The following is a 124916-nucleotide window of genomic DNA, read 5'->3' on the forward strand; positions in this document are numbered from 1 at the left end:
GATGCTTAGATATTGAGATGATAATATATCCAAAGTGCCTTTGCGAGAAATCATTAGGCTCCCCACGTTTCTCAAAACAGTGAAATTGGACAATTTCAACCTAGATAAAAAAATGTAGGACAAGGACCTCTCACCTCTCACCTCTACTTTTCTCTCTTTCAAGTTTGAAGTCGCCGACGGCTATCCAGGAGACTCCAATTTCAAGTAGACACGTTTTGACTATTAACAGGTCTGCATACATTAAAATACCTCCTTAAATCGCAATTCCTTTGTCTTCCTTCTCTCACTCCCACCCTCCATTAAAGCTCTGCTTGAGCTTCGGTTCTTACACCTTCTTGCTATTTCCAATTCTCTTAGCAGTGAGAGCCGAGGGAAAAAAAAATCAGGCAATCATGTCCAATTTTAGGCGACTGGGTATCATGAAATCTTCTATCTTCACCATCTCGTTCGCTGCACTCTTCTTTGTTGTTCTCTTCGCCGTCGGTGCTCGCTGCAATCTCTTCCTCCATTCTACCACCTCGAGAACAACAAGAGACGCCCTGGTGTTCCCTTCCAATAAACCCCAAAGAAAATTCAAGCCATTTTCTGTACCACTGCTTTTGGTGAAAGAAGAGGTCAATGAGTCTTATATTGAATACTCTCTTACCAATATTACAGAGCAGCAAAGAAAGACATGGTCCCAGAATAAATCGCTCGAGTTTGAAATGTTTCAATCAACTGATTTGGCCCGGCAATTTTCCAGGCGAGTTCAGGAATTCTTCAAAAGTGGGTGCGAAGTGCAATTCTTCATGACATGGATTTCACCAGCGAAATCCTTCCGTAGAAGAGAATTCTTTGCCCTGGAGAGCCTCTTCAAAGCCCATCCCAATGGATGCTTGATCATTTTATCTAGAACCCTGGATTCCAGACATGGGAAACGCATTCTGGAACCTCTACAACATGGTGGTTTCAAAGTTCTTGCAGTTACACCGGACTTACCATATCTGTTTGAGAACACACCAGCTATTGCTTGGTTTGATGAGATTAAGAATGGGAGCAAGGATCCTGGTAAAATCCCACTAGCTCAGAATCTTTCCAACCTGCTTAGACTGGCGGTTCTATACAAGTATGGAGGTATTTACTTGGACACAGACTTCATAGTCCTGAAGAAGCTTTCTGGTTTGAGGAACTCAATCGGGGCACAGAGCATGGATGAAACAGGAAACTGGACTCGACTTAACAATGCTGTTCTGATTTTTGACAAGAATCACCCACTTCTGTTAAAGTTCATAGAGGAATTCTCCCTCACTTTTAATGGAAACAAATGGGGGTACAATGGGCCATACCTGGTCTCGAGGGTGATTGAGAGGATGCAGAAGAAAAATCCTGGGTATGAGCATAACTTCACTGTATTGCCACCAATGGCCTTCTATCCAGTTGGTTGGAATCGGATAGGTGGATTTTTCAAGAGGCCGGAGAATCCAGCGATGTCAAGATGGATATCTACCAAGCTGCGTCAATTAAGTGGGGGGACGTATGGGCTTCACCTTTGGAACAAACAGAGTGGAAGATTAAGGATTGAAGAAGGGAGCATCATCGGAAAACTCATCTCAGACCATTGTGTTATATGTGATCATTTGTATGGTGCTTGAATAGGCTCCATGAGTTGGGATAACAGCGAAGGTGCTTTCAGCTAGTTGGGTGAAATATGCAGAGCTAACTTGTGCAATAGGCAAGATAGCACACGCTCGAAATGGAGGGAGTGTCACAGGTGGTGATCTCAAACCATTTCATTGTTTCGCAAACGTATGTAAAACGATCGGATACACTCCCTGAATTCGTCCCAACTATTCGCCATGTGGATTGTATAGCAGAAAAACTGTCGAGTTAAGCAGGTGATTTTTATTAAGTGAACCTCTGGATTGAGAAGTGAACAACATATCATGTGCAGATTGATTAGGAACATTTGTGTTCTCCATGAATAAACCGGTGCCTCAATAAGCTCCTTAGTTTGCCGGTTGCAGATTATTTTGTAAGTGTTTATTGTTTTTACCGAATGTAAAATATGTATGTTATTTTACAAAGCATTTTCCTAAACAGAAGGATTGGATCAAATGTAACTACAATGTATACTTCGATCGATTCAGTGAAAGTGTTTTATCCTGAAGTTTTAAAAGTTCATCAATTGAACCAGTGACTTGAGATTGATCTCAAAACCTTCTTCAACACATTACGATCCTTGACTGCCTCAACCTCTAAATCTGAATCCTTTAAAATTTGCAATAAAACAAATCCGGGCATTATCCTAAATGACTCTTCTAATCAATGTTAAGAATTAAGTTTTATTGACATGGTAAATCAAAGACCAAATCAAGTGTCCTAGTTTGTAGGAGTTGTGGTTGAGGATGTAGTTAAGTTTTATCAAAGACCAAGTCAAGTGTCCTAGTTTGTAGGAGTTATGGTTGAGGATGTAGTTAAGTTTTATCAAAGACCAAGTCAAGTGTCCTAGTTTGTAGGAGTTATGGTTGAGGATGTTCACCACTCTGTTTTGACTCTATTCCTAAAAATCTGCACATGTTGTTAGTAAACATTGTGCTGTTTAGAATATCTCTATTTAACCTCTAAGTCTTTCTTTTATTAATACAAGTAATTCAGCTTGAATATTCTATTCAATACCAACATCTAGTATCAGAGCTTTTGAATTAAGAAAAAACAACAGTTTTCTTGCAGCAACAAGGTGATATGGCGTCCGACAACAATAGTTTTAAGCAACCAGCTATTCCCCGTTTTGATGGTCATTATGATCATTGGAGCATGTTAATGGAAATTTTTTTAAGGTCCAAAGAGTATTGGGACATTGTAGAGAATGGGGTGACTGAACCAATTGCAGAAGAAACACTTACTGAAGCACAAAACAAGGCTTTGGCAGATCGAAAGCTCAAGGATTTGAAAGCAAAGAACTATTTGTTTCAAGCAATTGATCGCTCGATTTTGGAGACCATTCTCCAAAAGGACACTTCAAAGCATATATGGTATTCGATGAAGAAGAAATATTCAGGCACAACCAGGGTCAAGCGAGCACAACTTCAGGCCCTCACAAGAGATTTTGAGACTCTTCAAATGAAATTAGGAGAGTTTGTTACCGAATTCTTTGCAAGAACAATGGGAATTGCAAACAAGATGCGCTTTCATGGTGCAGTCTGATAGACGCATGGCCCATGCAGGTGTGTGATGTGGCGTAGGGAGAAGAGCAGCATATTTTCTCCCTTTCTCTTCATTCTCTTGTTAGTTTATTTCTGTTCTATTTCTTTGTAACCTGTACGTAGGAATAGGTCAATAAAGCCAAGGTGTTGGCCTTAGGAAATAGTCAATTTGGTTAAGTAGTTATTACTTAAGAATATGTCAAGTTGTTAGTGGTTAAGTAGTTATGTTCCTATGACTTAAGGATAGGCTAACTACTAGAGAAGCAAATCCCTTAATCAGTGGCTAGGTTAGTGGAAGGAAGTTGAAAATTTTCTTGTATTTAAACACCACCCATCCAACATGAGAGGGCAATTGAAGTTAAATAAATCTTATGGTTCTATTCACACCTTAAGAAGAATAGTCTTTCCTTTCTAGCTTTGACTGGGACCTATCAATTGGTATCAGAGCTAGGCACCATGGCTATTAACAATGAGAGAATTGAGAGCTTAGAGGTTGGACTTGGAGGACTCCAAGATAGCTTTAGTCGTATGGAGATGGGAGTAGCTGATAAGTTCCATTAGTTAGAAGATGCCATTAACAAATTATCGGAAGCTCTACTCTCCAACCGTGTTGCGTCGATTGCCAACAACCTCGAATTTGAGGCAAACTCTCCTACCGGGCGTTATCGCAACATGAGAGAAGAATCTCGAGACAACTCCGAAGTGAGACGACAACTGTTCTCTTCCAAACTAGCCAAATTGGAGTTTCCTCGATTTGCGGGAGATGACCCCACCGAATGGTTCACAAGAGTAGATCAAATTTTTGAATACCAAGGCACTCTTGAATCTCACAAGGTGTCATTGGCTTCTTTCCATTTGGAAGGCGAGGCTAATCAATGGTGGCAATGGTTGAGAAGATTCTATAAGGAACAAGGCAAAGAGGTGACATGGGAAATTTTTCAAGAGGAACTTTGGGCAAGATTTAGTCCTACTGAATATGAAGACTTTGACGAAGCATTGTCAAAGATTACATAGGTGGGCTCCTTACATGATTATCAAAAAAGTTCGAACGACTAGGAAATTAGGTACAAGGGTGGACTCAAAAGACATTGGTAGGCACCTATATGGAAGGTCTTAAAATTGAAATAGCAGATGGGATTCGGATGTTTAAGCCAAAATCCTTGAAAGAAGCCATCAGTTTAGCTGGGATGCAAGATGAGTAGATAAACCGTCAAGAAAATGCTACATGTCCATTCAATAGGACCACTATCGACTCTTCTCCAACGAAACTGAAGTCTGCTTCACCAATGAAATGACTCACTTAGACGGAGATGCAAAGGAGGCGTGCTCAAGGCCATTGTTTTAATTACGATGAGAAATTTGTACCGGGGCACAAATGCAAAGGGCCGCAGTTATTGTTGCTTGAAGGAAAGTATGACAAAAGTGAGACAAATGATGAAGAGGGATCTCACACCAGCCTCCGACGAGCTATGGAACAGATACATCAAATTGGACCTTGAGGACAAGGTCCCTCTGAAAGACGGGGGCAATGATAAATGCATGGCCCATGCAGGTGTGTGACATGGCGTAGGGAGAAGAGAAACATATTTCCTCCATTTTCTCTTTATTTTCTTGTTAGTTTATTTCTGTTATATTTCCTTGTAACCTGTACATAGGAATAGGTCAATAAAGCCAAGGTGTTGGCCTTAGGAAGTAGTCAATTTGGTTAAGTAGTTATTAGTTAAGACTAGGTCAAGTTGTTAGTGGTTAAGTAGTTATGTTCCTATACCTTAGGGATAGGCTAATCTTATTAAGGTGAGAATAAAACCATAAGATTTATTTAACTTCAACTGCCCTCTCATATTGGATGGGTGGTGTTTAAATACAAGAAAATTCTCAACTTCCTTCCACTAACATAGCCACTGATTAAGGGATTAGCTTCTCTAATAGTTAGCATATCCCTAAGCCATAGGAACATAACTACTTAACCACTAACAACTTGACCTATTATTAATTAATAACTACTTAACCAAATTGACTACTTCCTAAGGCCAACACCTTGGCTTTATTGACTTATTCCTACGTACAGGTTACAAGGAAATATAATAGAAATAAACTAACAAGAAAATGAAGAGAAAAGAGAGGAAATCTGTTGCTCTTCTCCCTATGCCATGTCACGCACCTGCATGGGCCATGCGTCTATCACAATCATGGAAGACGTTAAAATTGTTGAGAAAAATTTGAGATCAATGACTTCAAAGTGGAACTATGTTGTCTTCTCCATTGAAGAATCCAAAGATGTTGAGCATATGCCCATTGATGGGCTTCAAAGTTCCCTACTTGTTCATGAGCAAAAACTCAATTGTGAAAATAATGAGGAACAAACAACTCTTAAAGCCTCTACTGAATTCTTAGGCATGAGAGGAAGAGGACGTGGAAGAGGTGGTCGTGGAACTACGAACAACACTCACGTTTCCAAGAGAGATGACAATTCACAAGAAAAAGAAAAAGGGCAGTATGACAAGTCCAAGATCAAATGTTACAGATGTGGATACTTTGGTCACTACAAGAATGAATGTTATACAAAGTTACCAAAAGAGAAGGGAGAAAAATCCAATTTTGCTGAGAATAAGAATAAGGAAGAAACACTTTTGATGGCCTTTCATGCATTGCAGGAGCCTGATCAAGAGACATGGTATATGGATACCGGTTGCAACAATCACATGAGTGGGTATAAGTCTTCTTTCCTAAACTTAAATGAAGATTTTCGTTTAGTTGTAAGTTTTGGGGATAAATCAACTGTGAATGTAATGGGAAAGGGGGATATTCAAATCAGGACTAGGAATGGTTCTATTGAAATCATTTCAAATGTTTTATATATTCATGATTTAAAAACAAATCTTTTAAGTGTTGGTCAGTTGCAAGACAAAGGTTATAAAATCACCATCTTTAAAGGAGAATGTGAGGTGTATGATCCAAAAAGATGCTCCATTGTTGTAATAAAAATGACTTCAAACAGGTTGTTTCCTTTGAAGATCAAAACAGTGCTAACTTGCTAAAGAAGATGACTTATCATAGAGGTGGCATCATAGATATGGCCATTTGAACTTTAATGGGCTGAAGACACTACACCAGAAGCATATAGTTACTGGCCTTCCACCAATCACTCCTCCATAAAAAAACTTGTGAATAATGTGTTATTGACAAACATCAAAGGGATACATTTCCTAGTGGAAAAGCAGAAAGAGCTTGAGCTGTACTTGAATTGGTTCATTTAGACCTATGTGGACCAATCAATCCAACTTCAAATGGTAATAAAATGTACTTTATATCTTTTGTAGATGATTTCAACAGAAAGTTTTTTGCAAGAAAAATCATATGCTTTCCAAGCATTTAAAAGTTTCAAGGCTTTAGTTGAAAATGAGGCTGATAAGAAGATTAAAACACTCAGAATTAGATCGAGGAGAATTTTGTTCAAGTGAATTTGATGCATATTGTGAAGCAAATGGCATAAGGAGGCAGCTAACTACTTCATACAAACTGCAACAAAATGATGTGTATGAAAAAAAGAATAGAACCATTCTCAACATGGTTCGAAGCTTGCTAGCTACCGGAGGAGTTCCAAAGCAGTTCTGGCCTGAAGCAGTGTTATGGCCAATTCATGTTCTAAACAGAAGTCTGACCTTTGCAGTGAAGAACATGACTCTCAAGAGGCGTGGTGTAGAAAGAAACTTTCAGTTGAGCACTCAGAGTATTTGGATGCATTGCATATGCACATATACCTGATGAAAGATGGAAAAAGCTTGATGACAAGAGTGAAAAATGTGTGTTTCATGGGGTAAGTGAATATTCAAAAGCTTACAAATTATTTAATCCCATGACAAAGAAGGTGGTAATAACCAGAGATGTAATTTTTTATGAAAATTCCAAATGGAATTGGTCTGACGACAATTCAGTTTCAAATCCAATACTTGATGATGTTGTCTTAGATGATGAGATAGAAGTTTCTGAAATCCAAGTGCAACCTCAACCTGAAATCCAAGAGCAATCATCATCTCAGTTTGAAATCCAAGAGCAGCAATCATTTCAACCAGTGGCTCAAACTCATCAACAATTAGAAGAAGAAAGGGGTTATAACTTGAGGGATGAAAACACAAGAAGGAGGCCAGCATGGATGATGGATTACAATGTAAGTTATTCAAGTTCTACTGATGATAATGCTCATTTTGCATTGTTTGTAGATAGCGATCCAATCACATATGACAATGCTGTAAAAGACAAGAAATGGAGGGGAACAATGGACAAAGAAATCGAGTTTATTGAGAAAAACCACACTTGGGAGCTGACTGATCTGCCTAAAGGACAAAATACCATTGGTGTCAAATGGGTTTACAAGACAAAGTTGAATGAAAAAGGTGAAATCGACAAGCATAAAGCCCGACTAATAGCAAAAAGTTACAAGCAGAAGCATGGAATTGATTACAAGGAAGTGTTTGGTCCAGTTGCTAGACAAGATACAATCAGGTTGGTGATTTCACTAGCAGTTCAAAACTCTTGGCCTATTTTTCAATTAGATGTAAAGTCAGCTTTATTGCATGGCAATTTGCCAGAAGAGGTGTTCATTGACCAACCACCTGGTTATGAGAAGAAAGGAAAGGAATAGAAGGTTTACAGATTAAAGAAAGCACTCTATGGACTGAAACAAGCACCACAAGCTTGGTACAGTCGCATAGATGCTCATTTTACCAAGTTGGGATTTCAGAAATGTCCTTTTGAGCACACTCTTTATGTCAAGACTAAAGAAGGAGGTAATATACTCATTGTGTGTTTATATGTTGATGACTTGATATTTACTGGTAATAATATCAAGATGTTTGATATGTTTAAAGTATCTATGATGGAGTTTGAAATGACTGATTTGGGATTAATGTATTACCTTTTGGTATTGGAAGTCATTCAAACTATTGCTGGTAATTTCATTTACCAGAAGAAGTATGCTCAAGAACTTCTTGCAAAATTTAAAATGGCTGATTGCAAGCCAGTTGGAACACCAACTAAACCTGGTTTAAAGTTGCGCAAAGATAATGGTGACAAAGAGGTTGACAACACTTATTTCAAGCAAATCGTTGGTAGTTTCATGTACTTAACCTCCACAAGTAGACCTGTTCATGGGCCGGGCTCGGGTCGGGCTTTTACTCTTTATTAATAGAAAAATATTAGGCCCGAGCCTGAGCCTGGCCCGACCAACGGGCCTACAACTTAGGCTGAGCCTGGCCTTGATAAAAAGCCCGAAGCCCGACCTAATAAAGGAAATTAGAAAATTTTCCTATTCAAATGAACATTATCTATTTTAATTTGGATGTTTTTTTTTTTCCTATTTAAATGAACAATGGGCCTACAAGTGAATCAACAACCTTCTTAAATAAATAAATTTATTCAAATGGACATCACATAGGGTTTTTACTTAGGTTTAACTATAAGTCGGGCCGGGCTATTTGGCAAAGCTCGAGCCCGGCTCGAATTTTATGCGGGCTGGGCTTTTTGGCCCGAGGTTAATCCCGCAGGCCAAAAAGCCTGTTCAAGCCCGTTTGGGGGCCGGGCCAGCCCGTCGGGCCACCCGACCCATGAACAGGTCTATCCACGAAACCTAACATCATGTATGCAGTAAGTTTGATTAGTAGATACATGGAGAAGCCATCTGAGATGCATCTAAATGCAGCTAGAAGAATCCTTAGATATGTGACAGGTACAATTGATTATGGTGTGTTTTACAAAGGGAAAAATGGTATTGATCTTGTTGGTTATACAGATAGTGATTGTGCAGGTGATGTAGACAATCGCAAGGATACTTTTGGTCACGTATTCATGCTTAATTCTGGTGCGATATCATGGTCCTCAAAAAAGCAAGATATAGTGACACTTTCCACAACTGAAGCCGAATTTGTAGCAGCAGCCTCAAGCTCATGTCAAGCTTTGTGGCTTAGAAGAATGTTTGAAGTACGTGATGAGCAAAATGGTCCAACAATCATTTATTGTGATAACATGTCAACTATCAAGCTATCAAGAAATCCAGTCATGCACGGGAGAAGTAAACATATTGATGTTCATTATCATTTTCTAAGAGATCTTTGCAAAGATGAAAAGATTGAGCTGCAATATTGTAAGAGTGGAGAACAATGTTGCAGATATTTTGACTAAGATATTGAAACAACCAGCATTTGAAAAACTGAGGAACATGCTTGGAGTTTGTTCTGTTCAAAGCATTAATCAAGAAAAAGAAAAAGACCATGTGGCAATAGAATCCTAAACTGTTTTCAGCAGAAATAAGTTTAAAAGAGTGTTAAGAGTTAAGTTTTATTGACATTGTAAATCAAAGACCAAGTCAAGTGTCCTAATTTGTAGGAGTTATGGTTGAGGATGTAATTAAGTTTTATCAAAGACCAAGTCAAGTGTCCTAGTTTGTAGGAGTTGTGATTGAGGATGCTCATCACTTTGTTTTAATTCTGTTCCTAAAAATCTGCACACGTTGTTAGTAAACATTATGCTGTTTAGAAAATCTCTATTTAAGCTGTAAGTTTGTCTTTATTAATACGAGTAATTCAGCTTGAATCTTCTATTCAATACCAACAATCAATGGTTCAATGTTGTTCTTCTACGAAGAAAGCAGACTGTCCCTCCATTAAGTTATTAAGTTACCTAGGAGCAAGGTTCAAAGCATCAGTACAGTCCGATGCGCCAAATTGGGTGTATCAGACTTTGTATCAATACTTTTTTTTTTTTTCAAAATATGTTCAGGGGGTTGGTTAAAGGCCTGGTTAACCCTGAAACAGGTCTCACCCCGAAACTCTTTATATTTCGTGTATCGGTGGATCACCGATACAATTAGTCAATACGTATCGTGCCCATTGTAAACAAACTGAAACTGATTGTGACCAGCTAATCCATGATCAGACGGATAAAATATTTGGCAGTTGAGTCCAAGAAGGCAAAAACAAATGGTGAAATGGGAAGATGCGCAGAAGACGCTGTCCTTGTCCAACAACCCAAGGTTGGGAGGCTTAGTAAGTCGAGAAATAAAGTTTAAAAAAAAAATGGTGAATGGTTCAGATAAGAACATAATTGCATGATGCAAATGCATAAGAAAGACCAATTCTCCACACTGTTAACCAAAATATAAATCATAATAAAATTATTGGTTATTTCTCCACACTGTTCGTATATGCATTATCCATTTTCTCTTAAACATTCTTTGAAAAAAACCATTCAATCAGATACTAAACAGGATCCATACAACTTCTATGAAAGAAATACAGGATTTTTGACCAAGCAACAGCGTTAGATGACTGAAGACCTGAACTAAATAAATTCCATCCATTAGTTCTGGCAGGTCATGGTCTCATGGATCAAATTGTCTGACCATTTGGGCCAACCGTCTGGTCAGCATGAATAAAAATATAAAGCTTCCTGGAAAAACAAGTAAAGATGTATTCTGCAAAAAGAAAAGCCTCTGACACTAACTTAAAAAACAGTGTTCAAAGTCCCCTCCTCTCTCCCCTTTTCAGAGTAGGGTGTAGTGTTAAATGTGCAGAATGATTCAACTGGGGACTTAACCCAGAATATTTGGTTGAGCAGACTAACACCTTGAAGTTGGGTTTCATAATAATAGTTAAAGTCTTAAAGATTGACCAGTGACCTCTATGTTGGACAGCATATCAACCCCGATTCAGTTTTGAGGCCAGGTGGTGATTTGAACAACCAGAACTTCTCACTAGGCTGCATAATAATGAACTAAACTTCAAAGAGTGATGTCTTACTGAATCAGTCTGAGAACATAACACATTAACACTAATGTGCCTCACCAGCCTATCCATCATGAATTATACCAATTGAATCAGCTATCCAAATAGGCTTTAATATGCTTAACAAATTTATATCAGTTATTTGATGCATGGGAGCCAACATTTCCACCAAAATTTTGTTGCGCTTGCTAGAGAACAGAATAAACAAAACAAATGGCCAACTTTCTATACATTTTCACGTGTTATAGACTCATGGAGTCCGAAGACTCAGAACTATTGTCCTGAATACTTCCCGGAAATCGCACCCTCCAATATCTACGGGAAAGCCGTAAATGGCATACATGCGGACCATGTATTAGAAGCTTGCAATATCTTCACTAGTAAAAGGGAATGGGTATGGAAAGCATATCAGCAACCCCAAAAGCAAAACTGCAATGCCGAGAGCAACATACTTGTTGTCAGGATCGGTAATCTCCTCTGACGATGGAGCAATTGGACCTCTCTGCAAGAAGAATATCAGAACGACCCAATAGAAAGCCACGTCATTAAACAATGAAGCAAGTCCAAGCAAACCAATGGAGACGGCAGTTATACGAGCAGAAACCTGCCAAAAACAGAAAATTAGTGAAAATTAGTCTATTTTTGCTTGTTCCTTCACTTTGATAGGTAAGGATTAAATCTGGAAGTATGAAGCATAAAACACTTGACATGGCCAAACAACTAGGTTTGTTACCTTGGGTGGTATTTTCCAACGTATGTGATTTTGTTTTCTAAAGCAAAAACAACTTCCACATCAGCAAAAGTGTGTTGTTTTTGCTAACTGCCAGTTGTTTTGTTTTAGAAAACAAAACCATTCACATTAGCGGACACCTCCTAAATGTGCATGCATGTGTATGCTGTAAGGTAATATGGAGTCTGGAGATCCTTGTGGTAGACTGCCAATACATTCTACTAAGATCACAGATGAGGAACCCTCACATTCAATGACTGGTATTTCCTAGGCTAAATATTGAACTGATCAGATGGTTATACATATGTAGATCTCTTTCTGGGATAACAATCCATGGCTACTATTTTTTTTTTTTATCAATAACACATGGCTACTCATTTAATAACAGGTCAAACCAGTCAAATAAAAAAAAACACTGCAAGACCAACACCATGCACATGTTCCATTTACATATTTATTCACTTATTGACTCTACTTGCGTTCACATCATAGCATGGGTCTTAGATTTTCCTTACTCTATTTTGCATTTTAAGTAGAATACCTTTCTTCCCCATAGTGCAAAAGAGACACGACCCCCATCAAGCTCGCCCGCAGGGATACTATTGATGGCATTAATAAGAAGTCCAGCCCATGCCCAAACTACAAGTGGGTTGACAGATATTGGTGTACCTTCTTTCAGAACATCTCCAAGAAGAAGCTTTGCTGAAGTGAAAAAAATTTAGTAAGAATCTGTTATTGAAGACATCTATATTTATATCAATATATGGAGCTGCAAGGGAAATGTGACTTTAGAGGCCCTGGTTAGGAAGTTCCAAGCAGTGTTGCATGGACTCCCCTAAATGGACAACATCTCCATGTCAGACACGCAGCAAAGTCAAACATACCACAGATTATTGAGGACACTTCTATATGAAATTTTCTTTTTATCTCCTTGCTATTTGACATGATGAACAGATAATGTACAACATGAATGTCATTTTTCATACAAAACATTACTTGGTAACAATTCTAGACCCCTTTTTGCAGGTATATAATATTAGAATTTAAAAAGTATAAACTATTTTAACATACTTTTCATAGACATGTCTACAAGTCCATGTTTCTTCATCTTGCTGAGTCAGGCTCTTGGACACATGTTGGACTTCGACTCCCATGCCCATGCAACACTGGCTCCAGGCCAGGGGTTGCAGCAGTAAACACCATACTTCATCATTTGTTTTATGCCTTTAGAATGTACTAAGTTACATATCCACAGTTTATTAATATAAAATCTCTTTGCTCTTACTAACCAATAAAAAAATGCAACAAAAAGCATTTGAGAACCAAAACTTCCACAAGAGACAACTGAAAGCTATGAAAAAAAAGAACTTTTTGAGAACATGCATACACACAAGCACATACAAAGAATCACATGTGCTACCATTAAACTTTAAGTGAAAATAGAGCAAGCACTTACCAATACCCCCGACAAGAAGTGATTCATGGAAAACAGATGAATCTACAACAATACCAATACCATCAGTAGGTGGTAAGATGAACCCAAGGAGCAGAAAGACAAACCCTACAGAGAAACCAGCCAAAGGTCCAGCTGCTGCAAGCTTCAGAAGATCCTCACGCTTAGGCACAATATTTACTATCCTTGTGATGGCACCAAAAGAGCCTATCTGCCAGAAAAACACCTCATCAGATACTCCATATGTAATGGTTGTGCCAAACAGAAGCCAAAGTCCACTAGTTATCTCATTGGAATTCCTTGTGTTTTTTCCAAGCACAAGGAATAATGTAAAGAGATGAGCTATTATAAAGAAAGGGTTGAAAAAAGAAAAGCAACATTTAGAACCGAACCAGACATAGAACCGGAAAGGGGAGAAGTCCATGGGTCAGAGGTTCAACTGCAGTCAAACTGGAGGTCAAACCATGATGACATGGCATATATATATATACATTAATGAACTCACAACTCACATTTTAAAGTAATTGACTAGGGTTCAAACCTCTCAACTCACATTTTCTTTGAAATGCATGTTCATTAATGTAATATGTACATTAATGAACCAATTAGTGCTAGACAACAATATCTCACCTGCCAACTAGGAACAAAATATGGCACCCCAAGCTTAATTCCAGTGCTTCTAGCAACTAAAAAGTGGCCAAGTTCATGCACACCCAAAACAAGTGCAGTTACAAGGGCTCCAGAAAAGCCATCCTTCAACAAGCCAAGATTGTCAAAAGTCGATCTGAGACATCACAACATGTGTTAGAATAATATAAAATAAAAAAAAACCACAATCAAAGTTTTGAATTTAAAACCTTACAGACCTATACATGCTTGCAAAAGAATGTAATGGAAAAAATGCATATTAATAAGTAAAACTAGATAAATTAGTACCAACAATTTTTTGGACTTGTAGACAGGAGCTTAAAGAAATTAAATGGCCGGATTTGAACATAGGAGTTAAAGTACAGTGGGAGCCAAAGATTAGCCAATAATATGGCTGGTTTCTTGGCTAAACAAGGGGTGAACAGTGGTCAATTGTTTTGGGCTTCTTGTTGTGGCAAGGAAAAATTAAAAGAAAAAGAGGAGAAAGAGAGAGGAGAGAAGAGAAAGGAAGAAGAGATAAAAGATTGAGAGGCCAAAGATTAGGCTGGTGGCGCCAACTATATTATTTATATGTAGGGCGGCAATTACAAAAGAAATAAAAAGACTAAGTGCCCCTATGGCACATAATCCGAGAATTAGGGCTGTTCATAGGCTGGACCGGTTCAGTTTTACTTGTTTATATCAACCAAACTGATACTCTCGTATTGACTAATAGGCCAAACAAAACAAACCACAAAAGAAAGAAAACCAATTAAAAATTTTATTTACAATTCAGCTGGTTTAATTGGTTAATCGACTATACATTGCCTTTGAATTTTCACACATCTCAACATTTAATATTCGATATGTCCCATCACCTTTTTGGGTTTTCTGTGAAGAAAGAAAGGGATGACATATTTTGGCTTTTGTGTGGAGAGAGAGAGGGCAAGAGGCTTAACATAATTATAACAGCTGAAGTCTTGAAAAAGGTACGATTGATAGTCTGAGAGTATTTAATGATGACACATGTCGCCTGACAAATTAGCCTATTTAATGATTATAATAGCTGAGGTCAGGTAGGGGTCAAAGTGTGACAGACTCATAGCCACATCAGTTCTCATTAATGTTCATATGTTGGTTCGGTTGCAGGTTTATATACAGAAAACCCACAACCAAACCAAACCATTGGGATTTAATATATATTTTTTTGATAATTACCATTGGGATTTAATATTTATTGAACCGAAACTGACCAGTTATTTTTTAAAACTGACCATCTCGGGTCGAGTTTGTCAAGTTTGGTCGGTTTGAAAAATATTGTGAACAGCCCTACCGAGAATTGCATCATTCCCCCTCAAGTTGAGGCATAGATATCAATAATCCCCAACTTGTCACAAAGCTCATTATGCCACGAATGATGAAGACCCTTTTAGGAGTGAGCATTATCCGGTTAAAACCGAAGAATCAAAACCGAAACTAGGTCTTTAGTTATTTCGGTTCAGTTTTTTGGTTTTATAAAATTTCGGTTTCCAGGTTTGGGAATTTGGTTAACCCAAAAAACCAGACTAACCGAACATTATTATCTACTTAATATATATTAACATATAATACATATATAATATGCATAATATATATTATATTGTATTACATTATATATTGAAATATATAATTTATTATATATATTTTATAATATATATATATATATTAATATATAATACATATACAATATCTATAATATATGAAATTCGGTTTTAACCGAAAACCGAACCAAAAAATCCAGCTTCGGTTATTTTTGGTTTTTCAATATTTCAGTTTCGGTTTTCCATTTAAAATTTTGGTTTGAATAAACTGTTTTCTCACCCCCCTAGACCCTGTGTTCCTTCCTGAGAAAGATGAGAGAGAGAGAAGAGAAGAAAGAGGAGAAGAGAACGTAGAGGAGAAGAGAAGAGAGTCGACTGAGACTCAAAAACTCTGGGCTGGTCGTTCCCAGCTTCTTATTTATATTCGCTTAATGTAATAAGAACTGAAGTTACAAGAATGCCCCTGGCAGTTCCTGATAACAAACAACTAACAAGGAAAAAAGAAAGCTAGCTGTCAGCACCTAGATAGACTAGGCTGACAACATACTAACAGCATACTAACAAAGAACCAATAAATAAGATTCACAACAGACCCTTTGGAAGAACATCTATGAGTTAGTTTTTGGAGCAGATGTAGGGAGTGTGCACCTCCCCCTCTGTAATTTCTCTATGATATTTGTTCACTTTAATGTGTTTTTTTTTTTCGAGGACAGGATTAAGAACTGTAAATCCCATAATGTTGTAGTTCTATAGATTAAGAACTTATTATGTGAATTGGGATTTGCATTTTGTCCACTTGTATATGTTCTTACAAAGGATTTTTATCATTCACAACATAATGAGCTTCGTGACAAGTTGGGGATGATTGATACCTATGCCCAACACTTTGTTTCTTACTTCGCCAAGTAACAAGATCTCCCACAAAGGTACAATAGGCACTAGTGGATTTTCTGTCATCCATTGAATCAGCCCAGTCAACATCTATTTAGACTTCGACTTTCATATGCCCATACTTCTTAAAGAGGTTCTTGGGAATTGCTTTAGATATCTGAGCACTCTCTCTGTTGCCTCTAGGTGAGTGGCCTTCGGTGCATGCATAAACTAATTGAGAACACTCACAACATAGGCATGTTGGGCCGACTCATAGATAAGTATAAGAGACTCCCTACAAGCCTTTGGTACTATTTAACATCTTTTATAGGTTCCCCTTAACAGTCATAAAGCTTATGATTCACATTCATAGGGGTGTTAGCTGGTTTTGCCCCTAACTTCTCCATATCCCTTAAGAGATCTAGGATGTACTTTTGGGAAATGAAGATCCCTTGTTGTGAGCAGGCAACTTCAATTCCAAGAAAGTAACATAATCAACCTAGATCCTTCACTTCAAACTATGTGGCTAAGAACTTTAATTTCTATATCTCTGATGTCTAATCACCAGTGATGACTATGTCATCTACATAGACCATCAAAGTAGCAATTCTCCTTGCTCCTTCACAAAGAGGGTTTCATCAAATTGGCATTGTCTAAATCCCATCTGCTACATAGTCAGGTGGAATTTGCTAAACCAAGCCCTTGGAGACTGTTTTAGGCCATGCAAAGATTTCTTCCATCTGCAAACTTTCTTTTCATTGCCTTTAGCACAAAGACCAAGCGGTTGGACATGTACACCTCTTCCTTCAAATCACCATTTAAAAAAGCATTCTTAATATCTAACAAATGAAGTTCCCAATCCAGATTTGTAGCCAAAGAAAGTAAAACCTTAATGGAGTTCATCTTTGCTACTAGAGCAAAAGTCTCTACATATCTACTCCATACACCTATGTAAACCCCTTTGCAACCAACTAGGCTTTATACCTTTCTATTGTACCATATGCTTTGTGTTTCATAGGAAACACCCATTTGCATCCAACTAGTTCATTTTCTTTAGGAAGACCCACCAACTCCTACATACCATTTTAATGTAAGGCATTTATCTCTTCTTTCATTGCATCTATCCACTTAAGAACTAATAAAGCTTCTACAGCACTCTTGGGAAGGGCAATACTGTCAATGACTGAGAGGAAAGCACAAAACATAGGGGTGTTCACGGTAACCGAACTGTGGGCATTTTTTGTAATCGAACCAGTAATACCGGTTAACCTTCAATTCGGGTCGGTTTTTCAATTTTTTAATTTTTACAATATATATTATAAATATATATATAATATAATATAATATACATAACTATATATAAAATATATAGAAATATATGTATACCAGTCGGTTCTGTTAACCGTCGGTTTTCTATATTGGTTAACTAAAGCTGAACCAGTACCTTTGGTTTTTTAAAAGCACCGAATAGAAAACGAACCAACCGGTTCGGTTAATTGATTTTTTTGTTTAATTTCGGTCGGTTCGGTTTTTTGGTTTTTTTTGCTCACCCCTAAGAAAGCGAGGGTGAGATGTTCTCATAAGACAAAAGTGGGCCATGGGTTGTTGAGTGGTACATGATCTGACACCTTTACTCTTTGCAATAGGTAGGCCCAAAAAATATGTGCACTAGAAACTTAAAGCTAACACTAAAGTTGTGTTTGGTTTGAAGGAAAAAGTAGGGAAAGGCAGGAAAACCTATACATGGTTTGTAAAGGTTTCTCTACCTTTCCCTACCTTTTCCTTCAAACCAAACATAGCCTAATAGAAAGGAGGGAACCACTAGGTATGGCAAACAAAAGATATATTAAAGCAACAATTTTTACCTTGTTTCAGTTCCATAGTGAGGGAGAGATCGCAGAGAATGTTATCCATCAAATTATGAAGGGTAGATAGAGTGTGGAGGTGCTTTTGGAATGTTAATGTGATGGGTACAACCAATCAAATTAAAAGGAAAAATTATAAGATAGTTATACAACCACTAATGTCGTTTGGATCAGATTGTTATGAAAATGAACAAACTACATTTCCATAAATGAAAAATCTTAAATCATTAAATTATGGGTCAATCCTCATATATAAGTCCCTTTCTTCTCTCATTTATTTCCAATGTGAGACTTTCTCCTTGTATACTCACATGTGCATCCCAACAATCTAATCCTTATGTGCATGTCTCTTGACTCTTCCACATCAAGTACTCCCCATTGACGGATGTTGTAATCATAGTTTTCAAGGCGCCAAGGCGAGGCTAGGTGACCATGGGGCGCCCAGGCACCTAGGTGGGTGCCTAGCCCTCGCCTAGGCGACGGAATTTAAAACTAAAGGTTTCTGATGGATTTCTACCCTTTTGAACTAGTTTTTTTTTGGATTTATGTATTCTGCACTTACTTTTGTGCTTGGAACTTGAAAGAACTGAAGGGGCAGAGCCCCTATTTTACATCAACAAGGAACAAATACTAAAATAAAAGAAGAAAAGAAGGGACGGAGCCCCTGTTTCAGAAACCAATGATGAGAACAAAAGCTGAAAAAATGGAAGAAATTAAGAAAAAAGAAGAGGGCGGAGACCCTGTTTTAGATCCAGAAAAGCTAGTGAAAAAATATTAAAATAAAAGAAGAATAAAAGAAGGGGCGGAGCCGTTTCAGACACCAATAATGAGAAAAAAAAGCTGAAAACATGCAGGAAATTTAAGAACAAAAGAAGGGGGCAGAGCCCCTGTTTTAGTCCAATAAAATGATTCAAAAAACTTGGAGAAAAGATACAAAAAGGATGAGGAGAAAATGGGGCGTAACCACTGTTTTAAACCAGGAACCAGGAAGGAGAAGGATTAACTCACCTTGACTTTAGAGGACTGTGTGGGAACGATGAAGGCTGTTGTTCTCTCATCTTCCTCAGTTCAATACTTCGATTCTATTGTCAATGTGAAACGCTCGAAGATTAGCTTTGTTTTTACTTTCCTCAATACAAAAGCACGATAACATGCAATAGGTTCTATTTTAATAACTAAAACAACCAAAAAAATATTATACATTATATATTTTTTTTATTTAATAAATATTTATATAAGCATGCGCCTAACATAGTTGGCGTTTGGGCGAGGCGTTCTTTGAAAAGCGCCTAATCACCTTGATGATGCCTAGGCTCTTGACAACCATGGTTGTTATCATATCACCAAGTTTGACATGCACCAAACAAAAGCCCTTTGTAGGAGCCCTCACTCAACCTCCAACAAGTCAGCAACCAAACAGAGACATCTATGGGTGGGTCAAGCCATGGGAATCACCAATTGCTCAACTATGGGAGCACATTTCCATGGGTGGAATCATCATGGGAGATCAATCACTCTTGGTAACCTACTCAACTATACGAAGCTTGCAAGCAATGGGAACCATCATGTGCGTCCATCAATATTTGCTCCCAGCCAAACCTTTAGCTTTGATACCATTGTTGTGCATCAAAGGGAATTGCAAACACTAGAGAACTTGCCTCACATGTAGGACTCAACACACAAGAGTTGGACACGACCTTTAACCCAAATGTTTAAGCCTTTAGATTGTAAAGCAATCCTCATAATATAAGCCCCTTGCTTCTCTCATTTCTTTGCAATGTTGGACTTTCTCCATATAAACCTAGATGGGAATCCCAACAATGGGAACTCAACAATAAGCTCTATAGGTTACAAGATGATAGAAACTAGAAATTTGATTAAGATGGTTCTAGAATGTACATAGAATACCACTGATAGTAGCAATATGGAGTTATCTTTAAGGATTCAAGAAGAGCTAGGGGGAGGCTGAAAGGACATTGCTTGAGGTAGTGAGAAGATGGCAAGGGACGCAAAATTTAATAGTAGATATTAGCTATTGATAAGGTGGATTCACAACATGGGATACCTGTAACCCATCCTAAATGTTTGAGACAAAGCTTTGTGGAAAGCTACTAATAACTAGTTTCATCTTCCTATCAATGATCTGATGTTTTTCTTTATCTTGTTTTCTTTCTTTAAAAAGTAAGATCAAAGATGAACCTAAGAGCAAGGTATATTTTCAACTTTCCTTATTACAAGTTTACAGCTACCATTAATTTATCCAGCAAGTAATCTAAAAAGAAAAATAATTATCTCAAGTCATTTACAGAAACATGTAATAACAAGATTTGAAATTCAAAGTAAATAAACTAATAAAAATGTTTGCAGCATCTTAAGGGAGATGATAAGTAATAGTTTTTACTTTTTCTTCAACTATAAACTGAAAAGGAAAGAAGAATTTCATACAGCAAGTTTGACTGTAGTACAGGTACATTTCGGAGAAGCAAGGTAAAAACGGTAACCAATCCAAATGCACCTGCTGCAAACCATTCTGGCACCGCTGCACAAGGAAAACCAAATTCATGGTTCCAACAACTGTCCTTACCCTGTGTTATTGGAGAGAGAGTTCAGGGAGATAACACCACCTTTTACTCTCTCTCTCTCTCTCTCTCTCTCTCTCTCTCTGGAGGGGAGGGGGATTACCAGTTGTCTCTGGCTGCAAAGATTTTCTTGGAACCACTACTGCCACAGGTTTATCATCTTCTGGATTGATGAGAAGGAAAAGCTTATATTGATCACCAAATTTATCCTGTAAATATGGTGTTCTAGAATTTAAACAAATCTATGCTTAAATAATTGATCTTCTCAAATATTTCAATGAAAGAACCAAAAGCATACTTACTTGCATCCTCTTTGTTATCTTTTCATAACTTTTAGCAGCCTTCCCACGTAAATTCCCTTTGAACAACACTCCACCCTAGACATCACATAGGAGACCACATCATATCATAATGACATCTAGAAGAACATCAAACCCCATAAAACCTGCCTATGTTGCTGTTTTTCCTTTTTTTCTTTTTTTCTATTTCTCTCATTAAGACCTTAATGGCATAATGATGCTAGGAAGAACTAGAAAAAACAATAGACAATGTTAAAGGAAACAATGTATGTTAAACCTTGCTTTGTCAATTAGGGCTTACTAACCCATTCAAAAGTCTTTATTGATTATTGGTCCCCTTTATTTAAAACTCATGTTGTAAACCAGACAAACAGGAAGAAAGAAAAGGAAAGGTCACAGCATGATCTCACCTCATAAGGATCTTGACTTGTCACAAAAAAAGTGTCAAAACCAAATACTTGATCTTTAAGGATGTCAATTGTTTCCTTTGGGATCCTGATTGCTTCACCCAGTCGCTGTGCTTGTTTACAATATTTTTTGGGAGGACAAAAAGTAGTCATTTCAGATATACAGTAAATAAAAATAAATAAAAAGAAAAAAAATGAAACTGCACTTCTCCTTATAGAAACTTTCTAAACCAAAAAAACATAACAGCTTTACTAATAATCACCTTCACACCTGGTAGAGGAGATCCACTTGCAACTTCTACATTATCACTTGCCTGTGAAGAAAATGTTAATAATCTTACCATTGTATCTATAAATTAAATTATCTCAAATTAAAAATGTCTCCAATACAGCCTTCTCTGATAAAAAATAAATGCCATTTTAGATTATTTAACCATTGCAGAATACCTTTATTAAGGGTATTGAATTAAGAACAAAAATGTCTTCTAGTAACCAAATATAGTGGAGAAGTGCATGCATTGCGCATGTCAAAAAGGGAAAACATCATATGGGTTTTATAGACCTTGCAAAAGCAATTGGTTGCTGCACCGATGTGAGACCAATTACTAAAGGTAACTTTAGGCATTATATAATAACAATCAAAATCAACCTTTTGTATTTAACTTGCATGAATATCTTATTTAAGGTGTTATTACAAAATAATACCTTTATTTAATAATTTCAGGTGGGAATAATCAAATAAATTCACCATAATGAAGTTTCTTTAGTTGACATCAATTCAAAATTAGATGCCTACCTATCTCCTAAAATGAAGTCTTTATAGTCCTAAAATAAAGTCTTCCACCCCAATACGAAAAAAAAAGAATGAAAAATTCCAGTAACGTGTAGCTGTAGTACATTTTTGGGTAATATTTTTTTCAAGTGAAAAGCTTTAAGACATTGGAACTGATAAGAAGAAAATCACCTTGGTATCACCTTCAGCTTTGAGTTCTCCATTACTGTTTTTTACTTTGTCATCTGAATCAAGCATTTCAACCACGGATGCTTGGTTCTCATCCTAGAAAAGCGTGATAGAAAACAGAAATCCATGAACTAAGTGCTTAGAATTTTTCAATCATAGCTCAGTAGAGACTGAATGAGATACTTGAGGAGTTACTGGGTCAGAGACAGCAGGCTGAGAGTCAATCTCTTGGTTGGTTTGCATAATTGGATTCGCGGAAGATGGCATTTCTCCACTTTCAAGTATTTGTTTTTCCTGAAGAAGGTAAAGAGACTCTCAAATTAAAAGCAAATATTACTGAATGAAAAACTAAGGTTCAATTCCTAATGAATATTAACCGCAATTTCTAACTGTATTCATGAGCTCCAATGATTCACAGAACAATTGCCCAAATGCTGACTTGAAAAATCTGAATTCCATATAATAGTGCCAATCAAAGAAAAGGTTGAAAATTTTAACATACTTATAGTTATATAAACTGGCTTCAAGAGAGAAACTAACGAAGTACCTTATCATTATTACTGTCCGGTTCAGTCTCCGTTTCCGACAAACGGCAAATGATCGTTCTCCTTGTCCTCTGAAAGACCAGCCTAAGAAAAAGGACAAAAAAAATTGTTTAAGATCTGAATTCAAGCAGCTATGAGATTGAACTTTGAAAATATGCAGAAGAAGAAAAGAAAAAGATGTGAAACCTCGATACAGGATTTGCTTGCAACTTGTCCCGACGAAAACATTTTCGTCTCAAAAGAATTGAAGAAGCCACAACTGGATGGAAACGAAACTCATAGCAAGATGTGCACTGCAAAATGGGGGAGAAATTATCGTGAAAGGTCGCAGGGAAATTCATCTCTGCTGTCTGTAACGAGCTCTACCACCCTGAAAACCTTGTTTTCATGGAGACTTCTGCACACGACTTAATTTTTTTCAACCTTGGAAGGTAGGGTTTTTGGATTAGTGACAAACCGCTGGCTCAGTTGATTAGGATTTTGGCAGAGGGAAATTAGAGCATTTCAATCTTATCTTCCGGTCACAACTCACAGGGGAGGAGAAAGAGAACCAAATTAGAAAAAAACAAAAAAATGAAAGATTACCTTCCCATTATCTATCTACCGAGTATCTATCCATCTTGTACTTAAAACCCCGCCAAATGTTCTCATCCTTACTAGAAACCAATCCATAGATGACACGTGTTTATTTGAAGCTGGGTATCCTCCAAACAAAATACGCACATAGCATCATTGGGAAATGGAAATGAAAATATCTTCCGTTCCGTATACATATCTTACGTGACAGCAATCCAAAACGGAATCTACGCACATAGGATATGAGTGGTTTCTCGTTGCAGAAACGGAATCTACTCGTGCGAGTAGAATTCGCGTCTCACGTGACAGCAATCCAAAACGTATGAAGCACTGTAGCTCGAATTCGAAACCCGCGTGAGAGTAATCCATCGATTCCCTTCTTCTGTTTCTTCCTGGTTGAATGAAGCAAGCACTGTAGCTCGAATTCGAAACCTGCGTGAGATTTCCCTTCTTCCGTTCCTTCCTGGTTGACACATGGCGTGCTTCTTCATTGCATGATACGATATTTGTCAAAGTATCTCTATTCTATCAAACCACTTCCACGTCTCACCGTCTCTTTCTCCTTCTCTATCTTTCCCCTCCTCCATTTGTCTTTGAACCACTTTCTCTTTCCACTCTCCTCTCTTCTCTGCCTTTTTTTTCCCGTTTCATCGTTTTCCTTGCTTTTGTCTCTCTTTCCACTCCCACTTTGTCTCTCCCTGTCGTTCTTGTGCTTCCGTCTGTTGCTGGTTTTTGAGGGTTGGGTGTTGCAGAGAGGTTCTAGGGCTTCCATCTGATGCTAGGTTGTTGCGCGAGAGGGTTTTCTAGGGTTGGGTGTTGCGGAATGCGGAGATGGCTTTTGGGGTTCCGTTTGCTGCTAGGATGTTGCAGAGAGGGTTTTTGGGCTTCCGTCTGCTACTTAGCCCACGAAGCAGGCCAAGCCCATCCATCGGAGAGAGCGGCCTCGTCGGGGAGAAGCCTCCCAGGTCCAGGATCCAGTCAAGAGCCAAACCTCTTTCCTTAGTAAGAAGGAGAGGCCAGCTAGCTCTCGCTCGAGGACAATCCGTTCAAGGTCCTGGCAGCGGACTACAGACAGGGCCCTTAGGTCTAGAGTCGTCACCAGCGATCTGAGCCTATCGAGTTCGGCAACACCGAAGCATTGATCACCAACGTCGAGCCAGCAAAGCAACAGAGAAGACACCGGCAAGTTCGCCGAACTGCTTCCGGAGCCTCCCCGTGCTCAAAGGAAAAGAAGATGTATGCTTAGCTGAAGTGAAAGGTAGCCCCCTCCTCTCGGTTTTTTCCTTGCTATCTCCAGAATTCCTTGTTGTTCTCATGCCAAAGGATTTCAATCTCCCTTCTCTAGACAAATATGATGGGTCTTTCGATCTAAATGATCATGTGGACGCCTTCTAGTCCCAGATGCACCTAGCACGAGCCAGCGAGTCCTACATGTGCGTAGCCTTTTCCACTACATTCAAAAGAGTGGCCCGCACCTGGTACCGAAACCTCGTGCCCAGCTCGATAAGAAGTTGGGCGCAATTTGTGCAAATTTTCACCTCCCACTTCGTCACCAGCAAGAGGTGCTCGCGAACTCAGGAGAACCTCTTCGGCATAGTGCAAAAGGAAGGGGAGTCCATCCGGAGCTACATCAAGCGATTCAATGATGCTTGTTTGTAGATACCCGACTTGGATCCCGCAGTTCACCTCATAGCAGCCAAGCGAGGTATCACCCATAAGGAGTTCAAGTAGCACGGAGTTGTCAACCAACCCAAAAACGTAATCGAGTTCTTTAAGCTCGTGGATCGGTTTATTGGAATTGAGGAGGAGATCAACCAGAAGGGAGAACAAGCCCCAGAAAAAAGAAAGAGGGAACCAGAACCCCCGTCTCAGGGCGACGACAAGAAGAAGAAGGACATAGCTCTAGGGGCAAGGCTAGTCTAGCCCTCCCGAGCTCCAGCAACAGAAAGGAACTACACGCCCCTCAACACAAAACGGGATGAGATCCTCATGGCGATCAAGGACGCTCCATACGTGAAGTGGCCACCTCGGTTGAAGGCCGACCCTAGAACCCAGAATAAAAATTTGTATTGTAGTTTTCATAAAAATTACGATCATAGTAGTATCGAAAGTTGTAAAAACCTCTGCGATGAGATAAAAGAGCTCATCCGTCGCGGATATTTACGAAATTTTGTACAAAATAATAATAATAATAAAAAAAAAAAAAAAAAAAGCAGGTCGACAAGGGGAGGAAAATAGAGACGCTCCTGAGTCCAATAGGCAAGCGGAGCAACCGCAGAAGCAGCCCCTCGAGGAGAGACCAATTCGAGGGATCATCCATGCTATAGTCGGAGGCTCGATCGTGGCGGGCTGCACCTGAGCAGCAGCTCGCGCGTCAACTCGCAAAACCGGTAGGGAAGGGCAGAACCCTTTGAAGCGACCAAGGACAGAAGACCCCATCTTCTTCATAGAGGACGATGCACGCGGGGTCCACTACCCCCATGACGATGCGCTAGTCATAAAGGTGAAGATCAATGACTTCGAAGTCAAGCGAGTTTCCGTCGATTCAGGCAGCTTGGTAGACATCCTCTTCAAAGTGGCCTTTGACAAACTTCAGCTTCAGGAGAGCGACCTAATGCCCGCGAACACTCCCCTGGTGGGCTTCGGCGGAGAAGTTCGACCCCTAGGAAGGGTGACAGTACCTGTGGAAGTCGGCACCTGGCCTAGCATTGTGAGGCTCAACCACGACTTCTTGGTGGTCGCAACCCCCTCCCCGTACAACGCCATAGTAGGTCGGCCGATTACCCATGCTTTACGAGCTGTGGTGTCCACCTACTACTTGGTCATGAAGTTCCCTATGGACTTTGGCATCGGGGTAGAGTGAGGTGACCAGTTTGAGTCTCGCAAATGCTATGTTGCCGCTCTCAAGGAAAAAGCCAAGGTGGCCGACAACCTCGAGCTGGAGCGACCTACGGAGCAGAGCAAGGAGCGAGCTGTGCCTACAAAGGAGACCGTCTCTATCCCATCCTTGGCAGAGGACCCTGCCCGAATGCTTCAGATTGGTGCTTCCATCGAGGAGCCCCTGCGATCCGAACTAGTATGCTTTTTACATAAGAATTTAGATGTTTTTGCTTGGTCCGCGGTGGAAATGCCCTGCATAGACCCCAACATCATAACTCATAAGCTTAATATTGATCCTGTAGTTAGGCCCGTTAGACAGAAGAAACGCAACTTAGCCCTAGAGCGGTGGAGGGCAGTCGACGAGGAGGTCGGGAAGCTCCTTGCAGCCAATTTTATTAGAGAAGTCCATTAGAGCTGGGTGGCCAACCCCGTTCTAGTGAAAAAGGCTAACGGTAAATGGCACATGTGCGTCGACTACACCAACTTGAACCGAGCTTGCCCAAAGGACTGCTTCCCACTCCTCAGGATTGACCGCCTAGTGGACGCGACCTCGGGGCATGAGTTGCTGAGCTTTCTAGATGCCTACTTGGGCTACAATCAGATCAAGATGGACCTAGCCGATGAAGAGAAAATTGCCTTCATAACCGAGCTCGGCTTGTACTGTTACAAGGTCATGCCCTTCGGATTAAAAAATGCTAGGGCAACCTTCCAAAGACTTGTAAATAAACTATTTGAGCCATTGATTGGCAAAAAGGTGGAATGTTATGTAGACGACATGGTCGTCAAAACCCAGTTTTCTTGCGACTTAATACAAGACTTGAACGTTTTTGAAATTCTGCGTAAATTCAATATGAAGTTGAACCCGAATAAGTGTACCTTTGGAGTCACCTCGGGTAAATTCCTATGGTACATTATGAACCAATGCGACATTGAGGCCAACCTAGACAAAATAAAGGCCATCGTAGATATGAGACCACCTCGGAAAGTGAAGGAGGTTCAAAGGTTGAACGGCAGAATAGCCGCTTCATGTCCAAATCGGTAGATCACTGCCTACCTTTTTTTAAGGCAATGAAAAGCAAAGGGTTTGAACGGACCCAAGATTGTCAGCTCACGTTTGACGAGCTCAAAAAGTACCTCACTAGTATACCAGTCTTAACCCATCTCGAAGAGGGTGATGTTTTAGAGCTATACCTCTCGGCAAGTGACGAAGTGATCGGCTCAGTACTAATAAAAGAAGTAGATCAGGTCCATCGACCTATCTACTATGTTAGTAAAGTGTCGTAGGGAGCATAGACAAGGTACCCAGAGATAGAAAAATTGGCCTACGCACTTGTTATCGCAGCCCGAAAGCTCCACCTGTACTTCCAAGCTCACACTATTATCGTCCTCACCGACAAACCTCTGAGGCAAGTCTTACTCAAGCCCGAGGTCTCCGGTCGACTGACGAAGTGGTCCGTTGAGCTTAGCGAGTACGATCTCCAATATAAGCCACGAACTACTATTAAAGCTCAAGCCTTAGCAGTTCATTGCAGAATGCACTTTCAGATCCGAAGTCCCCAGGCCGATTGAGCATGAGGCCCCCAGTTCGAGCGAGCCTGAAGCTCCCAGGCCGATTGAGTCCGAGCACCGTGAAGTTGCAGCCAGTGCGACATCTCTCCTAGTTAGGCCAAGCGTGAATTGGGATGAGGAGCCCTGGATCCTTCACGCAGATGGCTCCTCGAACCAGCAGGGCAATGGAGCCGGAATAGTCTTGCACGGCCTAAGTGGCACAAAGTTGAAGTACACATTGTGCTTCGAGTTCACGACATCCAACAATGAAGCGGAGTACGAAGCGTTGATAGTCGAGCTAGCTCTAGCCAAAGAAATGAAAGCCAAGCACATCATCATCTGCAGCGACTCCCAGCTCGTGGTCAATCTGGCCACAGGAGAATACGAAGCTCGCGAATCGACTATGATTGTCTATTTAGCCAAAGTACAGGAGGCCCTGCTCAACTTCTAGTCATACTTCATCAAGCAAATCCCAAGGTCGGAGAACACTGAGGCCAACGCTCTGTTCCGGTTAGCCAGCACCAGTGATAACACCATGAGAACCATGTACATAGAGAACTTGCCTCGGCCTAGCATTCTCAGAGGGGCAGAGGAGGTCGCTCCTGTCATTCAAGCAGAGTCGAGCTGGATTGACCCGCTCGCGAGCTTCCTGCTACATGGGACCCTCCCTACAGAACGCAACGCCGCCAAAAGGGTAGAGCGTCAGGCGGCCAAATATGTCATAATAGACGAATGACTGTACCGAAGATCCTACACGCTCCCCTACCTGTGCGGCGGACACTTGGGGGTAGGGCCCTCACCCAAAAAGCACTATGACAGGGATACTACTACCCAACAATGAAAGCAGACGCCATTGAGCTTGTTAGAAAGTGTGGCAAGTGCCAGAGGCATGCCAACATCTACCATCAGCCCACTGTTGATCTCAAGTATCACACTAACCATGGCCTTTTGCACAATGGGGCATCGATATACTTGGATCGTTTCCACCAACAATAGGTCAGAGGAAGTTCCTAGTGGTTGCAGTGGATATTTCACCAATTAGGTAGAAGTCGAACCCCTTGTAACAATCAAAGCCTGAAACGTTTAGAACTTCTTTTGGAAGAACATAGTGTGCCGCTTCAGGTTACCTCGAGTATTGATTTCTGATAATGGTATGCAGTTCGAGGACATCAAGTTCCAGAACTGGTTCCAAGACATGGGGACCCAACAGAACATCACTTCGGTCGCACATCCTCAAGCAAATGGTCAAGAAGAGGTTACGAATAGAGCTATTCTTCGTGGACTCAAAGTGCGCCTAGACCGAGCTAAAGGACTGTAGGCAAACAAGCTACCCAACGTTCTATGGGCTTACCGAAGCACAGAGAAGACTGCCACAGAAGAAACCTCCTTCAACCTCACCTATGGCACCAAATCCGTCATTCCAACTGAGATTGAGGCTCCCTCGCTACGACTGGAAGCATACGATGATAAGGCAAACGAAGACGAGCTACGTACCAACCTCGACCTACTCGATGAAGTAAGGGACCTTGCATATATCAGGACTGCAACTTATCAACAAAGAGTAGCTTGGTACTATAACACCAAGGTCAAGAAGCGGAATCTCCCCGTTGGTGGCTTGGTCCTTCGAAAAGTTATGGTACCTGAGCCCAGCGTTGGTAAGCTTGGACCGAATTGGGAAGGACCTTACCGAGTGAAACGAGTTCTCGGGGAAGGAACATACGAGCTCGAAACCCTTGAAGGAAAACAAGTACCTCGGGCATGGAATATAGTCAACTTAAGGCAATATTACCTATAACTACTGAGTAGACCATGAATCACTCCCAGAGCCTAAGGGCCAAAATGCCGACTTAACACGACCTCGGTGAAACAAGACCCAGTCACCTCCATGGCATGGGCAAACTTCAAGGGTAGACTATAAGTCACCCCCTCAGCCTAAGGGCTAAAATACCGAGCTAAGTGAGACCTCAGTATCAAGAAAGACTTAGCCACTTCAGCGGTGAAGGCAAAGTATGAAGTATCAGAGGTGTAAGCAGTTCAGGTTTAAACCCACGAAGCATAGCTCGTCTCAGTACGTTGGTTGAACTAAGGAATAACCAATGAACACATAGTTCAGGCACACATGGTAATCACTCCGCAGTACACCATAGAGATGCCTTAAACGTTAAAGGACAACTCGGGCATGTAGCTCTAAAAGCTCAAATGACGAGATCGCTTTGGCAAAAATAAAGGGAGCACACCATACTTAGAAGAAAAAGGAAGGAATTTCATTACCATTTCAAAAAAAAAAAACTGAGCAAAACAACTTGAGAAAGTTTAGTAGAAGGTAAAAAGGCACAACCGCCCAACAAGATCTTTTCGAGACCAGGTTTATGGCACCCGGGAGCCACCAGAAATCAGAGTAGAAAACCAACACCGCCAGCCTTAGGGGTCCACCTCCTCCACCTCGTCCTCGTCCTCCGGGGAGTCAGGCTCTTCCTCCTTCGCCTGATCCATCGTCTCGGGAGACAGGCCCTTCATGGTGATGCCATCCAGGTTGAGCCCGGAAAATTTCTTTCAGACCAACCAGTGGCAGAGCTTGAATCCGGAGCGGTACGAGCTCGAGCCATACTCCACCTGGAGGTTGTGATACTCCTGAGAGTCCTTGAAGTCCCAGACCGCTCTCTCCCGCTCGGCCTCCACCATGTTGTCGAAGTTCCGAGTTCGGTCTAGAAGAGTGGACTCCAAGTCCCAAACCTGTTGGCGAAAGAGCTCCCTCTCCACTGCCACCCTCGACGACTCCTCCCTATAGCGCGCACTCTCTTCAGAAAGTCTGGCAATCTGCTCCTCCTGGTCTTGGACGAGCAGCTCCTGGGACTCGCTCCCCTTGCAAGTGTGAAGGAGCTCGCCCCGAGTCCAGTCGAACTCGCCCTGGAGCTTCTAAACGATGACCTTCTGGTTATGAGCATCGCCAGAGTAGACGTGCGTCTGGAGGGCCATGGCGTGGATGGCGGTGTTCACCTGTCAACAAGAGACTGGAGTCAAAAGATAGCAAAAGGAAGCGAAAGATAAGAAGAAGAGAAGGACCACTTACCACCATATAGTGAGAGGCAGCAAGCGCGGCAAGATCCCCAGGCTCCATCGCCCCCCACTTAGCGACCTCTTCATTGCAGATCGCCCTTCAGCTCCTCTGTCGAGCCACAACGAAATCATTCACACCCACCCAGTTCCCCATTGGGAACCGCGGGTAGGGAAACGGCTGAAAAGGACCGAGAGGGACCACCCCTTGTTGCGGGAGCTCGCCCTCCTTGAGGCTGGCCCCGCCAGCACCTCCTTCAGATGGAGGCGGCGAAGAGGTGAAGTCTGGCTCAGTAGACCCAAACTTGATACCCCCAGAGGTGGGGGTCTGGTCGGGGCGTGACCTCTTCACTTTGCGATTTTGGTTGCTCGAGAGGAGGCAGCGCGAGTCAACACCAGACATGATGGCTGCCATAAAAGAAACCACAAGATATCAGTTCGGTAAAGAACATAGTACATTTATATACACAATATTACTACAAGGCACTACGCGACCTAAAAAGACAACCTACCTGAACTCAGGCCGGCCTGCACGAGCTTCTCCTCGGTCCAGTAGTCTTAACAGAGGAAGCCTACTGATGCCCAAGACAACATTATTTTTCGAGTTTCAGGGTCTAGCTCGGCCCCGAGGTCCTGGATGACGCCCCTCCAAGAAGTTGGGAAGGGCCACCCTTCGGGGTTACGAACCACAAAATAATCCCGCTTCGAGGCAGGAATCTTATTTGGTAGCTCATACAAGAGCTTATAGTCGCGACGGGGAGAGAGGTAGTAAAAGCGCCTCTCCAGTGGAACCCCGAGAGTGGCATTTTTTATACAAAGCGCCTCTGATGGTTCGTAGTCAAGCTGATTGCACGCCTTCTAAAACCGAAATGTGGTTGGCTGTACGTATCTCATGATTGAGGTAATGACGGCTACATGACATCCGGAGTTAAGAGTCGCTTCAACACGTTCTCGGTATTCGAAAAGCTAGAAAATCCCTTGATTCCCGCGCAGACATTTAATATGAGCAGTCAATCAAGTTTGAATTTCGGTCAAATCAATCCATCACACTTCATGAACTCCTCGCGCTAAGGAAACACCCTTAGCTCAAGGAGTGGGGGGCAGTTGATGATGGATGATTTGACCCGACCTGTTGAAATGATGACATGTGGGCCTAACTCAGCACGAGGAACAACTCAGCAACATGGCTTGACCGTAACCAAGTAACGAGTCTGTAGAACAGCTCGCTACGTCATAGCTCTCTATAGGGGGAGCTCGCTACAATGCGAGCTCCAGGTCCTCTGAGCTACTGAGAAGGGAATACTCCAAGATTATTTCAACTCGCGTGCTAGGGAAACCAACTCGCTCCAACACCTGGGCAGAAGAACTGCCCCGAAGACCAACCTTGATAAGGGTCACCCTGAAGTACTCCTAAGAGCTTGCTACAAAGTAGCTCACGGCTAAGCAATGCTACACTCTCAGGAAGCTTCTATCTGACGACCATACTCGTTAGACTACACCACGCCTCTCGATTGACGGTGCAGTCCCTGCCCGTTTGACAGTCTGCCCCACGTCTCTTGACAGATGGTGGCATGCCTGTCCCTTTGAAGACGTGCCACTCAGCCAAGCGGGTAGTACATTGTAATGATCACCTGCGTAGCCCTGGCGGGTAACGGCTACGACAGGAGCCTAGTGGCGGTTATGCCTGATTTGACAAGAATGCCCCTATAAAAGCCCTTTAAGCGGAGAGAAGGACTCTCTCTGGAATTATATCTGAACTTGCACTCTTACTTGCTCACGAGCTAATCTCGAGACATAGTGATCTAGTACGATTTACACTCTTAGCCTTTTATACTCTCTCTTCTTCCTCACCAGCGTTCTAACTTAAGCTTCAGAGTATTTCTGCCGGGCAAATCCCCGAGAATCCTTCTTCTTCATCTTCTTAGGTGCCGTTTGTTGCCAACAAGGAGCCAATCAACAACCAGCTAGGAGTGCCAGATCGTGCCACATCACAACTTAATGTTTCTTTAATAAAATGGAAAAGAAAATCTATGATATCTAAATACATGATACGGAAAGGCTTTGTTAACAAACATGGTTGTTTTATAAAAAAAATGATATGTTTTATAAAAAAAATGATATTAATCAATTTTTTAAAAGATAAATAACCATATTAAAGAGGACGAATATTTACAAACTTCTCAACCCTAGGTACCCCAATAGTGTAATCATTTAATACAAAAAAAAGATTGTAAGTGAGTTTTGACCTTTTGGGATACCTTATGAGCCGAGATCCTATTTACAAACCGAAAATTGACATTAGAGTTCATATTTGAAATTAAGTTGCTGGTTTTCATCAAAAGCCAATGGTAGGACCAGGGAAGATCACTGATCTTCTTTAAGGCTAGCACTATTTGTTGAGCATCTTAATATATACAAATTTCCCCATGATTCTAACTTTGAAGCTCTATTAAAGCTTGCATAATCGCAAACAATTCAGCTTGGTCAATAGAGGTGGATTGAGAAGTTTAGCCTCCAATCATCTTTAGGCAGGTTAAATTTCTAGATAGCATAATAATACTAAAAATGAATAGGGAATCAAAATTTTTTCTTGCATCAGTAAATATAATTAGATCAATAGCATCAGAAATGGATAATTGTATTCTATGATTCTTAGAGAAAATATTAGCTGAAGTATGTTCATGCAATAAATCCATGGAATGTTGAAATGTTTGGTTGACAATATTAGTATGGTTTTTTGAGGAAATTTAACAAGACTCGTGGAATGGAGAGGAATAGCTTGATGGACATATTGGATTAAATTTTTTTTCCCACTTGACTAATTTCTGAGGCTCTCCAATTGTTTAACTTGGCCTTAAGATTTTCAAAAACATAATTCATTCTATCATGCTTATTATAGGACCAAAATAGAGGAAGACCTAGATATTTGGAGTTCCTATTAAGAGATCCTATATGAAGTTGTTGCCTGATCATGCGTTAATGTCTTGGATGAATATTTTTACTACAAAAAACACCAAATTTTTTCTTGTTGATCAATTGACCAAAGGCTGATTGAAATTTAAGAAGAATCTGATTTAGATTATCTATGCCTTTCCTATGGGTTTAGAGGAATAACATCACATCATCTACAAAAAATAAGTAAGAAATTTTTGGGGAAGAAGGGGTTATTGTAATGCCTTGTAATTTTCCTTCCTATTCCACATGAAGTAGAAGATGAGATAACGCCTCAATTGCTATTATAAATAAATAGGGAGACAAAGGATCTTCTTGTCTAAGCCCTCTAGAGGGACAAAATTGTCCTTCTGAAGTACCATTTATCAACACTAAAAAGGAGATTGTAGAAATACATTCCTTTATAATCCGACAAAAGTCTTTTGAAAAGCCAAGAAGAGATAAGATTTTTAGGAGAAAACTCCATTCGAGACGATCATAGGCTTTTGATATATATAATTTTAGTGTGATAAAGCTTATACCTTGTTTTTTGTGCTTTGGTTAGTGGAACATCTCCTTAGTGATAATGGAATTGTTAGATATGTGATGACCCGGTACAAAAGCTACATGATTTGGGGAAATACATTTATCTAAAAGAGTACGAAGTCTGGAAGTTATTAGTTTGGTTATCACTTGGTAAATACATTACATAAACTGACAGGTCTGTAGTCCTGGACTTTTGTGTAATCTATTTTTTTTAGGAATGAGACTGATAAAAGTGTAATTCATTTTTCACAAAAGTTTCTTATTTCGAAAGAATTCTTGGACTACGTATACTATTTCTGGACCCAACATATCCCAATGGTCCTTGAATACCATAGTTGGCATTCCATCTGGCCCTGGAGCTTTCAGACTTCCTATACTAAAGAGGGCTAATTTGACTTCGTTAGATGAGGGAATATTTAAGAGCATATTATTTTCCTCTTCAGTAATTACCAGATTAAATAATTGTGGTAATTCCTCTATTTCTCAAGGCTCGAGTCAAATAGAGATCAGAAAAATAGTTTATAAAAATATGGGCAATATCTTCATGAGAAGATTTCCAATTATTTTGGTCATCCTTGGTCCCTTCAATGAAATTCCTTTTCTTCCTAAACAGGGGTACTCTTGTGGAAGAAGTTTGTATTTTTGTCTCTCAAATGTAACTATGTGTGGTGAAACTCTCAAGAAGCTTTTAATTTGCCACGTAGATGTCTCATACTCCTTGTATAGGCTAGTCAAGATAGGGGAATCCTCAGATTGTTTAGCTACATATCCATTGATTTGATAGTTCTAACTATCCTCCATAACTTGTTTACAAGAACTGTCAACTAACCACATCTCATAGAATTTGAAAGGTTTGTGCAGATTTAAAATCAGAGGATTTAGATTGAAAAAAAGGGGATGGTGATCTGAACCCCATCTAGAGCCTAAAGATAAGGTTGCATTAGGAAATAAATGTAATCAATCTGGGGAAATCACAACTCTATCTAGAGTTCTTTGGAAATGCCCCTTACTTCTTTTATTTGACCAAGTAACACCTACTCCTTGTATATTTAATTCTAATAAGTTTTGATTAAGGATAAGATTTCTATATTGTTTGAAAGTTAGAGTGGAAACAATATTTGTTGAAGTGGAAGGATCTAAAGAATCTAACGAAGATGTTTCATTAAAATCCCATGTTAAAACATAGAGAAGAGTAACCATTTGGAGCCAACTACTTAGTTCTGCCCAAAATTTATTTCTCTGATGCTTGATAGAAGGACCATAAATGAAACCTATAAGCCAAGAAATAGAACTCGAGTGAATTTTGAGGAAAACATACATTGAATGCGACCAAAACATTGAGACTTCTGAACCAACTTTTCACAAAACTACTAAGCCACTTGCTCTCCCTTTAGGTGTAATCACGTAGGAATTAGGATAACACAATTGATTTATTGATTTATCTATTTTATCATCAGGAATTTTCGTCTCACTTAAAAATAAAAAAATATAGATTTAATCTATGGACAAAATCCCTCAACCCTTGAACTTCATTGGGACGCGCAACCCCTCGGCAGTTCCAACTCATGATGATCATTGATAGAGGTGGAGCTGATAAGGGCTAGACACCTCTTCCCACAGGATTAAAAATAAAACAAAATAATATAATTTATCCTTACCGCTTGCTGATCTTCAAAATCATAATCAAAATCTCGATACTCTGCATGATCAACTAGGATAATGCCATCATTCAAATTGGTAGGCCTTGACAATTTTGGCTTATCATAAACTGGAAGAAGAGGGGTGGTAGGATCAATCTCTAACCCTGATAGAAAAACCACTCGAGGTCTTTTTCCCCTAGACACTGAAGATGGACCAGGTTGATCGTCCATCAATTGGTTAAGTAAGGATTGAGTATTGATTGCTAGCTGGAAAGTCTCAGGAGAAACCCAAATAGGTGGTGGGGCAGACAAAGTTGAAGCAACTAATAGAATTGAAGGCAAAGCAGTTAAAGAGACATTGTTTGGATTCTGATTTGGATTGTTCACTGCTGGTTCAGGGGTTGCTTCATTAGGAAAATTTTCTAGAGAAGGAGGGGTATTCAGAGGAATATTCATGAATTCGCTGAACTAAGGTCACTTATAGAAGCGATGCATAGCTTGATCAACCCTTAATTAGGGCCCTAGCAGATTCATCGGATGACGACTGAAAAATTGATGGTAAGATCTATCAGTTATGCGAGGTAAAGGTTGTGAACAACGATGAAAAAGATGACCTATTTTCCCACACAAGTAACAAGTCCAAGGAAGATCTTATAATGGTAGGTAACCCAGTTATGTATACTCACAAAACAACAAATTCTCAAAAGTTGGCCTACAAAAATTGTCACCTTCACACGAATATAGTTTTGGACTACAGTGATAAAATAGGTGGGACCTAAACACTCAAAGAGGGGTCTTCCAATGTCTGCTACAAGATTTTCAAAAGGCAGATCATGAAGTTAAACCTAGAGTTCAATTTGTTGGAGATTCCAGGCATATTGGGGTCGACCGAGAGCCCAAGGTTGCATAAGGACCCACTGACCATTTAATGTCCATGGACCATTATTTTTAACCTAGTATAGTCTTCCTCATATCTAAAGTTCAACCGAAAATGACCACGATGAAAGGGGGCTAGTAACAAACGATTTGGGCCTAGATTCCATAGCTCATAGAGCCCTTGAACTACTTCAGTAAATTGGTTTGTAAGACGGGGAAAGAGGTGGTACATAAGAGAAAGATGCCAAGATTCTTCTATATTGGGAGGAATGTGGGGTTAAATGTTTACTACATCAACATTTCCTTGGCCATGAGCCTAAAGCATATTTTGGAAAGCTGCATTAAAGGCTTCTAAGCTGTCCATTACACCAAAAAAGCGTTAGAGCACAGAAGAAACTTGACAACGAAAGAGAGGAAGGGGGAAATGAAGTAGCAAACTAGCAGAATCAAGAAGAAGAAAGCAGAACAGAAATCAGACGAAGAAACTTCAGAATTAAAGAACAAATAAATATCTGTCAAATTGCCACCAATAGACAAGAAAGATGAAAATACATCAAAATTACTCTGTAATAAATGTTGATCCGAGACAAGTTAGCGATAAAGGTTTAGAACCAACTAGAACAAATACTTCATCACATTTAAATATGGAAAGAACAATAATATGAACCAATAATAGTCTAATACTATCTGAACATTGGTCACATAGACAACAAACCAAAAGATTTTCATGTATACATTGTTATTCTTATATGAAAATCAAGAAAAAGTGAAGACGCCCAAGGAATGGACTGAAAATCAAAATAACCTATTGATCAAACAAAAATGAAGTGGACAAAAAAACCGTGGGATTTTTGTATGTCTAACGAATGGGCATTAAAAGACAATTGATCTGAAAAATAAAAATTCTATTATCCATGGAATGAACAAAAAATCCAACACAAGTAATAAGTCAATGGGGGCAAAAAAATACGGTTAAAAAACGAATTTTTTACCTTCTTCTCCGGTGACAACAGGGCTTGTTGTCTTCTCTGGCGACAACCATTGTTTAGTATCTTCTCCGGCGTTGGTAATTGAGTGATATTACTTTCTTCCCATTAAACCATGGTTTTTAAAAACGAACCGGTGACAAACGGTTAGGGGTCCGGTTATTGTTTTGAACGGTCCGACTGTTTGACTCGAACGGCCGGTCTATTTTGACAAAAAAATTAAAAAATTGGAAAATGGTCAAAACTGTTCGAATGATTAACCGGCCGGTTCAACGATTTGCTGACCAAAATCAACGGTTTTGAGGAAAAAAGCAGTTTTAAAGGAAAACGGAACCGATCAAATGACCAATTCCTGGTTTTTCCGGTCCGACCGTCTGATCCGATCCGATTTCAAAAATAGTGCATTAAACAACCGTATTAGAGGAAACCTTATAACCAAAAATTGGGTAGAAATGCCCAGTTAATCATCGATTATGACTTCAACTGCAACCTCAGAACAAAGCCAATGTTTTGAGTGAATAGTGCATCCTACCAATGCATAAACCCTTTTCCAGACGAGGACAGTAATATTCTTTTATAAAAATCTCTCTATCTCTCTCTTACTTGAAATATGAAGGGAAATTTGATCATTCTACCTTGTCGTTGAATGTCAACTAACGATAAGGACATGTTAGAGTCCAGGGTACTATGGGGATATGTTCAAAAATTTGGGGACTGACTAGACACAACCCCCAAAGTTAAGGGTATCATTTAAGAATTTTCCCTAAAAAAAGTGAAGACTGAAGAGCAACAAAATGTTCAAGCCATTTGATCTAGATCGTTGGATCTGTCACAAAAATTGTGGGACCAATGGATGTAATAGTGTCAAGCCAAAAGGACCACTTGGATCAGTAGGCTGTAAACTGTATCTAATTATCTAAATTCAAATTCAAAATTGATCTCGTTAGGTTCAGTTTGAGAAGAATACAAATACAAATATGTACATATAAATACATATTAGGTTTTGCACTTACATATTTGCAGTGGTACTCCCTCCAAACTGAGCTTTAAGGGTGACCCAAATTCAATCCGTTTATAATTGGACCAAATATGAATTTATATCTATTTAACATAATGTGATTCAATTGAATGTACTTAAAAAATATATTATATCTATTATTGAAATTGGTCTCAATGTTGTATTTTTATTAAATTGTTATATGTTCAAATTTTGTACAAATGATTTTCAATTAATTTTATTCATGAAAATACAACTAAAGTTATTTTTAACTCATTTTATTAATAATATATAATATTTCCGATCATTTTTAGTCTAATTTATTTATACGTTGAAATCGATCCGAATCCGATCATACCGATTCGATTTCGAATGTAAACAAATGAATTCGGATATGCCTACATCCGATCCGTTTGTCCTATGGACCACACTGAAAATTGAAAAACCATAGTCGATCCGTGCAGAGATTTTCTTTCTCTCTGTCGCTTCCGCTCTCGCTTCGCTAATTGTTCCTTTCGACGGTTCGACGTCTCTCCAGTCTAAACGCAACGAGCAAAGCAGCATAAGCGATGGCGAACCTTTGGCGAGCCGCGTTTGGTGCCACCCAGAAGACCGACGACTACGACGGAGTGGAGTTTTGGTCGAATCCCGAGCGCACTGGGTGGCTCACGAAGCAGGGCGAGTACATCAAGACATGGCGTCGCCGGTGGTTCGTGCTCAAGCAAGGCAAGCTTTTCTGGTTCAAAGACTCCTACATCACGCGAGCCTCCAAGCCCCGCGGGGTCATCCTCGTTAGATCATGCCTTACTGTGAAGGGCGCCGAAGACATCCTTAACAAACAGTTCGCTTTCGAGCTCTCAACCAGCCGAGAGACCATGTACTTCATCGCCGATTCCGAGAAGGAGAAGGAGGATTGGATCAATTCGATCGGGCGCTCCATCGTCCAGCACTCCCGATCTGTTACCGATTCTGAGGTCGTCGATTACGATAGCAAGCGATGAAGGAGGTATTTGATCAGATTTATGTATACTAGGTGCGTTCCATCCTGTCTCGTCAAGTCGATCCATGAAGTACGGATCTTTTATGTGTATATTAGTTGAGATCGTTTGGCGTTTCATCTTTGTGGGAGGACTTGTTATTGATTTCTGTTCTTCTTTGTATAGAACTTGTTCTGTCATTCTGTTAATTCCAATTCCTGCTTTTTGTCGTGAATTATTCACTTGTTCTTTTCGGATCCTAACGGCAATTTGGTTTGATTTTTGTGTTTATGTTGTCTGGAATTATGGCTAGGGTTTTTAATAATGTGTAACTCGTCAACTTATTTCTTTTCTGGAATTTTAATTTTTTTTGTGCTGGGAATTTTTATTATATTTTTTTCTGGTTGGAAGGGGATTCAGTTTAGTTTAACTGCATAATTCAGTATCAGTGCCTCCTCTTCTTTGGGTTTGCATTTAGGGGCTTCTATTATCTATAAATCTTTTATTTATCTGAATGTTATTTTTGTTTTTTTCTTTCTTTTTTATTTAATCCTCTATAGCATCTCCAATGAGGTTTTATGGTTTGGACTTTGGAGTGCCGCTACAAAAGAATGATCCTTCAGGGTTTGTAATGTTCTTGTTCTTGTCTTTACCTTTCTATGGAGGTTGGAGAACACACAAGAATTCTCTCATGCCTTATTTGGTGTAGCTTTTAATGGACCTGTATTTTCTGGATTTTATCATGGTGCTGCCTAAGTAGATTTGGACTGAATTTCTGAATCTATTACTTTTATTATGGTGACGCTTGCTTGAACTTCATATTCTATCTTTTTTTTTTTCCCTGTCAACAGTCATTTGCTTTTATAATAAATAAATATGTAACCGAAAAATAACCTGAAAAGCTTTGTTTGAAGTCCATCCATGAGAAACAAAGGGACTGGGTGTTTATAAATGAATCCATTAGAGCCATGGGTTATGGCATCATTGTCCCAAGGGAGGAAAAGACTCTAAAGCTGCTTCTGTAAAAAACTTGAAATTCCAAATGAGTGATAATGAATTCCTTCCATAATGTCTTTGAAGGTGTTGCGTTCATTCTAGAGTTCCTTTAGTTTAATATTCCATGCCACTTAGAGAGGGATAAGTCATAAGTCCCCAAATGATAGTCTCTTTCTTGCTCAGTACATCGTGCTATTATCCCCTATGCAAGTTGACAGTCTAGTTTGTCATGACCCAGAAAAGATGACCACAAGGGACACCAAAATTTCCAAGTGAAGGTGCTGGGTACCAGGTGGGTGACTGGCTCTCTATTCTTTAAATATGTAGAGAAGAAATTTGTCCAGATTGTCTTTCTGCTGGTGAGGAGGTTCACCATCAGCATTTTATTCAAACAGTTGTCCCATAGAATCCACTTTTGGAGGAGCATTTATTCCCAATTTAACCTAGTAGGGAATCATGGCAAATGGCATTAAAGGAGTTTGGGAAAAATATTTCATCGAAGTTATATTCCTTTTCCGTTCCCATATTGCTTCTTCACTTTTGTGAGATTCATCATCGGTTACTTTATTTTGATAGATAATAAAGATTTTATTAACATCAGTTACTTTAATAGTATTAACCATACAGGTGTAGATTCTTCTCAATGGCAGCTTTATTTTTATTTGAATAAAACTGAGAACTTGTTTAGATGGAAGAACAAAAGTGAACCAACTATAGTGACAACTCTTTTACTAACCTCAAGAGAGCATAAAGAACTCACAAACAGACCCCCTAATTAGTGACAACTCCTTTACTAACCTGAATACTTATTCAAGGAAATTAGCACCTACTACCAAGGTTCAAAGTATCGATACACCCCCATGTATCAGCAGAGGCATATTGGTACTAAAAAGCATGCACTTTTATATTTTTTTAGTTTTTTTTTTCAAAAATTGGTCTTTGGATATATATATATATATATATATATATATATATATATATATATATATATATTAGAACCCAAAAGATACGATACGATACACCTGATACAGGGCGTATTGTATCGAAATTTTGATCCTTGCCTACTACAAATCTCTCCTCTCAAAACAATCCTTAGGCAAGATATCTGCAGGGAAGTCAGCCTATCTAGCAATCCACCTGATGAGGTTTTCAATCTTGACACGAATTATCTAGCCTCCTTGACTAGATGTAGAACAGTCAATGACTTTCTATAACTCCATAACCAATCAATTAGTCTGAGAGAATCATAGGTGTGCAAGTCTGGTATCCAACTTGAAGAATTTACATAGCATTGAGCTGGGATGGATTCATTCAAATTTTGGCAAATGCTCAGTCTGAGCCCACCCAAGTTGCAGCCCTCTAGATCTACCTTTCACCTCTACCTACTCAGGCCCTATGCAGAATATCAACCTCTAGCCATGAACAAGTCCAAGCAATTCAGCTCTAATAGAGATTCTAAAAGGCTTAAACCACTAGGACCTGAGTAATATAAGGATAACTTAACAATGTGCCATCTCAAAGGTCAAAACGTTGCAAAATCTAATGAGGTCCAAATTGCGAAAGGAACAACCAGTTTTCTGAAAATTAGATGACTATTTTGCTTAGAAGTCGCACTGTTTTTTTTCTTTTTTCCCTCCTTGAAAAAGGATTATGCTGTAGCCTGTAACTGTTAAACACCATCAAACAAGATAGTATTGCAGGCTAACCACATTACCAGGTCAGTCAAGTCAACCTTCCCAGCTAATCAGGGTACGAATAAGCTGGGTTTTCCAGTTTAATTTGACTTTTATGAAGAGTCCTGACCCTGAATGGATATGTTCTAAATTTTATCAGGTTAAGTAGATGAACCATTGCTAATTTAATCAGTATGCCTGTGGATTATGGATACTATCATGAGCAATAAATACATTAAATCTGAACCTGGAAAATGATCATATCTCTGATCCTCGGTACTAGAGATGTCTCTGACCACTTGCATTTGCTTTGAGATCTCTCTCATGTACATGGCCATCATAGTTGTCAAGGCGGACGCCTAGGCGACAATGTGCCCTTGGAGGCTCACCTCGCCTAATCACCAAGCAGTTTTCTATAGTCTGTTCGTCTAAACTTTTATATTCCTAACTTTTGAGGTTATAATTTTAAAATAGACATTTTTAAACTAAACTATTCATTTTGTGTGTTTATATACTAATTTCTTTTTATTAATTTCTTATTTGTTAGGGTTTAATCAACACAAACAATGCTAAATGTTGTATTGAACCCTGAAAGACTTCAAAACCTGAACCAATAAGTAAGGAAGAACTTAAAGTGTTATCTAACCAACACATTTACTTCTTTTTCTTTACTAATTCTGTGTGTCTATACTTTATACCAAATTTCTTCTTCCACCTTTTCTTTTCTTCTATTCTTATAACAGAAATAGTGGTTCAGCCCTAATATTTTTTTGAAATTTCTTTTCTTCTTTTTTTCTCATGAATATGTTGATTTTCTATACTCTAACATGAAGTTTATACTTTTCTCACGAAAATTATGGAAAATATTAAGGAAATAGGATTATGGAACCTAGGGACCTACCTTAGGATACATATTTTTGCTCGAAAAAATCCACCACCTGGGCAACGCCTAAGCACCAGCCTAGGCGACTAGGCGACAAGGTGCCCCCTTGTCACCTAGCCTCGCCTTGGCACCTTGAAAACTATGATGGCCATTTTAGGTTGTGTTTGGTTTGATAGAAAATAAGAGAGAAACAGAAAGTTGAGGGAAAGTCTTATGAAATTACACAAAATTTGTTAAGAACTTTCCCCCAACTTTATGTTTTTCTCTCATTTTCTATCAAACCAGACATAACCTTGATGATTCTACGGAATAGGAAACTCCAATGAATTATTGAAACCAACCACTCCTGGACTTAAAGGCTGTAGCAGCTAGAACTCCGAATGTTTCTATTAGACAATAGCTTTTCCCTCTTTATTTGTTCTATCTCTTCCGCAGATCTCCAAAACTTGTAAGGCCATCTTGCAGAAGTGATGAAGGTTCAAACCATCATAGAATTTCATCTGGGGGTTTCTTTCCAGTCAACATCTCCAATGGCAGGATGTTATATCTCTACACGTTTCCTTGTATTGACACCTTTAGCACCAAAACCCATCAACATCATCCAAGCCTTGTCCCAACTACATGAATCCTGTTTTGCCATTCCATTCTATTGAATGCACATATCATTTCTTACTACTTCAACTGATATTGAGCTATTCATATCTGCTCTCGTTTTCCTAATCATCCGTCTCAGCATATTCATATCTGCCACACTCATTTTTTGACATGTTTTACTTGACTGCCCAACATGCTTCTCTATATAGCATAACCGGCCTTATAACTGTTTTATAGAAATTTCATTTTAATCTAAGTGATGATTCTAGATACACCCCTCCATTTTGCCGATCCTTCTCCAATTATATAGGTGACATCCTTCTCAAAACCTCTTGTTTTAAACTTCTTTCATCATTAGATGCACATATCAGTTCTCAAGAAAGAAAAATCTACATAGATAATAGTACAGTTGAATTCTTACCTGGAGCGGAGTATCTTTTGGATCCTTTAGGAATTCTACCATCTGATTTTGTCCTTGTGAGAGAAATGTGATTTGGAACGAGAGATTTGTTATGGACTTGGGAAACATTCCTCCAAGGTGGTTTCCATAATAAAATTCAAATCATCAGCTGCCTTGTTCAGAGATAGTTTAAAACAAGGTCAAGCTTCTATAAATTCTGCAGCTCACCCAAGCTCATGGGCACATTGACAGTAAAGTTGTTTGAATGAAGATCAGCTGGTCAAGGTCTATAATCGTGATGCATTTGAAAATGAAACTGTTTGGAGATTAGGAGGAACAAGGCCCATATCAGGTCTGAGATTACCATACAAACTTATTATTGGCCAAAAACTATATGACAAAAGTCGAGCAATGTAAAGTGCACATTTTTTAGGAACAAGAAAAGGAGAGTATGAGTAATAAATCACAAAATTACTCTTAAAACAAACAGGTGCAAGTTCTATGAAAAAATAATGGGGCAACCGCTGCTATTGATCAAGGTAGGAAACGGCAGTGGACTTTGGACACTTGCTTAAGCACTTTGTCAATGACCATGCACGTGGCTGTACTAATTATATATAGTTGGCCAGCAAATGGATTATAGGAAAAATTAACCTTCGCGAATAATACAGCAGCTGGGACCTTGTCAATATGGCCCCATGCAAGATAAATCAGACCCAGATAGAGCCTAAAAATTTTGTGGATTGGATTAGGCGTTCCAATAGAAATGCATTAAACTTTCAAGACATGTCATACTCACACATGGGACCCCAAATCTGTAGCATATATACCTCATTCAACTTACTAAAAGACTTGCGATGTTGTTAATTATATAAGAGGAATGCTATTCTGCGTTCTCTGTGCATGTCATGGAGGTAGAACTGAAAATGGAGATTAGTGAACTAATAGTGGTGAAGACAGTTCTGGATGAAAAAGCGGGGTGGTAGACAATAAACAGGTGGTGCTGGGTGGAAGTGCTGGAGGTGTAACGATAATGGTGGAGATGATGATGTGTAATTAAGGGATGGAAATAAAATTAGAGGCAGTGGATAAGGTGTAGAGAGTACTAGTGCGGCAAAATTCATAATTTCTATCTGGTATATCACTCTGAAGGCTACGTTTGTTTGGGGTGTAAATTTACATCGATGGATTCATGAGAGTGTAAAATGGGAATTGGATGTTGATCCCATTTAATACTCTTCGCATTTGGTAAATCATTGAGGTAAAAGTCTAATGTTTTCTAACCGAGATATTGCAGTCCTTGCCGGCCGGTTAAGAAAAAACGGAGCATTTGTCTGTTTCAATTTTCAGCAACAACAATCACCTTGACCGCTGTATTTGGAGAATCAGAGCAGCCAGATCCTATTCTCACCTTTCAAAATTGGAAGCTCTTTCTTCTCGTCCGCCTCCCCATCGCCAAAAGATATTGATGAGTATGAAACATCTTCAGAGTTAATGCCCTTAGACTCCTCCCAACAGTTGTCTCAACCGTCTTTACTGGATAAGCCATCTCTAGCGTTTGCGCAACAACGCAGCTGTCTCCAGCCATCTCAACGATGACGATTCTATACTAATGGAGAGCTTGGAAGACCAGGGTGCTGATGGCATCAGTGGTGTTTGGTGGTAAGCAACATGGGGTGTTAAGGAGCAGTTGCGACAGGGTGGAACCGGAATTGGAAGGATTTGGGTGGGACTGAGGAGTACGAATACAGGAGATTTGGGTTGGTACTGTTATCAGGATTTAATGATGCTAAACGGCAGCACTGTTAGGTTATGGGGTAGTGATAGGCGGAGAAGCCATGTGACTGAAAATTATTGGAAAAAGATTTCTCCTTTCTTCCTTCTCTGCCCTTGAAGCCAAAAATTCATCTGATGTTATGAACGGAGAGCGGTAGGAGTTTTATATCGAAAAAATTGATTTATTTTTTACATTGATTATCAATATAAAAGTCTTTCAAAACGAGTTTTACATCGATCTTTGATATTCTTTTACACGAGATCCAAATAGTGGCAAAACTGGACCAGAATGTAATATTACACCAGTCCGATATTTACACCGCAAACAAATGCAGCCGATGGTTGAGATTCAGCGATAAATTTTAGATCACCAATTGATGACCAATATCTTTGATTTGATTATCAGATTAATTAGATGGCTCAGATTACTTGAGATCTTGATATATCACTTTGATTCCAGATAGTTTAATATTTAGACAGGTCGTATGAAGAAAAAACTTAGGATTGCCTTTTCCCATTAATATATTTGCTTCTAAAGTAATAATTTGTGTTCTTCTGAAAACAAATTACAGTAGAGCTTACTCCATCTAACTACAATATCATTACATGAACTAGTAAGGATCTCAGACCCCGTTCCAGTCCATTTACACCCAAAAGGGAAAGAAAACTCCTCACCGAACAACTAATTCAGCTTAAAGGTTGCTAATGTTCTCTGTCATGGCTGCCCAAAGTCCAGTTTCTCCTCTTCTCCAGCTCTTAATGGTTTCTTCTGCAATCAACAAAGTGATATTGTATCAAATTGTAATCAGAGACCTGCAGCTCCTATCCGGGAATGTTGAACATGTGCACCAGAGTGAAGTTTACAATGCTTCTAGTCTCTAGATGGTTGCTTTTGTCGATCCACGCTGGAGTTTGTCAATCGTAGAAAATGCTGCATTAATCAATTCAATATTTTTAGAAATTATTCTCATTGCTTCTTTCCCAGAAATCAGATTCAGATGCAAAGAGTTCAGCAAGTCAGCTGGATCAGGATTTGTATGACCAAGTTCTAACACTTGTAAACAAGGTTGTTTAATAAATGCAAATCGGCCATAGTCAACAAACTTCCCATACTTTTTTAATGCATACCTCTTCAATTCCTCAGGCAACCTCTCTAATTCAAAAGGCAAAGGATTTTAAGGTACCACAAATACAAGTATAGAAGGCGTTAACACATCAATCAGAACGACCTTCTTGAGCAGAAAACTAGGAGGTGGGCCTCTTTACGCTAGCATTGCTAATTTGCTCTATTAACTATAGATTTGGTTGGTAATTCATACAAACTTTAAATATTCTTTAGGCTCAGTTTGGAAGGAGTACAAGTACAAATATGTAGAGTACAAATATATACAAAATACAAGATTTTAGGCTCTACATATTTGTAGAGCCTTAATGGTAAATATTAAATATTTCAATAGATCACAAATTCACAGGTCATGCCCATGAATAGTATGCCTTATCATGCATATTGGACCCTTAAGAAGTGAATACATCATAATTCATATAAATCACTACTAGTTGTTTCGATAGAGACGTAAAACTAAGTCAGACCCATGAATACTGTGAATTCCATCATCCATATTGGACACCAAGGTTTGTACATAGGTGTGAACCATTCAACTTCTGGAGCTGGTCTATTTGACCTAAACAATTACAGAGCAATAGAATCAACCCTAGGATAACAGCAGCAACAAAGAGTTAAAATCTGCTGGCTGCTGCACTGATATATGAGAGACCACACATGTAATGGGACACCTGTCGCAGACTGAATGGAAGTACAGATAAGTGGAGCAGATTCAGATATGTGACAATGTACTGAACCTCCGCTGAGGTTTCTTAATTACAGATTTCCCCTTGTTGGAGGGGATACATCTGAGGGCATCGTGGTGGTGCCGGTGTGTGCCTGGTTACCTGCATACGATAGTATACCACCATACACAGCCTAAGTGGTAGGTCTAATATCTAAAAACCATTATAGTTGGCTCTAATTCAGATTGAAAGATGAAGACCCCATGGAGTCAGGTCTGATCCAGTGCCACTTAATCTCTATATATAAAATTTGAAATATTTACAAGGGATACTTGGATACTTGTTTGTTTTGGATGTTTTTCTCCTTTTGTTGAATTACATTCAGCATAACTAAAACCACTATAAGGGAGAAATTGAGCAGAGTGTTACCTATGAAATTAAAACAATGAGCAAATTGGATGGATGCATCAGTCCTGTATGATGGAAGAATATCACTTAGGATACAAGAAAATTTTTATAAAATGGTCATAAGGCCAGTAATGTTGTGTGGAGTGAGTGTTCTGTTTTTTTTTTCCACTTTACTGACAAGTTGACTAGTGTGGAGTTGAGTGGTGGGCAATAAAGAAATTAGAAAAGATGCAAATGTTGAGACATATAAGCGACAAAACTAAAAACATGATTAGAAAGGAATTTGTTTATAACAACTAACTTGTTTTTAACAAATTAGGCATTTTAGTTCAAGTTTCCTAAACTCAGTCAGCTATCAATAGAATCTCACTGTAATGGTTAACTAGTAAAATTAAATATTGGCTAATATGATATGTAAAACCTATGGAGGCCAGACCAGAAAATGAACAGGCCAAGATAATCTGGTTTAACTGGTGGGTAGGGTGGGTAGAGCAGGTTAATCGGGTTATTATGTTTATGAGTGCTTGATCAATGAACCCGGGTCAGTTTGATCAACCTGCTTGGAACAGCCAAGTTGGCCAGGGCAACTACAGTCTACAGGAAATATCCAAGGCCGTTTTGTTAAGTTCTGGTTTTATACCTAAATGTAATCACCATGGATCCATTTCCAATTTTACTTATTTGACTACAATTGCCAGATTCTATTAAGCATGCTCGTGAATCTTAAATGCTTACTCCTTACCGTGATATCTGTGGTTCCCAGAGCCAAGAAAGATATCTCTGATCAGATGCATCTCCCTTGTGACTTCATTCATGTCCATTCTTTCTCTTGGGGACTCTGCAGAACACGCAACCCCTATTCCAATTACAGAAACGAGGCACTTCTGGATTTTCTGTTCTAGACCATTCAACAATTCATTACTACAGGGTGCTTCTACACTTCCAATTTGTTCTGCTTCTTCCTCGTATAGAAATAATGGGCCTGCAATCTCCATTACTTTCTCTGGCAGAGCAGCTTTACAAAAGTTATGAAGGTTGAGGACATCCTTAAATATTTCATCGGTGGATCTCCTTCCCGTGAACATCTCCAACAACAGGATACCATAGCTGTAAACATCTCCATGAGTTGATACCTTCAAGCCCATGCCGTACTCTGTAATTCACACATATACTTCACCATTAAAGCAATTTTTAAGAGACTACCTAAGAAGTGATTTGTTGCAAGTTGAAGGGACTAGAAGGGATAGATGTAGACCAAAAGGACATGGATACAAATAGTAATAAATGATTTAAGCACCACTAACAATGGATCTGACATTAAACAGAACAGAATGGTAAAACAGGATTCAAAACTGACCCCATATGGTTAGGATAAGGCTTGGATGATGATGATATACCCTCAAGTGCCGCTTCCCAAATGTTTGGGTAGAGCTTTCCCCAGGTGAAGAGTTAGAAGATGACATCTTCTTTGGCTTTCTTAACCAGATTACAAAGAAAATAAATGCTGTTAAAAGTAAAACCACACCAACTATGGCTGGTATTAGCTTGAGAGCAAGAGATGTTCCTTTTTTCTTGGACTCTTCCAAATGGCATGCCTGCAACTCCAATTCTGGGATACCCCCACATAGTCTGCTATTTCCAGAGATTGAAATAACACTAGCATTCTCAAAGACTCCTGCAACAGGTACTTCACCTTCAAGGTTGTTAAAGGACAGATTTAAATAAAGCAGAAACTGGAGGATCCCAAGAAACTCAGGAATTTGCCCAGACAAATTATTATCTGAAAGATCTAAGTCTTGAATCACTTTCAAGTTGCTGAAAGATGATGGAATGGATCCTCCGAAGAAGTTACTCTGCATATAAAGGTGTTCCAAGCTGGAACAATTTTCGAGCATGCTCGGAATCTCACCCGACAATCTGTTAAAAGAAACATCCAATCTGCCAAGATTTTTCAAATTTCCAACTCCCAATGGTAGAGTACCAGTCAAAGAATTATGTGATATGTCGAGGACAACTGAGAGGGACGAAAGGCCAAATGCTTCTTGGGGTATGGTGTCATTGAGTTCATTATAACTGAGGATTACCTCTTGTAGACCTTGACAACTACTGATAGTCGAAGGTATCCTTCCCCCTAGGCTGTTATTTTGCAAATACAGCTTTACCAATTTAGTGAGGTTACCTATGGATGATGGGATCTCTCCTGAAAATCTATTTCCATCCAACAATAAACCTTCCAACACAGAAAGCTTTCCAACGAAATCTGGGATGCTACCCTTGAAGAAATTTTGCCTCATATCTAGAAAAATCAAAATTTCTAGATTCTCAATGCCTATGGGAATTTTATCATCTATCTTATTGAACCCAAGTGATAGCCATGTGAGACGGGCTGAGAGGTTTGCTATGGAGTTGGGTAAAATTCCTCCGAAGTTGCAATTCTGAATGCAATGAAATTCAAGTCATCAGCTTCTCCTCTTCCTATATGATTATTTGCAAGGTTAAGCCACTGTAAAGTCTTAATGTGGCCCAAGCTCAAAGGTACGGGTCCAGTAAAATTGTTGGAAGGGATGTCAATTTCTATAAGCCCTGAAACATTGGCCAAGGAAATCGGAATTGGTCCAGTGAATCGGTTTCCTCCGATCCATAGTATTTGGAGATTAGGAAAGATAAGGCCTATATCGGGCCTAAGATTACCATGTAGTTTGTTATTTGTCAAAGCTATGTAAGTGATGGATGAGAGATTGTAAATTGAAGAAGGGATGGTACCGGATAGTTGATTCAGTTGTAGACCAAAATGTTGCATGCTTTTCATTTGGCCGAAGACATCTGGAATGGTACCGTTCAAATTATTTCTCGCCAGAGAAAGAAACCGGAGGGATGAAAGGTTTCCAATAGAGGTTGGTATTCCTCCGGTTAAATCGTTGCCACGTAAAGAGAGGTTGACGAGCTTCGTCAAAGAGCCAAGCTCGGCTGGAACTTTACCTTCCAAGCTGTTGAACTCAAACCTGAGGTCCATGAGATTGGAGCAGCGAGACAGGTTAACTGGAATTTCACCGCCAAAGGAATTGTTGTTGAGAAGGATACCTTGTAAGCTCAACAGTCGACCAACTTCTTGGGGGATGTTTCCATGGAAGCTGTTGTTTGGGAGATTGATAAAAACGAGGAAAGAGAGATTTCCGACGTAGGGTGACACGGTTCCAGCCAACTTGTGCCCCTCCAGGTTCAAACTATTGACTCTTTGATTTCGTCGATCACAGGTGACTCCATACCATTGGCAGAGATGGGTTGAGTCATTCCAGGAGCTCAATACTCCAAGAGGATCAATTATTTGTCTATTGAACTCGATCAATGCAAGCCGATCAGTGTCATTTCCAAAGGTTGCTGCCAGGGTAGATTCGGAGTACCCCAATAATAAGTTCAGGCTGGAAAGAAGGACAATACGAGTTATAAATGACAACAACATTTCACTACTCTTGTTCTTGGACACAGAGATAAAGCTAACTGCTGCCATTGCATTGAGAATTGAGAAAGCCACACCAGTGGTAGATAGTTGGTGATGATTATTGCCAACATTTGCTACTGCTCGCAAAAAAACATGTATGTTTTATTGAAATTTGTGTTTGGTAATAAGGTAAATTTGTTAGAACCAAAACTAATCCAATTTTACACTACATTCATACATATTTTCATCTTTTTAAAATACAGCCTAAAATCAATGGTGGCTATTGAAGATGATTATGATTTGTGACTTGCACAATTAGGGTAAAGATTCAGTACCCCCATTGCTCTTAATATCTATCTCTATGACCCAATAGTTTATTTGTGAAAAATGATTGCAGATCTTATAATCAAGATCCAATGTATTGCATATCAGCATATGACGCAGTAGTTTGATACTTGGTAGAGCTCAAATAAGTACAATATTGATAACTAATATGCTTCACGTTAAATTAAGATTTCAATGGATGACGTTATAGATGTTACTTCTGTTTTTTTGTAAGATGTATTCGATTTTGACTTGTTCACAATGCAATTGATTTAGCACAAATTTTGCCTTAATTTAAAAGATTAATTAGCTAGATATGTATTTGAAGAGATTACACCCTCCTAAGTCAGACTTCCGTCATTCACACTTTTACGTTGGAGGCCAAGCATTGGGTTATTTGGGTAGGCAATTTCTTCTCAAAGTCAGGCCTGTAGAGGAGTGAGTTCGTAGCATTCACATTCTTTTAATTTTCTTTTTGTCCTTTTAGTAAAAGCTTCCTACTTTCTACTGGTTAAGAGTTGAATTAACAATCTTTTAGTGATTAGCGTAATGCTTTTGTCATGGGTCGTAAGCACATTAGGACGTCGTTGACAGGGCTCGTCTGTCGTCGGTCACCAGAAACCATTATCGAACTCTGATAAAAAAACATCGGATTTTTAAGATTATGATTCGAATTTAAATTTGAATATTTTATTCCAATTCGATTCAATCAATTTAAATTGTAATAAAAAAAATTGATGATCTAATATAATAAACATATTATAATATATAATGGGTAAATTTCTTAAAATACCTTAAGGTTTAGTTAATCGATTAACTCTACCCCTATATAAACATCAAAAATCATTTGAATTGAAGACCCTTATAAGCATCTAATTTTTAATTCCTGACCAATTAATATTGCAACTATTAGGGAGTGTTTTTTTTTTGGATTTTGAGAGGGAGAAAAGTTGATCAACTGGATTTTGGTTTCTATTGCCCAAGAGTCCTATGTTCATTTTTCAGATTAATGTGGGGACTAGGAAAAGTTTATATCCATCTCTTAGGTGGGTATATAACTTTCCGACCTAAGAGGAAAGCTGTTAACACTTGAATGGGACAAAAATGCCCATTTTAATAATAGATTTTTATGACTAACATGGTCATTACCTTATTTACCTGAGAAATAAAAGAACATGGGTAAATGCACTTACACATGTAAGTATTTTTAAGGAAAAATTTACCGAGGTAATTGCATTTACTGAAAATTCAACGGGGCCTTAAAAGAGAAATTCTAAATTTGCATGCCCACAAACAAAGTTCCCTCCTCACAAAAAAAAAAAAAAAACAAAAAGCACAAGTAGAGCAACAATATCAATATTACACGAATTAGAAAAGATCTCAGATCCCCTTCCAATCATTCCACACGGTGCAACAAATTCAACTTGAAGGTTGCTTATAATTTTCTCTTATGGCTGCGCAAAAGTCCAGTTTCCTTTCTTCTCCACTCCATTTGAATTTGATTTTCTTCTGCAATGATCAACAAAGTACTTTCCATGATATATATCAGAGTGTAACCAAATTAAAGATCTACAGCCCTTATTTGGTAATATTAATTAAGGTGTGCATCACCAGAATGAAGTTTTACAAATCCAGCTTCTAGTCTCCAGATGGTTACTATTACTTACTACTTCAGCTGATCCACGGTGGAGTCTGTTAACCGCAAAAAATGTTGCATTAATCTGTTCAATAATATTTTTGGAAACCATTCTCATTGGTTCCTCACCCGTCAATCCAATAAGAAGAAATCAGCTGAATGACTTCAGCAGCTGGATCGATCAGGATTTCTATGACCAAGTTGTAAGACAAGGTTGCTTAAGAGAAGTTCAAATCAAATTAAATAGGCGGTATCCAACAAATTAATTAATTAAACCGTGATTGGACCTGGTTCCTTAATTCCTTTGCTTTCATAATTCAGATCTCTATTTGAATATAATTCAATTCTCCATAGGCAATCTCTCCAATTCAAGAATAAGCATAGGATTTTAAGGACCCGCAAGTATAGCTTGTATAGAAGGTGGCATTAACGACCACATCAACCGACTAGCTAGTGGGGTGGGTCTCTTTACGCTAGCATTGCTAATTTGCCCTATTAATTAACTATATAGATTTGGTTGGTAATTCTTTCCAATTCTAAATATTTCTTTTCTGCTAAATATTAAAGAATTAATTCAAGAGATTACGAACTTATATATATATATATATAAAGATGTAAAACCAAGTCAAGTCACGTCCATTGATTCTGTGAATTCTATTGGACACCAATTAACTTAATTTGCAGCATAGGCACGTATGAACCTTAATTTCAACTTATAACCAATAATTAAGTACAGAGCAATAGTATTCACCCAAGTTCAAGGATAAGAGAAGCAATAAGGAATCAGAATCTCCATTACATATATATATATATATATATAATATATGTAATGGAGCACAGGTCCGATAAATGCAGAAGATCTATATTAGAAATGGCAACGGGGCGGGGCGGGGACGGGGAGCCTCTCCCCATTCCCGTCCCTGTGAAAATCTTGATTCCCGTCTTTGTCTCCGTCCCCGCTAACGGGGACAAAGTTATCGTTATCTCCGTTTTTATGGGGATCCTCATTCCTTGTAATTTTTATTATTTGCTAATTATTTTGTTTTTATTTTTAAAAAATAATAAAATAATTAAAATTTATTAAAAAAATTCAAACATATTCAATTATATTTTTAAAAATATTAATATATAGATGATGTGTATATATATAACTTATGCATACATATATATGTACATATTAGTGGGGATTGAGGTCCCCGCGGGGCAGGGAGTGCTCTCTCCATCCCCGCCCTGTCCCTGCTAACGGGGATGAAAATTTTCTCATCCCCATCCCCGCCCTATTCGGGGTGGATCTCCACGGGGATCAGGGAAATGGGGAAAATTGCCATCCCTAATCCAGATTCCAATTGAACATCACCATTGTGGTGTCAATGGTCAATCCATGGGTGCCTACTGGTTACCTGGACAAAATGGAGACATGCATTCAAAGTGGCAAATTAACTGCAATTGTTGATATTGAAAATTGAAGAAAAAAAAAGGAATTTATTTGAAAGCTAAGGGGTTCAAATGGATCGGGTCCCAGTCTGATCCGAAAACCAATACTCAGATATATATACCTATTTCAGATTTTCAAATTGGATAATCGGATTCGATTAAAATTCATTTATTTATATAATATATATGTTATTTATTTATAAATGTCATTTATACTGTATTTTTTGTAATATGTCATTTATTTATAAAAAATATGTATATATATGATGAAAATAATTGAAAAAAATATTTGTATTTTTTGTTTTTCTTTATTTAAACTGTTAATGTTTACTTTTCCTTTTAATAATTTATTATTTTTTAAAAATTAAATCGAATCTGATCAGATTCAGATATCTGACATCCTGATCGGATTCGAATTCGAATCAGTATTTATGAGATCCGATCAGATTAGATATGCAATGTATTAGATCCGAGATATACCCTGATTCAAATCCAATCCGATTCATTTGCATCCCTAGTGGCTCTAATGGGTGATAAAACGAAGGAAAAGTAAACTAAAAGTTTGATTGTTTGCAATAATAAGGGTATGGAATCATAATCGGAATTGTGGACCATTTCCATTTCTGGTGGAATGGCATTCCCCCATTTGATGGAGTGGCCATTCTCTCCCCTTTCCTTGAGAATGAGAATTCAGTCCGACTGATTTTGATTCTGATTCCAATTCTCACCTGAACCAAACAGGTAAGAAGAATGGATCATTCCAATTCTGATTCCAATTCCAACGGATTTTGATTCGGACTATGATTCCTATTAAGAACAAAATGGACCCTAAAATTGTCTGGCCACATGCAGAAAAACATCCTGCATATGTCAATATACAAGTAAATTTAGTATATGTTTGACATCGATGCTGCAAATGCAGCACCGCTTTCTAATGTGTGGGTTGGAAGCACCGCCTTTTTTTGTTTGGAATTGTTGTTGCCAGGTAGGACGCTTCCTGGAGTAACAACCACTTTTTCTATTTGGTACCAATGCTCCAGAAAGCATTTTATGCACTTATACCCATTATCCAGTGCCACACCACTATCCCGTTGGCAGCAACAAGCTGTAGCTCCAGGAAATACCAAATTTAGCATTGGTCCAAGCCATGCATTCCCGATTTCCAAGGCATGGCTTGGAGCACCGTTTTCTATGAAAAATGAGTTCCAAACAAATAGCTATTTCTTAAAGCACTGTTTTTTTTTTTTGATGTAGCATTGATGTGACACCGTTTTCTGGAACAACGACAACGATGCCAAACAACCAATTAAGAAATGAGAAATGATTCAAGGTTAACAATGGATATGGACGAAGAAGATTTATATAACTGACACCATATAGTTGACAATGTATATGGACTAGACCTGTTCATGGGCCGGGCCGGGCTTTTACTCATCATTAATGGAAATATGCTAGGCCCAAGCCCGAGCCTGACCCGACCAACGGACCTATAACTTGGGCCCGAGCACGGCCCTAATAAAAAGCCCGAAGCCCGACCTAATAAAAAAAATTACAATTTTCCCTATTCAAATTAGAATTAAAAATTCAAATGGTTTTTTTTTCCTATTTAAATGAACAATGGGCCTACAAGATGGTTTTTTTTCTTTTCTTTTACGTTTTAAAACACAGTTTTACATTCTTAAATCAAAAAAATTATTCAAATGGACATAATCACATAACCCATTTTAAGTCTAATTTTAGGTCGGGCCGGGCTGAGTTAGTTTAACAAAACCCGAGCCCGGCTCAAATTTATTGCGGGCTGGGCTTTTTGGCCCAAGTTTAAACCCACGGGCCTATAAACATGTTCAAACCTGTCCGGGGACTGGGCCAGCCCGTCGGGCCACCCGGCCCATGAACATGTCTAATATGGACAAACATATTGCCCATGTGCTAGAAAATAATAACTCCACAATTAGATTGGTTTAAACAAATTAGGCATTTTAATTCAAGGTTCCTAAACTCAAGCTATCAATAGAATCTCATTATAATGGTTAACTTGTAAAATAAATAGGTCATATGACATGCAAAACCTATGGGCCATTCCAGAAAAATGAATAGGCCAAGATAATCTGGTTTAATTTAACTGGTCGGTAGGGTGGGTAGAGCAGGTCGTTCAGGTTAATATGTTTATGAGTGATTGATTAGTAACCCGGGTCAGTTGGATAAACCCTTCTGGACCGGTCAACTACATGAAATTTCTATGTCCGTTTTGTCAAATTCTGGTTTTATATCTAAACATAACCACCATGTATCAATATTTCCAATTTTACATATTTGAGTTTCCATGGCCAGATTCTATGAAGTATGCTGGTGAGTCATAAATGCATGCAACTCCTTACCACAACAATAATAGTGTCTTAGGCATCTCAGTTGGGACGTAATTTAAATTCATCAATTTCTCTGTGGTTCCCAGAGCCAAAAACCATATCTCTGATCAGATGCATCTCCCTTGTAACTTCATTCATGTCCATTAACCTTTCTCTTGGCAACTCTGAAGAACACACAACCCCTATTCTGATTACAGAAACCAGGCACTTCTGGATTTTGTGTTCTAGACCATTCATCAATTCATTCCTACAAGATGCTTCTACATTTCCAATTTGCTCTGCTTCTTTTTCATATAGAAATATAGGGTCTGCAATCTCCACCACTTTCTCCCGCAGAGAAACTTTACAAAAGTTATGAAGGTTGAGAACATCTTTAAATATTTCATCAGTGGGTCTCCTTCCTGTGAGCATCTCCAACAATAGGATGCCATAGTTGTAAATGTCTCCATAAGTTGACACCTTCATGCTCATTCCATACTCTGTAATTCAAATATGCTAAAACACAATTACCTGGAGCAGCATACCCAATAGTTCCTTTTATTGCAGTCGAGCTTGATTGGTTCTGAAATGAATTTTTCGTCGACCTTGAAAGAAGCCTTGAGATACCGAAATCACTCACATGGGCAGTCATATCATTGTCAAGAATATTGGCGTGAGCTGTAAAACTAGGGGATATCCCTTGAATTCAGGGATAAATCTCATCATAAGTTGTATGTAACTAGGAGATGTAGAACCAAAATTTATGTATAATTAGGAGATGTTTGTATTATGAGTATATATATTTGTCAACCCCTGCAAAAAAAAACAGAGGAAGAGTTTCTCATTCTACTCGAGTTATCATGGTATCAGAGCATACCGATCTGTGATAAACTCGATGATATGATTGCTGCAAAATCTTGGTTGTCGACAGAGGCTCCATTCGCTGCTATTACCGCTGCAAATCCCCGTCACTGTGAAATCTTGGTCATCGGAGGTGACCGCTGCTATCCCCGCTGCAGGTTCTGACCACTGCGAAATCTTGGCCGTCGGGAGGCAACCGTTGCTATCTCCGCTATAGGTTGTGATCGTTGCGAAAACTTGATCACCGGGAGGGGACCGCTGCTGTTATCACCGCCGCAAATCCTGGTCGCCATGAAATCTTGGTCATCGGGAGGTGACCGCTGCTATCACCGCTGCAAATCCTGGTCACCGCGAAATCTTGGTCATCGGGAGGTGACCGCTGCTATCTCTGCGGCAGGTTCTAATCGCTGTGAAATCTTGGTCACTGGGAGGTGACCGCTGCTATTACTACTGCAAGTCCGGCGGTGGCTCTATCCACTGCCATTACCGTTGCAACTCTGGTAGTGGATCTATCCAGAACTATCAACCCCACCGTGGACCCCGGGTGGTTGGCTACTATTACTGTTGTTGCAAGACCGACAGGTGCTCTGCTGCAATCTCGCCGCCCCATCGTGGTCGACGGTACTACTACCGCTACAACCCGCTGATAATCATGTCTGATTCAGAAACCTCAGATCCGTTTGGAGAACAACGACCTAATCCTACTCTCACTAAATTGACCACCAGAATGACTGAACTCCTGCATAGACCGATCTCAACTGTAGAAACCTCCGCCGCTCAGATCGGTATCAAGTTGGATGACACCAACTATGCCCTTTGGTCCCAAGTTGTTGAGATGTATATATCTGGCAGAGACAAACTAGGATATATTAATGGAGAACTTCCTCAGCCTCCACAAACTGACCCAACCTTTTGAAGGTGGCGCACCGACAACGCTATTGTCAAAGGTTGGTTAATTAACTCCATGGATGTATCCTTGATTTGTAGCTTTATTCGATTCCCTATAGCAAAGATGGTGTGGGATTCTATGGCTACTACGTACTCTGATAGCAGTGATACCTCGCAAGTATACGATCTTCGGTGCCGTGTGACCCGCTTGCGCTAGTCTGGAGGGTCTCTTGAAAAGTACTATAATGATCTCCAAGGATTGTGGAGAGAAATTGATTTTTCTCGTTCAAATCCGATGGAGTGTGCGGTGGATATTCAACTGTACAATACTCTCCTTCAAGAGGAGAGAGTGTATATCTTCCTGGATGGCCTTGATGATAGACTAGACAAGATTCGGGCAGATGTACTCCAAATGCATCCGTTTCCCACTATTGAACATGCTTACGCACATGTTCGAAGAGAAGCTATCCAACAGAGGGTCATGATGACCAACAACCATATTGAACTCCAGGAGCAGTTTTGGCCTCTAAAGGTGTTAAGACTGGGCAACATACACCCTCTTCAACGAGCTCTCTGCCTGCAAGCAGCGAAAAATCTGGTACATCCTCTAAATCTCGAGCATCTTCTGGTGGTATTAAATGCTCTCATTGTGGCAACTCAAAGCATTCCCGGGAGAACTGCTTCAAGCTACATGGCTATCCTGACTGGTGGCATGAACTCCAAGCTCGGAAACGCCAAGACAAGGCTGAAACTAGTGGTAAGGCTGCAACAGTTACAACAGAATCTCAACTCTCATTCGCACCATAGGGAGAAGTTCACCTTTCGGATTCAAGTAACAATCTTCCCAACAAGACCATTGACAACAAGGCATGGATACTTGACTCAGGAGCCACTGACCACATGACCTATATGCTACTGATTTTTCAAAGACTTCATCACCAAGACGGACTACAATTGCTAATGCCAATGGGACAATCTCTCAAGTCACAGGAGCAGGCATTGTGACCTTGTCACCTGCTATATCCTTGAAAAACACATTGCTTGTTCCCTCGCTCTCCCACAAATTACTATCTGTTAGTCAAATCTCCTATGATCTGAATTGTGTTGTGCTCATTTATCCCACTTTCTGTCTTCTTCAAGATGTTTTCACCAAGGAGATAATTGGGCGTGGTACTAGGCGAGGGGGGCTCTACTACATGGATGATCTTAGCACGGGTCAAGCGCATCATACACATCATCAAGGTAACACCAAGAAACAACAGATTTGGATTTGGCATCGCCGGTTAGGACATCCATCATTCAGTTATATGAGACATTTATTTCCAGAGTTATTTTCAGATATACAGCCGCATGTTTTTCAATACAACACTTGCATCATAGCTAAGAGTCATAGAGCAATCTATCCCTTAAGTATGAATAAAAGTCAAGTTCCATTTGCTTTGATTCACGGGCATGTGGGGGCCATCCCCGGTGACTACAGTCACTAGATTCCGATGGTTTGTAATCTTTGTTGACGATTACACTCGCATGACATGGTTATATCTGCTGAAACATAAAGATGAAGTGATGACTGTCTTTCAATCCTTCCATATAATGGTGAAGACTCAGATCAAATCACAGATTCAGGTACTCTGGTTTGATAACGACGGGGAATACATGAATCAACGGTTCCAAGATTATTTTTGGGTCCATGGATTACTTCATGAGACTTCATGCCCCCAAACTCCACAGCAGAATGGCATTGCAGAAAGGAAGAACCGGCACATACTCGAAACTGCCTACGCCTTGTTACTTGGAGCACATGTACCTAACCGACATTGGGCTGATGTTGTTGCTACCGCTGTGCACCTCCTTAACCGAATGCCCTCACGGGTCTTACAGTTTAAAACACCATTACAAGTTCTTTCATCTCATGTCTCATTGCCCTCTGTTTTGATGATTCCACCTCGAGTTTTTGGCTGTATGGCGTTCGTGCATCTACATCCAAATCAACGTACAAAACTGGATCCACGGGCAACTCGATGTATATTCATGGGGTATGCACTACACCAGAAAGGGTACCGATGTTATGACCCAGTCACCCACCATACCTATGTTACCATGGATGTCACCTTTTTGGAATTTGAAACCTTCTACTCTCGTTCTACAACCAATTCTTCTCTTCAGGGGGAGAGTCAGAGTGAAGAACAAAACTGGTTTTTACCCGACTGGTCGAATACGAGTGCTTCAACAGAAATGGTGGTCAATGAAGCAACCGGTAAGGCACCTATAGAGACTACACCAGAAGTATCTATAGAGACCTCAACGTCGGCATCGCCTCTACTAGCAGAAGAAGTAGAGACCCCAACCTCGCCAGTATCGGAAAGCCCACCTCCTGAGGATATCCCGGAAGCCGCAAATCTTGATTGGCCACTACACCAGTTCGATGTGAAGAACGCCTTCCTCCATGGTGATGTTGAAGAGGAGGTATACATGGACATCCCACCTGGTTATACAGCGAATCCAAGAACTAAGTTGTGTGTAAGCTACAACAAGCACTATATGGACTAAAGCAATCTCCATGGGCATGGTTTGGGAGGTTCAGTCTTGCGATGAAAAAATATGGCTTCCAGCAAAGCAATTCAGATCATACACTATTCTTAAAGCACCAACGAGGAAAGGTGATGGCCCTAATAATATACGTGGATGACATGATTATCACAGGGAATGATTCGGGAGAAATAGCAACACTGCAGAAGCAATTGGCATTCGAGTTCGAGATGAAGAATTTAGGTAGGCTAAAGTACTTTCTAGGGATTGAAGTTGCTAGATCAAAGGAAGGCATATTTCTGTCCCAACGGAAGTACACCTTGGACTTGCTCTCCGAAGTGGGACAGTTGGAGTGCAAGCCGGTAGACACACCTATCGTTCAGAACCATAGACTTGGAGAATACCCAGACCAAGTACCTACCAATAAGGAGAGATACCAAAGGTTGGTGGGTAAACTCATTTACCTTTCCCATACTCGCCTAGACATCGCCTACGCCGTCAGCGTAGTGAGTCAGTTCATGCACTGCCCAAGCAAGGATCACATGAATGTTGTAATGCGGATTCTTCGATACTTGAAATCCTCACTCGAAAAAGGACTCATGTTCTCAAAAAATGATCATCTAAAGATAGAAGGGTACACAGATGCAGACTGGGCCGGAAATGTCTCAGATAGAAAATCCACCTCGTGGTACTTTACATTTGTCGGAGGAAATCTGGTCACATGGATGAGTAAGAAACAGAAGGTCGTGGCCCTATCAAGTGCTGAAGCTGAGTTTCGAGGAATGGCTAAAGGGTTGTGTGAGCTACTCTGGCTGAGAAGACTGATGACTGAAATTGGTTTTCCCCCAACCTCTACAATGGACCTATTCTGCGACAATAAGGCTACCATTGACATCTCTTAGAATCCCCAACATGATCAAACAAAGCATGTGGAGGTGGACCGGCATTTCATCAAACAAAATATCGAAGACAAAACCATTCGATTTCCCTTTGTCAAATCTGAAGACCAGTTGGCAGATATACTTACAAAGGCTGTATCCAGTGAAAACTTCTACAACTCACTTGGCAATTTGGGCATCCAAGATCTGTACGCACCAACGTGAGGGGGAGTATTGGCGTGAACTGTAAAATTAGGGGATATCCCTTGAATTCAGGGATAAATCTCATCCTAAGTTGTATGTAACTAGAAGAGGTAGAACCAGACTTTATGTATACTTAGGAGATGTTTGTATTATGAGTATATATATTTCTCAACCCCTGCAAAGGACAAAATAAGAAAAACAGAGGAAGAGTTTCTCATCCAGTTTCTCATTCTACTCGAGTTATCAAAGAAAAACATTGCTTGGCTTCAAATCACAATGAACAATTGGTGTTGGGCATTGGTGATGAAGATATTGCAATGCAGAAGCCACATCGATGGTGATATTTAGTCTTTCTAGAATGCTTAATTTTGTAGACTGAGTATTCCCCTGATCTCCTAGATGCAACCAATCTTCCAGGCTCCCGTTCGACATGAACTCAAATACCAATGCTTTGAATTCATTACCTGAAAAATCCATGCTTGAGCATGTAGTTATTATCTTGATGAGGTTGCGATGTTAGATGTTTCTCATTGCATTGTACCTTAACTGCAAAAGTAACTTGATTGAGAATTCCTTTATACACAGTCCTAAAACCACCCGAACCAATCAAGTTATCTGCAGAAAATCCATTAGTTGCTTTAAATAGATCTTCATAAGATACCCCTATGTGCCAGTTCCCAATTGTTGGGGTAAAACGTTGCCCAGATGATGAGTCAAAAGAAGATATATTCTTTCTCTTTCTAATCCAGATTAGAAAGAACAGAGAAGCTACTAAAAAGAAAACCACACTAACTATGGCTAGTATTAGCTTGAAAGCAAGAGACCTTCCTTTTTTCTTAGAATCTTCCATGGGACATGCATGCAACTTCAGTTCTGGTATACCTCCACATAGTCTGCTATTTCCATAGATTGAAATAGCACTAGAGTTCAGATTTAAATAAAGTAGAAACTAGAGGGTCCCAAGAAACTCAGGAATTTGCCCAGACAAATTATTATTTGAAAGATCTAAGTCTTGAATCGCTTACAAGTTGTTGAAAGATGATGGAATGGCTCCTCGGAAGAAGTTACTCTGCATATAAAGGTGTTCCAAGCTGGAACAATCTCCGAGCATGCTTGGAATCTCACCAGACAATCTGTTAAAAGAGACATTCAATTTGCCAAGATTTTTCAAGTTTCCAACTTCCAATGGTACAGAACCAGTCAGAGTTATGAGATATTCCAAGGACAATTGAGAGGGAAGAAAGACCAAATAATTCTTTGGGTATGGTGCCATTGAGTTCATTATAACTGAGGAATATCTGTTCTAGACCTTGACAATTACTCAGACTCGAAGGTATTCTTCCTCCTAGGCTATTATTCTGCAAATACAACTTTACCAATTTAGTGAGGTTACCTATGGAGGATGGGATCTCTCCTGAAATTCTGTTTCCGGCCAATAATAAACCTTCCAACAGAGAAAGCTTTCCAACGGAATCTGGAATGCTACCCATCAAGAAGTTTCGCCTCATACTTAGAGTGCAGTTGATCAAAGACGTAATAAAATTCAGATCATCAACTTCTCCTCTTCCGATAGGATCATTTCCAAGGTTAAGCCACTGTAAAGTCTGTATGTGGCCCAAGGTCAAAGGCACAGGTCCAATAAAATTGTTGGAAGGGATGTCAATTTTTACAAGACCAGAAGAATTCACCAAGGAAACTAGGATTGGTCCAGTGAATTGGTTTCCTGCAATCCATAGTGTTTGGAGATTAGGAAAACAAAGGCCCATATCGGGCCTAGGACTACCATGTAGTTTGTTATCGGTTAAACCTATGTGAGTGATGGACGAGAGATTGTAAATTGAAGGAGGGATGGTGCCAGAGAGTTGATTCAGTTCTAGGCCGAAATGTTTCAAGCTTTTCATTTGGCCGAAGACATCCGGAATGCTACCATTGAAATTATTTATCGCTAGAGAAAGAAACTGGAGAGACGAAAGGTTCCCAATAAAAGTTTGTATTCCTCCTGTTAAAGTAGTTTCCCTCTAAAGAGATGTTAACAAGCTTCGTCAAAGAGCCAAGCCCAAAGGGAACTGTCCCTTCCAATTGGTTGCAATCCAATCTGAGTCCATGAGATTGGAACAACGAGACAGATTAACTGGAATTTCACCTTGGAATTGAAGGAATTGTTGTTGAAAAGGAGACCTTGTAAGCTCGACAGTCGACCAACTTCTTGGGGGATATTTCCATGGAAGCTGTTGTTTTGGAGATTGATGAAGACGAGGAAAGAGAGATTTCCAATGTGGGGTGACATGGTTCTTGCCAACTTGTGGCCCTCCAGGTTCAAACCAGTGACCTTTTGATTTCATTGATCATTACATGTGACTTCCATACCATTGGCAGAGATGGGAAGAATCATTCCAGGAGCTCATTACTCCAAGTGGATCATAAGTTATTTGTGTCTTGAACTCCACCAGTGCAAGCCGATCAATGCCATTTCCAAAGGTTGTCGCCTGGGTATGCCGACTGTTGGGGAAGATGGGGTCACTGTAACTTAAGAGGAGAAGCTCTGAAGCGTGTCTGAAGACATTGTCTTTAGAACGTTATTTGCCCCCACTCAGTTTTATTGAGTTTGCTGTTGGGTTACAGGCAAATTCGTTCCCAGGATACAATAGAGCCTTGGGCGAGAATCTGCAACCAGCAAAGTTGAAGAGTCTCCAAAGAAACCTTTTGTGAGACTGTAGCAGACTGGACTGAGAGAGAGAGAGAGAGATAGTGAATTTCGAAATTGTGTGTTTTGGAGTCTGATTCATGCTCCTTAAATAATTTGTGAAGAGGTATGAGGAAAAGGTAGGTGCTGGTTTAGAAAAGGCACCTTGAACAATCACAATTTCAACCATTGTGACTGTTTAAAAAGTTGTTAACAGTTGGTGACTGTTAACTTTGAATTGTGCCTCCTGATCACACCCGATCGAATCGTGACCGTTGATTTCATCAGCGATGATCAACGATCATCAACGCACCAAAACCAGAGCCACCCATCGCGAGCCACACGGTTGCGAGCAAAGTGCGCCTCTAAAGCGCCTCATTGCGCCACACACATGTGCGCGTGCATTGCGTAGTATCGAATCCCCATACTCTCCTCTACTAATTCTAAGGAGTGTAAATCAGCTCCTATTGAAATACTGAAAACAAACCTTGTAATTATCCAATGTGGGACAAGTTCAAAACTAGGTTTTTTTTTTTTTTTTGTAAGAGAAAAACTGATTTTCCAACCAAGTGTGTATGTGCAATTTCTCATGTAATTGACCAATTAAACCCATTGGATTTAATCTCTTATGAGATTAAAATCCAACAATCCCCCACATTGATTGATCAATTACATAGTTCTCTCTCAATCCAAACTACTATGACACAGTTATGCATACAAAAAGTGTTTATCAACTTAAACCTCTTGTTAGTATAGTTATCTCAGAGCCTTGTCAAAGTTATTGGTGGTAAGACCTTAAACCAACTACTCTCAAGACAGACCGGAGACACCTATACACATAAAAATGTTCAGTCTTTGCAAGAGTTTCAAATTTTGCTCAGCACTGTTATGCCCATGTGCTTCTTTCCTGGTTTCATGAACAATCTCGAGAGCAAACCCAAACCCTCATGAGAAGCGGCACCACTTCTATGTTTACATAAGTGAAGTTCCACTATGTGCTCCGTTATTTGACACATTTCAGAACTTCATAAAGAGTTTATCTCAACCTCTCATCATAACGGACATCACTGTTTATGTTGTGATGGGAAACTTCTCAATGTCAGTGCTAACAGTCACATTGTTGTAACTTGTTGTTACCCATTAAACCCAATACTGATGGTTTTTCAGTTTAGGTTGGGTTACCATTACAGGTGACTAAGTAAAGGGTTTTAATCTCATCTCTTTGGTTGTCATTCTTACCAATTCTCTAGCTAAACCCTTGGTAAGAGGATCAGCCAAGTTTTTACTTGACCTCACATAGGTTATAGTGATGACTCAATCTTGAATCAGTTGCCTAACAAATTCATGTCTCAAATTTATATGTCTAGATTTACCATTGTAGGTACCACTGTAGGCCCTTGACAGAGCTGCCTCACTATCACAGTAAATGGAAATTGGAGGCATAGGACTAGGCCAAAGTTTTATATCCAATAATAAAATCCTAATCCATTCAGCCTCTTTTCCAGCAGCCGCTAAGGCTATGAATTCGGATTCCATGGTCGAGTGAGATATACAAGTTTGTCTCTTGGATGCCCAAGAGATCGCACCTCCACCAAGGACAAAAATCCATCTAGATGTGGACTTGTTATCTCTATTACCGATAATCCAACTTGCATCAGTGTACCCTTTTAGTACAGTTGGATAATCACAATAAAACAAGCTAAGTTCCAGGGTTCTCTTGAGATACCCAAGAACTCTCCCAATTGCCTTCCAGTGCTCTATACCGGGATTACTTGTAAACCGACTGAGTTTATTTACTGCAAATGCAATATCAGGTCTGGTACAAAACATAGCATACATCAAGCTCCCTACTGCACTAGCATACTCAAGTTGTGCAATTGCTCTACCAGTATTTTCTACTAGTTTTATACTAGAATCATATGGGGTGCTATATTTTTTAAAACCTAAATGCTTAAATTTCTCAAGTACTTTCTCAATATAATGTGATTGGCTTAGTGCATAGCCCCTACTATGCTTTTTAACTTTTATTCCCAAGATGGTATCTACTTCTCCTAAATCTTTTATCTTGAAAATAGTTGATAAGTAGTTTTTTGTTTCATTTATGCCAACCATTTTTGTACCCACAATAAGCATATCATCCACATAAAGACACACAATTACTCCATAATTTTCAGTGAATTTTGAGTAAATGCATCTATCAACACTATTATGTTTAAAACCAAAAGCTAGAATGCAAGAATCAAATTTCTCATGCCACTATTTAGGTGCTTGTTTTAATCCATATAGTGATTTAACCAGTTTACAGACTTTCTTCTCGTTTTCAGGAAGAACAAATCCTTCTGGTTGTTCCATGTAAACCTTTTCATTTAAATCACCATTTAAGAAATCAGTTTTAACATCTATTTGGTGAACAGATAAGTGATAAATGGATGCTAATGCTATAAGTGTTCTAATAGAAGTTGTTCTAGCCACTGGTGCATAGGTGTCAAAGTAATCAATCCCTTCATTTTGACTAAATCCTTTGGCTACCAATCTAGCCTTAAAAGTTTGCACAGTTCCATCAATGTTGTATTTTCTTCTAAACACCCATTTATATTTTATTGGTTTTGATCATAGAGGCAGATCTACTAGTACCCATGTGTTATTTGACATTATTGAATCCATTTCATCATTTATAGCTTCCTTCCAAAAGGCAGCATTTCTAGAGGTCATGGCCTCACTATAGGTTTTTTGATCATTTTCAATGTTTAGGACAATAGGTATTTTATTTAAAATCTTCTTTCTATCAGCCTCAACCAAAAATACAATTGACTGAGTAGAGATAAAATCTGAACCTAAGTGTTTCTCTGTTCTTTGTCTTTGACTTCTTCTAAGTCCTATTGTAGGTGTTATAGCTGTGTCATTTCTTCTTTCAGTCTCATTATTATCAACAGGTATTGAGATCTGAGTTTCTCTGTCATTTTCTGTGGATTCATTTTTTACAGGTTCAGAACACAGTTTATTTTCAAAGAATTTAACAACTCTAGTTTCAATTATTATGTTGGACTCTTAGTCTAGAAGCTTATAGGCCTTGCTGTGTTCTGCATATCCAACAAACATACTTTTCTTAGCTCTGAGTCCTAATTTGGTTCTTTTAGGATTTGGAACTCTATAATATGCTAAGCACCCCGACACTTTTAGATATGTTAAATTAGGTTTTCTTCCTGTCCATAATTCATATGAGCATTTGTTATTAACTCTAGAAACAATTCTGTTATGTAAATGCTAGGCTGTTAGGAGTACTTCCCCCCACAGGTTTAAGAGTGCATTATATTTTAACAACATGCAGTTTATCATTTCTGTAAATGTTCTATTTTTCCTTTCAGTCAGGCCATTCTGCTGAGGGGTATAGGGAGCAGAACACTGATGTATCACTTCTAAGGATTTTAATTTTCTTTTCTAGTTGATTTTCAACTTCAGTCTTATATAGTTTAAACATGTTAAAGGCTTCATCCTTAGTTCTCATAAGGTAGACATAGATGTACCTAGAAAAGTCATCTATAAATGTTATGAATTATCTCTTGCCTCCTCTAGTTAATACACTATTGAGTTCACAGATGTCATAATGGATTAGTTCTAAAAGTTGAGAATTTCTCTCAACACTAGGGAAAGGTTTTTTAGCCATTTTAGATTTTACACATATTTCACATTTTTCAGTTGATTCATTACTGTAAGTAATTATACCTAGTTTGCTCATGTTCTTTATGGATTTAAAATTCAAGTGTGCTAATCTATCATGCCATAAAGAGAAAGAATCAACAATATAAGTAAAAACTTTTCTTTCATTAATACTTAATTTGAACATACCATTACAACCATATCCCTTTCCAACAAACATCCAATTCTTGGATATGATTAGTTTGTTGGATTCAAAGACAACTTTGAATCCCCTCTTACAAACAATATTTACTGAGACCAAGTTCTTTCTAATGTCAGGAACATGGAGAACATTCAGGAGAGTCAGTGTCTTTCCGGAGGTGAAGTTCAACTCTACGCTGTCTCTTCTAGTAACTTTGGCACATGTTTGGTTTCCCATTTGTACATCCTGGCCATCAGTCACTTCTTCATATGTCTTGAGTAAGGACTTGTCCTTACAAACATGGACTGTGGCGCCTGAATCAAACCACCATCCAGAAGACGATTCTGCCATGTTGACTTCAATAATCATGGCTACGAGATTGTCTTCTACCATGTTTGCAGACTTGGTTCCGCCTTTCCGATGCCGGCAGACTCGGGCATAATGCCCATTCTTTCCACAAACATAGCAAGATCCTTTCTTATTGTTGCTCTTTTTGAAGTTCCCATCCTTCTTCTTTACTTGTAATGCATGGTTAGTTTTTTTCGATCAATTTTCCACAAAATTTACCTTAGAGTTCAGCATACCGGTCAGGGTCTTATCCCTACTGTCTCTAATTCGAGACTTTTCTTCAATACGAAGGTGTTGCTGAATTTGCTCCAAGGTAAGTTCTTCAGCCTTGTGCATAAGCTTCTTCCTGTAATCCTTCCAAGAGGGTGGAAGTTTGGCAATAATTGCTCTTATTTGAAAAGATTCAGGAATGATTATGTTAAGGGATCGGATTTTATTGACTATCACCTGTAGTTCATGAACTTGCTCCAGTATAGGTTTATGGTCGTTCATGGTGAAGTCAAAGTATTCTGCAATAAGATACTTATTCGTACCTGCTTCTTGCACCTTGTATTTGAATTCTAGGGCCTTCCAGATTTCTTTTGAAGATGTAAGTTCCTTGTAGAAGTTGTAGAGCCAGTCTGATTGCAGATTCGGGTCCAACAGATAGTATAGCTTCAGTGTGGTCAGAAAGAAGATCATCTTGTCTTGCCATTGGCTGAAATTTGCACCATCGAACTGGTCTAGTCGAACAAGATCTTGGTTCATCATCTTGATCGAAGTCATGCTTGCTTTCGCCTCCATTGCAGAATAGCGCTCTAAAATTGTTGGGGAAGTTGGGGTCACTGTAACTTAGGAGGAGAAGCTCTAAGGCGCGTCTGAAGACACTGTCTTTAGAATGCTATTTGCCCCCACTCAGTTTTACTGAGTTTGCTGTTGGGTTACAGGAAAATTCGTTCCCAGGATACAACAGAGCCTTGGGCGAGAATCTGCAACCAGCAAAGTTGAAGAGTCTCCAAAGAAACCTTCTGTGAGACTGTAGCAGACTGGACTGAGAGAGAGAGAGAGAGATAGTGAATTTCGAAATTGTGTGTTTTGGAGTCTGATTCATGCTCCTTAAATAATTTGTGAAGAGGTATGAGGAAAAGGTAGGTACTGGTTTAGAAAAGGCACCTTGAACAATCACAATTTCAACCATTGTGACTGTTTAAAAAGTTGTTAACAGTTGGTGACTGTTAACTTTGAATTGTGCCTCCTGATCACACCCGATCGAATCGTGACCGTTGATTTCATCAGCGGTGATCAACGATCATCAACACACCAAAACCAGAGCCGCCCATCGCGAGCCACACGGGTGTGAGCAAAGTGCGCCTCTAAAGCGCCTCATTGCGCCGCATTGCGTGGTATCGAATCCCCATACTCTCATCTACTAATTCTAAGGAGTATAAATAAGCTCCTATTGAAATACTGAAAACAAACCTTATAATTATCCAATGTGGGACAAGTTCAAAACTGGGTTTTTTTTTTTTATAAGAGAAAAACTGATTTTCCAATCAAGTGTGCAGGTGCAATTTTTCATGTAATTGACCAATCAAACCCATTAAATTTAATCTCTTATGAGATTAAAATCCAACACCGACAGACCTGAACAAGTTGAGGCCGAAAAGAAAGAGAATATGAGTAATAAATGACAACATTTCACTACTGATGTTCTTGGATACAGAGATAGAGCTAATTAGTGCTGCCATTGAGAAAGCCACAGAAGTAGGAGGAGATGACAGTGTCAGTGGGTGCGATATGATAGCGAGCTTTGGCCAGTACACTCCTTACGTAGGAAAAGAATTTTGAACTTGGTCAATGGCGGGTAGTGAGAGTGGTTGGTTATGAATTGGAACTTACACTGTCCATACTCCATACTCCATACTTACATAGTATGGCCAGTGGCCTGAGGAGTGGGGTTAATGACAGGGAACGCACAGAGTCAACTGTGCCCTAGGCCCTAGCACAACATAGAGAGCTCAGAGCTAGCCTTTTGGGTGATAGTGAACGATACTTTACGACCGAGTCAACACAAGTGGATTGGATTGGCCAAATGGCCAGATGAGATGGTTGTTGAATGACCTTTTCAGGGGGTCCCGTGAACATTACTTCCCGATCCTGACTCCAGACGAATGAGCTTTTGGAACAACGTTCCATCAGCCATGAGCTATGTCAAAGGAAAACGTCAAAAAATAGAAAAGGGATAAGAGTTTTGACTTTTGAGTATGTATATGTCATATATATGTGGAAGTGGAACATTTCTCAACTGAGCATTGGATTGGTGAAAACATTCATTTCATTGTATATTTGAAGAGATAACGCCCTCCCAAGTCACAACTCACAAGGAGCCGAAGCATTAACCGACCGACCGACCGACCGACCAACCAACCATTTTATTGGAGATCTTTCCGTTGGCGTTGATGCAGTCATTTTGGCTCATGTCATCAGACGGAATTAATTAAGCATATTATTAAAAGCTTTCTGCTGCTTGAGAGGTGAAATTAGCGCAATGCTCTCATCATGGGCCGTAAGCACATTGACAGGGCCCGATTCTCACCGATCACATAGGCCATTGTAATGTTGGCCTATACATCCAGTCAGCCATGGACTAAAATTCTTTAGGTAACTAACTCTTTCAAATTAGTTTATATTTTTAACTTAGGCAAAATTTCCGACTACTATCCCGTGTAATTTGGACCTAGTGCCATTTTGGTCTTCGAATTTTAAAATGCGATAATTCATTATCTGAACTTTTAAAACGTGTCAATCCAATATTTATAGTTAATCAGCTGTTAATCAGTCATTAAATGCATTTGAAAAAGATACAGATACTTTTTGAGTATCGATCATCTAAGGTTCACTAGCTCAGTTTGGAAGGAGTACAAATACAAATATGTAGAGGTGCAAAACCTTGTATTTTATATTATTTTGTATGTATTTGCATTTTACATATTTGTATTTATACTCTTTCCAAACTGAGCCTAAAAAGTAAAATGAAATAAATGTTGGCTAAATAAAGAAAGAGATTCCAGCAAGATTTCACTTCGCTCATCCACAAGAGTACAGAATTGTGCCCCACATTCACATCTCAGCATGTATGGGTGAATGGGAGATGTTCCCGGTACACAGTTGGGATATGCTGTAGAACACGTGTAGTGGTGTAGGATGCGCTCTGTGGGGCACAAATCTGAACTCAATCCCCACACATAATAAGCCAAAGCCAATGAATATTCAAACAAATAAGACTGACACGATAAATAGAGTGAAAGATGTGAGCTAGAGGTAACTTGGTAGAGTTGAGAAAGGTGGAATGACATACGCTTCAAGAAATCCATGCACTTATTAAAGACATGATCAACATTAATAGAACAATGAAAGAAAGAAACCCATAAAACTATAAACTTGGCTTAATAGTTAGAGAGCAAAAAACCATTAAAGCCGAAAAAGGGAAAGAAATCCTGGAAATGATTCATTATTAGGAATGAATTGAAAAAGAAAAACAAATAAAAACCATCTTGTTTGAAAACAGATTGTTTCTTAAAATAAAACACAAAAAACAAGTTCTTGGTTGCATGTGTGTTTTCTGTTTTCAAAATTGAAACTTAAAACTTGTTCTTGAATCTGGTTTCAAAAACATGTTTTCATCTGATTATTCAACATCAAGTTCCATAAATCATATAATTTCTATATTAAAAATTTTGTTTTTTGTTTTAAAACCCAATATTTTGTTGGTTCCAAAAGCATGTACTATTTTTAAACAAAACCAACTTGTTTTTCTCTTTGAAAACAAAAACAGAGTTTAAAAACATGTTTTTGTTTTTTTTTGATGCCACGATTCCAAAAACAAATGAAAATAAAAACATTAATGTTGTAGAACGCCCTGTAAGTTTGTCATTTTTTTCCATTTTCTCTACAACAACAAAATGCTATTTTCTGAATTTGCATCACTGTACATCCATATTTAGGGGGTATTGACAATGGCCATATTTGAAACCAATGTTATTTCCTGAGGGTTTTTTTTTTTTTTTGAGAAAAAATGGTGCTGCATTGATATATCATTTTCTCAGAAAATGTACTTTTCCTCTTTTTATTTGAGTCCATTGCTTGTTGCAGTCACATAGGAATTTTCAACACCACATCAGCATACTTTTGCTAGCAATAGTAAAAAAAGATAAGAAAACATAAAAAGGACATTTTCTTAGACTACACCTTTCTTGATCTCCGAGTCATGGTCTAAGAAAATGTTTTTTGAAAAAACATATAACCAAACAACAGGTGTGGTCATGGATGTGGCGCTGATGCGACATTGTTTTTTCAAGAAAATAACATCATTCCAACCAATGGCAATGTGAATATTTTTGTTTTGGGAAAATCTATGATGCAGAAAAGATATGATATGGAAAGAGTTTTGACCAATCAAAACCCACCCATGAATTTTGATAAATAACACCTTATTTGCTATCGCATTTATGATTTCAGTTTATTGGTCAGTTGTTTTTCCCCTATCATATCTTTTCCATATCTGAACCCTTTTGTTTTCACTTATTTTTAAAATTCTCACATCAGTATGGAAAAACATATTGTCTAATTTTGTTTTTGTTTTGAGAAGTGAAACAAGATGTTCATGTTTTGAACCCATCAAAATTATACTTTCTAAAACAAAATCAATTTTCTTCAGACTTTTGATACAGTGTGTGGCACAGCAGCCCTGTTTCTTCACCTCTCCTCCTCTTCAGTTCAACTTAACTCTAATGGATACAATGGAGTTCAAAGGAATCGTCTCCATATTGCCTTTATACTTGTTACAAAACAGGAAAGAAAAAACAATCATGGGCTTTATCCCTACCAATATGGGCTAAACTAGGCATAAGCCCATTTAAAAAGAAAAATTGAAAGAAAACTTATATCCACTGGATTAGAATTTGTAAAACACAATACCAAATCACCAAAGGAAAAATGTGTTCCTGAAACCATAAATTCAAAGACATGTTTCTGATTTCGGTTTTGATAACATAAGACACATAAAAGAACATGTTTTCTGTGTTTTATTTTGAGAAACAATCTATTTCCAAACTTAGTCGTTTTAATTTGACAACTAGAAAAACAATTCACGCTGGAGAACAAGCCCATAATTGGGGGGTTGTGCTGCAACCATAGCAGATATAAGACACATGTTGGAGGAGATTTTTGTTCTTCTAAGAAGTGAGAGTGTTTAATGGGAGTTCACATCTCCTTCCCACAGCACATCCCCGCTGTGTATTGGAAACATCTCCCGATGATAGTACCAGAACCGGTGAACTCATCATTGAGAGACGTTCCCAATACAGGGGGGATGTGCTGTGGGACGTTGTGGGGTGGAGATGTGTACTCGTTTAATGGATACCGGTACCCAATTACTTGGATACCTCATACATGCAACCCAAGAGAGCAGTGCTATGCTAGGCTTAGGGCCCAAAAAACATTGCATCCCATCATGATCGGTTCAAAGTCTAATCTAAAGAAAGATTAGGACCTGACTGGAAATAAGGTCTTATGTGCTCCTACTTGTGCTGTTCAATCTCAAACCAAAAGGGACCTGGTTGTGCTGGCACTCATACTAAAGTCTCTGCTCCAACCTTCATTTTACATCTTTCCTAATCTGTTCTGGAATTGACATAATACCATTCTTTTGTACTAAAAAATGTTCTTAAGGCTTAGTTTGGAAGGAGTACAAATACAAATATGTAGAGTGCAAAACCTTATATTTTGTATGCATTTGCACTGTACATATTTGTATTTGTACTCTTTCCATACTGAGCCTAATGGTTAGATTAACATGTTTTAGTGCCAGCACAAAACAACCAACCAATGCCATGAGGATTTAAATGAAAGGAAGGTGTTGCTTCTGTTGGGAAGGCACCATTCTCACAATATCCTTCTTCCAGGTCAAGACCATGAACCTTCATCACAAATAACCATTTATAGTTGATCACTTGTTAAGAGTGCAATGTAGTTGCATGGTTGAATTGACCCGGGTAATGCTTCTGAGATCACAAGGTAGTCTTCTGAGGTGAAAAATAAAGTTACCTTGATGATTCTCAGGTTTTGTAGAAGTCCTTATCTTAGCTAATGGCCTCCAGTTGTTTCTCTCACATGTGCAAGTTGTTCTTTTGATGAGCAAGACTTAGATTAGCTTTCATGGTTGACATGTGATATAGTCCTGCCTCAAAAGCATGTACAAGATCTTAGATCAAAATGTGACAAAATCTACAAAAAAGAGAGCAGGTGAGCTGCCTGCTGACCATCCCAGAAGATTAGTAATAATGTTGTTCCATATTAGAATGTAGAATGTACAATAGCTCATATATGAAGATTGTTCTTAGTGTCATATTAGAATGTCACGTGTAAGCACAATAGATAACCAATCCCATGTGGATTTAGGCATGAAGCTTTTATCCTATGTCAATGAATCTTGTAAAGGTGACCCTCCTATTTTAGGGAAAATTGTTTCTCACAAGATCTTGCCTCAAGGTTTGAGATTATACCTTCATCAGTAGAAACTCTGTTTAACTTTGGCATTTAAAGTTGTAGACAAAAACATTCTACAAACTTAATCCCCTATGTGAACCAAGTATTACTTGATCCAAGAATGTAAGAAAAGTGAATGGATCTATCTCCTCGCAATGGTCACAAATTCATGGTGGTATTGTGCAGTGCAGAAAGTTTGTTACATATCCATCCTGGTTACTCAGGCTTATGTCCATGTTTTCTGAATGTATTGGTAATTGAGTGGATCCTAATTTTGGACCAGAAAACCTTACATTCATTCCCACTGATACATTAATACCTAATAAAAATAGGCACACCAGATCAGGTTGACTTCATATCTAAGGAGGAATCCACCAAACCAGAACCTGGAAGAGGTAGCGGGTTGGCCTAGTGTTGGGATTTTATGAGATAGAAAAGAAGAAATAAGCCAAAGGAAAGACAAGGGAAAAAGATAAGACCTACATACATTGTCAAAGTAGTGGCTATACAATGAAAAAATATGCTTTCAAAATGAATACAGGCAATAATCAGGCATAAATACCAATGAGGTATACAGGGAAGAACCAGATGGGTCCTATAACCCTAACAAGAACACCAAAGCATAATTTCTTATGTGGTAAAATTCACAACAATACTTTAATAGGTATCATCTTAAATGAATTTCTATATGTGCTTTGACCTACCAACAAAATAGGTCCCTGATCAAGTGCAATTTCTTTCCGACTTCTTCCATATCCATGCGCTCTCTTGGAGATTCTTCAGAACATGCAACTCCAATTCTAATTACAGACACTAGGCACTCCTCCATTGTATCTATTGTATAGTTCCAAATCCTGGAACCCTTGATTGTCTCTTCTTCTTCTACAGTGATCAATCTTGGATCAATAATGTCCATAACCTTCTCAGGCAAAGCCATCTTAGCAAACTTATGGAGGTTCATCTCATTAACAAACATGTCATCTGTGGGCCTCTTTCCTGTAAACATTTCCAATAGAAGTATCCCATAACTGTACACATCTCCACTTGTAGATAGCTCTCCACCCATTCCATATTCTGCAATTTACACATCACACATTAATATATATAATGCTTGTATGTATTTAAAAAGAGGAACATTCAAGATAATAAAACATAACTTCTGAGGGTGAACAGGAGGATGTCCTCCTGATTAGTTCAGTAAAAGAGTCAAAGAGCACTATTTGCTCCCAAAAAAGGTCCATGCTTATATTAAGTAAAAATTATTCTAGCTTTTTGTTCTATCAACAATCCTTTAAATGGTTAAAATTTATAGAATCCATGGTGAGATCATCCAACAAGGAAATTTCATACTTGGGACCTTTAATTATAAATTTCATACTCATGTTCCAAAGGAAGACAACAATGTACCTAAGAATTTGTTTTAAGTTCAGAAAATCTGACAAAATAAAAATGAAAGTAGAACAAAGATGTTTACCTGGAGGAACATACCCAATTGTTCCCCTGATACCAACTGAATTACTTCTGCTCTCGGAAAATTGATTTCCAGTTTTTGAGAGGAATCTTGCCAGCCCAAAATCACCTACTTTAGCATTTAGTTCGTCATCAAGGAGAACATTGCTTGGCTTCAAGTCACAATGAACAATTGGTATTTGGCAGTAATGATGAAGATACTCTAAAGCAGAAGCCACATCAATTGCAATGCTCAGCCTCTGAATAAAGTTGAGATTCCTCGAGCAGTTAGCTTCTGGATGTAACCACTTCTCCAAACTCCCATTATGCATAAATTCAAAAACCAGAGCTTTGAAATCATTACCTTGGAAGTCCATGCTTGAGCACAGTTTTAGTATTTTGACAAGATTTCGATGCCGGACGTTTCTTAAGGTTTCGCATTCTGCCAAAAAACTTATGAGAGCTCCTCGTTGCTGAAGATTGAGAACTTTCACTGCAACCACTGTTTTATCCTCATCAAGAGTTGCCTTATATACAGAACCATGACTACCCACTCCAATCTTCTTGTCCAAAGAAAACCCATTGGTTACCTTGGAGAGCCTTTCATAAGAAACCATTGGGGACCAATCTTCCCCTGAAAATGTAGGACAAGTCTTCTGTCTTGATTTTCTTATCCAATAAATAGTAACAAAGCATGATGCTAATGTCAAACAAAGAACCACGCTGATAATTGTGATTAATACGTGCTTATTAGACTTTTGGTTGGATGATTTCTTGGAGCAAGTCGGCAATTGCAGTATAGGGATTCCTCCACAAAGCTTGCCATTTTGAGTAACTGAAAATGCACTTGAATTTCTAAAGACTCCTTCAGTTGGTACTTCACCCTCAAAGTCATTCAAGGATAGATTCAAATTCAGCAGAAAAGGAAAACTTTCAAGAAATTTTGGAACCTCACCAGAGAATTTATTGCGTGAAATATCTAAGACTTGAATGACTCTCAAATTTCTCAAAGATGGAGGAATAGTCCCTTGAAAGAAATTACCCTGCATATGCAGGTGTTCTAGTCCCAAACAGTTTCCAAGTGTGCTTGGGATTTCACCAGACAATTTATTCTCAGAAACATCCAAGTCTCTCAAATTTCTGAGGCTCCCAACTTCTAATGGCAGGGAGCCAGTTAAAGAGTTGCCTGCCAAATTGAGGGAATCCAGAGAAGAAAGGCCAAGAACTTGTTTGGGTAACTTCCCATTAAGACTGTTCTTTGAAAGGTTTAATAATTGTAAATGTTGACAATCTCCAAGAGTCGATGGTATTGGCCCTTCTAAAAGATTTTCCTCCAGATGTAGTTCGTACAGTTGGCTAAGGTTCCCCAGGGACGACGGGACTTGTCCTGTGAACCTGTTTTTATTTAGGAGTAGTTTCTGCAAACTCTGAAGCTTTCCAATTGTAGCAAGAATACTACCACTGAAGAAATTCCGATCCATTCCCAATAATGTTAACTGAAGAAGATTCTCAATCCCTATGGGGATGCTCCCAACTATTTGGTTCCCTCCCATCTCTAGTGTTGTTAATTTAGTTGAGAGGTTGGCCACAGAATTGGGCAATAGACCCCTGAGATGATTATTAGCAAAACCCAGATTGGTTAGACTGCTACAGTTGATCAAAGATGTGAGAAAACTGAAGTCATCATCTGCATCATCTCCAAGCGAATTATTGCTGATATCCACCCAGAGCAGAGACTTTAACTCTCCTAGGTTACTAGGTACTGGTCCAGTAAAGTAATTATCATGGAAACTAAGGATCTGAAGGCCAGAGGCATTTGTTAGTGATCCTGGAATCTGTCCAGTAAACTGGTTTACTCCAACTGCAAATACTTGGAGGTTTGGAAGTTTAAGGCCAAGGTCAGGCGGCAGACTCCCTGATAGTTGGTTTTGAACCACCGAAAATAAATTGATAGATGAGAGATTGTAAAGCGAGGAAGGGATCGTACCGGATAGTCTGCCTGCGCCAATGCCCAGAAACGTCAACCTCGAAAGTTGGCCTAGTTCATATGGAATGCTTCCATCCAAACCATTTCGCGTTAGAGAAAGCATCTCAAGAGATGATAAATTCCCAAGGGAAGCTGGAATCACCCCAGTTAGATTGTTTTTAGCAAGAACCAAGTTGACCAGTTGCGACAATGACCCGAGTTCCGTCGGAATTATTCCTGTCAATTCATTCTCATACAAATCGAGGACTTTGAGGTGGGAACAACGGGACAAGTTAGTTGGAATGCCCTCACTGAATGAGTTCTGAGACAGAACGAGATGCTGTAGGCGAGGCAAGAGACTAATTTCTTGAGGAATCTGTCCATGAAAGCTGTTGTTTTGGAGGTTGATCTCTGTAAGGAAAGAAAGGTTTCCTATGGAAGGAGAAACAGAGCCAACCAACATCTTCCCTTCTAAGTTCAAGGCTGTCACCCTCTGGTGCAAGCTACCGCATGAAACACCTTGCCACTGGCAGAAATGGAGAGAATCGTTCCACGAACTCAGAGCTTCAAGTGGGTCATGATTTATCTGATTCTTGAAGGATAACAAAGCGAGTCGATCCGTTTGGTTTCCCAACATGGCTGCTACTGTGGATCTAGTGCCAAAAGTATTCAGCAAATTTAGAAGAAAGAAACAAAACATACGTACATCCATCGAGTTTCTGATTCGGCAGGTCCCTAGCCTACAACTTCTAGTCAGTCATCACAACCAGAAAACAGATATACTCACAGAGATACAGAGACCCCATTCAAGCATATATCTCTAGTTTTCAAAAGGAGACATGAACGTCTCAGTGGGTCCCATCACCCGTAAAAAATAATTTGATCACAATTGGTGCATACACCCCCAGTTGGTGCCTTGGTGGAGGCAAGTCGGCAACTCTGCACATTTAAGTCCCTATCCGATGGATTCTTAACAACTCCTTGACTTGTGAACATTTTAACTTGCAAACCATTGTCACTTGTCTGGCTGGTTCCAAAGTCTAAATTCAAAGCGTTATGTGGAGAAAAGGAAAGATTGATACAAGTTTTGTTCGTTGACCAATCAAATGTCATGGCATTGAAGATTCATTTATGTGTAGCTCCGAGCCTTATATCATTTATTTATTCGACATTAAATCCTTCCATGCACATGTTAGTGGAACTTCTGTCACTACGACTCTGATACTTTTTTTTTTTATTGACCACTCTGTTTGACATCGATAAATTTTAATAAATAACAGAAGAAAAAACGCATGAAATGCTAAAAATAGAGCACTGACGCCCATAGAAACATACAAGGCTGCTAGGAATATTGCGAAAGAGAAGGGCAAGAAAAGGGGTAGAAAACTGGTTTAGTCGAAGGTCGAAGCCAAAATCAGAATTTACCCATTTATAAAAACAGAAATGGATGAGCGTCCACCGTGCAACATTTTGATTTTACATTTCTAATTCTATCCCTCTTTGATTTCATATTTCCAATCCTATCCCCTATCCTACCCTCTCTTAAAAAGCCTAAATTAAGCCTAATGTTTCATCAAAAAGCCTAATTTTTTACTTTCTATTTTTACCCTTTGTTATATTTTTTATTTTTCCAATTTTATTTAATTAACAGTTAACACTTGTAATTGGATAATCTCATCATTTATAAAATTGAGGATGGTGACAATGTTTTGTCAAAAAGCCTATTTTTTATTTTCCATTTTTACCCTTTATCACGTTTTAATATTTTAAAGCTTAATTTTCACTTTCCATTTTTACCCTTTATTATGTTTTTTATTTTTCAATTTTATTTAATTAACTGTTAACACTTGTAATTGGATAAACCAAATAAAATAATAATAAGACTACTGAGGAACCTATTCCTGGCTTTATTTGATCTTCTCCCGAAGCACCTACTTAATTAATGAACCTCTTCATTGATTAAATCCAACACGTGTCAAGTATTGGATGGTTTGCCCAAACCACAAATTTGAATTGAAGGGAAGAATAGGTTTTTTTCAACCTCTCTCTTTTCATCAGGGAACAATCAAATGATTAAATGGAGTTTTTTTTCTCATTTTTTTTTCAATTGTCTCTCTTAACGTAATGAGTTGTATTGGATCAGGAAATGCTCTTAAGTTCATTATGCGTCTGTTTGGAACCGTTGTTGTTGCTCTAGAAAACGGCGCCACATCAACGCCATGTAGGAAAAATAATGCTCTAGGAAACAACCATATGTTTGGAACCATTTTTCCATAGAAAACGGTGCTCCAAGCCACGCCTTGGAAATCGGGAGGGCATGGCTTGGAGCAACGCTAAATTTGGCATTTCCTGGAGCTGTAGCTTGTTGCTTCCAACAGGGTAGTGATGTGGCAGTGGATAATAGGTAGAAGTGCAGAAAATGTTTCCTGGAGCATTGGTACCAAACAAAAAAAGCTGTTGTTGCTCCAAGAAACGTCCTACCCGGCAACAACGATTCCAAACAAAAAAAAGGCATCGTGCTGCAACTGCAACATTGATGCCAAACATTTACTATATTGATTCATTTTAGGTGTTTTTTCTCGATGATCATCAGACCAATCCGATAATCTGACACCCTACCAACGTAATATCGTAGGGGTTGTACTTGGTAGGGCCATAGGGGTTTGGAATGCATTTTGTTGGTAGGAGATCTGGATTCTTCTATATAAATCGAATGGATGTTCGATTCGAATTTGAATATAAATGAATCATGATTAACCTATATTCTAATGTTAAGCATTAGATATGCAAATAACGGCCCCACCATTGATGAGTAGAACGACATGAGGCAAAAAGCCAAATGTCATAATCCTAAAACCCTAATTCTCTCCATTAAACCCTTCTCTGCATAGTGTAAATCTTATCCACTCCCCCTACTTTATAGTAGGAAGGAGGAAGCATAAATGGCATCTCTCTTATCCTACGCACCTTTTTCCTCAAAATGAAGAAAACAATATAAATTATAGAAGAAATAAAGAAATACGCAAAAAAAAAAAATTACAAAAATGTAGAAAATCATAAAAATTTCTATACCATACTAAAAAGTGAGAATGTTGTCTGTACCATTTATAAAAATGAGGATGGTGACAATGTTTCGTGAAAAAGCCTGATTTTCACTTTCCATTTTTACCCTTTTTAGTTTTCTAATTTTATTTAATTAACAATTAACACTTGTAATTGGATAAAACAAATAAAATAATAATAGTTTTCTTTTTTATTTTTCTAATTTTATTTAGCTAATGGTTCATGCTTTTAACAAATAAAATAATAATAAGACCCCTATGGAACCTACTCCTCTCTCTCCCCTTGGGCCTTATTTGATCTTCTCCCCAATAGGGTTGCAATCGGATCGGATTCTGATTGGATGTAGAAAAATCTGCATCCGATCCGAATATTAAGAAACTACATTCAAATTTGATCCAAAATTTGATTGGATTTAAAGACTCGGATTCGAATTTGAATCCTAACAAACTCATATCGAATTCAGATTTAATCCGACTCCACTTTAAATTCTCTAAAATACCAGTAAAATTAAAAAATTATTTATTTTTCAACTTTGATATATAATAATTAATATAAATATAACATACTAAATTTATTGTATATAAATTCATATATAATATAATATTTAAAATATATTTTTATAAATTTTAATATAATTATATAGAATTTATATATATTAAAATTAATAAATATTAATCATATTCAAATATTAATCAAATCCTATTGGGTCAAATCTAAATCCGATTTGATTATTAATTGGATGTAGATTGTAACATCCGAATTTGATCCGATTACATAAATACGTAATCTAAATCCAAGATAATCAGATCGGATATCGAATTGGGCCTCGGATTTTCGGGTATCATTGACAGGCCTACTCCCGTCAGGCCTACCTGACGAGCCTCTTCATTGATTAGAGCCAACATGTATCAAGTATCGGATGGTTTGCCCAAAACCCACAAATTCAAATTGAAGGGAGGAATGGATTTTTTTGACCTCTCTATTTTCATTATCAAACAATCAATTGGATGATTAAATGAAGTCTTTTTTTTTTGTTTTCTCCCCATTTTTTCAAGTATTTTTCCGATTCCCCCTCTATTTTGATTGTCTTCGTTAACATAATAAGTTGTATTGGATCGAAACTGCTTTCAGGTTCATTATATTGATTTGTTTTATGGTGTTTTTTTTCTCGATGATCATCAGACCAATCCAATAATCTAACACCCTACCAACGTAATACCATAGGGGTTTTGTACTTGGTAGGGTTGTAGGGGTTTGGAATGTGTTTTGTTGGCAGGAGATCTGGACTCTTCTACAAAAATCGGATGGATGTTCAATTCAAATCTGAATATAAACAAATCAGGATCAACCTATATCCAAATGCTAGCCGTTAGATATGCAAATAACAGCCCCACCATTGACGAGCAGAACAACATGAGGCAAAAGGCCAAATATTATCATTCACACATTAAGCGAAGAAATAAATTCTAAAACCCCAGTTCTCTCCTTTAAACCCCTCTCTGTATAATGTATATCTTATCCATTCCCCCTACTTCACAATAGAAAGAAGGAAATAGAAATTGTATCTCTTTATCCTATGCATCTTTCTCCTCAAAATAAAGAAAACAATATAAATTACAAAAAAAAAACAAATAAATACACAAAAGCATTTACAAAAAATAGAAAATCATAAAAGTTTCTATACCATGCTAAAAAATGAGAATGTGAAATACACAAAAAATTTACAAAAAAATGTAGAAAATCATAAAAATTTCTATACCATGTATATCTTATCTTATATATTAAAAAATGAGAATGTTGCAATTGGTTTGGTCAAAACACCCTGATTTTACTTAACAACTTTACCCTTAACTTTCTATTTTTTTCATTATATATATTGTCACTATAAAATAATTATGAAAAACATAAAATGAAGGAAACAATATAAATTACAAAAAACAAAGAAATACATTGAAAATTTACAAAAAATGTAGAAAATCATAGAAACTTATATATCATAATGAAAAATGAGAATGGTGCAATTGGTTTGGTCAAAACACTATAATTTTACTTTTCAACTTTACCCTCAATTTTCTAATTTTCTCATTATATATATTTTATTACAAAATAATTATGAAAAAAGACATACAAGGAAGAAAATAATATAAATTATAAAAAACAAAGAAATACATAAAAAATTTATAAAAAAATAAAAATTCATAAAAATTGAAGAAAATAACATAAATTACAAATATATACCCAATATATAAAAGCATAGTCAAATATCACCATCAATATCAAATACCTCGTGCATCGCACGGGCCATTCCACTAGTTAAAAGAAAGATGGAGAAATGTGGAGAAAAATGAAAACTAATCTTGACTGTTTGGGGGCAATGTAACATAGGGCAAGTTATATATGCAGAGTTCTAAAGAAACCCATAGTTCCTTGCTAGAGGAAAGATCGTACGTCAGACTAGATAGGTTGCTTGGTCGAGTTGTAAGGAAAGAGAGAAAAGATCAGAGTATCCGAGCTACTTTATTCGGTATGGGCACTCCGATGCTTAAATTAGCAAAATGGAGTTTTTTGAGAGCTAGAAAGCAAAAGAGAGCTAGAGAGCTTGAGTGTTAAATTGCACATACCTTTTGAGATTGGAGGTGAGGCCCTTATATAGGCAAGCTGCCATGAAGCTCACGAAATGCATTCGGGATCTCTGGCCCGTCTGGTTCAGAGGTGGTTTTCACGCCTAAAGGTGGATTCTTTGTAAGCAGGTAATGTTTATCTAATCCTGCTCGAAGTGGGCAATGTGATAACCAACTCTTCCAACGTGGTGTCGTGATCCCGTGGAATTCAGAGGCGATAGTCCACGTAAGGAGGTGGTCACTTGGCATGTTAGGTAGGTCGCCAACTAGAGTCAGGTCAGATCGATGGAATCAAGTAACCTCTTACGCTAACCTGAGGTCTTGCCTAGTTGTTTGCGGTTCGACCTATTGGAATGGTACTGAGGTCATTGATGCAGTTGTGAAGTGTCCGAAGTGCTCCTAGGGTCTGTTTATATGGTGCCGAAGTATCACTCCGTTGTTTTGCGATGCCACATGTCGTGATATCATTAGAGGACCAAATTACCCCTCATCACCTATATCAAACTGTTGTAAATCCAATATGCTCTAATTTATTTGATTTCATTTTTGGTAGGGTTTAACATATTATGAGTTTTGTGAATTATGCTCGAGCAGAGATACGTTTGAAGGCTAATAACAACATTATGACAATTATAAGTATATTCTGTAAAAATCTGGAAGAGGTTTCAAAAGACAAACTATTAACCCTAGCAACCCCCAAATATTAAATCTCCTGCTAAATTCCTAGTAGGCCTAAAACTTGGTTTTACATGACAGTTAAGTAGACTACTTGGCAGTTAAAACATGCTATTACATCCCATGGTTAACTTGGTTCATAATATTAGTCTATTACAACCCAAGTTTTTTCGCATGTTGAGCTTGGAATAGGGGTGTCAATTGGACCAGATTGGTCCAATCTAATCCTCCAATATGAGTCCATTACATATAGACGAGGCCCAATCCAATCCTATGAATCCTCTAGAGTCTAGAGTCTCTAGACTTTTTTTGGGCCAGTCTAGTTCAATGTCAAGACCGTTCAAGTTCAAAATGGTTTTAATTTACATCCGTTCCAATTCAAGCTTGGTCTATTGACACCTGTATTCTTATTTTCTATCAAATGATCAGATATTGGTTTAATCCAACCCAATTCAATATAAATCCATTATGGATGAACCAGGTCTAATCCAATCCAGAAAATACTTTGGACAATTAAGGCTGGATTGGTCCAATTCAGTATATCTTATTGGTCCGTCCAATTTGGACAAATTGAAGTTGATTTGGACGGATCCAACCCAAAACTGGTCCATTGGCACCCTAACTTTGATTTACCATCTGACACCTTTATATAGTTTCTTTTATTATCTTTCCATGTTAGACAACACAAAAATAAATGTTAGAAGTGCAATGGACATTAAGTGCCTATTTGGGGGTTGAAGTGCTGGAATTATTCGCAAGGGCATCCTATAAAACGTGCCCCACAACACATCCCAACCATTTATTGAAAACATCTTCCCATGATAAATACGAAAGTACCAATCTGAACTTGAAATACAGCAGCTTATGGCTTTCTGTGGGGGCCCCACATGGACAGCAGAAAATGGGTTGCAACAAAGAGATCGGCTTTAGTCGGTGCAAAACCCATTAAAACACCTTTCCAACAGCCTTTATAACATTGCATTGGGAATACCTCTATACTTATGTGCTTTATTATGTGGGGACATATATGTCCAATACAAAGAAGGCTGTAAAGGCTGTTCAAACGGGCCTATCACTGACTGAATCCGATTTCTACGACAAAGGCTATTTGGAAAATGGGTTGTTGTTATGAGATTAATATGGGAAGTGAGGCTATATTGAATCCCCTTACGTAAGTTGAACTCCTTTCTGAATATGCAGGAACCTTCTATCTATTCCACCAGCTTGATCAATCTGGAGGCTATATTGAATCAGAATGTTTCACCCTCTGGCGATGACACTTATTCTATTTCTGTTGACGGCTCATTTGTCTCAAATTTGCAGGCTGGTATTGGCTTCGTAGTATTATCCCCAATAAAAAATAATTGTTGGAGCAATTGGAAAACTTTTGAAAGTTCTTAGTCATGTTAACTGCAGAGCAATGAGCCATGTTAACTGCATTAAATTTGGCTCTAAAATTTGGTTTGAAAGGAGTTCAAGTCTTCACAGATTCTGCTACTCTAGTCTCCCAAGTATCCAACAAAACTAATTAAAAACAAAAGATGGTTGCAACGAGCACTGGTTGAAGATTGTTAATCAATTTGTCAGTTGTAATGTAACTTATATCGAAAGAGACCGTAGTATCATAGCTCATATAATAGCAGGAAAAGCTAGGCAACAAAGTGATATGGATATCTTGAAGCTCCACCAACCTGACTATGGCTATGGGACCACTTCTCCTGGCCCTAGCTCAGCGTGGAGATGTAGTTTAAACTCTTATTAATGAATTCTCCTTTAGTTTTTCCAAAAAAAAAAAACAAAGGTTGATTCAGTCAACTCAACCCTTTGATAGAGGCGACAAAATCTCTGAAGAAAGTAGGAAGTCCTGATTTCCAGTTTGGACTATTTCTCTAACACTTAGTTATTCTTATAATTTTTTTTAGTAATTTATTGTGATTTGGGCAACACTTCCATAGATATTGATCAATCAATTCGAATGGACAGGTTAGAACCCACCACTTTTCTTAATTTGATCTGCTCTCTTATTGCTTGAAATTCTTCATGGTGCTAGAGCATGAAATTACCGCTGTTGTAACCAGTATTTGCCTCCCCTATCATTCTATCAAAGGGTTGAATTGATTGAATCAACTCGTGTATCTTGGATTCAACCTTGCTCTCTAACACTTAAATTGACTGTCATTAAATCATTTCAAGGCCCGTCTGCTTCTACCTCTTTAAATAACTTAGCTGGGTCTTTTTAAAGCAGCTAAACCAGCTCCAAACCAAACCAAGTTCCATTTGGATTGGCTGACCTAATATTGGGATAAAATTAGGCCAAAAGGTGTTTATCCCACATTGGCCTTAAACCTTATATTCAGTTGTGCCCCTAATTCTAGGAGGTAGCGGTTTCGTCTTGGCTCATATATAGATTGAAAAATCTGCAAGTCCAAGTTTAAATGCCTGTCTGGGAGGATTTTTTTGGATGCCGCTTCTAACATTTTAAGCTGGACCCCACATAAAAATGCTAAAAGCTGTATTTGATAAAAATTTGCAAAATCAATGTGGGCTTTTTAAACCCAACTACTTTGAATAGCTTTTAGAACACTGATGCAACTACTGCAATTCAATTAACACAATGCACTTCCAAAATTATATCAGACCGGGTGTCCTTACTTTCCTTGTCATCGGAAGTAGATGTTCTAAATGCACGGTTGACTGTGTTGTGGGGTGCATGTTAGGAACCAATGCCAAGTTCCAATGTTTGAGGGTATTTCATAGTTCAACTTGCTAAAGCAACCCACTCTCATGTTTCAGGGGGGTTTTGGAATTACCCATTAATTAATTATGGGTAAATTTTTTAAATTACCCTTATGTATAATTCTTACTGTTTGTAATAATTGATTAAGTATACTCTTGACCGTTAAACATGAAAAAAAGGTAAAATGCCTATTATACCCATATGTAAAATTATATTTTTATCATTGTTTTTAACTTAACTCAATCCCTCTCAGACACTCGTCCCATCTGTCGAAAGAGAAGAGAGGAGAGCCATCCACCTACGGCGGTCGTTGCAAATACCACCTTGACCTCATGACAGAGAAAAGTTTTTATTAAGCGCCATGATAAAGTTTAGAAATGCTGCTTCCGCAGTGGGACTGTATAGATTTCGGTAAGAACTCAACATTGGGAGTAAGAATAAACCGAATAGACTCTTCCGCGTATTCCTTGTTTCCTTTGAGGGGCGAAAGGAAGAGCATGACGAGATCTGATGGGGCACCGGAAGACCTAAATATCTGAAGATGTCCCGAAGTAAGCTCACTGCCATCCCTCGGAGTAATACACAAGAACTCCTTCACGCGGGATTTAACGTTTCGAGAGGAACGGATTGAATCACCTTGACACAGGCGACAAATAGAAGAAACCAAATCGTTGATTACCTGCCAAGTTCGAGGATACTCGGTGCTCCTCATACGCCTGACCAACTGAAGCCCCGCATCGTTCTGGATGGAACACTCGTCCAACGACCGTTCCCACTGGAGCTGCTTCTCTCGGTAGATCAACCTTTGCTCGGTTGTTGGAATCCCAGTCATTTTTCTAATTTGTTCATGGATAGATTCGACAGAGTCCTCCGAATTCGCATGTATGACAATCGTATTTCCCCCCGAAATCATCCTGACGAAAAAACGCAACCTCGAAGAAGAACCTTCCAGCTCCTACAGAGCATGGGAAACCCCATTTCCAGCATCACCGGAATCATCGTTCCCCTTGAGGCTATGATTTAATCTGTTTTCCTCCACTCCAGACAAATAAACGGCATCGATTTCATCTTTCTTCATCCTCGCCGATACTACTAAATCAAAGAAATCGTCGTCACAGGGCCCATAATCGTCTAGTTTCCTCTTGGAAGAAATCTGATCGAGGCGTTGATTGATGCAACCGATTAGAGTTTCTCTGGAATACATGGCAGTGGGAACCAGAAGCTGCCGTAGTTTTAAACCACGGAGAGGGAGATACCCATGCAGTTGTAATCTGGAGAATGGAAGAAGTCAGTGGCAGTAATGGAGTCAGAGCACGACAACATATTGAAAGAATTCGAAAAACCGGGTTTTTATAATTGTAGAACATGATAGAGAAATGTGTTCACGTTTCGTTTCGCAACCCGCGTTTCCCCGTCGGCGGTGGATCTCACACCTAACTTGTTGAAGAATACTGACCAAATGACTGTCCCTCCTGATAGTATAAATCTGCATGTTATCAGCTTTTTTCTTCATGTGGGGAGAGTAGTCAAATGGGGGGCATTTACGACCTGCTAAGGGTAAAACATTTGTATACGGGTTTTAATGCAGAGTTAACGGTAAAGGTGTATTTAGTCAATTGTTAAAGACGGTAAATATATGCTTAATCAATTTTCAATTAAGAAGGATAGAGTTAGTAAATTAGTTAAACCATAAGGGTAGTTTAAGAAATTTGAATAAAGATTTGAAATAAATAATCAAACAGACCTTGAAAAGATACATTTGCTCCTCCCACACAGTGTGCCTCGCATTGACCTTCCAGCCACATCCCACCATGTATTGAGAACATCTTTCATGAATAATCTATACTATTAATAAAAGAAAGAATAACCCCATTTTTCTAAATTTTTCATTAAACATTTTTTATCTCTTATATAAACAACATACAAAAAGGGCATATATATCCTTTACTATCACTCCCCAAAACTACTCATTTATAATAATTAAAAAATTATCGATAATTATTGAAAACTATCCACTTATAATATTTAAGAAACTCTCACTTATAAATATTGATAAACTATCCATAATCGTAAATAGTTGTCTTGGAGATATTGTATCTTGCAAATGCAATTACTATATTTACTAGTAGACCTGTTCATGGGCCGGCCCGACCCTTGGACAAGCTTGAATAGGTATATGGGCCCGTGGGCTTAACCTCGGGCCGAAAAGCCTAGCCCGCAATAAATTCGAATCGGGTTTGGGATTTGCCAAAATAGCTCGACTCAAGCCCGGCCTGGCTCGACCTATAATTAAACCTAAAAACCCTAATCGAATACCCCTATTTTTTTCACCTCTTTCCTTTATTTTTCATGCTGAACCCTTTTTCTCTACATACTTTTTCCCTTCTTTATATTCTTTTTTTAATATAAATAAATTTTAATTTATATTGATTATTGAATAGGGAAAAATTCTAATTTTTTTTATTAAATCAAGCTTTGAACTCGAACTCAGACTTCAGGCTTTTTATCAAGGCTGGGCCCAAATTATAGGCCCATTGATCGGATCGGGCTCGGGTTAGCACGACCCGTGTCCGGCCTATAAACAGGTCCATTTACTAGTGAATACAAATACGGGGATCTTATCAAGTCCAAGTACAATATCGAGTTCTCGGATCCATCCCAATGTTGACACGTGCTGGCTTTTTAACACATCGGCCAAATCCGTACTTCCTGTCTGGGTCCGTCTTATTTAAGTCGCACCACAACCGCAAGAAAGAAATTCCGGATGCCTCTTCCTCTCCACTCGCTTGCTCGCTCTCACAAATCACATCACAGTCTCACTGAAGAAGCAGAAGCCGACCCATGGAAGCCCTAACGAGCTCGGCGTGGAAGATCTTTTCGGAGAAGCGTCTCGGTAGAGCTTCTTTCTGTTCCAGAGCTTGGTTTGATAGACCAGAACTTGGTCGCTTCTTGCGACTTCAGGAAGTTAATAATGTCGATTTTCCGCTTTCAATTGCTCTTCAACAACACAAGCCGATACCGATTCAGTCTCTTTCGAAAGCTTCGTTTGCATCCGAAGCGCAGGTACTTTTTTCTTCTCGTTTCCATCCCTTTTTCCTATTCTGGTTCTTTACATTTGGCCCTTTCTTGAAATCTTTCTTTTAGAACTCGTCTGATTCTCTTAAACTCCGAGCTTCTTGTCTTCTCCGGTTTTTTGGTCTCATATTTATTCGGTGTTGTTCTGATTTCATTCTTTTTGTTCCTGACTACAGTTAGTAGTTCTTCAGATCCTTCTCTTTTGTTCTTTCTCTCCTTGAATCGGTTAATCTCATGGTTGTCTAATTTATTTTCTGAAGTGTCATTTCTGAGTTTCTGACTCCATATCCTTTCCTTGATGCCGATCTTTTTGGTTTTTTGAAAAAAAGTTTATTTTTTTTCTTTCTTCTTTTTCTTAACTCTTTTGTCAGGCCCTTTATTCGTTTCTGTGTTTTGCTTTTGTTTGTATAATGCCTTTACCTATTTAAGCCTCATTACTTTTTATGGATATCTTAGTTATAAATGTGACTATGTGAGTGTTAAGAATATATCTAATAAGTTTTTAACTCGAGCTAAGATGATGGCAAAAAATTATGAACTGTGATGCCATCTGCAACTGTGGATCCTTTATACAGCTTTAGGCGGTGCAGATTTGTCCCACTAAAATAGTGATTTGTTCTTTTGAGTTTCGACATCAATTGTTGTCAGAGCTTAATCACAGTCAAGTGAATTTGATTTTAATATGATTTCGTACAAATACCTCTTCTGTGCAGGCAGACTGGGAGACTGCAGAATACCAGGGCCAAGCAACATGTGGGTTTCTTTCGTTTTGTTTATTTATTTTCCTATCAAGTAGTGTTGCCTTGATGATTCATATTAAATATTTTCCTGCTTACTCTGCTTCTCTCAAACTATCACAGTTTTTACTTCTCAGATCTCCCAAGGACTGTTCATGTGAGATTGCAATTGCAGAAGGAGTGCTTGTTTGGTGAGCGATTTCTCCTGGTTGGGGATGACCCCATCTTTGGTTTGTGGGACCCTTCAAATGCAATACCATTGGAATGGTCAGATGGGCATATTTGGACAGTTGATCTGGTAAGAAGGAAATCGTGGGGATTAGAATGCGATATTATTTGATTGCTGAATTCTGATATGTTTGTTCTTTTATGTTGAAAAGGACATACCTATTGGGAAGGCTATCCAATACAAATTCATACTCAAAGCAATTACAGGGGTGGTTGTGTGGCAACCTGGCCCAGATCGGGTTCTGCAAACTTGGAATACCATTAACAAGATCATTGTTTTGGTAGACTGGGAAGATTCTGAGCTTCAGAAAATAACAGAGGAAGCAATGGCTGATCCAAAGGAAGGGTCATTGGTTAATCCTAATACAGAGGACATGGCTGATCTGAATCGGGAAGTGATGGCTAATGTCAACCAGAAAATGATTGTTGCAAAAAACATTAGTCATCCAAGTGAAGGACCCATGACCATTGCAAACAAAGGACTAATTGTTGCAGAGAACATAAATTATCCTAAAGAGGGCTCCGCAGATCATGGGAACAGGGAAGTGGCCATAGCAGAAAGCATCATTCAGTCAAAAGAGGAAGCAAAGCTTAATACAAATAACAAATGGAATGTATCAGAAGACATACATGGAAGTCATGGAAGAACTATAAATGGCAAGTCCCCTGTAATCATGAATAACATCGAGAATTTGATTGCTCATGAAGAAGGTCATGTTTTGGTACCTGGCTTGACCCCATTACCACAGATGGCAACTAAGGGTTTGCTTCAAAAAGAGATTGAAGAAATCAACAATGCTAGTGCCTCAATTGCAGCTGATGAAACAAAAGACTACATAGCACCCGAGGTAACTGTTTGGTATGATACACTTTGTTCCTATTTGTTTCTGTTGAGATGACTGGTTTAGAATTGATTGACTGGGGGGGTGGGGGCGCTTATAACCAGTAGTCTCTTTGGTTTTTCCAAGATATGGGATGGGTTTTAGCCTTTTAGGTGAAGAAAAGGCAGCATTATAACCCTTCCACAGTTAACAACTGGTGTATTGATAGATGGGAATATTATGATTTTCATATCCTTCTCCCTTCCACTTCACAGATAAAATTCTCCAATATATGGTCATGGACATGCATTATAACGCCCATAATATCTTTTCTTCCACTTGATAGATGATAAATTCATTAATATTTCTACCTTCCTTTTCCACTTGATAGATGATACATTTATTAATATTTCTACCTTCCTTTTCTTTCTTTTCTTGAATATAATTTTACGTTACCTCTTTCAAAATAATTATTTCTACCTTCCTACAGAAACTAAATTAGAAGTAGAGGTAAAAAAGAAAGTCAATATATCTTGTTATTTGTAACTGCAATTACTTAATAGTCATGTTTCCCAATAAAAATGACAGATTTATTTTGAGAACTTGATATGCATTCCAATTGTAAGCTTTAATAGATAATTCAGCTTAGTGGCCAGCATTTCACTGGCAGCACATGCATACATACATTGAATCCTTTCTTTTTCTTGTTTTGCATAACCACAGGAAGACCAGTTACATGAGAAGCAAGAACCTGGTAGAGAGCCACTTCAGGAAGAAGCAACAGAGTTTGTGTTTGACAATGTGACCAAGGGAGAAGTGCATGCCACTATTCTTCAACAAGAACCCTGTTTAGCCAATGAACATGGGCAGTCCAATCTTCTGGTAAAAGGCACTGAAGAACTCAATTTAACCTTGGTGCAAGAGCAGTCCAGTTCTCAAGCAGATAAGTGTGAAGAAGAAATCCATTTAACCAATGAACAAGCACACAAGAATTCTCAGTCAGATAATGTTGAAGTATTGCAGAATGACATCAAATGGGGTCATCAAACTCTGCGCAAGCTTCTATTGAATTTGGGGTTTCTCTTCTAGAATATAAGCTTTAGTGCAACAAGGAAAGAACTACAGCATTTTACTTCACCCACATCTATTTACCATCTGGGTCTTGTGGATTCAGAGGAGAGCAGCACAGCCAGAGATTCCAGTTGGTGGTATATGTACATAATATCTTTGTTATATTTGCGGCATCTAGTTGCATGCCATTCTTTTGAGATACAAAAGCGAGTAGCATCTTTTAAGTGCTTGGCTGTCTTCGTTGTCAATGTTTGCGTGCATGGATATTGTTACACAAAGTTTTATCATGAGGTATGAGCTTCTCTGTTGATATATTTGAAATACTATTTGTTAGGATAATACTGCTTGATTTTCTCTTGTAAATGTACCGTGTATGTGATGGATATCTAGATTCATTAGCTATACAGGCGATTTTTCTGCAATGTCATATCTAATGTTTCATAAATGTCATCCCTCTGCCTTTTCTGTTTATTTTTTTCTTCTCATTCTAATATTCCGATAATTTGGATCCCTGAAGAGGTTTTTATTCTCTAACATGTTCCCTTGTGCGAAGGTTCATTGGGCTTGAAGCATGAAAAAAGCACAGGCCCATCCATACCTTTCCTGATATTTAATTAATTACAAGGGAAGCAATGAGGATCAAACACTAGACCACTTGGTCAAAGAGACTCTTAGACCATGTAAAATCCAACAATTTCCTCTCAAAATTGTGTTGGATTTTACAGTTGTAGTTCTTCGATCAGGTTTGTTTTTTGAGACTACTGGTTCTTTATTGGATGAAAACAGTAATAAATGTTGGGCCTTGGGGTGCACTAAGTAATCCCAGCTTATACTACAGCATAGTATTGTGGAAAGAAATTGGATTTACGCCTCACAGAGAACCTCACAGTACATCATATCCCCCCGTTGGGAACATCTTCCCATGAATGACAACATCAAGTATGGGAGATGATCTCAATGCATGGCTGAAAGCACTGTGAAGTCGGCACTCTGTGAGGAGCAAATCCGGATTCTTGTGAAAAATAGTTGTTCAATTTCCACATGGATTGTGTCGTTTGTTCTGATATTCTTTAATTAATCGCAATAAATTATTCTTAGCAAAACTATAATTCCATAAATTCCTAAATAACTACTGATAAAAAAAAAATTCCTAAATAGGATCCCTGGTTTCTAAAAGCCGAGCTTTTGATGCTTAAGACAGGCATAGAGATTAAGGTGCATTTGGCATTCTTTATTTTAAGTACTTGTCTTCTTTTTGTAATTAAAAACTCAGTATTAAAACGAGCATTTTAACATCAAAAGGAGACAAGTCCTTAAAAATTAAAACAAGGAATGCGAAATGCAATCTAAGATCATATCATCACTAAGACTTTGTTAGATACCAACACCCTAATGGCCAGGTTCCGGACAAGGACTGCTGAATACATTGACAGAAGTGTACCTGTAAATTCAACAATAACTGCAGAAGGCTCATCTCAAAACCCAGTGGCCATGTTGCGGACATAATACATTTGCCGAAGTATACCGGTTAACATGCTCATCTCAAAAGTTTGGGGCTACCGGTTAACATGCTCGCTTGTAAATGCAGATATACTATGCACGAACATATAGTTGATTAAGATCGGTGAATTGATCCTGATTTCATAAAATTGTTCAGATCCATACATAAGTTAAATTTTGAAATATTGTTTAATAAAATTTGAATTCAATACCTCTTGTTTTGTATATATTATATTATTATGTATGTATATTTAAAAAATTTAAGTTAAAAGGCTTGAACCCTAATCATTTGTTTTAAAAATTAAGAAATTTATCATTCATCCATCATATTTAAATACATTCAAAATTATAAAATATATTATATAATATTATATGACTCAATATATATATATATATATATATATATATATATATATATATATTATCACGATTCGACTCCAATCGAATTTCTAACTTGTAAATCTCTCCTTTTTCCAGTTTTATGCCTGATTCGATTGTCTGAACATCGGTAAATTCTCATGCCTCAACTGAACGATTTTGTTACTGTTATATAGTAATCAACCCAAGTAAACGAGGCGCAGTCTAATGAATTTCACATCTGTTGTATTTCCTCGTGATCCCCAGTGAAACACGAGCACGTTAGCGATGGAAATGAATTTATGAATTGTTTTTTCCATCCATCGCTGAAGTGTGCCTATACCGTTCCAACCGCCTTTTATGAAGATCGGATTCAATCAGAACAAAGTCCATTATATTTTCTCATAAAATTAAGCATAAAAGTACGAAAATATTTCCGACAAAAGGTTGTCAAGGCTGTTCGCGGGCCTTGCTCTGACCGAAGCGAATGAAGCGTGTGACGTAAGTGACGTAAGTGAAACAAAAGGCACCTTATTGGTGCGCCCACCGCCCAGAGTAACGAACGAACGGTGGTCGATTCGCGTCAGATCTCGGAAAACAAGCATGCCCACCTTTTCCGACTCGTTCAGTCATGACGGCGAGGATTCACGACCGGTCTCTTCCACTCGCCCATTCGATGACGATGGTTACATCGGCTATGACCCGCGTCTCCCTTCTCAGCGTTTCGACGCCTTTGCCAATTTTGCTGACAACGAGTCCGTCAAGGAATCGGTCGGTGATTCGTCGCCCATCTTCAACACCACTTCGTACGGCGCTGGCGACGATGGATTTACTTCACAGCCGATTCCTGAAACTCCATCTCCCATCTACGGCACCGGTGGTGGATTTTCGGCTTTCTCGCCGGAGTCTAACGTTAAGGCTTTTAATGATGGTTTTGCTCCGACGGACGGGCCGTTCCTGCCACCTCCTGCAGAGATGCAGCCGGAGGAGGGTTTTGCTCTCAGAGAGTGGAGAAGGTTTGGTTGTGATCTTTACGTTTTGCCCCTGAATTTATCTTAATTTAATTCGCAATTTGGTTGTCTTTGGTTATTGCGGCTAGATTTCCATTAAGTTTCTTCTACTTCCTAGTTCCCAGTTTCCCTAGATTTTCCTTTTGATAGATCGTTGTTTGAATCTTTATTAGCTTATTGGCAGTCGGTTATAGTTATATTGCAAATGATAGATGTAGGTGGTGGTTTCAGATCTCTCTCTCGGTCTCTCATGTAACTTGGCTTAAATTTCCAAGGAAACGACACCGTTCTATTGATGCAGCCATTTCACTTGGTATATATCATTACGTGGATCTTTTGATCCTGTTGTATGTGTTTAACTTTAGTTTGCAGTAAGGTGAATGGACAGAGACTGCTATATATAGATAGAAGATTTGGTGGTAGATCTGTATGCGTCTTGCTTAATTGTATGGCTTTAGTAGTTCCCAATCTTCCCCAGTTTTAACCTCAATCAGTTTGAAAATGACAAAACAATAGTTGATGACTTGATGTATTAGGTTGATCAATTTCACTATAGGTTCTCCGTTACTCTTTAAATTAGTAAAATAGTTGTACTTCTGGGATGGAAGAAAGAATATATCTGTTAACACTAACTGTTTCTACTTCCTATTGATGCCTAATTCTTTTATAATTTTAGTAACTCATGCTTTACATCCCTTTTATAATGTACAGGCAAAATGCTATTCGATTGGAGAAGGAGAAAAGGGAGAAAGAACTCCTGAACCAAATAATTGATGAAGCAGATGAATACAAAATTGAATTCTACAGGAGGAGAAAGATCAATGTTGAAACAAAAAAAAACCTACTAACAGAGAAAAGGAGAAGGTGAGACTTGGGAATGGATTATGTTTACTTGATGCATGCTTAGTAGCCTTTTGATGAACTGCCCCAACTTATATCTGTAGTGACCTGATTAGATGTAGATACGTATAATTTGTTTGTGAGATCCGTTTTTAGTTGGGGAACAATTATCTCTGGGTGACTCCTCTAAGAAATAGATATATATTGATTACGCGAGTAGAGGCTATTAATGTAATGTAATGTAATTTCATAACTAGTTGGTGCGTCCAACTAATCAAAGTAAATTCTGTTTATACGCCATATTTGGATTCTGCCGATTGAATACAATCAAGTGTAATCGAATTCTGATGTAATGAAAAAAAACAACAAAAAGAATAAGCTTACACCAATAAATCTTAGTGGGTATAACACATAAATGCGGTAAGTTTACTTTAACCAAGTCAACATTTTTAAGAACTGACCAAACAAAAAAACCATTTTGAATGTTAGAGTGTTGGTTCTTTATTTTGGTTGGCCTACCATTTGGTGTGGTGAGTCTGAAAATATTTGGTAACATCTCTTATGGTGAGTTGGCTACAATGTAGTAATATCAATGTTTAGTACATAAGGATACTTTTAGAATTTATATAGCATGGAAGCTTTTTTTTTTTTTGTCATTTCCTGAGAAGGGTTTTCTTGTCATTACACATTTCTGTTTGTGTTAACAGAGACTTTCTTATAGGGGATATTTAAACCTATTTTCTGAAAAGAAAGGAAGGTTTCAGCCCATTTTAGTAAGTATATGGCAATGTTTAAGTAACTCCCCCCACCACCAAGGGAAAAGTGATACTCTTGAACTAGGTGGTTCCAGTTGCTCTTTCTATGGGGTGGGGGGAGGGTTATCGATTGATCATAGGGAAGGGAGGGATGATGGGAAAGAAGACAAACCAACTTTGTTACCTGGATTCATAGAATAAGTCATGGGTATGGCATGAGGTCCTTTTCAGAAATGATATTTTCATAATTTTAGGCTTGGGATTAAGGTTCAAAATTTTGTTACATATCAGCTGATATGTATTGTATCGGTGGTCACAGATATGCTAAATAGGAATGCTTTAGGGGTTTGACCTATTTCAGGGGGTAGACAGGCCTAAGACCTACCCCAACCTATTTTTGAAAAAAAAAAGTGGGTGCAAGGTTCAAAGTGCCGATACACCCCTTGTACCGTATCGGGGTGTATGATACTTTGAACCTTGCTTGGGATTGGGATCATGTCAGTAGCATTTATCAACTCCATGTTTGGATGCTTGGATTTTGCAACACAGAGTTTAAAAATCTGAATCTGAGAAAATTTATCAAGGATTTAGTTTTGCTTGCTTCAGCAAAAAGGATAAATCTCACTTCTGGAATCACAAATTCCGTGTAGAGGTTGCCCCTTTGGTTGTATGTCCAGTCTATTTTCAATAACAAAGTCTGTAGTATAGCACAGATTTGAAGTGATAGAGATTGACGTCCTCTGGAGTCCATCTTTTAGGAGAACCTTGAACATTCTGGAAATTTAAGAACAGTGAATCTTCTGGGAATTTTTAGAGAGGTAGGGGTGCAACTTGGGTTTTGGGTTGGGCTGGGTTGGCAATTTGTCAAACTTTGAATGGGCCTAAACCTTTATCACGAGCCTGATGTAGTTGAAATTCTTCAAGTTGGGCAATTACAGCCCTACAGAGAGGCACTTGCCAGAGTGAGATGTTCAGCTTGCCTGCCTAATGGGGGGGAGGGGGGACCTTTCTGATGGAGAATGACTTCTTGACTCGCAGTTCCAACCAAACAGAATATAGGATGACACTACAAGGCTGTTGAAAGTTGAGACAAAGGAACAAGAATATTCCGTCAAGAAGGGGTTCTATGGCGTTGTCCTCTTCCTCTCTACTCGTCCTTTGGTATTCCTTTCTACCATTTTGTCATGATATTTCATAGTTATGATCATTTATACAATTCCAATCGAGATGCATGTAGACATTTGAGAGCGTGATATTTGTTTAAGGATAAAGGTGGAAATGACAAAATGTGTATGGATTCTTTCCTTTACTCTTTGAAACTGAAAATGTTTAATCCATCTGACACCCAAGCCAAGCCATGGAGTAATAGATTAGTTGTACTTTTTTATTTTTGATGAGCAAATAATACATCTGTTGTACTTAATATATTGTTCTGTGCTAGCTATTTCTGGCCAATCGGGAGAAGTTCCATGGCGAAGCAGACAAGGACTACTGGAAGGCAATTGCAGAGCTCATTCCACGTGAAGTTCCAGCTATAGAAAAGAAGGGGAGGAAGGAACAGGAGAAGAAGCCTTAAATTATTGTAATCCAAGGCCCAAAGCCCGGCAAGCCAACTGATCCGGCAAGGATGCGTCAGATACTTGTTAAGCTCAAGCATAACACCCCCTCACATGAAGACTTCCTCACCTCCAGCGCCAGCACCCGCCAAAGATGCCAAGACTGGCAATTCCACTACTGGTACTGCTCCTCCCCCTAAGGCTGCTGCTGTGACCACTGCCCCTCAAGCTGTGGCTATTGCTTGAGACTGCATCTTGGGGGCCCTTCCTTCCTTAGCTCATACTGAGTTCGTATAAAACAATGCTCATTGAGTGAGATTGTGTATTTGGTTTCTGGCCATTTTCCTGAGCATGCAAGGTTAGACGTCTAGTGTTTTCTGGATTTTTTATTTTTCTGATGTAGAGAAGTAGATGTATTATTATTATTTTAGTTGTATTGGTTTTGGGTGGTGTGAATGTTGCGTTGTTCCCCATATTTGCTCGTAACTGTGACCTGATGCGAAGTGTGATTTGTCAACTTATTGGGCTTACCAAGACTAGTTGTCTAGGAATAGGAGGTTCCATCTCGTCATTGAACATTTTGCGGTCTAATAGAATTAACCAGACATGTCAAGTCAAAATTGAAGAGAGGGAAATTCGTAATTGTCCCATCTAGGAGAAGTGGAGAACTATAAAATTTCAATATGATCAACCTGTTGATTCAGCTGGCCAAACTAACGAATTTGAGCTGTAAGGTTGTGAGGGGCATGGGACCATGTAGTATGTAGTAATGATAAATGTAGGATATTCGTGCAAAACTATGGGCATATCATATGAGCTTTTTTTTTTTTTTACTAACTGATTTTGCACTCAACTTTTGCAACCAAGAGTGGTTTGATAACGGTTTAAATGGCTTATTTCTTTATCTATCGAAAAAAGAGAATGACTTATTTCTTTGATTTTAGTGATCAAATCAACATGCCGTTTTGGATCTCGCTACTAATCACATTAAAAGGCAATGCAATAAGCCATTAAGTTCAGCCAGTTCAACTATTCACAGTATCTGTTGCAACTAATGTAAAAAGCAGGAGACTATTGAACCTATATCGGAGAATGAATCTCCGATCAAATTACTGGTTGGGGAATGGGACAGAGCAGGGTGCACCGCGCACGTAAGGTCCACTCTTTTGTTAGGGATGCCGATTGACCAACCAAAGTCCAAACTACTAGCGTAGTGGGTCATTGGTTGGCACATGCAATGAAGCCTCCATTTTGTGTTCCCCTTGATCTTATGATTTCCAAATTATTCAATTATAAATGAAGAAAGAAAAATAAACAAATGAAACAAGGTTCTATGGTGTAAAATAGACGTGTGTATTAGACTATTAAGATCTCTTTTTTTTTTTCACTAAATTCAGAGGATTTAATATTTTTTTCCGCTAAATACAACCAATCAGAACAGCTATCACTGAGCATATGATTTTTTTTTTTAAATTAATCAAATTAGACAAGAAAGGCTTTCTTTTCTCATTTTTCCTAGGGACATTCTATGCACCTCGGTGTTTCTAAGCCTCTAACAAGAATTTATTCGGCATGATTCTGCCAAAAAGAATCAATGCGTCATCATGGGGCAAAAAAATAAAAATAAAAGAAAAAAAAAATCTCACAAAGATGGCTCTGTCTCATCGGGGCTGCATCTCTGTCATGCTTAGAGGAGAGCTGTATAAACGGGTTGACGTAATGGATTGTTTGTCTTTGCGCCATGGGGAAGAAGAGCTCCCCTGTGAACAACTAGCTGCGTCTCGGGTTGTATTTTTCTCGTACACATTTGGCTGGATTAATGTCTTCAAATTGAGGTCCACTTCTTCCGAAAGCATCTCCAGAACCCTCTTCATGGAAGGTCTCAGTTGTGGTGGTGCTTGGGTGCAAAACAATGCAACCTTTATGTACCGTGCCACCTCATCCTCTGGATATTCGAGTAGTTCTGGATCAACAATGTCCAAGAGCCGACCTTCCTCTTTCAGTTTCCATGTCTGCGACATTCATTCATATCTGATCAGCACAATATAACTGGAATCCATCTATATACAACTATCTGATGAATCTTGGGTTGTGTTTTAAATTGCAATTCATCTATATACAACTAACTGAATTCTCTGTTCAGACTTTTAAACCTATGACCCACCAAGACTTCAGGTTGATGTACGGTCTGGTTTTATAAATACTGGTTAAAAGAAAGGGTCAAGCTTTAATAAATGATATTACTTCGGTAGGATGAATGAGATTTAGAGAGATACCCATTCTACAAGGACCTTCAGATCCTCTCCAAATGCTGCCTTTGAATTACTTCTGCCACTGACTATTTCAAGTATTAGAACACCGAAACTGTAAATATCAGCCTTCTTTGTTAGCTGCCCTAACAATGCATACTCGGGAGCCAAATAACCCCTGCAAACAAATGCAAGAACATGACTCTCACACAAAGATTGCACTGGCAAATGCCATCTCTTTACCTGTTCATGCCTAACATAATTTTTAAGTATGAGTACTTTGCACTTGTCACCATTTAGAAGAGCCGAGGCAATATATTAGTGAGTAGTGACCTCCAGGTACATTTCTGTCCAGCTAAAACCTTATAATCAATTTTTTTTTTCTCAAAAAGAAAATATGCAGCATAAGACCCCAAAACAATGCAAACCTCAAGGAATTAAGACGAGCTTGTCATGCTTTGGAGTGTTACTTCAGGAGGTTCAAGTCTCTACTCTCTACGCTGTGTGATATATACCAAAATTTGATCCTGACTACTATCTTTTAAATCAACTATATCCTATTAAAGATCTATATTTCCATTGACATAAACATCCTAAATATCTGACTAGTTTTGCACTAAACCAGTGCAAAATAGAAAACACTTGCAAAATATGGCAATGCCCATTTAAAATCATTGACCATATAAAATCATATGAATTTCAACGACTCCTGGCATTTCCTTCGGTGGAACTGCAAAATGTGAAAAAACATTCTCTATTTTCTTGTCCTCTTTTAGCCAACCCCATATAGTTGGGATAAGGCTTGGACGATGATAATCTTCTTGTCCTCCTTTCAGTAAAGTGTCAAAAGAAAAGACATGTATGCAGAAACTTTTGGTTATATGGAATTATAGATTATAATGTGCCTGTAAGGATTCTGTGACTTCAGACACCTAAACTGACAAATAGCAGTACCGTAACTTTGTAATATTGCTAGAGCAATGTGTTGGGGATGTACTCGGGTCCCATTGGAATGGGTAATTCCATCATAGCTGAACTGAAGGCAATGGTATTCGGGATACAAAAAGCTAAGGAGATGGGGGTGGAAAGTTATTATCAGTTGGCTAAAACAGCATGACAACACACTCTGGATATTCAGAAATGACATAAAAGATTAAAAGTTTATCCAAGGACATGCAGCTTTCATTTCAGTGGACTCATAGAGCTGCAAATGGATTTGCAGACCAGCTAGCCAAACAAGGGGTGAACAGGGATTACTGCTTCTGGACCCAATTGTAAAAGTGAAAAATAAATTTATTAGTGGATGCAATGTAATGGGGTAGCCGAGGCTACTCATAAACTATAACCCCTGTAATTTCTATACATGAATAAAACTTCTTTTTACTGATCAAATATATATATATATTGCTAGAGCAATGTGAAGCATCTGATTCGCCATGGTGACATGTAAACCCTTTTATTCTTCAATTCCTGTATCTTTTTTCCAGTTTCCGATAACTCCTGATCAATGCTATTTTCTAAGATACTAATCCCTATAGGCTCTTTTCTACTAAATCACTACCAATGAAATATTCTGTCAATCCTACTAGAATGTATAAGAAATTCAATGTCCACATGCACTATCCATTGACCATATTACATAAGGTTGTCATCGGAAAATATGACATATAGCTTCCACCCTTTTTAAACCATGCAACTTCTATGGAATTGGATGTGGCTCATATAGTGAGGCCTTTCTGCCATGTCAACAATACAGATTTTCCCAGCTTCCATTGCTAATCATCATCTCACATCTACTTCTTCATCTGATCTGGGATATGCCATAAAGGCATTCTTCTACCCTTTCCTCTGTTGATGATGGTTCTACATTCAGATGTTGAGTTGCAACTTCACAATTGTAGCATCTATGTCCACTTTCTGCACACTTTTGTAAGCCATTTACCTTCATGCTACATTTGAGTGCATCCTGTTTTGGTAGGATGACCTTTTCCTGATCATTAGCTAAATGATGGTTTCACAACAGAGCCATTTACGACATTCTTTTTATTATTGGCAAGGCAAGCTTTCCTGACATTTTTCTTTTATTTTCTTCATTTATTTTTTGAAAAATTATTGTATTGTATTGTTTTGAAAGCTTCCTCAGCTTTCAGTACTTATCCAACATGCAAACTCTGTGATACACTTGCAGCACTTGCAACATGTTAATAGTGGTCGACTCCCCGTGCTTCCTTATATGTCTGTGTATGTGAGTATTTACTTTTTTTATAGTTATAACTTAAGTGATGGTAGACTAGTCAGTTATACTTTTTATTACTTAAGGGGTTAATATTGTAATTGGGATCAAGTTTGAATAGAATAACATAAATAGATACCTAGCTGATTTGGAGACCATTCTATTCACTTCATTTGGCAGTCTCTTTTCCCCTATTTGTAATCAGAACTTTTCATTTATCTAGGGGTGTCAACAGTATTCGAAAATCCAATTTTGAATTTCAGATTCAACATAATTAAATCAAATTCAAATAATTCAAATATCATAATCGGTCAAATTCGGATATGACCTAATTCGATTCGATAAATATTCGAACTTGATTGATTATTTAATTCTTATCTATAATATATAAAACATTTAAATATTTTATATAATTTATATATAATAATGAAATTATATAAATAATTTATATATGTATATACTTTATATAAACAAAATATTTATTCTATATATTTATTAATTACCAAAAATAATATATCCGTCGGATGTCGAATCGAATTCAGCTAATTGGATTTGAATTCAGACATTGCCTAATTCTATTCGAATTTGAGTGGTATTGCCACTCGCTTTTTGACTCTCTCAAACTCTTGCCTCTTCTTTCTTCTCTCTATACTTTGTAATTTACTGTCTTCCTAAGCCCTAACTGATCTACCGCAAGAAACATGGTATCAAAGCATAAACTGTTGTTGATCACATTGGTTCATGGTTTCAAATGTTGAAATGTCGCTAATGTCGCCTGACATATGTCGATGTCGAGGCTCACCGATATGAAAATAGATGGTAATATAAAAATTATATTATTTCGGTCGACATTTCCTATATTTCAGAAATGTTGACCAAATCGGTCCAAATAACCAAAAAAAAATAATAGTTTTTCCTATTATGTCGAGAGGATGTCGACTAATGTACATTAATAATATAGTATATTATATTATTATAATACTGTATTTTAATATAAAATATTCTATTAATAATTTCTATTTAATATTTCAAATAAAACATTTATAAAAAAGAATTAACAAAATATAAAAACAAAAGAATAAATTAATTACTTTATAATACAAAACATAAAATTTTTCAATTAATAAAATATTAACTAGTTAGTATTTTTTAAAATATTTATTAGAACTAGAAAATGTTTTTTAAATTTTATAATAAATCATATTCTACATTTAATATAAAAAATCAAAATAAATGTATTTCTGTTTACTAGTGTGAAATAAATATATTAGAATTTATAATAAATCAGAATTAAATATAAGAAAAGAAAATATTAGATAACCTTGTAAAAACATCAAAATGCATAATAAATCAGTAAATCATCATTTACTAATTTGTTATTGATCTTAGTTTCTTAACTTTATATAGTGGTTGGGAATAAGATAATAGTCTAAAAATATGTATCAATACTTCTTTTACCATTTACAAAATATCATTGCATATTTCCACATACTTCATAATATTTCCACAATGTCTCTAATTTTTACAATATTTCCCCTTGACATTTTTTGACATTTCTGACATATGTCCTATATTATGGTAAGCGACATTTCCATCGACATCGACATTTTAAACCTTGCATTGGTTAGGGTCAATTTGGTTGATGAGGAAGTTGTAGAAGACACAAGGAAAAAAGAAGAGGCAGCTACTGCAAATTCTGACAAAGTGGATTTGATAGAGAAAAGAGTGGTATTGGAAAAAAATTGTTGCTGAGGAGGTTCAAATTCACAAATTGTTGGGTTTGTCCTTTTTAGGTGGCCAGGAGTTCTCTAGAAGAGCTTTCATGACATGGGAAAATATGAAAAAAAAAAAAGAAAGGATAGAGACTGTTGGTGATAACAGTAATTGTTGGGTTTCACTCACTTGGCTCGCTTACCGAAGCTTCAAGAACCTCTTATTTTCTAATGTTGTTCATTCATTCATCCTAATAAAAAGATATTTTTAGAAGATACTAAAAATTATAAAGTTATTTTTTTGTGGGGATTAAAAATTTAAGACTCTAACATTGGCTTGTTCAGGCTTGCCTCAAGGAGCTTGGTACAAAGGCGGCTTGTAGAATTAGGAATGAAAGGTGTTTAACATCATATTGGTTATTTGAAATAATGTGATTGGGAAAGAAATAAAGAATTGAAAGTTTGACAAGTTTGAATATGTTTTATATGCCATTTTATATTTTATTTTTTCATTTTTCATTTTGAATATGTTTTATATGTAATGTTTATGTATTTTAATTTGAGCTAGTAGTCTTTTTACAACATTTAGTTTAAATTTAAAGTTTGATTTATTAAAGTCACACATCTATGTTGCCAGAAAGACATGATACCAAAAGGGCTTTGACCAATCAAAACCCCTATGAATTTTGATAAATACCACTTTTATGATACCGGCTGATTGGTTACAAGTTTTTCCAGTACCATAATCAAACCCAAGTTATAGAAATACAGTTGTACTGCACCCTCTTCTTTTTTTATGATGTTAGCTCAGGTAATCAGGCTAATGTTCTCGATGTGTATATTGTTTCTTACGAGTTGCAAATGTAGTCTGCCGTGTACTTGGCTTGGCTAGCTGCATGGAAAGATTCTCTTGCGACATGCTGAGAGGCTTGTCACATGGCCGATTCAGTTACAACTTACAAACCAAACTCAGCCCTTGCCTTGGTCCCATGTCAACTCAATGGGGCAAGGCTTTCTATCCATATGGCAATGAAGGTCAAGTCACATGACTATATCCTTTTCCTCATGGTAAACTGTTTTGTGGCTGGGCCAAAAGGGCCATATGCTCACCCCTGTCTCCACCTACATTTGCCTGCATTTATTTCAACTTTTAGCCACTTGAGGGTCACTAGGAGCCCCAAAAATGGACTGGCCAAGGGTGTCTAGCTGCCTGATTTAGCTGCAGTTTAGGGTCGGTTTGGTTTTGCATCTAGGAGCCCATTTTGGCTCATTCTTGCTAAAATTGAGCAGGAATCAGCCAGAACAATGTTTGGGATACCCAGCTGTGCAGTTTCCATCTAAGAATGGGCAAGAATTTAGGCCCATTTCTTGCCCAAGTGCAACATTGCACTTGGCCCATTTCTTACCCACTTGGTTTACACAAGACATGTTATTTATATTTGTCAGAATTTATTCACTCTAACAAAGAGAAACCTCGGATAATAGGTCTCCATCTTCATGCGGGACCCACTAGTTCTTTTTATAATTTTTTTTTGTATATGTCCAAATTTCATAAAACAATGTCAAGTGGGATTCACAAATGTAGTTTTGGATTTAAATTAAGATGAAATATAAAAAATGATAATTAGATATATTTTAGCCAAAACCAAATGCATTTCTCAAAATTCCTTTATTTCTATTATGGAATGTCTACTTCTCATTAAATTAAACCAAGCAATATTGTTTAGTTCTTCCAGAGTGTTTCCTTCCCTCCTATTTCTGGTTGGAATAAATTCAGTTTCTAGCCAGAAATGACAGAATTTGGCAATGAGCCAAACAGGCATATACGGCACGTTTTCAAAGAATTGATTCTGATGAATGTTGTGATTCTATGAACCACTTTAGAGTTTAGATTCATGAAAACTGTTGGAAATAATTCTTTTTCTGGGCTCAAAACTCGTTGTAAGAGCTGATTTTTTAAGCTAAAAAACTTTAGCTTCCAAAGAGAATCATTTTTATCTTAGAACTCATTATTCAAATAGAGATTCTTTGGAGCAGAATTGCAACCAACATAGCCTTAGTTGCAAGAAGGGACCTAGCACCTCTTAACTTGTTAGGTGGTGACTCCCTTAACCTTGGCCAAGTGAGAAATCTCAAAAATGAGGTTCCCCACCATGTTTATCGGTATTCTTAACTAGGCTATCCTTCACATTATGAAATAACTACCTATATGTCCTCACAAGTTATTTAAGTACAACTAATAGACACCTCAGCAGCATAGTCTACTAAATTTTCTTCACAAATGTTGTATGTTGTTTAAATAAGTCTCTATCACAAGTTTCCACTGACCAGTATATAATGCAGGCAGCTCACCAAATAAAAAAGCTATATAATCAAACTAGAGATATGCTTACTCTGTTCCAGCAACTTGTGTACTAAGATGAGTGATGTTGTCTGGAAAAAGTTTTGCCAACCCAAAGTCTCCGATTTTAGGTTGAAAGTTTTTGTCGAGCAGTATATTACTAGCCTTGATATCACGGTGTACAATATGTGGTTCAGCTTCCTCATGAAGAAATGCAAGACCATGAGCTGTACCCACACAGATAGCAGCTCTTGTAGGCCAATCCAGAAGAACATGTTTACTCTTTGAACCTGAAATGGCAGATATAGGCATCAACATAATCTGCAAACTTGTAGATGAGAATTGATTTTCACAAATATAATAACATGTCTTGGGTAAACAAAGTGGGTGGCCTGGATAAATATTGAACATTTGACCCTTGTATTGATTCTTTGCAAAATGCAACAATCAGTAAGTAAATTTATTGAAATGTAATTATCTTAAACACTCTGTTCTTCACATGTCAAACTCTTCCAGTCATGGAAGGGGTAGACTGAAAAGGACATGATTTGAAGCAATAAGAAGTGATTTAAGGACTCATAGTTTAATAATGGATATGGCACTAAACAGAATGGAATGGCAAAACAGGATCCATATAGTCAATCCCATGTAGTTAGAGAAAGGCTTAGAAGATGATGATGCTCTTTAAGTGCCATGATTTTATTGACTCATTTTTAGTTCTTCACAACCCCAATTAATACATACTAACTTGTTAGCTCGTCATGGCTGAAAAGGTTACTTGAAGTGTCTTACCCAACAAGTATGGCCTTGTTCTGTTTTCCGTAAGTTACTTACCCGGGTAAGTAAATAAGGCAATGACCATTTTACTCATAAAAATTCATTATTGAAAAGGGCATTTTTGTCCCATTCAAGTATTGGCAACTTTCTCCCTAGGCGAAAAAGTTATTTATCCACCTAAGGTAAATGATACCCAAGAAAATGAACTTTCCCTGATCCCCACATAAATCTGAAAAAAGAGTAAGGGATTGTTGGTCAATGAGAACCAAAATCCCATTAACCAAAAAAAGAACGCCCCCTATAATCAAGCCTAATACTTATTAAAAGAGCTATTCTAGTAATATGCAGCTAATAGACTAACATCCGATTACCAAGTAAAATATGTGCAAGGCTGTTGTTCTCCATATACTCATAGACTAACATCCGATTAGTGCCCTCAATACAGCAACCAATTAGTTGGAGAAGATTTGGATGTTTGACATTTGATATCATGTCAATTTCAGTCAAGAACTCACGTATTCCTTGTTTTGACTCGGCAGAGAGCGACTTAACTGCAACTTGGGTTCCATCTCTTAAAACTCCCTGCAGTCAGAACCCACAGATTGATCAACTTTAAAAGGATGCGCATAAACACATATGCTGATAAAGTACCCAGGAAAGCCAGATATTTACATTCTCTAACAGAAGAACTAAATCCAAAAATGTAATAAAGCTGTGAGCTAGGAACGGTCGTGAACTCACCTTATAAACAACTCCAAAGCCACCTCCACCTACACGATTTGACGGATGGAAGCTCCCTGTTGCAGAGAGCAATGACTTGTAGGAAAAGAGACGTACATTGCTGGCAACGATCTCTACACAGAACAACATACAAACGTATTGATACCTGAACTGTGTTAAGTACTCGTTCGTAATAAAGTTTTAAGCTGAGGCACTTTGGTGGAACAAGTCACCAGTTTCAAAGATGGTACCATAGATCATATCAAAATCGTAAAGAAAACCTTCTGGAATTCCTAAAGTGCTCTCCTCCGTAAAAACCACTTGCTAATTAATATTTCTAATCCCCTGATGTTACTTGGCCTCCTGGGTATTAGAATTTCTTTCAGGACTAACCTACTGCCCTCAAAAACATTTCCTTTGCTTTCGAGAAGTTTCAAAATCATCTGAGCAGGAAAGCTCGAGGAAAATCAAGGAGACCATGATATAGAGAAGTGAATTCAGTTCTCGCTGTAGAATTTGCTAATAGAAATTGGATATGTAAGTAGTAAAACCTTTAGCATTTAATCATTTTGTTCGGTTCTTTGCCCCACCAAAGACATACTAACTAGTAATTCCAAACAAATTTCGGATAATAGCACTTCTTACCTTCTGTCTGTGTTGGAGAGTGAACATTCTTCCTCTTACATGACTTAAACGCACCAAAACAAGACAGTTTCATTGCTACTAATTTAGAAGAAGCCCACAACCCCAGCAATGAGTATCCTCTTCAACACAAAACCTGCCAAAACATAACACTCAAAATTCCGGAAACAAAAATCACCATGAACAAAGAACTGAGTTACTGGGGTCAAGCAAATAAGCACATCAAGAGAATCTTCAAAGCTCAAACAGCAGAAAAAACACCTGGTCAACCTCATAAAAGAAACACGGTTTTCGAATTAAACGCCGAACCGTCGACATTAAAGAGTTTAGATCGACATAATTGAATAACGGAATTTACACGAAAAGAGCAGAACCGGTTACCCAAGTAATCAATTATCAATCAAAGCATTCAGGCCCCCAACACCAAGAGCAACTGGGACATGGAACCACAGAAACGCAAGGAACCGTGATGGAATCGACTGGATTTGAGAGAGCGAATACGAGAATGACAAAGGATGGATTGGTTAGAGCAAGTAGAAGAAGAAGAAGAAGACCTGATTCGAGTGGTTGTATGGATTATGGTTCTGTCCATCTCCCTTAAATCTGAGGCGTGTGTACTTCTTCTCTGGAGTTGAAAACGCAATACAGAAGGGGAGGGTCAAGACGTCTAAAAAGTACTTGTATGCGTGTCGTACGATGTATATGAGAGTTAGAGAGTCTATCAACAAAGCGAAACCCAGAAAGAGACGCCCTTCTCCTGCTTCTCTGGCTTCTGGACTGAGGCCGCACACCATGTTCACATGTCTTTCACTTCATCTCTTCCACATAATAAAAGTCACCGTATGAGGTCATTGGAGACTCAAGACCTTACCGCGTTTTTCCAATGGGCCGTCGTTTCCACTTTTCTTATTTAAATCCAGAATTTCCTTTTCATGGTCCAAGGTCCCATGAAACACTGTTTAAGTAAGGGAATATCAAATTTGGTAGGGAACCTGTTCCCAGGTTTCCTGTTTTATTGAACGACAACTACCAACCAGGAAAAGGGTAAAATATGAAAACCTCCCCTGGATTTTGTGACAATCATATAAATATCTTTTTTTTTTTTTTCATTTAACAAAATCTCCCTTCTCTTCCCTCCCTTGGTGTTCTTTTGGAAAACGCTGACATAATACGTTGCTTTTTTTTGGAATACCAGATTTATCCTTTGAGAGTCGAGACTATCATTTTCAGATATAAGTTTGCTAAAATGCCCTTAAATTCATTTATTAAAACGCCGACGGCCACACGGCACACAGTTGTATGTCTTAATCTCTTTAAGGTTGTCATTTGTCGATGGGTAGGGTGGGGTCTATCTCATACACGCGAATCGTCCAAAACAATTATGGTTTCATCATTTTTGTGCTGATTAATAATTGGGTTGGTTTTGGTTTTTGCATGTTTTTAAATTTTATATATTTTATGTTTAAAATGATTGATTTGATAGAAAACAAATATGATAATATTAACTAGAAATGTTTAATTTATTAATATATAAATAGTTTAATAATTTGATATCATTTTTTATTAAAACTATATTATCAAATTTTAAATTATTATTTAAATAAGAAAACATAATCAGGTCTATCTGGTACACACTACACTACAGTAATATCCCCTTTTCCAAGGTTGGTGGTTGTGGGAATAGAATCTACATCTATGCTAGAGAGAATCACCCCTTAGTTGTCTATAATTAGGTCTATCAGATCCATGATTTTGTCTAGATCTATGATTCTGTCTCGATTAATAATTAATTTAAGACTGATTCTACCTAGACCCAATTGATCAGACCTGGCCCGTTGATATCCCTATATATCTTAAGAGAAAATAAGACAAAAAAAAAAATAATACATAACATCTGAAAGGGTATTGATAATGGTTGTCATGGAAGAACAACACAAACTGTACGTTACATCTCATTTCCATGGCAGATTACCCACTCTCTCGTTTACATCTCTTCAATCTCTCCTTCCCCCTCAAGCTCTCACCCAAGAAGTTTTCTAGAAAATTAACCATGCCAACACCAATAGGTCCTGTTTGTTATCGTTTTGTATCCCATGCAGGATAGCCAAACTACTTGGGTGGGTTCACTCATGGGGCTAAGCCTAATTTTTAAACACTTATTTTGTCGCCATTGGTTTGCATCCAAAGTCCAAAGTTATAAAAGAAAGATGAAGAGTGTGAAAAGAGAGTCAAAACATGGACATTTTCATAATTTTATTTAGGGTAAACACTTAAACCTCCCCTCTAATTTCAAAATGGTATAGGACCTCCCCCCTCTCACGTTACCTCAAGATAACGGCTTTTTTCCGAGTTTGAATCTGTGCCTCAAAAATGTTCCACATAATGGAAGTTAACCACGTGTCTTCTCACACGCATTTGCCCTCAGTGCATGTGGAGCTTCACCCTAAGGCTATGTTTGGTTTGAAGGAAAAGGTAGGAAAAGGAAGGAAAAGGTAAGGAAACCTTTACAAAATTTGTATAAATTTCTTTACCTTCCCCTTCCTTTCCCTACTTTTTCCTTCAAACCAAACACAGCATAAACAAAAATATTTTCTCACTCCCGCTCATGCTCTCAGTCTCTTGAGTCTTGACCTGCCCCATTCAGAACTGCAACCGATGTGGAGCTTCACCACGCACGATGAGAACCAGCACCGATGACCGTTCCATTAGATACAGGAGGTACTCCCTGTCCCTCTGAGGGTTTGATGCATGTTTGGATGGTAGGGAGAGAGAGAGTTGACGACTATTTCGACAGACACATGGGAGAAATTTGGCACCAATGACTGTTCATACTCTCTGTCTTGATGTCATCCTATTCTGAGGGATGTCGCTTTCCAATGCCTAGGTTTGAAATTTGAGGCATAAGCAGTGGATTCCTTTCACCACCCAAGTGCCGATCATCATAACCTCTCAAACAATTCATACAAAACACGAACCGATGATTCTACCCCTTTTGGGTTCCTCTGAATTGATCCAAAAAATTGAAACTTTGGGATGAGAAGAAGATAATAGTTGTACAACCCCAACATAGAGGGAGAGAGGATCTAGAGAGAACAAACATGTATTCTTTTGAACAATTGCTCTTTTGTCATTCTATTTCGACCCTATCAACCGGGTTACATTCTTGGATTGAAACCCATCTCGGGATTCAATTTTAGGAGATACAATTGCCAAATTTTCATTGTTAACACAGTAATTTATGTGATGAGCTGTTGGTAAAATGGGGTTACGAGGTTCTGATTTTCTGTTTATTTTATCTCTTTTTATTTTTGGATAATTCAAGCTGCAGGATCTTGCATTCTTGTGGGTGACTCAGACTTTTATTTTTCATGTATTTATCTGGACATACAGAGGAGAAAACATTTTCTGTGTGGTACCTCTAGTGTGTCTGCTGGAGATGAGATGAGAAAGGCGGAAGCACCTCTGGTGTTGTCGGCGCCAAATTTCTCCCCAAGTTTGGATGGAAGAGGAAGTGTAGGGGTTAGGGTTACACAGAGGTCGAGAGACTGAGAGAGCATGAGCGGGAATGGAGAAATTTTCTAGTTTTGGGTGAATCCGCACGCACTGAGAGGGGAATGCATGTGAGAGACACACGACAGACTTTCATTGTGTGGGACATTTTTAGGGCATCAAGGCTGTTTTAGTTTATCTCTGCATTGATTGATGTAAAAGATATGAGGAATGAGGAGTTGGGATTTACTGTCAACAAATCACCTTCCAACAAGGTTTGCCATAGCACATCACACCTTGAGATTGGGGCCTGCTATGTATGACATGTGTGATATTAGATCATGCTGGAACTATTTTGTTGACAGCAGGTTCAGACTCAAATGTGAATCTCACCAAGGTGATTTAAAAAATGAATCCAGATTTGCTCTTCAGAGTGTGCATCACACCAACCTCACAACATTTAGCAGTCGCACATCAGGAGGTTCACACTTGCATGTTGTCACTCGTGGGTAGATATTCTCAATGCACAATTGCAACATGCTGTGAGATTGATATGAGGTGTGCTCGATGTAAAATTATACTCTGGTTTAGTTTTGTGTGCGTTTGGATGGAGTCTAGTTTTACGCATGGTTTTTAAAAATGAATCGGTGACTGAACCGGTCAGGGGTCTAGTTACCGATTCGAACGGTCCAACCGTTCGATCATTTTGACAAAAAAGAAAAAATATAAAAAAATATAAAAAAATTAGAAAACGGTCAAAACCGTTCGAATGGTTCAAGCGGTTAATCGGTCGGCTCAGTGGTTTGCTGACCAAAATCAACGGTTCTGGGGGAAAACGGAACCGGTCAAGTGACTGGTTCCCGATTTTTTCGGTCTAGTCCGGTTTTGAAAACCATGGTTTTACGTCAATGATAGATGTAAAACCTCATCACATTTAAAGTTTTACATCGATAATTGATGTAAAAACTACATCGATAAAATTGATGTAAAACTTAAACAACTTTTTACATTGATTTCAAAATACAACAGTCATATATATTTAAGGTTCTATGTAAAATGTCATTAGTGTATTTTTACACTAATGACATTTTACACCTCTTCCAAACATAGCCTAAAAAATGGGTAATTGTTGTGGAAGAAATTAGTAATTGTTTTATCAATTCAAAAATTATTCTTTTGGGTTAAAGGAAAGGTAGGTTATGTCCTCGAATTTATTGTATTCTTTTCCTTTTGATAATGGTTAATAAAATTTTAAGGTGGCCTGGAATAAAGTATGGGTGAAAAAATTCTAGAACATTTAGATCTGCATGATCACTACCTGGACATTGAAATGATGGGTACTTCTAAAACAATAATGATATTAATATCCTAGAAGTGATTAGGATGGAGAAAAAACCATGTTGTTGGATAGACATGATACCGGAAGAGCTTTGACCAATCAAACCCTCTTGTAAATTTTGATAAATATCACCTGATTGGTTACCAATTTTATGATACCGGTTAATTGGTTACAAGTTTTTTCACTATAACATGTCTTTTCGGCATCATGGTGGAACTCTTGAGATGGGACTAAAAAAGAGGCAATGTTATTGGACCTAGAAGGGATTGGACCATTGAACTAGTGTGTGCCCCAACCCCAGTTTTTAGATCTGGTTTTATTGAAACTAACATTTTTTCATGGGTTGAATAGGGGTGATCATGAGTTGGTTTGGTTCGGTTCCATGACAGAACCTAGAACCGACCCTGTTCGTTCCTGGTTTTTGGAATTAGAACATATCTTGTGAAGGTTGGTTTTAGGGTCAATTCTTGCCTTAATGGTTCTGGGGTCAATTCCAGGGCCTATCGGTGGAACTTTTTCTTTCTTTACTCTCCCCCTTCAATGAAAAAAAAACATGATACATGTTCTTTAAAAACTTGATTTTCAATAAATATAATATATAGTTTGAAACTTATATTATCTTTATTGATTACATTGAATAATTTAATATCTAGATTATCATAATATATTAATATATGATTCAGAACTTATCATTATAATTTAAATTTTGTAAATATTACCTTCTACATTATTTACTATACATATTCAAATATTAAAATGAAAACAAATTATCAAATTACTTAAGTAACTCAATACTCAAGTGAGACCAAATTCTTTATAACCATGAGTGCTTGGGTTCAAATCTCCACATCCTCAAAAGTATTTTGGAGTTTATTTCAAAGCAAGTTTGGTTCCAAGACTGGTTCCACCAAGGACAACTAAGGCCGGATCAACGGGTTGGTTCGGGCAAGGTAAATTGCTAGACTCTGGTCTAAGAATTTAAAAACATACCCTACCCTGTAACAGATTGGATAGGGTTGTTCACGGGTTGGGTTGGGTCAGTTTACTGAGATTTTTCCAACCGACCCGACCTGGTCAGGTTACTTAAAATTGAAACCAAAACTGACCCTGTGTTAAGCAAAACCGACCTAGTTGGTTTGAGTCAGGTTGGGTCGGTTTTGGCTCTAAGTTCAACCATGCTTGAGCGTGAGTTGAGAGAATGAGAAGATGGGATTTGGGAGAGTCAAGTTTGAGTGATGTCTTGAAGTTGAGACTTGAGAACTTGAAATTTCAAAATTTTGATTCTTGAGAGTCAAATTGTATTAGAGGTTGTGCTTGAGTTGAGGGGCTAAGGGGGGCAAACTAAGTTAGAATATAAGTTATCAAGAAAATACAAAGTCAAAAGAAGACTGAAATTTGTATATTTAAAGAAATCTTCTAATCTAAGTAAAAAACGACACCTAATTATAACTGTTATTGGTTGCCTATTTGGTGTAAAAGACCATAGAAACTAAGATCCTTTAATTCTTTTCTTTAAATTTTTCCAAAAAAATTCTTTGTCTAGTTGTTTTACAATACTTGCCATTAATGTCATTCCTAACTAGAAGACTAGAAATTAATTTAAGTTGTAACTAGGATAGAGACAACTTATTTAAGTAGGAACTAAGTAGGTTGTAACTACTAAGTCGGTTTGGTTCGAGTCGGTTTATAATTTTTTACAACCCAAAACCGACCGGTGCTGAAGAAAAACCGGCCGACTTGGGTTGGGTCGGTTCAGATTGGTCGGTTTGGTCAGGTTGGGTCTTCTTATGAACATCCCTAAGATTGGATAGGGTCATTTTAAGGCTAGTTTAGGGTCAGTTCTATTCCATTTTGGGTAGAACTTTACCATTTATGCACCCCTAAGCTAAATGATCTCAAGGGCATTGTACAATATGAATATTTTTGTTTTTCAAATCACCAAATCAGAAAGAAAAAACAAAAACATGTTTTTGGATTGTATGTTTGTTTTAAAAAGAAAAAAAAAAATAAGTTGGCTTTATTTAAAAAAAAAAAGCAATATATGCTTTTGAAACCATCTAAATGATAGTTTTTAAAACAAAAACAAATTTGTATTACAAAAATTATATAATTTATGGAACATGATATTAAAAAACCAAATGAAAACATATTCTTTAAACTAAAAATTCAAAAACATGTTTATATGCAACCAAGAATGTGTTTTTGTGTTTTTGTTTTCAAAACCAATTTTCTATCAAGTCAGCTTAGTTTTGTTTTGTTTTAGAACAACTTACAACAAGAAAAATAAATCACATTAGGGAACACATCCTAAGAAGGTGTATTGTTTTAAAATTTTTTTTCTGGCAGTTGATTTTGTTTTTGTTTTGAAAAACAAAGCATTCGATCATATTACTTAACACCCCCTAAATCACCTGTTAAACCAATAAACTGGCGACTTGTTTAGCTTTCCGACTTTTGCTTGATCCGGGTTTAGATGATTTTAAGTGAAGGGTCTATTCCATGTTCCCTCTTTGTCATCAGTTAAGATTGCATAGAATAGTCCCCCCCTCCTCGTGTTTGGTAGCTTCTCATGTCCCGGATTCTTTACCAAATTGTGACCGAAAGTTAATACAGAAGGAAAAATTTGTGAACAAGCGTAGCATTGTTTTTCTTCAAGAACTGGGCATACTCCTCAATAAAGACTACAACTAGATCATTGTGAAAAACAAAAGTATCCCTTATCTTTACAAAAGGAAAAGCAAAAATTCTAGCATCAACAGAGTGAAAGCCTTCTAGACCTAAAATCCATTGTTTTTAAAACTGGACCGGACCGGACGGTCGGATCGGAAAAATCAGAAATTGATCACCTGACTTATTCCGTTTTCCTCCAAAACCATTGATTTTGGTCAGCAAACCGTTAAATCGGTCGGTTAATCGTTCAAATCGTTCGAACGGTTTTGACTGTTCTCCATTTTTTTTTTATTTTTTTTGTCAAACGGGCTGGTCGTTCAGATTGAACAGTCTGACTGTTCGAATGGTTTTGACTGTTCTCCAATTTTTTAAGTTTTTTTATTTTTTTGTCAAACGGGCTGACCATTTGGATCGAACAATCCGACCGTTCGAACCGATAACTGGACCCTGACCGATTCATTCACCGGTTCATTTTTACAAACCATGCTAAAATCTCAAAAAGAACAAGATATATCATCTCCTTAACCTTATTTATTTGCACAATATCTATTTATATTTTGTCCTATGGTTTCATCTGTTTGTGGGGCAAATCATAACTGTTGCACCCAGGCAGTTCAGATTTGGAGGCATTTATTCCACACCGTCATTTGCATCTCCTATTTGATGTAAAATTTGAACTATCTGCCATATGCACTTAATTACATGTAGGTGGTCCTAATTTTGCATCATAAAAAACAATGGAAAATTTACACTTAACCATCTTCTATTTGCTTTGTTTGTTCCGGAGACCACATAATTTTGCCTCTTCTTGATAAAGCAAAATTGTACCAAAATTTGCACTTTTTTGCATTTACACCAATGCATTATTATGGAATTTGAGGATAGTGTTGCAGCACTCTGACTAGCATTCACACAAAAAGCAGCAATAAACAATTAATTGTGACTGGATTGCTCAAGGATAACTTTCCGCATATACTTTATTCATCGAATCTTCCCAATGTTTTTTTCCCTTCAACTATCTAGTTTTCATTAAAATAAATGTATTTGCATGTCTTTTCAAGTCAAAATTAAATATTTTGACTTTGTTAAATGCCATATACTGGCAATTAGAAAATGAGAGTTTAAGACAGAAATACGGTGGACTTCAAATTTCAAACATCAAACATGAATGAGGATGACAAGATGGTTTTGATGTGACGCTTTGTTTCTCCAAGATATGCATCATGCTTGGCTCATGCATACATCTATTTCTATAAACTGAAAATTAACCATATATTATACCTTCCTCCATATCTACTATTTAATCTAAAATTAACTAATACAATTAATTAATTAAGAAATTTCTTTGATAAAATCAATAGTTTGATTTATTGAGACTTGAGCATGGTTCAAACTTCAAAGTATTGGGTATATTGTATCTTATCTTTTATAAATGATACAGTTCGAAACGCGTTTCGAATCCCTATTTTTTTTAATAATAAAAAACAGTTTATAATCTTTCTAAAAAATCAAAGTTAAAAAAAAAACTAAAAAAATAAGTGTTTCGGCCGTTTCTAAGTACCAATACGATACAGCCGATACTCATATTGTATCGATACTTTGAACCTTGGACTTGAGAAGTTGGATATGAATTCAACCTGTTTTCTAGTTTTTTTTTTTTATGGTACATAAAAATTGATTTAGAAGGTATATATATATATATATATATATATATATATATATTTGTCTATCTGTTATTCATCTTATAATTCTATTATACTTTCGTTTCTCTTATTCAAACCTAGAAATCACAACCAAACATCCTTCATTAACTCTCTCTCTTTTGGTCGCACATAAAATGAAGAAAAATACGGATGAATTTTATTTTATTGTGCTTATTGCTTGTAAATGGCTGTGGAAAAAGAAGTGAATAGTACTTGGTTGGAAAATGACTTTCCTTCCTATTTTCAAATAAAAGCTGGTTCTCAGTTCATAACTTCATATTTCAGCACCCTACTGTACTTCTTAACCATTCAATATCCTTTTCCATCTGAAGCAATACACCATATCTCTAGCTAGGGAATTAATGAGTCTTTAAGGACTTATTTATTTCCATCATTTTTCATGCAATCAAACAGACAACCAAGTGTAACCACAAATGAGAATGTTTGTCTTGCTAATGACTGCTCTCTTCTCAATTTAAGTAAAGTTTCTGATCTTATTTAACTGTTTTGCTAAGCAAGCTATTTCTAGCCCACAGAATTAACAAGAGAATTGACATCTCGATCACATCTCTCACATTGAGAGAGTCAGCCCATTCAATTAATTCCTTCTTTGTATTTCATTTTCTTTCAAGACAAAGACAAAGTGGACATGTTTTGTCATTGGTCTCACCTTGTAGTTAGTGCAAAGTCTTCAAAGAGCTGCATAAATTCATTGTCTATTAGCATTTGTCCTATAAAAAACATGAAAATTCAGTCTATTTGTGTGGCCCTTTGAGGTGTCATGTATAGAAAACAAAACAAAGTGAGGGAAGTGTCTTCTGCACACAAAGGGGTTAAGGAATATTTCCTCCCCAAATCCCTCAAAACAATGGAAATTACCATTCTAAATTTATGGGTGAAAGTGAGGTAACCGAATTGAAGAATATGCAGTATATTGGACCCAGGTTTTTGGGCCGGGATACAAACATTGAAAAATTCTCAACCTGAGCCCTCTCAAGTTGCACCCCTATCTAAAATCTGATTCCTGGCTCAAATTGTTGTCACTCTTGGAAAAGATAAACTGGATAAAGAACTTTGATTTATATATACATACATACATACATGGTCCCAGTCCATCCAATGAGTAAATGTGTAGAATCAGTTCAGAACCAGACCTATAGAGTCTGTAATTGGGTCTATCAGGTTTGACCTGATAAGAGACTGATTATAATTGAGAGCTATAATTTTAATCGTTTTCTATATACAAAAGGGAAGAACAAAACCTAACAAAGCATGGATCTACCCCATATGTCCATGAAACATATATATGTAAGGGCCCAAGGGGAATTATCAATATATAGTTCTACTAACCTTTACTAAAACAATAACCTGCTTATTTGTTAAATTAACATATTACGACATCATAATATAATAATATTACAAATATATCATGAGAAAAATAGATCTTAGACTAAGGATACCTTTTGTAATATGCACACATATACATAATTATATATTTACAGCAGGTTCAGGCTTTAACCGATTCAAAACAATCAAGACCAATCATAAACCAATTATAATTTCTTGATGGGACACAGTAATTTAGAATCAGATCCTAAATAACTGGGTTAGTTAAGTTCGGGTCTGTCGGGTATGGCCGACCCACCGCCGATCTGATACTTGAGTCCGCTTTCCCACAATTGCGAATACATACAATGTCACAAAAATTAATGTAACTAGATATCCATTGGTATTTTTCTTGAGCAGATTTGAACAAGTCTTTAGTGACTTCATGATGAGTAAGTTTTTCTTCAAATGCATCATTTTGTTTTCAAATTTCAATTGCAGAAACCTTATTACTAGTTACCACAGAACCATTAAACTCAATGGTCAAAGTCCCTCAAGAATCCAGACCCTTTCTTTGTTTGTTATTGTTGTCTGGGAAATGGTTTTTGATGTAGCCCACATGGTAGGCCTCGGATTACACCATGTGGCATCGGCCGGATGGGATCCTGGCTGTCCATCTCTAACTGCCTCCAACCATTCTATAGCAAAGTCAGTTATAAAAGGAGGTACCCAGCTCAAGGTAAATCCATCTTATTATCTCGAGAGGCCTCTTCTGAGCTCTTAAGAACTAAGCTCTGAGCCCTCGTCTCAAGCCTAGTCAAACCTCTCTTTAACACTTGATTAACTTGACAGTCAGACTCTCTACTCCTGAGATAACACTTGGGGACTCTGACGTATTCCCTTCTCCTATTCACAGGTTGGATCCATCCGCATCGGACATCAGCGAAGTTACCTTGTTACCCTTGGCCTCATCTTTAACAGCAACAGTTTTCTAATCACATGGTGAATTTTCTAACAGAATTCTCATATAACAACTGTGTTAAGAGATGATGCAATCAATCTGAGTCTCAGATTTGCCATCACATTGAGGATCGCTTTGGTATTTGACTGCCTCAGTCCATGTACTCTTGGCCTATTCAATTTTAATTATAGTTTCTGAATTATCCTTGGCCTGGACAGTGAAACCGTTCAACCCAGAGGTTATTTAGGCAACTAATTTCCTTTCACCCCTAAACTGTTCTTTTATAAAAAACTGTTGACCTGTGCCCCACTGACTTGAGCAGTCAAGCTGCTAATTCATTTGACCCAAACAATGGTCTTTAACCATTTTTATTTTAAAATCACAACCAGCCATACATTCGGAACAGATGGTCAAACCACTAACTTAGAAACTAATGGGCAAAGCAATTTCAGTTTCGGTTTTTAAAACATTGATTTCAATGGTGTGACCCAGTCAGGAGTCAAGACTGATGAAGGAATAATTGTTGGCCTCTTAACATGGGAGACGTGTAGGAACCCCCCCCCCCCCTTTTGATTATGCTTCAAGAATCAATGCTCTTTACTGATCACAAGAAGACCCTTGATAAAGAAGAAATCACGATTATAAGAAAACATGGATCAACGACGGCAGGAGTGCCAACTTCTCACTTTCTTCTTTCTCTTCCTCTTCCTCTTTTTGAAAAATAATTAGGTTCATTCATTCAACTCAATTATCGGTGAAAAATAAATAAACTATTTTTGGGTAGAGCAAATTCAAGTGATGACTGAACCACATAAATGTTGAATAAAATTTCGAAGGGTGTTGCCCTAAATGCATGAGCCACCCGCTTAGTGTCACTCACTTTCACCGTATATAATTCTCAACTATACTCATCTCGAATGTCTAAGGCCCCGAAGGCCCCATGTGGTTTGCAAGAATAAGGGTTTAGAATTGGAATCGAAATGGGTTATTCCGATTCTAACTGTTTGGTTGGGCGGAATTGAAATTCCATTCCCATTCCTATTGGAATGACATTCTCCCATTTGAGGGAATGGCCATTCCCTGCTTTTTCCTTGGGAATGAAATCTCATTCCCGTTGATTCCAATTCATATTCTCATTCTTATCTGAATCAAACAGATTATGAGAATAGACCATTCCGATTCCGATTCTGAAGGATTTTGGTTCAAATTCTAATTCTAATTCCAATTCCAAATGCGAACCAAACGGACCCTAAGATTGATCAGCTATTTTCAGCAACTCAATTGGTCTATGAACCAATAAAATTAAAGATGACAACAAACAATTAGAGAATTTAGAAGGGACAAGGGTAAAAGTATTAGTACAGAGAAAGAAAATTAATATTGAAGGTGCATAAAATTAGGGGTGGATTCAAGTCAAGTCGAGCCAGAGCCAAATGGCTATTCGAACTTGTCACACAGAAATAGTGTTAGGCTCAAGCTCGATTCAAGCTTGAGCTTGACTTGGTTCAAAAGCTCACAAGTTCAAGCTCGACCGCAAGCAAATCTTTTTCTAAAAAATAACAATTATACATATAAAAATATTTTTTATTTTACATAGAAAAAATTAAGAATTATAAAAATTATTTACTATTATACATAAAAAGTAAAAATATAATATATAAAAATTAGTATTATATATAATAAAAATTATTTATTATGTATGTATGTATATATATATATATATATATATATATATGTATAAAATAAAAATTATTTATTAATTATACTAAGCTCGATTAGGCTCATGAGCCTTACGAGCCAAGCTTCACTAGACTCAAACTTGGCTCAATTAGCAAACAAGCCTATATATTGAGCTCAAGCTCAAATAACTCATAAAAAACTCAGCTTGTAGCCACCCCCTACATAAAACCAAGTAGAGATCATACAATAATTTCACTAATAATACATCAGTTGAAA

The 124916-nt window shown here is 38.1% G+C and overlaps 9 protein-coding genes and 2 pseudogenes across 18 annotated transcripts; 6 read left to right on the forward strand and 5 right to left on the reverse strand.

Moving 5' to 3' along the window:
• The first annotated feature begins 235 nt into the window (after nt 1-235).
• On the forward strand, nt 236-2146 carry LOC148870798 (uncharacterized). Its single transcript, XM_088972644.1, has one exon. It carries the CDS (start codon nt 393-395, stop codon nt 1629-1631), a length of 1239 nt encoding a protein of 412 aa, XP_088828770.1. The 5' UTR covers nt 236-392; the 3' UTR covers nt 1632-2146.
• A 575-nt stretch (nt 2147-2721) lies between these two features.
• Nucleotides 2722-3183, forward strand: LOC148870799 (uncharacterized). The gene has a single exon (XM_088969992.1). It carries the CDS (start codon nt 2722-2724, stop codon nt 3181-3183), a length of 462 nt encoding a protein of 153 aa, XP_088826118.1.
• Nucleotides 3184-5371: 2188 nt separating this feature from the next.
• LOC148870800 (uncharacterized) lies at nt 5372-7824 on the forward strand. The gene is made up of 2 exons (XM_088969993.1): nt 5372-6180; nt 6954-7824. Exons 1-2 carry the CDS (start codon nt 5372-5374, stop codon nt 7822-7824), a joined length of 1680 nt encoding a protein of 559 aa, XP_088826119.1.
• A 3121-nt stretch (nt 7825-10945) lies between these two features.
• EGY2 (ethylene-dependent gravitropism-deficient and yellow-green-like 2) lies at nt 10946-24320 on the reverse strand. Of its 6 annotated transcripts, none has more exons than XM_088969544.1 (14): nt 23462-24320; nt 23063-23169; nt 22879-22960; nt 22527-22625; nt 22335-22427; nt 21634-21684; nt 21374-21478; nt 20967-21041; nt 20768-20873; nt 20531-20624; nt 13774-13927; nt 13147-13354; nt 12232-12392; nt 10946-11564 (listed from the first exon to the last, which is right to left on the reverse strand). In XM_088969544.1, exons 4-14 carry the CDS (start codon nt 22596-22598, stop codon nt 11316-11318), a joined length of 1368 nt encoding a protein of 455 aa, XP_088825670.1. In that variant the 5' UTR covers nt 22599-22625; nt 22879-22960; nt 23063-23169; nt 23462-24320; the 3' UTR covers nt 10946-11315. The 6 variants fall into 6 exon arrangements, with proteins under 6 accessions (XP_088825670.1, XP_088825669.1, XP_088825668.1 ...); XM_088969543.1 differs by having other exon boundaries at nt 22515-22625; nt 23462-24229; XM_088969542.1 differs by lacking the exon at nt 23462-24320 and having other exon boundaries at nt 10946-11275; nt 11413-11564; nt 23063-23443.
• Nucleotides 24321-39371: 15051 nt separating this feature from the next.
• On the forward strand, nt 39372-40122 carry LOC148870802 (pleckstrin homology domain-containing protein 1 pseudogene; annotated as a pseudogene).
• Nucleotides 40123-46791: 6669 nt separating this feature from the next.
• Nucleotides 46792-58243, reverse strand: LOC148870803 (putative LRR receptor-like serine/threonine-protein kinase At3g47570). Its single transcript, XM_088970959.1, has 3 exons — nt 58115-58243; nt 49148-49558; nt 46792-47140 (listed from the first exon to the last, which is right to left on the reverse strand). The coding sequence occupies exons 1-3, from the start codon at nt 58233-58235 to the stop codon at nt 47088-47090; spliced, it is 585 nt and encodes a 194-aa protein (XP_088827085.1). The 5' UTR covers nt 58236-58243; the 3' UTR covers nt 46792-47087.
• A 4868-nt stretch (nt 58244-63111) lies between these two features.
• LOC148870804 (putative LRR receptor-like serine/threonine-protein kinase At3g47570) lies at nt 63112-64709 on the reverse strand. Its single transcript, XM_088969994.1, has 5 exons — nt 64337-64709; nt 63969-64122; nt 63768-63863; nt 63408-63683; nt 63112-63118 (listed from the first exon to the last, which is right to left on the reverse strand). Exons 1-5 carry the CDS (start codon nt 64707-64709, stop codon nt 63112-63114), a joined length of 906 nt encoding a protein of 301 aa, XP_088826120.1.
• Nucleotides 64710-76792: 12083 nt separating this feature from the next.
• On the reverse strand, nt 76793-80509 carry LOC148870805 (uncharacterized). The gene is made up of 2 exons (XM_088972600.1): nt 77812-80509; nt 76793-77411 (listed from the first exon to the last, which is right to left on the reverse strand). Exons 1-2 carry the CDS (start codon nt 80462-80464, stop codon nt 77038-77040), a joined length of 3027 nt encoding a protein of 1008 aa, XP_088828726.1. The 5' UTR covers nt 80465-80509; the 3' UTR covers nt 76793-77037.
• Nucleotides 80510-91598: 11089 nt separating this feature from the next.
• LOC148870806 (uncharacterized) lies at nt 91599-95225 on the forward strand. The gene is made up of 5 exons (XM_088969609.1): nt 91599-91911; nt 92637-92676; nt 92798-92958; nt 93041-93736; nt 94433-95225. Exons 1-5 carry the CDS (start codon nt 91690-91692, stop codon nt 94796-94798), a joined length of 1485 nt encoding a protein of 494 aa, XP_088825735.1. The 5' UTR covers nt 91599-91689; the 3' UTR covers nt 94799-95225.
• A 1555-nt stretch (nt 95226-96780) lies between these two features.
• Nucleotides 96781-101254, forward strand: LOC148870807 (clathrin light chain 2-like; annotated as a pseudogene). The gene is made up of 3 exons (XR_016107200.1): nt 96781-97653; nt 98359-98511; nt 100684-101254. The product of XR_016107200.1 is annotated as a clathrin light chain 2-like (transcript).
• An 878-nt stretch (nt 101255-102132) lies between these two features.
• On the reverse strand, nt 102133-112457 carry LOC148870808 (cold-responsive protein kinase 1-like). Of its 4 annotated transcripts, none has more exons than XM_088970849.1 (7): nt 112027-112457; nt 111476-111608; nt 110852-110964; nt 110482-110692; nt 109386-109623; nt 103075-103225; nt 102133-102810 (listed from the first exon to the last, which is right to left on the reverse strand). In XM_088970849.1, exons 2-7 carry the CDS (start codon nt 111546-111548, stop codon nt 102460-102462), a joined length of 1137 nt encoding a protein of 378 aa, XP_088826975.1. In that variant the 5' UTR covers nt 111549-111608; nt 112027-112457; the 3' UTR covers nt 102133-102459. The 4 variants fall into 4 exon arrangements, with proteins under 4 accessions (XP_088826975.1, XP_088826977.1, XP_088826976.1 ...); XM_088970851.1 differs by having other exon boundaries at nt 110626-110692; nt 112027-112454; XM_088970850.1 differs by having other exon boundaries at nt 111854-112295.
• Nucleotides 112458-124916: the final 12459 nt, after the last annotated feature.

Source organism: Nelumbo lutea, chromosome 2, assembly GCF_056320005.1.
Source record: "Nelumbo lutea isolate HS-2025 chromosome 2, American lotus-T2T, whole genome shotgun sequence".
Classification (NCBI taxonomy): domain Eukaryota; kingdom Viridiplantae; phylum Streptophyta; class Magnoliopsida; order Proteales; family Nelumbonaceae; genus Nelumbo; species Nelumbo lutea.

What these genes read in the sequence shown, in the direction of transcription:
- LOC148870798 (XM_088972644.1), top strand. Translation starts at nt 393, where the DNA reads ATGTCCAATTTTAGGCGACTGGGTATCATGAAATCTTCTATCTTCACC.
- LOC148870799 (XM_088969992.1), top strand. Translation starts at nt 2,722, where the DNA reads ATGGCGTCCGACAACAATAGTTTTAAGCAACCAGCTATTCCCCGTTTT.
- LOC148870800 (XM_088969993.1), top strand. Translation starts at nt 5,372, where the DNA reads ATGGAAGACGTTAAAATTGTTGAGAAAAATTTGAGATCAATGACTTCA. An exon ending in ATAAAAATGACTTCAAACAG is followed by an intron (nt 6,181 to 6,953) that starts GTTGTTTCCTTT and finishes ACCTGATGAAAG; the next exon opens with ATGGAAAAAGCTTGATGACA.
- EGY2 (XM_088969539.1), bottom strand. Translation starts at nt 23,217, where the DNA reads ATGAATTTCCCTGCGACCTTTCACGATAATTTCTCCCCCATTTTGCAG. An exon ending in CAAGTCAAGATCCTTATGAG is followed by an intron (nt 21,042 to 21,373) that starts GTGAGATCATGC and finishes TGTGATGTCTAG; the next exon opens with GGTGGAGTGTTGTTCAAAGG. An exon ending in GTACTACAGTCAAACTTGCT is followed by an intron (nt 13,928 to 20,530) that starts GTATGAAATTCT and finishes GTGATGTCTCAG; the next exon opens with ATCGACTTTTGACAATCTTG.
- LOC148870803 (XM_088970959.1), bottom strand. Translation starts at nt 58,235, where the DNA reads ATGACTGCCCATGTGAGTGATTTCGGTATCTCAAGGCTTCTTTCAAGG. An exon ending in TATTGGGTATGCTGCTCCAG is followed by an intron (nt 49,559 to 58,114) that starts GTAATTGTGTTT and finishes TGTGAATTACAG; the next exon opens with AGTACGGCATGGGCTTGAAG. An exon ending in TGGGAACCACAGATATCACG is followed by an intron (nt 47,141 to 49,147) that starts GTAAGGAGTAAG and finishes TGATTAATGCAG; the next exon opens with CATTTTCTACGATTGACAAA.
- LOC148870804 (XM_088969994.1), bottom strand. Translation starts at nt 64,709, where the DNA reads ATGGGCCTTTGTTTTCCTAATCTCCAAACACTATGGATTGCAGGAAAC. An exon ending in CCATCATCTTTCAACAACTT is followed by an intron (nt 63,864 to 63,968) that starts GTAAGCGATTCA and finishes TCTGAACTCTAG; the next exon opens with TGCTATTTCAATCTATGGAA. An exon ending in GATTCTAAGAAAAAAGGAAG is followed by an intron (nt 63,684 to 63,767) that starts GTCTCTTGCTTT and finishes AATCTGGATTAG; the next exon opens with AAAGAGAAAGAATATATCTT.
- LOC148870805 (XM_088972600.1), bottom strand. Translation starts at nt 80,464, where the DNA reads ATGGATGTACGTATGTTTTGTTTCTTTCTTCTAAATTTGCTGAATACT. An exon ending in AATTGGGTATGTTCCTCCAG is followed by an intron (nt 77,412 to 77,811) that starts GTAAACATCTTT and finishes TGTAAATTGCAG; the next exon opens with AATATGGAATGGGTGGAGAG.
- LOC148870806 (XM_088969609.1), top strand. Translation starts at nt 91,690, where the DNA reads ATGGAAGCCCTAACGAGCTCGGCGTGGAAGATCTTTTCGGAGAAGCGT. An exon ending in CGTTTGCATCCGAAGCGCAG is followed by an intron (nt 91,912 to 92,636) that starts GTACTTTTTTCT and finishes TCTTCTGTGCAG; the next exon opens with GCAGACTGGGAGACTGCAGA. An exon ending in ATACCAGGGCCAAGCAACAT is followed by an intron (nt 92,677 to 92,797) that starts GTGGGTTTCTTT and finishes TTTACTTCTCAG; the next exon opens with ATCTCCCAAGGACTGTTCAT.
- LOC148870808 (XM_088970849.1), bottom strand. Translation starts at nt 111,548, where the DNA reads ATGAAACTGTCTTGTTTTGGTGCGTTTAAGTCATGTAAGAGGAAGAAT. An exon ending in CTCTCCAACACAGACAGAAG is followed by an intron (nt 110,965 to 111,475) that starts GTAAGAAGTGCT and finishes TGTTCTGTGTAG; the next exon opens with AGATCGTTGCCAGCAATGTA. An exon ending in TGAAGGTCCTTGTAGAATGG is followed by an intron (nt 102,811 to 103,074) that starts GTATCTCTCTAA and finishes TGAATGTCGCAG; the next exon opens with ACATGGAAACTGAAAGAGGA.